The sequence below is a fragment of the Myripristis murdjan genome, chromosome 6 (assembly GCF_902150065.1).
Source record: "Myripristis murdjan chromosome 6, fMyrMur1.1, whole genome shotgun sequence".
Taxonomy (NCBI): domain Eukaryota; kingdom Metazoa; phylum Chordata; class Actinopteri; order Holocentriformes; family Holocentridae; genus Myripristis; species Myripristis murdjan.
In genome coordinates, this window is record NC_043985.1 from 2,252,258 (window position 1) to 2,396,436 (window position 144,179).

Here is a 144,179-nt window from a genome sequence, read left to right on the forward strand (position 1 = left end):
TCTATCTATCTATCTATCTATCTATCTATATATATATGCACCTCTCTAGATATACCTATATACCTACCTATATTATATATGACTGAGAGCCCATCCGTGAGTGTTCATTATAAAATGAAAAGTGCAGTGTCACTCTCCACTGCGAGAAGGTGATGGTTCTCGGATGGTTCTCACATGGTTACTGTTACTAACACATCCGCTGTATGAGCCATACAACTGCACACTCAGCTGAGAGTTCATGAATATACGGAAGGTATTTTTATATTTGTTTTAAAATGTCTAAGTAGACTTTTGCCCTTGAAAGTATGTTTGTTGTTTTCATATTGTTATCCAAAGATTTTGGATATGAGAGAATGAAAGAAAACATTTTTGGTGTTTATGCAAATAAGACAAAATACAGAGAACATTGCAAATGGTAATGTTTTTCCTCCCTCATGTACAAAACAAACTGAACCCAAACCGAAATCGTGACCCAAAAACCGCAATACAGACAGAATCGTAGGTGTGTTGAACCATTGCAACCCTAATCTATCTATCTATCTATCTATCTATCTATCTATCTATCTGTACACGTGTGTGTGTGTGTGTGTGTGTGTGTGTGTGTGTGTGTGTGTGTGTGTGTGTCTGTGTGTAGGTATATGAAGAAACTATGTCACAAGTAAATAATATTCAAGCATGTTAGCCTATTTCGCCGGAAAACATTGGTAAAACATACATTGACTATATGTCATTAGACGTTGCTGTTGCATCATCATCTGGACGTTAATGAAACAAGTAAAAACCTATCAATGTAAAACCTATCAATTTTCGGTTTTTCTGTTTTGCCGTCAAGATAGCCAAACTGCCAGAATGACACAGGAAGTATAGCGTCGAAATAAGAGCATAACATTTGTCACTCGTTTATTACAGTTACAATCTTTTGCTCAATTTCGATTAATATATTACTACCTAAATATCTTTGTCGTCTTCGTTTGGACTAAAAATGTGGATGGGGAAGGTGGGAAAATCTGGTCAACTGTCCGTGAATAAAGATTAAAAATATATCTTTTATTTTGTAATGTGCCACAGGATGTTTTCCTTCCTATTGTGTGGGTCTTGACGCCGGTGTGTTGTTATATGGAAGGGCAGCGGCAGCAGACAGACGCAGTGAACTTGTTTCTCTGCGGGGAGAGGGAGAATACTGCAACTTCAGTCTTCACTTCAAGTCTGTACAGTTCAACAAAAGAACGTAACGCGCACACCGTCGGAAAGAGCTTGAAAGCAGCCCAACCACCAGCGAGACAACTAGTGCAAACAAGGGACCAAGTCACCTACAATGAACTGAAAGCGTTAGCTAGCTAAAGAAAAAGGAAACATCTTTGTCCCACACAGACGCTGAAAAGCTGTGAGAGCTGGGACTCAGATTAGGCAAAAATGGAACCGCGAATGATTTGTACTTAGCCAAGTCGAAGCTATACTGTTTCTGTTTCTTTTTCTTTTTTCAGCTTTGTCAGGGCAGAGACACAGAAAAAAAGGAGGTGAAATAGACACACTGCTGTAGAGAGTGTGAGGTAAATGGAGCCAGAGTTGCTGTGCTGTGAGGTGGATAGGCCTGCCGTCCCCAGGGCCTACCGGGACTCAAACCTGTTGACTGACCGAGTCCTGCACGCTCTACTACGGGCAGAGGACAACTACCTACCCGCTACCAGCTACTTCAAATGTGTGCAGAAAGAAATAGCCCCGTACATGAGGAGAATAGTCTCCACCTGGATGTTGGAGGTAAGTTGGCCCTCAAACATGCTGTTCTCTTTCGTGTGGTTAAAAGGTGAAACATAATGATAAAAAAATTGTATTTTGATGTTGCCGGACTTACCAGCAAAGCTGTGTACACAGTAGAACGAGGTTTAATACATTTGCAGTATCAGTAGGAGCCACTCTTCTATTCGGCCTGCAAGGTTTCCCCTAAAGCGGTAACGTTACTTCAGTAAAATAACATCTTTTACAGTTGGTGCACACAGCAGCTATTGGTGTTGGCTAACGTGACTTTAGAGTATGATTGTGGGACTTAAAGGGAAACTAATCATGAAAGCCGTGAATATTGAAACAAAGTGGATCGCGTGCGTGCCGAGTTGAAGAGTTGCCCCTAACTATCGAAAAATATCTTTTATCTTTTGTGTTGTATGTACAACTGCCGTTAATCAAGGCAACATTCATTTCTAAGTTTTTTTAAACGGAGCTTGCCATTGTGTCCTCGCCATACCAGAGGACAAGGGTAGGGGGTTGCAGAAACAGTAGTCTATCAAAGAAAGACTTAAAACTATCTGTGCGATTGATTGCTCCACTGAATGATACAGCCTCGATTACGTATATAGAATAATGCATTCTAGCAGACAAGATTTTTTTTTTTTCAAACGACAATTTGTAAACAATTCCTGAAGTTTCAGGACACATGGTTTCAGTGAATAGCCCACTCTGCGTGAGCTACTCACACTTTAGAATAAAGCTATTTCCGTGCCTCACAAGCCTGTTGAACTAAGTCATGCAAAGAAATGACCAGTCCGTGTACAACGAACAAGCCCTTGACATTTCCATGTAGAAACTGGCATGCTAAACAATTTTTTAGAATATTTCTTAATAGTTTTTGGAAAATGTGGCCAGCTCACAGTTGTCTGTGCAGACCACGCGCTGCCTTTGTGTGTTTGCTCACAGGCAGCTCCGTTTTGGGTTTCTTTTTCCTTAGATTAGCGTCTGTTAGGTTTACATGCTTTGTGTCTTTTGCATTGACTTGTACTTGAGTTTCTGTTCTAGTTTGTATTTACCGATTTATTGGGACCTGTTAGTGAGTCTTTTTGATGGCTTGTTTGATGTCTCTGGTTAATGGGTGTTGTTCAGCGTTTCTTTGAGAATGTTGAACAACATACAAAATCATGCCTTGAAAACATTTTTGTCACTTTTTTATGCATTTTGGATGGTATTTGGGATTGGGATTCCTAAATGGTACCCCTGAGTCTAGTGTTGGATATGTAGGGTGCACCTTCACTTATCCTCTGTAACATCACCAAACAGTTTGATTTGAGTAAGAATAATATAGTTTACTGATTTCATTAGTCAAGTTGAGGTAGCACTGTGCATGCTGGTCCCCTGCAGGCAGAAGACTGCAGCAGTGCCTCCCTCCTCCTGCTGGTGGTTGCTGAAAATACTTGTCTTAACAGCATACCTGATTAAATACTATGGCCCAACAGATATGGATTTTTTGGGGCCAATGCCGATTCCCATATAAGGGAATATAAAATTCGGATAACCAAAATATCAGCTGATTAAATTTTTACATTTTTCATAAAAAAAAAAGATGAAATACCTGCTTTTGATGGCTTAAATATAGCTCCAAACACTTGCTACAAAGATATAAATTGAAGGGAGAACATTTTACTATTTTCAAATACTTTTATTATCAGAAATTGTGTGGAACAAGCATCATATGAACAATTTGAACATAAAATAAATCAAAAATATGATGTGCAAAAAGGTAGTGTCATCATGTTTAGCTTTAAGGTGCTGCCATAGGTTGGTTGTGTTTTTTGCTTTTTGCTTGTTTGATCCCTGGCTTACAGAAGCTGCACAAATATCACAGACTGCTTCACCAGTGACATCCTTGGTGAAGTAGTCCCACACCATACTGCATCCACCTTCTTTTGCCATCTGTAAAAACACAGTAAGACATAATGTGCATTAGTTAAAAAATAACGTTACAAAACTGTCTAGTTACATGGGCCATTTTGAAACTCAGACATTAAGCATTTGTCTTACTTGTGTTCACATGAATATGGCGTGTACACTCCTGGCCACTTCATTAGACTAAACTTATTACTTTTAAAATGTTGTTGACTGTAAGAAAGCTGTTAATTCTTCTTTATGGTTATTATTGAGGTGGTAGTGGGTGTTGGTGTGAGGAGCATCATATTGAGGTGTCTGATATTTTGTCAACCCCACTTACATGCATCAGAGGGTCACAATATTCTGAACACCTCAATGTACTGCTCTCCATACCAACAGCAACACCCACTATCATCTCAGTAAACATAAAGAAGTCTTTCTGACAGTGTCAACATTTACAAAGTAATACATTGATTAAAGTAGAATTCATGGTAGGGCTGTTATTGCTGTGCATTACATTGCACAGTGTCTAATGACGTGGTCAGTGATTGTATTTAATGAATTATTATCTGAAGGTAATAGGTATGTGGATAAGCAGTGTCATAAAAGTCTCTGGTTAAAACATGATTTGAAATGCGCCTCTCTGACGACCAGAAACGCTTTTTCTTCCTCAACGCCATGACTTAAAAAACACAGTCCGTGCGCTGCTGTAAATAAATGCAGCCCACAAGGGTTTTTGCACGGCGATGACACATTATCCTAAATTGCTCCGGTCATATCTAGTGTAGTAGCATGCAGCTGCCTGAGTGAGCGTAAGATTACTTTGAGGTATTGTAAAGTTACCGTTACGTTTATTGTCACTGACTCGGTTAAAGTGTTTGGCAAGGTAATATTTAAGCTAGGTTATCCTAATTTTAGCTTGCTAACATATCAGTCGAGTGTGACAGACACAACGAGGCACGTCATGGGAAATGCGAAACTTATTGAGTTATTGTTTATTTCACAAACTTGTTATAAACTTACATTGAGGCAAACTGCCTGACTCAGTAAATGCGCTGTTGGCTCTTCAGTCTTCTCACTACTTCACTCTGCTGTGGGGTGACTGGAGTGTGACATGAAAAGTGTCGGAGTGTCCTCTACTGGATACGTAACACAAGGACATCATTTCTAAGAAAAACACCACATTCCCTGCTTTTTATTAATGAAAAATAGGTGTTAACATCGGCGTCACTCGGCCAACTTTTGGCCGATTACCGATTATTCTCTAATGGCTATAATCGGCCGATAAATCGGTCAGGCCCTATTAAATACAAGTAATATTGCCTACAAAAACATGAGGTGCCAGTGTTGAATTTAATTTGTTTTGCAACACTCCCGTATTTGACACAACAGTGTCACTGGACTCAACCCAGAGTCACTGCCTTTATATCTTTTGACTGTCAGAACTTCCAAACCTTATCATATGGACTGAATTTCTGGGAGCAACATGAAGCAAATATCATTATTATTACTATTATTATTGTTATTATTATTATTACTTCTACTACTACTATTGTTGTTGTTGTTAAACCCATGTACATAATACATTTTAAATGTCAAGCAAGCATCCAGCCACTATCCAGCATTCAGTAACAGAGGAAGATAGCACCGCTACTGTCCTACAGCTAGCATTTATTTATAAAGGCAAGGTGGCAAGTAGGTCATCGCTAATGTGATGGAAAATCTTGTTCAATTGATTACATATCTATTGTAAAATTGATCAGGACTCTACTGGTATACTATGGTAGCAGAAAATAGCAGCTGTCAAGGTCTAATTCTTAAAACGTTGTATTGGTCACACCCCAAATCCTAACACATAATGGACAGTCTTTTTTGACTTCATCCCCAGATCTGAGGAGCATGTTTCCACTCGGCTTTGAGCCAGAGGGAAAACTGATTCTTCAGCTAGTTCTCAGTTGTTGGTTTGATTAACAGTGACCATAAGTGCAGCAGCTGAAAAGTTTTGGCACCTCGTTTTTTCTACACAGGTATGTGAGGAGCAGAAATGTGAGGAGGAGGTCTTCCCTTTGGCTATGAACTACTTGGACAGGTTTCTGTCAGTGCAGCCCACCAAGAAAAACCACCTCCAGCTGCTGGGGGCTGCTTGCATGTTCCTGGCATCCAAGATGAAGGAAACCATACCGCTCACTGCTGAGAAGCTCTGCATCTACACAGACAATTCTGTCACACCAACTCAGCTACTGGTAGGCCGTTCACTACTTCCCTATGCAGTGAAATGAAACATGTTGCATGCAAACATTGCACCAGTTGGTCTCTGAAGATACTATGACTAAGGGTGAAATGTAAAATGTAAATCTCCATACTGTAAATTCCATGAATGCTGCAATTAAAGGTCAAAATGTTTGACAGCACAAATGCTATACTGCCAGTCAAACCTATGGAATACAGTTTCAGAATTAGTTTTTGAAAAAGAAATTAAACTTCTTTATTTGAAAATGGAATCAGTTGCCACACACATGCCTAATCACACCTTGCAACAGCAGGACAAAATGTATGGTAATCTCTGGTTCAAAGAGCTTTTGTTTTTTATTGAAAGCTTTGAGAACAAAATGGCATGAAACACTAATAATCTTAATAATCTGACATGCAATCACAGACATCCAAATTTACAGGAGAAGAATCTGTAATGGAAGAAAATACAAATAATTGAGGATGGGAAAAAAAGTAATTATAATGGTTTACATTTGACAGTTTTTATTGTGTATTTTAAGGATCCCAGGAGTGACGCACTCCTTGAAAGAGGAGGAAAGGAAAGAGGAAAACAATCTATAGCATTTAAACCAAAATTGCTCTTACCTACATAGCACTTGGTTATAATATACTGACAAATTGACAAAGAATTTGAAATGCAAAAATGCAACTCAAAATGCAACAATAAAAATCTGTATAGTTTGAGGAAGTACCTGTGCTACCTCAAAAACATTCCAAAAGTGTGTAATTTAATGGCACCTAAAATCAGTTATCAGTATCATTGAATCCATAAATTAGTGCACACTTTTTTATTGTATTAATATAAAATATGTGTAAGACTGTAAAAATAAAGAGCATGTAGGTCCTCTAGTGGTGGTATAATGGTATTACCTGTTGAAATAAACAGATTCCATGACTTTCTCTATCCCTCCCTCTTTATTCAAATCTTCTTTCTCTGTCCATCATCTTTATTCATCCATCCATGACCCAATCTTTACATCACATGAACCTTTTCTTTTCCTTCTTCGTCTTGCTCGCTGTCCTTTCCTCCACTTGTAGCAAATGGAGCTGTTGGTTTTGAACAAGCTGAAGTGGGACCTTGCCTCAGTGACGCCTCTCGACTTCATTGACCACTTCCTATCTCAGCTGCCAATCAGGAAAGAAAACAGGCCCATACTCAGGAAGCACGCTCAGACCTTTGTGGCACTGTGTGCTACAGGTATGAAAGGGACTGAATTATACTGTCTAAATGCCATGTAAAGAGCATGTCTTTCCACTGTTTTTTTGTTTTTTACTTCATGTTTCAACTACTACCATTTTTTCTGCCAGTAAAGCTTTTCCACAGCAGCTATTTTGATAAGAAATGGTAGGGTATAAACACAGGTGTCACAGGTTAATGAAGGTTCTGTGTAGCAAAGGCTTTCCAGTGAGCCAGAACATCATGATCACCTGGCTCTCTTAGACCTACGTGGAACACAACCTTCATTGATTATATTAATAACAACTTTGTTTACCCTGCTATTTGATGTCAACATGGTTGCTGTGTAAAAGACCTGTTGTTTATCTGCCTTGTTTCAGCATGTCTAAGGGTTTTGTTGGCACTGAGAGGCAGAGGCATTTAGAAAAGCTGAATATTGCTGGTCTTGCACTGAGTGAAAGAATATTAACTGAAATGAAGCAGTCACATTTTTCAGTGTGCTCTACGGTTACTGTTGACAGATCACAGTAGGAAAGGAAAAACTACATTTAGGTTCACAGGCGAGCCACGTATAATTGCTGTGCTCTTGATAATGTGAATTATCTTATGACTTAGAGCAAGTTAGCGAGGTGTTAACATTACAAGATAATCTTAGGCAATGTGTAAGCGAGCTAACTTGTAAATACAGACATATCCAAATTCCATGACAGCACCACCTTTATACTCTGAAGATTATTTAACTTAAAACAGTATAGTTATCACTTAGTAAACCATTACTAGTGAGAAAAGGCTGTTACACACATAAACACACTGAGTTCCAGGGCCCCCCCTAGTTTTTCACGTATTATTGCCTGGATCCACTTTTCTCATGAGACTCTGTTGTTCCCACCACACATCAGCCTTTGAGCATTATTTAGCTTGTTTATCAACAAAAATGGCAAGGAGACATGACCAAACAAGTCAGTGTAAAACAATGGAGTGTTTTTCCCTCTCGGGTGGACGGGACTTTTTTATGCATTGTCTCCGTTCTATAAAAAACTGCAAGACACTTGGTGTCACACAAATGGTGTCATTATTACCTTTGCAGATGTTAAATTCATCGCCAACCCCCCATCCATGGTTGCAGCGGGCAGCGTGGTGGCAGCTGTGGAGGGCTTACAGATGAGAATGGTGGGCAACACAATGACATCTCAGTCACTGACAGAGCAACTGGCACAGATCATCAGAAGTGACCCGGTGGGTGAACTGTCCCATTAGCAGAACATCATTGGCTTGTCAAAGATGCAGAAGTGAAAAGTCAGTGTTAAGTAACTGAGCTGAACTGAAATGAACTCTGTCTCTTTAGGATTGTCTCCGGGCGTGTCAGGAACAAATTGAATCACTGCTGGAAACCAGTCTCCGACAGGCACAACAGCAACAGCAACAACTGCACTCAGTTTCCATGGAAACTAAGAATATCACCCAGGAGGAGGATCTCTCGGCCACGCCCACCGATGTCCGGGACGTCAACATCTGATTGGTTGCTGCCAGTCACAGAGTTTGTGTGGAGATGGGGCTTTTTGAGGGAAGAGGAGGAGTTTGGACTGACTACTTGGATGATGTCCTTCATGTAGGGGCTATAGATGATGCTCTGAATTTACAGACAGTCCATCCAGGTGCCTGACTGCCCTCTTGGACTGATGCTTTATTGTGTGCATTCAACCTACACAGTGAAGTGTGAGTGACTGGACAACAGCATCAATATCACACCAATATTCCGAGACAATTTTTAAATAGACTTTGGACTTTTTTTTTTTTTTTTTTTTTTTTTTTTAAATATATATATATATATATATATATATATATATATATATATATATATATATATATATATATATTTTTTTTTTTTTTTTTTTTTTTTTTTTTTTTTTTTTACTCAAACCCTGATTGATCTGACCAATGATTTTTGCCTGCTGTTAGCAGTATGGATGTAACACTGCCACTAGGATTTTATACAAGTTTAGAAACAGTTGAAGATGCTAGAGGAACTTTCCTGGAATCCTCTGGAACTCCTGCTCAAGGAAAAATACCTTTTTAGAGTTCTTTGAGCTGTAAGCAGGAACTGCAAAATACCCATCTTCTTCACATTTTCAGGTGGATGGTGAGAAACTTAGTTTGGTTGCCTTAGACACTTGTTAGCAATTTAGAGTGTTCATCCCACTTTGTTTACCTTCCACTGAGTCATCTATTTTCAATAGAAGCTGTAGCAGCTTGACCAATGAAAGCGTGTGGCTAATCAGACATCACAAACTGAGGAAAAAAATCTTTAAATTTAATTTTATACCTTTTTAATCTAAGTGCATACTCTGGGAAAACGGGAACCAAATGCAAACCAAATCCACAGACACTCTTTGATATGAAATTTACCCTCTCAGATATACATAATTTCATGTCACTTGGCTTTTAGCAAGAAAAACCATCAATCCATCAAAGTCCACCAATGATCTTTAAGGTATCAGTATTTAGCTTCTTTGGTCCAGCATCAAAATATTGAACTGTAGTATAAGCTTGATTTCACAGGCCTCAGTTGCTCCCAGATTTCCATGTGTCCTATGCTAGGACGTAATACAGATGAAGAACGAAAAATCCAGCCAAAAATAGTTAAAAGGCTACTGATGTGATATTTACCATGTCTGGGTCAAACATGTTCTTTGGTGTATTTTTGTTTTTCATGAGGCAAACTTGCCTTTTGTGATGCCATGTTCAGATATTTCCAGCAGCTACAAAGTAGTTTGTTATAAGAAAATGGCTTGATTTTCTAAAACTTCAATGGTAAATATTGGTTTTGGTCTCAGAGGATGTTTTTTTTTTTTTTTTTTTTTTTTAAATGGCAGTTATGAAAGTAATTCATTTCTAGAACATACTGTCACAGTCTCAAGAGGTGCCATGTGTCGCTGTATCATTCCACTGTTGATAAAAGCACTTTTAAAAAGTGTGAGTTTGACTGACCTTCCCAGAGACCTCAGCTGTCACCAGCAGTAAGAATGAGTGGGGGGTGGTTTGATGGAGAGAAAGGCCTCTCATGTGGGGAATAAATGCAGAAATCATAGCCTCTGAATTCTAATTTAAGGCTGGTATTTCTGATTGTGTGGTTGTAAGGACAGGTCTTCCAAAACCTCATCTACAGTACTTCTTTTTGTAAAGGACCATCCCAGTGATTTTTGCATGTTCAGTGCATTATCTACAAAATGTGTATACATCACATTTCTGCTAATCTTTTCCCAAAGCAAGCAGTTGTATTTTAGAACTGGAACGTCATTTTCTCCCCGTTTATCAAGCAGGTTTCCATTTATTCCATTACGATATGAAAATGAACTTTCAGAGACTTTAAACTTTTTTCACAGTATTCCATCACCATAGTAAAGTTGTTATAAGGTGGCTGTTTCAACCAGAAATCAAGGGATTTTGATTATATGTTGTAAAGTATTTTGTATCCCTGCATGAATTGCAAAAAGGTTTGTTCCAATGTAAAATATGGGTACATAAAATCACTGATATGGTCCTTTTTTTAAAATCAGTTTATGATGAATTCAGACACTGCTTCAGTATTTGATGTTTTTCCATTTATTGTACACCGTGGTTTGTGGAAAGGTTTTGTGTGATCTTGGATGGTGAATCTTACTCAGCAGCTTAAGAAATGTAAAATTAGAATTCAAGACAAAATGGAATTCAAAGTTCAAAGCCACTTTACATGAAATGGCAGCAATATAGCCAGCAGTTGGTCCAAGTTTTTAGGACTCCTTCATAGTTGGTGTTTTTTCTGTATGAGGAAGAGCGTAAAGTGAGGACAGTGTGTAGAAACAGCTCCATAATCAGTTCTTCAGTTGTTGTCATTGTCTTAAGCTGCTGTTGAATACTCCCCGGGTATGTTTGACAGGGAAAGAAAATTGATACTGTGACATCTTTAATTGCATTTGTTAATTATGTTTCTTAACATCTATGGATAGTTTTTCAGAGTTGTTCTTCAGCTACCCTAAAATGCTTGTTAGCATTGTTAGCATGTCTTGTATAAACAAATAGGCACTGCTGCTCCCTCTAAGCTATCATATTTTGTTGTGGCTAGCATTCACGTCACTAAGAAATGCTAACCAAGCTTCTTTTCTAGATCATTGAAGTGCTATGCTCAACATTGTTTTAAGAAAAATAACTGACTAAAATGCAAAATCTCATTTTATACCTTAAATGACTTCGTTTTTTTCAGTGTTTGCTGCTATTTTCTTGATGTATTTTTTTTTTTATATATATAGAAGATGTTGCCAAGGTACTGCTGTGGCCTAGGGTTTAATTTTCTCATAGAAAATTACATCTATTTTTGTTGTATAGTGTCTTGGCATTGTGATCAGTTTAAAAAATATTTTATGCTGTGATTTCTGCTCTCAAACAGAGAAACAGAATGCAGATTTTTGAAATGGTTTCTTATACCTCATTCTACAGACATTGTGACAATGCCTCAAATGATAACCTTTTATGAGAAGCCTCCATAGACTTTGATAGAGTTTTGTAATTGCAGTTTGGTTTGAAGTATTAGCCATGTTTGCTCTGCAGTCCTGCCCCATGGCTACTGCAAAAGAATTTGTAATTCTCTGCCATTTACCTTTTATAATTATTTGAAGCATTTCACAACAGTGATGTTATGGAGGACAATTATGTATTTAAGCCAGTTCTTGTTAGTTGTACAGAATTATTAACTGTATGGCATCTGTTGTATAACCTCACCGACTGTCTGTGTCCAATTAGATGTGTTCATAAAAGCTTTTGGAGAAACTAACAAAAATCAAGACACATTAGTTTCACTGAGGTCCAGACCAAGGGAGAAATGTTTAAACATGGTAACAAATGATTGAAACTACTCAAGCTGCACTTAATTTATTGTTCCAAACACTCAGACAAGTGGACACAACTGTCAGAGGTGTGAAAAGATGCGTAGTTTTGAGCCTAACTGAAGCCATAGGTTGTTTTCTGTCATAAACTTAAACAGCCCTGTAGTTAACATGATATTGTCAGCTTGTCTGTCTCTGTTTCTTACAGAACAGAAGGCAGAAACAGCAGCCCTCCTCATTCATGTCTTACTGCACAATAACATGGAAAACAATAAAATAAACCAGCATCCTCCTTTGTTGCCATTGGTGTTCTCTCAGAGGAGTCACTCCTCCCGACCTTGGAGTTTAACGCAGATATAGAGACAGTAGAAGACAGGTCTTCAGGCCAAGCTGGCTTAGATGGCTATCAGTTTAAATATATATGGGGCCACATTGGTCTTTTAGTAGAAGCTGATGGCTCATGACGTTACATTGCATAATGATCACCATATTAACATTTATATACATACACAATGCATTCAGAACATATTGAGACCCCCTTCACTTTTTTCACTTTTATGTTGCAGCCTGACGCTATAATCAGAATTCATTTTTTCTCAAGTCTACACTCACTACCCCATAATGACAATGTTAAAATATAATTGCAGAAAATGTAAATTAATTAAAAAAAAAAAACAAAAACAAAACCCTGAGATATCACATTGACATAAGTATTCAGACCCTTTACTCAGTACTTAGTTAAAGCACCTTTGGCAGCAATTACAGTTTCAAGTCTTTTTGGGTATGACAACAACTATGTACACCTGGCAGGGGTGTCCCTAGGTTTTAAGGACAGGGGGGACTTACCCCCCAGGAGATGCACAGGATGTGAGCGAGTGTAGCGTGCAAGCACAAAATTTCACAAACAAAACAAAGACTGAGAAATTGCTTTTTGACAGATTTAACGAAGATACAGTACAGTGTAAAAGTCTTAGGCCACCAATAGATTTCTTGTTTTATTTCAGCCTGTGCTTTTCAAACCAGCTGTGGTGAGATGCTTGCTTCTGTGTACCAAAAGTATCTTGTGGGTAGCTCTTCAGGCTTTACCTGTCTGGGCCCTGTGTCTTTGTCACCTAAATCAAACCCTGTGGTGGAATGCTGCAGCTGCTTCATCATTTTCCCTCTCTTGGCCTGTCTGTTCTCCTCTCTCTTTACTAACTTGAGCTTCCTCTGCCTCTCCATCAATTTGCTGTAGCTCCTCTGTCTCTGTATCTCCTTGCGCTCTCTGACTTGAACTTGCCTGCTGACCTTTTTCTCCCTCAGCCTCTCCTTCTGCCTGACCTTTCAAGATACATTGAAACACATTGAATTAACAACTTATCCAACATAGAGGCTAATGTCATGACTTTCACTCACAAAACAGTAATTTTTTGCTCCCAAATATTAAAGTTACACAGATTACATTTTGGGCGCATTATGTGACTAAAATGGTTGCAATTTCAAGCCCTGAAAAATATGACTAAATTACTTGAATTAAAGTAATGTTAAAATAAAAAATATTTGGGTCAGGCTAATTTGGCTCATATATATCTCTTGGCTCTCTCCACTTTCTAAACTTGACTCTTGTCAAGTTTAGAAAGCACACACCTGCCCCTCACGAGTTTAGAAGCTCAAGTTAAATAAGTCTTATAAGGTGCACCTTGACTGAAATGTTTCATATTTCATATCCACATTGAGTTCCATAAAAATCCAATCAGACTGTCTGCATCACAAATGACTCCTGTGAAATCCTTTAGACTCACCTCTCCAGTAGAGGTCTCTCTCCTCTTATTCTCTCTGCTCCTCTGCCCTGACTCCTACAGTAATAGGGGTGGTGGAATGATCAGGTTTTTGGTAACCTTTCTTACAAAGGCCCTTCTCCCACAATTGCTCAGTTTGGCTGGACGACCATCTCTTGGAAGAGTCCTGGTTGTACCAAACTTCTATTTGAGAATTATGGAGGCTACTGTGCTCTTGGGAGCCTTCCCCAGATCTGTGCCTTGCAACAATCCTGTCTCTGAGCTCTGCAGGCAGTTGGCAGACCTCATGGCTTGGTTTTGCTTTGATATGCATTGTGAGCTGGGAGGCCTTCTATAGAGAGGCGTGTGCCTTTCCAAATCATGTCCAATTAATTTAATTTACCACAGCTGGACTGTAATCAAAGTGTAGAAACATTTCAGCAACAGTCTAGAGAAATAGGCGGCACCTGAGCTAAATGTCAAGTGTTGTTGCAAAGGGTCTGAATACTTATGTCTATGTGATACTGTGCAGACATCTAAACTGGCAGAAACTAAACTTAGGCAGGAGAGCTATACTAGAGGCAGAGACTGAACCTCACTCAATGCTCAAATCAAAACTATATAAGCCATAAATTAAAGAAAATAAATTAAAGAAAACAAACAAGTCTTTTTTTTTTTTTTTTTTTTTTTTGCGTATTTGAAAACACACATTTTATATTTTGAAATGTAGCCTGCAGTATGTGAAGCATAGATATCTATAATAAAGGCTAGATGTCTTTCGGCGGAGTCTGTAACGTCATCACCGGGCGGCCATCTTACCACAGGCAAGCTCTCTGGCAGAATCTATGGTAACAGACGGAAGGTGAGCGATCTGCACAAACATAAATACTCTTATCTCGCTGAAATCTTGACGGATTTACAAACGGTTTGGTTTCTTACAAACGTTATTAACGTGGCTACAATTCTGAATGTTTGACCAGAAGTGTAACATAATTATTAATCAAGTGCAGTATTATAACTACACCTCTGACGTTTATAAAAAAAACCACACCGTTTGAAAATCGGTAGAAAATTGAGCAAGTTATGGTTGTTAAAAAGTACATGCACCACTACCACACAACGTTATGGGTGAGCGAGCTGACTGTGGCAAGATGGCCGCCATGTGCGGACGTGCGACTCCATTGGCCAGCAGCGGCCACGAGACATCTAGCCTTTATTATAGATATCTATGATGTGAAGTGGATCATTGTCATTCAGATAGCAGCAGGCCAAACGGAAGAGCGCGTTGCCACGGCAACGATACAAAACGAAGTTGACTCGAGCGTCTGTACGTTAGAAGACGGCAACCGACATTTATGGAGATTTACTGGTAAGGTTGAACGATTTTCAGTATAATAAAATAAGAATTTAACTGTTTAGTTTCAGATTAGGAGCGTGTCGGAGGCTAACTTTAGCTAACGTCAATGCCATGCTTGAAAAACAGTGAAAATCTTCCCTTCTCGCTTTGCTTTGCAGTTGAACACAGAATGGCAACCACAGCAAAGCCAATTAAGAGACTAGTGTGGAAACTCGACCAAAACAAGGACAGACCACGAAAGGTGAGGCAGGTGTGCTGTTTATGTCTGTGGTTCCCAGACTTTTAACTGGTGACAGAGGACAATATTAGAGTGCATGAAATCTTACCAGTGGTAGCCGACGTTTGTGTGCACATATTCCACTAGGTTAGCACTATAAGTTACAATTTCTCGTAAACCCTGGTTACACTTGTCTTTTACTAATTTTAAATTAACTATTTAATTTATTTATTCATTTATTTTGGACCAGGCTGGATTTCATTTCTAATGTATTTTCAGTATTCCATTTTCTGTGGTCAGTTAACAGATAGGAAACACTGCCCATATGGAAATGTAGTATATACACCCTTTTCACACTACACTACACTTAGCCCTGGGCTAAGAGTCCAGTTAGGTCTGGACTAAGACCCATGTTAGCCCTAAGCTATCGAGGGCCAAGTGCCAATACTTAGAAAGGCAACAGAATGTTTGTTGTCCAGTGAAGACTCTGTTACTAGTGTTGTGAAGACATTAACCATAATCTAACTGAGCGCTAGGTTTAGTTAGTAATTCAAGTGTGAACAGGGCTAGGGAATTTCCATATAAGTCATGTACACTCAGTGGCCAGTTTATTAGGTAGGCTATGCCTGCACAAGCCAGTACAATCCAATGCAACTGTTCTCCCCAGTTTCCTTTTCTGCTCCCTATAATGCTCAGGTTTTCTTTTCAGTAATAGAGCTGTTCATTCAATTCTATGTTTGGCATTGAGCTCATAGTTAGTGGTGCTGTTGTGCAAGACTGCATTTTATTGAGATGTGTATTCTGTCCCCCTCATGTACATAAATAAGGAGGACAAAAAAAATAGAAACACCTCTCACTATAATGTAGTCCAGTACAAAACCTCTGCAAGTATAACCTCAACAATTAACGTAGAATTAAAATTACATATTCTACACAATGTCATAAAAACTGAACATTATAAACTTTCTTACAAGGTAGAATTTATGGCAGAGCTGTTGCATTGAACTGCATGAGATGTACAGGCAGACCTATTAGAGTGGCCACTGAGTCTATGTCTATGTAAGATATCTTTATTGTCCACTAGTTAGAAATTCGTTTTTGTTCCGGTCAGTACATGAACATGCAGACAAGACAGAACAATAAATTAATAATACATTAGACTTTGACTGTCACGGTTTGCTAACTGAGAAGTGTCCCTAATTTCCTCTTGTTAAATACCCATATATGAATGGTATTCAAATATGAAGCATGTCCTCCATAAATTTTTGAGACAAAGTATGGGCGCACATAGACATTCATTAATGGCTGGATGCTGTTCATAGATATAATTTACACATATATGTTCAACATACATAAACTACACATATATTGCAATATTGTAATAGATTATGCTGCTGTGTGGTTGCAGGTGACTCCATCTTCTTATGCAAAGGAGATGTTACAAACTACAGAGGAGCGTCTGGCCAACACCAAGGAGGTTCACCCACCTCGCATTGTGGAGCAATTTGACATCAGTGAGACCACGTATCACAAAGTAAAAGCCAGCCACTGATGTTCTAGCTTAATAGCTTAATAGCTTGTGCTTTGCTTTCACCTGCAATCAAGTTAAACCAGAAGCTTAGGGGGAGGCCAGCAGAAAAATGGTTGCATATGGGAGATGTGACATTAAATGCAAGAATAGAGTGGGTACTGATAACTGGATTAATGACACCAATTAAACATGCTGTTGAATGAACTTGACGCACATACTGGAGGCTGGTATTAGTGCAGCACCATAAATGACAACAGTGACAATGACAATAGCTTACAGTAAAAAATGAAAGTTGGGCAGTAGCTGTACCAGCACAACTACTGTCTGCAGACCTTCTTGAGGTGACGACTCTCATCTTTTGAGAATGAAACTCCTGGAGAATCCACAACAGGAGTCCACCAAATGTGTTTAGACCTACATTTGGTTTTGATAAGCTGTCTCGTCACTATAAAGCATTCAAAGACCACAGGGATATACATACATATACATAGCCTATGAAAATTCTTTGTTCATGTCACTCAGTTTTTGAATATTTTTAGAAACATGGACTGTGGGCTTGCTACCACACTTCATTGAAAGACTGGCCTAATGGTCTCTCACTGGCCTAAAGTGACAAGCTTGATTGAAAAGGCAGATGTGCCCAGAGATAAAATGAAAACAATGAAGCACTCAAATGTCTTGTTATCTCATCATTAGTCTCCTGTATGCAGAGCAGCTGTCCAGTAAGGTCCTTCAGCAGGGACTAATTGATGGGCAAAGGGCAACCAGTGTGACTGAATGATATGTACAAATATTTCCTCAAAAGTTCTTGAAATGCCTGGGAAAATAATGAGGAACCAAAAATGCCCTGATAATCAAAAGTATCCTTTTTGCATTACAGCCTGTCCACATTTGTTTCACTGACTTGACAAATTCACAGAGGAATGTGATTCCTTTCCACCATGGGCCACCATAGGTGATTTGTGGCACCAACAGCCAGGCGATATTTTCCTTTTTTTCAGTATTTTTCAGTCTCTGGCTTTGGGAGAGAAAAATAGAACTTGTTTTGATCAGAAAACAAACTAGTCCACAATGTTGCTCCTATGTCACAAAGCCAGTTCCATATGATTAGTGTATCTTGGGCTTTGCAAAACTTACTCATGTCAATCTCTGCAAACTAGTCTCACAAAAGTGTTACTCTCTCTGTTGACACAGGACTTTCCAGTCGAGCTATGAGTGTGTAAGAAATAACCAATCACATGAACCATGGAAAGATGGACATATTTAAGATACAATTATACCAAAGTATTGATCCCTGTGGGTATATTAGGTCTGAAGTAATACAACTCAGCTGTGAAGGAGATAAAATAAAAGTGCACAATTACAGTTTAAAAATATGCAATAAAATAGAAATTAATGAAACAACACAAAGAGCAACCTATAAAAATATGGGCTATGTCAATTGATACTGTCAACAGTTTCGACATGTTTATCAAACTACTAAAGTGGATTGGATAATGTTAATGAATTAACATGAATTTTCTTGCAAGAAGAGCAACCAATTACAATGAATTCAATTCAGCAAAACAAAAACATTGTAACAGTGAAAAATAATGCTGCAACCAAAACTAGAAAGTAAACTTATCACTATCACAGTGTTTGGGAATATGAATGAAATCTCTTGCATTGTCTACATACATGCAGAAATAGTTATCACGCATGCTGATAACTATAGTCAACTAATCTAAGCTCCATGCCATTTTTCATAAGCTTTCTATTATAGTCTTAGTGGGCTAATGGGCTGGAGACAAAATAACATTATGTCTCAGAAAAGGTAATTCATTGTAGAAAACAAAGTGGTTCTGTTGGTCTCTAAACACTACTGCCCTGCCAACAGCCTACCTTTCTATTTCTTAATTCAGAATCATCCCCGAGTGCTTTTCTACTCTTTCTACTTGTTCATTCATTTAAAAAGGAAAAGAGATAAGAAAAATCACAATGACAAGAAGAGACACAGGTGAACTGGGCACGGAAACCTGGCAAGAAAACGGCAAAAGACATAAATAATGTGCAAGTAATTAAAAATAACCCTGATACAAGGATAGCAGGGGCATGGTAATGAGAGGGAGTGTGTGTACGGCGTTAGTGAGTGTGACTTCAAAGACAGCGAGAAGCAGACCGTGTTAAATGTGTGTGATAAAGTAGACAAAGTCAAAGAGAAGGGAAGGAGAGGGGAAGATGTGCCATTGAGGGGAGAAATTTTTGATCATCTGATTTGGGACATTTCACTGAAACATGTATGCTTCTGTTTATGTGCATTTACGTGTGTGTGTGTGTGTGTGTGTGTGTGTGTGTGTGTGTGTGTGCGCGCGTGTGTGCGTGTGTTTTGTTAGCACTCCTGCGTGGAAATGGACAAGCCACTTTTCCAGGCCTACCCATCTGAACTGGTTTTCCAGAGTTTCACACCGCCACAGACATATACACTGCCTCTAAGGCTCTACAACATTGACAAGGTGTGTAAATGTATGGGCAAATACAACAACAACACAGGCACTGAGCTGATGTTTCTATCAAGAATGATTTTAGAGAAATGGAACAGTGGGAAATGCTGGTATTTGTGACTCCAAGGTGAAAGATTTTAAACAGTAGCGCAATGCTTTGATTGCTTTGACTGCAAGCACAGACAAACAAAGGAGTGTGTTTGTATGTGTTCTAGTGCCTGTATATGTGTCAGAGTGTGTGAATGTGCGTTTGTGTGCATGTCCTGGCGTGTGTACAAAATGCAACAATTTTGGAAAAGGAGATTTAGCTCTGTGATTTGTACAAGACACCATCAAGTAATAATAATAATAAGTAGTAATAATAAATCATCACCCATGTGTTTACCTGACTGTATGTTTGTGGCAGTGTTTTAATTTTTATAAAGTCTGTGTGTTTCTTTTTTTTTCCCTTTTTTTGTGGGATGGGGGAAGGTTTCACGGCAAGTGAAGGTGGTGCTGGGGGACTCTGACTATTTCCGTGTGGTTGGTTCAGAGAATGCAGACAGAAAGGTTCCACCAGGACTGTCCATCACTTTCACCATTTTCTTCACCCCGCAAGAGAAGAAGGTACCTGAGATAGGGAGAAATTACACTGCTCCATAGAATTAGAGTACATAGAAAGAGTAGCTGGAGAAATACATACGGCAATTTGGAGTAACATTGCAACTTCGAGTGGTACACTCAAGAAGCTGACATAGCATGTAGTCAAGTACAATACTCAAAAACTTACAGAGGTAAAAATAAAGTTGCAGACTTACCAAAAATACAAAAAAACTACTTAGTTACAGTAACATGAGTAAATGTAATTAATTACTTACACCTCTGCCACTCATCATGTCAGCTGGAAAATTTGGGACTACCTGTTCTTTCTATTTCTATTTTGAGCTCAAATTTCTGTGAAGTATCCTGACAAAGTGTAGGATAGGGCCATAAAGGTCAAAGGTCAGGCATTGTATTACACACACACATCCTTTTGTCTTCTCCCCTCCTGACATTGTGGGTGAAACTGAAAAGTGAAAAGCAAGGGTTGACATGAAATGTAACAATTTTATGTGAAAGGTAATGGATTTGGCTTTCATATAGTGGTTGCCACAGTGAACTATAAGGTTTTTGGGACTGCTTTTCTGAGTGGTGTACACAGGGGAAAATATATTCCCTGCTTTTTGTTGTTGTTGTTGTTGTTGTTGTTTACAGATTATACAGTAGGCTAATAAATCAGTTAAAATGCTTACTTTACAAGTCAAATTGCTTGGTTCGTACTACTTTTCTGCATAATTTATGCATCCCATAAATTATGGGCTGTAAGTAATGAGTGTTTGACCGACTGCATGTGTCTGCATGCATCTGGGTGTGTGTGTGTGTATGTATGTATGTGGATCTCTGTCCAGGACTACCTCCACAAACTGATTTGTGTGACAGAGAGGGAGAAGTTTGAGGTGCCAATCCGTGCAATTGGGCCGCGGGCCATTCTTGACTTTCGTGAACAGATCCATTTACCCATGTGTCCAGTCAAAGGGTCCACAGAAAGGACTCAGTTCGTCCGCAACATCGGAAACAGGCAGGCCAAGTTCCAGCTCAGCACACAGAGGTGAGAACCAGGAGATTGTTTTGTGTATTTATGATTACGGCGTTTGATTTCAATGATTTCAATATATATTGACTTTCCGTGTAAACCAGTCCAATTGAGACATGTTGGGAGCCAATCTAAAATAGCAAATAAATACACTCCGGTAGCACTGTTTGTTAGAATATTTAAAATATTGACTACTAACTCCAAATCACCACTCTTACACATACAGCATAGGGCAATATTGCTTGGCATTAGATAAACGTTTGCTTATTATTTAATTACCAGTGGTTAAAAATACATGTTATATTGAAGATTTGGTTTCTATCACCATTTTCTGTTCTACTCTGTTTCAGCCCCTTCTCTGTGACGCCCTCAGTTGGGTATCTTGGTGTAGGTGAGGGCATGCAGGTGACTGTGGAGTTCAACCCCAGGGTTTCAGGAGACCACAGGCAGGACCTGCGGCTGCACTACCACACTGGTGAGGGAAACACAGGGCTCTGAAACCTTGTAGTACACACTACCCATGAAAGAGTGTGCAAGCATATTGCACAGGCTTTGTAAGGATGCTCAAGTCAGTATATAAAGCAAATAGTTTGAGCTGCAGCCCTCAACTGGCCAGGAGACTTTCTACAATGACACCATTTCATGGTAACCCACAGAAAAGTGCTGCTTTTGTGCTGAAACGATTAGTCGATTAATTGATTAGGTGATTGTCGTTTTTGTGCTGAAACGATTTAGAGATTAATTGACTAGGCGATTTACAGAAAAATAATCAGTTATAATTTTGGTAATTGGTGAAATGTTTTAGCCATTTACAAATTAAAAATGACTCGGATTACTTCTCTGATTACATCTTAATGGTCTTATCATGATCGTAACCCTTCGGTGTCTCTCAGTCTGTGGGGTTGTCATCTTGGAAAAGGAGTAATGCCCATATACAGTATAACTATTGTGAAACGTCATTGGAAAAGTCTATTGCCCAAGCATGGCCTTTGAAAAACGGTGCAAAGGCTGGTTACATTGACCTTTGCAAATGACACACTTGCATGCCAAAGCTAACCAAATAGCCTGAACTAGCCTAAATTGTCGCCATGCGTTACTGTGTTCCATCTGCCTTTCACCACACTGATGTAGTTCAGCAGCACCCATGAGGGGGGAAGCATCTCATCCTAACTGACTAGAATGTGTGTGCTTAAGACCACAGTTTAGTGTTTTCAGTAGTCTACACCATTGATTCAGTGCCATTTACTCCCCATTAGGGCTTGGCTTCAGTAAATCGATATTCCATTCATAAATTAATTCATTAAACATTCTATTCTCTCTTAAATCTTACAAAGTGTTTAATGTATTTTTGCTATTTGATGTTATTCCTTTCCACTCTTGTATGGTTTCACAGCCAATGGTCACATCTTTTAATTCAATTAACCAGGCTACTTCAACATCAAAGGCCAAAAGCAGAAGCCCTTGACTTTTGCTATAAATACGTGAAATACCTGTAGTATCACTCAGTTGGTGTGAATTACTTGGATATGAGGCAGAAGTGTCATGGAGAGTGAAACCTACACACATGTTTTCACTGCACTTAAGTCAGAATCTCACCTTAGCTTAGCAAAGTCTACCAGCCTTGAGGTTTGTCAAGGCAGAAAATGAGCCATTATTTTGCCCATTCATATCTACTCCAAACTTTCATGGCTAACTGGAAATCAATTACATTCAAACAGTTGGTCTTTGATCCACTCATTAGCGGCAGTGACATAGCCAAATGAAAAAAACAATCTTGGCTGGCTTGGTTGATTAACCAAGGGGATACTGCAGTCTGGACAAAATCAGCCTTTTTACTAGCCATTGTTAGTCTCATCAAAGTAGTTTCCAAAGCTGATTACAACTATGTAGCTCTCAAAAGATAGATTAAGCAGAAAGTCACAAAACCCAGGTTTGTTACAAGGTGTTTCATCAACAGAGCAGCTTTATTCCTTGCAGACAGAGTTCAAATCATCTGGGAGGATATTCCACAGTGCACAACCTCTGTTTAAAACGGGGGACATTTTGTATGTGAGGGAAAATCCAATACACACTCTGATGAAGGCTGGATGGCCAAAAACATTTTGTGTTATGCCAGACAAATGATCAAGTAAATCTATGGCATGAATTATTTCTGAGTGTGACCCACTTTTCTTCACACGAGCGAAAATGCAGTAGTCATAGTCACATAGTCATACTGTCAAGACAATCTGTTATTAGTAATAATCCTGAAATCATGAAAAAGTAATCTTGGGAAACCCTTAATGTCTGTTAATGATAACATGATGGTGGGTAAGACCTGAAACAGCCCAAACTGTCTTGGATTTAAATTTATATTTGTCTGTTTGAGTTTATCATTTAATTATTATGACTGCCTTACTCTGGAACAAGCTGATATAAGATTTGTATGCCTCTTTAATGATGATTGTTCTGAACCACAAAACTTTCTCTTGAGATACTATGAAGTAATTTTAGACTGTGTGTGTGTGTGTGTTTGTGTGTGTGTGTGTTGGTTTGTTTGTTTTTCTGTTTATGCACTTTGCTAATGCGTTCATTATTCTTCACCTTGTGTGCATGACCTAGGGGAGCAGGGCCTTTGTAGGCCTTTGGTTCACGGCAAATCAGAGTATTTGTGGGTAGTTCATTGTGCCGTGGTAACAGTTGTAACGTCCACTGATGTCACCACGTTGCTGACATCAGTGAAACTGCCATTGTAACAAAACAAGCAGCAGGCTGGTTGGAGGAGCTCTCTCTGTCAGGGTGTGCACAGCTCACAGCAGCAACAAAGGGGGAAGTTAATGTATGAAACTAATTAAAATCATTGGTTTACTGCTAATTAATTTAAAAATGATTGGAAGCTAAATTGATAGCCTTCCTCAGGCTACCATTAATATTAGCTAATTAGATGTGGACTAAGTTAATCTTAGTTAGTTGTGTTGTTGTTAGTAAGTTTTTTTTTTTTTTTATGAATGAAACTCAAGAGCTGCAAAATTATTTTCACAATTCTGTTTTTCTATTTTTTTTTTTTTTTTTGATCATCATCACAGTATCAATGAAATAATACATCAACAAAATTATACATCCACAAAAAAACATCAGTTGCACTGTAGGTGCCTATCCTACGTACGTACCCTTAGTTAGGTTGCTAAAGATATAATACTCAACAAATACAGTACATTACTCAGGCCAAACAGGCAGCAGAAAAGAACAAAGAGAGGAAACAAATAAATAAATAAATAAAGAACAAAGAAAAATACAAAGAGCTTGACAATAAAGGATCTACCTAGATTCATATTTAATGTTAATCTACACCTTTTACCCACTATATTGTTTATTAATTTCCATGTCTGCCATCTCCTCCATCCTAATCTATATTATATTGTATTTAGCCAGAATATTATATTTGAGACATTTTTTAAATTGTATGATATTAATACTATGTTTAACCTCCTCAGTCAAGCCTTTCCATATCTTTACTCCACAGACTGAAATACACATACTCTTCCGAGTGGTAGTAGCGCTGCATTATTTTAAATTAAGATCCCATCTCAAACACCCCTCCCTATCCCTGAACATTTGTAGAATGTTCCTAGGAAGCAATTTATTCCTCACCGTGATGACTTGTATCAAATGCTTTCTTTAAATCTATAAAAATACCTAATGCATATTTATTACTAACTATTATTAACTGATTGATGAAGTCAGTTCTTCAGTTAACTCCATCAATGCCATGGAGGTTGACCGACCTGCTCTAAATCCATACTGACTATCTATTAATGTATTATGTTTATCTATAAAGCTGTCCAACCGTGCAGCAAATATTTTTTTGAGAATTTTTGAGAACTGTGACAGTAATGAAATAGGCCTGTAATTAGTGAAGAGATGTTTGTCCCCAGCTTTGTAAACTGGGATCACCTTAGCTGGAAGGTGCCCGTTTTTAGAGATGGATTACAGATAAGAGTTAATGGGTCAGCCACTGTATTAATAACCTTCTTTACGAGTGCCATATCAATACCATTGCCATCTGTTGATTTTTTATTGTTGAATTTGTGGACAATATCAGTTATTTCAGTTTTATCAGTACTTTTTAGGAAAATTGAGGCAGGATTCCTTTCATGTGTAAATTGCACAACACCGCCCCCTAGGGGAGGGTTAATTTCTTTTGCCAGATTAGGTCCCACACTCACAAAGAAGTTATTAAACCCCTCTATGACCTCATGCATGTTGGTAATTGATCTCTCATTTTCAATAATATGATCAATGTAGTTGGAGTTAGTTCTATCTCTAATTATTTTATTTAATATATTCCATGTGCCTTTGATATTATTTTTATTCTTTTCAAATAGTTTGTTATAATACTGTTTCTTACTTCTCCAATAGCAGTAGTCATACTTTCAACAATTTTATACCTTAATCTACTGTCTACATAAAGGGCCGTTCCCCCACCCTTCTTATTTATTCTGTTTATAAAATTTAAATCATAACTCGCCATTTCAAAATCCACACCCCTCTCTACCATTTTCTGTTCCATTTGTGAAAACTTAACATGTTTTTGTAAACTGCGCATCAATTCTCCTGATGTAAACAAATTTTTCTGCCAACACTGTGACTTCAGCTGAATGTTTACAGCTGTTGCCATGGCAAAGTGAACCACCGGGAAATACTCTAATTTGCTGTGAAACAAAGGCCCAGGCCGGTTATACCCTTTCTATTTCTTTGGACACAGCCTGTTGTGCATGTTTATGTGCCTGTAAGTTTATTTGTGTGTCTGTGTGCACATACATCACCCTACTTACCTAAGGTGGGAGTACATCTTTATTTCACATTAGCCATACTACCTTTGAAATGTGATAGGTTTTGCTCCACTCACTTGTTTAATCATGGTGTTAGATAATCCTTGTCCTGTCCTAAAAGTGAGTGGAGTGCGCCTCCCTCCCTCCTCACATACTACTGATTTAATTGAAAGGACGGACAGCTGTTAGGGACCGCTGAAACATCTGCTTTGACCACGCTATGGCACTGAGGGGACTTCAGCACAGTAGGCTTTTTAGAAAAGCACACATAGCAACTACAGACACATGCACACACAGATGTACACTGGAACAAACATACACACTCAGATGCACCCACTGTCTGTGCTGTAATCAAAGGTAGCTTATGGGGTTGAGCAGTTCTCTGGCTGTGTACTTAGAGAAATCACAGGAGGAAAGAGAGGGGGTTGGGTGCAGTGGGGGTGATGGTGAAAGCGTAGCAATAGGCTGCAGCTCTCCCTGCCTGTCAGCGGCTGTCATAGCATTAGGATGCCAAGAGATAATTGCTTCCCTCTCAGCTTTCCCCAGATCTACTTTCTCTCTCTCTCATTTCCTTCTATCACTAACCCTCTGTCCACTCGCTCTATTTTGTTCTGTCTTCTTTTTCCTCCATTAAATGATGTCTCGCAGTCTGGTAGTCTTCCTAGCAGAGTGAAGAAGAACGGGCCCTTATTTGAAACTAAGCCAGTGTTTTCTGTATTCTCTTCAGCTGTTTCCTCTCTTCCTCTCTCTCTCTTTGCCTCTGACTTAAGGATGAAAAACTCAGTGGGAATCAGCCTGGGGAGACTAACCTTTAGACACTCTGTGAATTGTAATTTGTGCCCTTCATCAATCTATAGATTTTACTGGCTTTCATTCTTCACAGTCTGATTTGGGATGAATTGTTTACAATGCAACGATAGGCAAATAGATTGCACTGGGGGAGCATTGCTGTTATATCACTAAGGCGTTTTTATTACTCCAAAATGAGGAGTCAGACATCTCATTTTAATCATCTCTGCCCACTGTAGTTAAAGCTCAGACAAAGATGGATAAGAAAACTCTCATGGTGTCATCTGCATTGAAGGTAGGCAGGAGGTGAAACTTGAGATGATGGACACTCACATAATTTAAAGCAGTCAGTCGACATGAATCTGTTGGAAACTGTAAATGGTTTAATTATGCTGACTGGTTTAGGATTATGCCATGCTGTCTGTCTGAAAGAGAAATATGACTCTGTCCTGGCCTCCCATGGCAAACAGATTCTTGATCTCAGCAGGATCATCATGGTTAAATAAAGATGAAATAAATGAAATGAATCTCAGTTTTTTTGGTAATACATAAGCATTTCATTCTCAACCATTTGTTGAGAATGAATGCATCAAAGTTTAATTTGGCAACCTTTTAAAGCCAAGTATATATCCATGCCTTCAAGAAGATACATCTGATGAATCGTTGAACTAAATTTGAATTGAGCCTAAACCTGAACCATGTTTAATCCTACAGTAGCCTATATTGTGGCCTCTTGCAAAAAGTGAACCTCTGCTAGCTCACTCGTTTTGAGTTGATTTGGCTAAAATGAAATTGTGTGTGTGCTGCACTCCAGTGCTGCACATGTTCAGTTTAGCCCTTGTTTAAAGTTAATGGGCTGACACAAACAAAACTAAAAGCAACAACTTGAGTCCTTAGCTTTGCTCTCTCTTGTGTATTGTTTCTCTGTCATCATCCCAGCTGTGGGTTTAGTATGTGCACCAAGTGTTGTTTGGTTTTTAAATGCTGCCAAGTAAATAATGGAATGTCTCGTGATCAAACAGGCAAGAGACAAGCTTTAATATGTTTTTTTTTTTTTTTTTTTTTACCAATTTTCCCAGGAATCAGTAAAGTATTTCTAATTTTGATTCTGATTCTGATTTTTAGAATAATCACTAAGATTTGATCTATACAGTAGAAAGTTGCCCACTGGATTCATTGAGCTATACGACTACCTGAGAATCCTGCATTCCATTTCCATTCCATTTAATTTAATTCAGGCTTCTGCCTAATTTACCAAGTGCACATTATATGCTGCAAAACATGAACCATGGAAAGTTCAAGATCCATATAAATATGCTGTGTATGTGCATATGCATGCGTATGTTGGGTTGGGAGCTAGTTTGCTGGAAAAGTGTTCTTTTTTAAGAAATTAACATCTTGGGCTATGGCTTAGCAGCACAGAACTTGCACTTCTGATTTGAATTTAATCAAACACTCACTCAATTTACATAGGATCTTGCCCTGTCAGCGGCTTTATACAAAATCTGGCTTTGCATCTTATTTTTGTTGCTGCTCATTGTTGCCCTTTCTTCCACTGTTGGAGGCATGTGTAATGGGTGTCACGTTGTTGCTACCATTGAGACTTATTAGCTCTCCTTTAAAAACCTCTTGGGACCTTCTGTCACACATGGGTGGTGGTTTTCGAAACGTTTACCCTCGAGACACACATTTTCAAAACATGTTTTAGATTGTGCAGGGTAACCTCATCTAGGTTATGTAAAATGGACCATGGTTTTAGTTGCATGTTTTATTTCAACAGTATACTTTACATTGCTGAGTCTGAAAAGTCTTGGATGCCAAGTTCTCCAGGATATGTTGAGAGGCATTTTAATTTCTTTGTTCTCCTTCTTTCGATCCTCATCAAAACCATTCCGCTGCAGATGGTTTCCTTGACACCAGTGTGTGTTTCTTAACGACTCCCTGAGCACATTAGGTCAGAGACTCTCAGAGGAAAGACAGCCTGCTCAGACGCCAGAGCTGTAATTGTGTTCGGACTTGGTGTGTGTATCCCTGTGTAACTGTCCCTCTCTCTGCAACTACTCCTCTAGAGTATTTCTGTAATTAAGATTTTTTTTCAAAGTCGGCTTGTCACGTTAAATAAGGAATAAAAAATGAGCTACAGTAATGAGTCTAGTCCTCTAGATGTGAGTATTTTCTTCAAACATGAGGCATGGTAAAAGGAGAAACTGTGAGGAAACACTGCTGCCAGTCTTATCACACCTTTACTCTTTTGGAGCAGAATTGCAAAGCATAGTCATGCTCTGCTATGTCAGTTGATGTATATTTCATGGATGGCCTCAGTCAGGCGTACTCACCATGAGCTGTGGAGTGGGACTTATCAAACATTTTGTGCAGTGACAGAATTCAGTTCCACATAGAAAATTAATTAATGCTTCCCACCATTTTCCCACCTGCCATTCATTAATAAATGTAGAGTGGAGTAACAGAGAAACAAAAGGTAGGAGGTGTAGAACAATTGGAGGATGTAAAAGAAGCCATATCAGCCATATCATGAGAGTATGCTGTTTACTGCTTTTCACATATATATAACATCAGTGAAGGTCCTATAGAAGTCTTATTTTATCAAGCATAAGACCTGGGCAAAAGATACGTTTATATGAATGTCTGTTTTTGCCTGTTATGTTTATTCAGTTGTTGACTTTTTCTTCCTTTCTTACTCCTATGTATCTATGTATTAATTTACATACAGTATACAGTGGAGGAAATAATTATTTGATCCCTTGCCGATTTTGTAAGTTTGCCTATTTACAAAGAAATGAACACTATTATAATTTTACTGGTAGGTTTATTCCAACAGTGAGAGATAGAATATCAAAAAGAAAATCCAGAAAATCACATTATATAAAAGATAAAAACTGATTTGCATTTCACTGAGTGAAATAAGTATTTGATCCCCTAGCAACCATTAAGAATTCTGGCTCCCACAGACCTATTAGATACTCAACTAATAATAGATACTAATCTCAACTTGTTACCTGCATAAAAGACACCTGTCTCAACTTGTCACCTGTATATAAGACAGCTGTTCACAGAATCAATCAATCAGACTCCAACCTCTCCATCATGGGCAAGACCAAAGAGCTGTCTAAGGATGTCAGGGACAAGATTATAGACCTGCACAAGGCCGGAAAGTGCTACAAGACCATAAGCAAGAAGCTGGGCGAGAAGGAGACAACTGCTGGTGCAATTATTCGAAAATGGAAGAAACACAAAATGACCATCAGTTGACCTCGGTCTGGGGCTCCACGCAAGATCACACCTTGAGGGGTATCAATAATCATGAGAAAGGTGAGAAATCAGCCTACAACTGCACGAGAGGAGCTTCTTAATGATCTCAAGGCAGCTGGGACCATGGTCACCAAGAAAATCATTGGTAACACACTATGCTGTAATGGATTAAAATCCTGCAGTGCCCGCAAGGTCCCCCTGCTCAAAGAGGCACATGTACAGGCCCGTCTGAAGTTTGCCAATGAACACCTGAATGATTCAGAGAATGCTTGGGAGAAGGTGCTGTGGTCAGATGAGACCACAATTGAGCTCTTTAGCATCAACTCAACTCGCCGTGTTTGGAGGAAGAGAAATGCTGATTATGACCCCAAGAACACCATCCCCACCATCAAGCATGGAGATGGAAACATTATGCTTTGGGGGTGTTTCTCTGCCAAGGGGACAGGACGACTTCACCGCATCGACAGGAGGATGGACAGGGCCATGTACTGCAAAATCCTGAGTGACAACCTCCTTCCCTCCGCCAGGACACTGAAAATGGGTTGTGGATGGGTCTTCCAGCACGACAATGACCCAAAACATACGGCCAAGGCAACAAAGGAGTGGCTCAAGAAGAAGCACATTAAGGTCATGGAGTGGCCTCGCCAGTCTCCAGACCTTAATCCCATAGAAAATCTGTGGAGGGAGCTGAAGCTTCAAGTTGCCACATGACAGCCTCGAAACCTTAAGGATTTGGACATGATCTGCAAAGAGGAGTGGACCAAAATTCTTCCTGATGTGTGTGTATACCTGGTGATCAACTACAAAAAATGTCTGACCTCTTCACTTGCCAACAAGGGTTTTGCCACCAAGTACTACATCATGTTTTGCTAGGGGATCAAATACTTATTTCACTCAATGAAATGCAAATCAGTTTATGTCTTTTATATAATGTGATTTTTTTGGATTTTCTTTTTGGTATTCTATCTCTCACTGTTAGAATAAACCTACCGTTAAAATTATAGAGTGTTCATTTCTTTGTCAGTAGGCAAACTTACAAAATCGGCAAGGGATCAAATAATTATTTCCTCCACTGTATGTACGTATAGGGTGACATATTAGCAATACCCAGAATTGTAGTTCTTTTCTATTCCAAACCGTGAGTTAATATACCAACTTTGTTTTGAGACAGTGACAGAAAACACTGGACAATGTATATTCACCAATCACGGTCACTGCTCACAGAGATGTGATAACTGAAGCCTCCAAGCCTTGCATGTTTCAACCCCTATACTTTATGTCTGGAATTTATTTTAACTGATAAATTGTTAGGTTTGATGTATCAGTGCTTGTCTAGCTTGATGAAAAGATGCACTTATAAGGAAGGGATAAGGAAGTTACTTCTTCAATTTTAGTGCATTTTTCCATGTATGTACTCCTGAATGCATGTCCATTGTTTTTCCATTGTGATCTGCTCAGGTGAGGATGTGTACATCGACTTGTATGGGGCTTGTGAGGAACTGAATGTGCATCTGGAGCCTGACTCCATCCTGCTGAATAAGACTTATGTTTCCCTGCCCAACATGTTCTTCGTGTCTCTTACCAACACAAGTGATACGCGTCTTTACTACTGTTGGAAAATCTGGCCCAGCCAGCAGGAGGAGGACCTGTATTCATTAAGGTAGAAACACACATGCACTCACAGAATGCCTAAAGCAATCTGTCAGGATTGTGATTCTCATTCTCCCTGCCACTCTAGAGAGAGCTGTGTGCTTCAGCAGGAGGAGGAGAAGCAGCAGTTGCCGTCTGAGTGCAAGTCTCACCCCACAGCAATGCATCGCCTGCCACTGCTGTCCAGAACCTTGAAGGAGTGGAGACGCCAGGCCGCAGACGACTGCCCACCAGTCCTAACACACAACTGCATCACCATTCAGCCAGCAGTGCGTTGCTTGTTCTTGTGTCTTTGGCCTTGTTCAGACTGCCAGGTCAAATCCATTTTTGTCATATCCAGATTGTATTCGAATTGATTTCAGAAAGTCTAGACAAGAAAAAAACACATGGAATATGATTTTTGCAAATCAGATCATTTGGAGTGACTCAGCGGCTGCTAGCAGAGCGATATGGAGGATGACACACAAAGCAAAAGTCTGTGGATAGCCACTGAAATAAATTGTGCCTTGGCAGCTTCTGTACATTTCTCCTGCTTCTGCGTTGGAAAGCCACGTCACCAGCGCACGTAGTTACTGATGCCTACGTCATTACCATAGCAACCTGTGCAGATAGGTTGGTGATGTCTGGACAAACAAATTTGATTTGATCACTTGCAAATACCAGTGTGGACAATCTGTCTTAAAGATCTGATTTGAGAAACAAATCTGATTCGCCTGCAGTCTGACCAGTCTCTCTGTTCTTTCTCTATCTCTCTCTGTCTCGCCAAGTATTTCTGGAGGGTGGAGGGTGGGGTGAGGGGTTGTCATCTATAGAGAGGGTAGAGACATTGTAGATTCATTGGTCATTTTAACATTCTGTCCTGACTCCTCCACTAATGAATGCCCTACTCCTTCGTAGTTGTAGCATTATGTGAGTTGTTAGAGAAAGAAATAGTTAAATGGTGAAGGAAAAGAAAAGGAAAAATAAGGAGAAGTCGGATGTGTTAATAACGGTATAGAATAGTGAGGCAGCCAAGACTTACAGGATTTTATTGAACAGAAAATAATTTGAATTTATCCACAAATATGTCAGATTTGTTGCAACAAGTTCAACCTTATTTTCTGTAAATGAATGCAGTCGAGCAGAAATGAACATTTTATACCTGACATTTCTCAGATACAAATCTATTGTGTGATCGTTTTTGAGCATCAGAGATGTAGTTTGTAATTTGTCAGGAAACAGCAGAGACAATATGAAAAGCATTCATTAAAAATAACTGATTATCTGAAAGGATCTGAAACCCAATGAACAATTAACTCCAATACTCCTTTATACATAGGCCCTCAGATTTTTTTTTTCTAATTTGGCATTTGTTTTGTATTTGCGTGTTTGTGTGCATATGCATACCTGTAATATCCAATATGAACAGTACAAAGTGATCTTTATTCTCTTCCTTCCATCATGTGTTTCCATGGTCCAGGAGGGTGAAATATGGCCCAAAATGAAAGCGAGTTTCATCGTTGTCTTCAAGCCCGAAGAGGCCAAACTCTACAGAGAAACACTATACTGTGATATCACAGGTAAACACTTGTAGTCAAGTTTCACATATGTAAACCTCCCTATTCTGTCTCTGCCTCTGTCTATTCTGTGATATGTGACAAGCAGGCTCCACTGCTCCACTAGTTGGAATGTTTGTACTCTGTCTTTCGTCCACTGCTTTGATGTTGGAATCAAAACATCACGTCAGATGAAGTAAGGCAGCTAACTGTTTTGGGATCTGCCTGTTGGGATTTGAATCAGAACACGGTTAGATATGATTAAGGAAGTGTTGTAGTTTGTGGAAGGATACTAAGTTTTTAGTTTCACTGAAAGCACTTCAAGGACCTTGTGTAGCAGCGGGGATAGGTGGGTACTGAGTTGGATTAGAATCCTTAATTAGCATGGCTGTTGTTTGGGTTTTTGTGTTAACTCTACACTGTGATACCCACAAATATATTTGTGTTGTGTAAGCACAGGGCAATATGTTTAAGTCTACCTTTATCTGCCATTTTGCAGCAACAAATGGCTGATAAAGGTAGGCTCAAACAGTAATTGAGAGTCCTCTGCTATAGGGGAAACTCTGCCACCACAAGCCAGATCTGACAGTTCCACTGATGACTGAGTGGAAATTCTCAGGTGGCTGACATTACCTACAGTGTGTGGATTGCTCTCTCACTTCTGTGAATTAACTTCTCTTGATCCTGCACCTGCACATAATTTCTCTCACAAGAAATGTGTTTAATGACAACCAGTTAAACCAAGTTCAACATCAATATCAATATATATGACTGCCCAATCACATTCTCTAACCCATACATCTCTTATCATGTACATTCCATATGTTGTCATATGAGTGTAACTGTTCTAGTGTAGTAAGAACCATATTGTAATCATGTAATGAGAAATAGAATGTCTATACAAGGATACAAGGATACAAGGAAGTTTATTCGTCATTATACAACAGGTTGTATAACGAAATTAAAATGTGGCCCCCTCTTAATTGATTCATTAAACATGGCATTTCTCACATCAGCACATTTGTGTAGTCTACAAGGTCGATGTGGTTCTCCTGGGTAGCAGCATCTTTGAACATCTGCCAGTCTGTGCATTCAAAACAGTCCTGTAGAGCTGCTGTAGCTTCATCTGTCAATACATTAACTGTTTTTACAGTTGGTTTGACCCTTTTTGTCAGCTGGATGTAAGTAGGCAGGAGAAGCAGGGAGATGTGGTCTGACTGAGGACGAGGGGGGACTCTGTAGCTGCCAGGAACATTGGTGTAGACATGGTCCAGTGTGTTGTTTCCTCTGGTGGAGATGTGGACGTGCTGGTGGAATCTAGGTAGAACAGTTCTGAGATCCATTTGATTAAAATCCCCAGCAACAATAATAACAGCATCTGGCTGTTTTGCCATGTGACTGCTGATGACCTCATGCAATTCCTGGAGTGCATTTTTTGAATTTGCATCCGGTGGAATGTAAACAGCAGCAACAAACACGCTGGTGAATTCTCAAGGCAGGTAATATGGCCGACATCTCAGCAGTAAAAACTCAATGTCAGGTGAACATTTTCCATCCACTCTGACTGCACCTGTGCACCAAGCACCATTGATGTACACACAGAGTCCGCCCCCTCTCGTCTCACCGGAGTCCTGTGCTCGGTCAGCCTGGAACAGGCTCCGCCTGTCCAGCGCCAAAGCCTCATCCGGCATGCCATGAAGCCACGTCTCCCGGCTCGCTTCCCTCTCCTCCTGGGTCGACCACACCGCTTGCGGTGACGTCTGGTTCGAATGTTTTTAAATGTCGGAACTTGAGATGCCGAGGTGCCGAGATGCCGAGAGCAGAGATCATCTCAAGGTCTGCTTCACTCAATCCAGCCACTGCACCTCTCCCTCCGATACTGACGAGCGTGTCACCGTCGCAAGCAGCACGATTCCCAGCAGTAAAAGCGAAAGAATTGCTCCATTTTCGCCTTGCCATGTTATAAGTGGAGGGAGCCACTGGCTGCTGCATCCATATGCGCCGCCGTTGCCATTTTTGATAAGAGATCTGATGAAGAATAAGAATCTGAATAAGAGAGCTGATGTTATTGTTGAAAATGTCTGACTAATCAGAAGACTTCCTACTGGGGCAACTTCTTACTGCGGTGACTGTTATCTTTTTCACAACATGAGGCAGCTGTTACTAAATAAAGGCTTGCCTTTGAGTTACAAGCTGGTTGGCAATCTCATGAATCCTGTTAACTGCAGAACTCACAGTGGCCTTATCCATATCATTATGCATTCAGCTATTTTAATTAATTTAATTAGACTAACTGGATATAGATACTGTATAGCAGGGTGAGGAGGGCAGCCCAGACTTCCCTCTCCCCAGCCACATCCATTAGCTCTTCTTAGAGATGCGTGGGCCTTAATTGGGTCAGGTGTGCAAGAGCAGAGCTGAAACCAAAACCTAAAGGACAGGTGGTCCTTGAAGACTGAGTTGGGGAATACTGTCCTAGTCAGATGTGCCAGAACACCTCCACAGGAAGACACCATGATGCATCCTGACTAGATGCCTGAACCACCTGAACTGACTCTACTCTGAGCTCCTTCCAGATGTCTGAGCTCCCCACCCTATCCCTAAGGGTGAGCCTAGCCAGCCTGTGAAGGAAGCTGATTTTTCACAACTTTTATCTGCAATCTCATTCATTCGGCCACTTCCCAGAGCTCATGACCACAGGTGAGGGTTGGAGCAAAGATCAACCAATAAATTGAGAGCTTTGTTTTCAGCTCCCTTCTCACCATGACGATACAACAACCGGTACAACAGCCGCATGACTGCAACTGCTGCCTGATCCGGTTGTCATTCTCCTGCCCCATTTTATGCTCACTTGTGAAGAAGAACCCAAGGTATTTGAACTCCTCTTCTTGAGGAGGTAACTCACTCCCAACTGTCAGTCATAATTCATATTTTTATGATTCATTGATGGTTGGGAGTGTGCTACCATATACAAGCATACAAAAAGATTGGTTCTCTTATCATCTTATCATCTCCCATTTCTTATATGCATGATAAGATATGGTTGTTATACCAATATGGTTCTTATTATATGTATATAACATATAGAACATGTATGATAATAAATGTATGGGAAAGGATGATTTGGTTGTCAGATATTGAACTAGGGACAGGTTAAGGGACAAAGTAAGAGTGAAGTTAACTGTTTATGTCAAGGCTTACAGTTGCCCCAAGTGGACTCAGCAGCTTTACAGTGGCAGTGAAGACAAAGACAAAGTACTGCTTGTTTCCTGAGCTGCAAAGTCCCACAGCGGTACCAGTGGACAAGTTCTGCTTTGGTTCTCTTTAACCTCACCTTGATATTGATTCTTTTCACCAGTCCAAGCAGACAGTCCAAATCTATACCTCAGGCTCATAAAATGTATTCTCCTCGTCTGAGTAGGTTCTGTACTGGTGCAGGCAAAGGTTAGACAAACATGTCTGGTTGTTGTCAGAGGAGAACTCTTCTTCTCAACTAGGACTCTTAAATCACTCCATTTTCCTTCTCTCTCAGTCCCTCAGTATAGAATATTTACCATTTGATGCGTGGTTTTGATATTTTTTTATTTGTTGCCTGAGAAGAACCAGATTAGATTAGATTAGATTACTTTATTGTCATTGTACAGAACCTATAATGAAAATCAGTTGCATTCAAGACCAGACTCTTATTACAAAATAAATAAATGGAAAAGTAAGAATAAATAAATGCATTCATCCATCACTCATACTCTCATCTACACAGTAGACAGACCATACACTCATCATGCCAATGTATGCAGTTTAAAAAAGGGATAAAAATAAAGAGCTCATAAATTATTGCACATTTTTTGTGATGTGTTCCGGGTTTTTCTTTTTAGTTCATAGTTCATATGATGATGACTTTGGGATAAAAACTGTTCATGAAACGTGTGGTTCGTATTCTGATGGACCTGTAGTGTTTCTTGGAGGGTAACAGTTAAAACAGGTGATAGGCAGGGTGAAATGAGTCCTTTAGGGTGTTGTGTGTCTTCTTTGGTTGTGTTTATCATAATGCTCTATCCACGACTACTCCGGATGGTTGTATACTGTTACCAGATCTCATTTTCATATAAAATATATTGCAATCATAAGGCACCAACATATCCATCTCAACCCCAGTTGCAGAAAAAGTTTGTTGGAAGATTTGCATGTGGCATCCATGTGTGTTCCTTGAGCCGAAGGCCAGATTTACCTTAATTTCCATGTTTTCTGAGGCAGGTGATGGCCTGACCAGTCCAGATCAATGACAAAGAAGGGCAGAGCTCCTGTATTTCTCTGAGTAGTTTCACACCAATTCCTAACATTGCCAAAAATAAAAAATAAAAAAAAAATTGCATGCCTAGTAAGCAACATTAAAGGATGACACAGGGACAGGTGGATAGAGTGTGAGGCCTTGCAAAAAGTAAAGTTTATCATGCATCTTGTCTTTAGACATCTTATATTTCAACCTATCTAAAGTTTGCTCTTCTGTTGCACCAACATATGATCTAACTGGTCTCAGTTCAAACTTGCTTTTGTTACATTGTCAGTTGAAAAAACAGGAAAGACTGGGGAGAGGGACAGTAGGTGGCTCGAAAGTGAAAATGTTTTTCTAAGTCTAAAGTTTTTGAAACACTACATCTGCTTTTCATCACTCTTAGATTCCATTGACTTAGATGTGAGGCAAACTCTCAACACTGTACGAGACTAGATTATTTGGACAATTCACCCAAATTCAATTGTGGTATCAGGTACATACATAGATTGCTGTTTTGGAGTCACTTTGGCATTTCACTTCCTGTCAGTGACCAAACCTGACACCTGATATAAATTTGGGCAAATAGGGTGAATCTACCTCAGTAAGGTGGAACTAGATGATCTCACCCACTGTAGCCTCACTTTGTGATTTAGACTGTTAAATGGATGTATTTTTTTCTGCTTCTCTTTCTGTCCCTACATCTTGCTCTGTCTCTATGTCTGCATTTAGGCCGCGAGTCCCGTTTACCTCTGACAATCGAGGGGGAGGGCCTGGGACCCTGTCTCAGGCTGAATTACAACCTAATTGATATCAAAAACCTAGTCATTGGTGACAAATATTGCTGTGAGGTAAGAAACTGTGGCCAGAGCCCAGACACAAAAATATCACTTAGGACACTACTGTGAGATGCATACCATGTATTACTAATCCTGTGGGTATGAATCCAGTGAGTAGTGTGTATGTGCTGTATGCCACTGCACTCTTTCAATCATGGCCAAACACCACTTAATTAACAGACAATTTGTTACTTATCTAAACCACAGTTCAGAAATGTTGCTTAAAAATTGATTTTTTTTCCCACCAAATTCTCATAAAAGGGATGTTATTCTCAGAATAACTGACTAGAGCCCATTAAATTAAAGACCTAATAAACAATTCTTGAAAAATAGGGCCAGACAGGGGCATCAATAGGGATGACTAGTTATTGTGGAAATAAATCTATAATTTATAAATCTAATATCGATAGATGTTATTGATGCCTATGTGTTGAGATTAAAATATGACAAATGTAGAAACTAATAAGTTATTTGTTCATATTTAGAAATAAGCCATAAAAGGACATTATCAGCACTATTTTTCGGGTGGACTGTGTCATTACTCACCATATTATATATTATCAGTAAAATTATGGTTTTGCTCCATATCCAAAAAAATCTTGCGTTAGTTGGTCCGTACTAAATAGCACCAATTATTCTCCAGGTGTGGGTGGAAAACATAGGGCTGATTGATGCTCCTTTCAAGCTGCACAGCCCCGACACCCCTTATGGCCGCTGTTTCTGCATCAGCCCTGAGGAGGGCATTGTTCCTGCTCAGGGCTACCAGGTCCTGAAGGTCGCCTTCACCAGCCACACCCTGGGGACTTTCTCTGAGGACTTTCTGCTCACTGGCAAGGGACAGCCTCAGCCATTCAAACTGACCTTCAGGTGAAGTCACTAACAATAATAATAATCATGAGGTATAACCACAACAACAACAACAACAACAACAATTATCACCTCTTTTCTTAGGCTATGATCACAGCTACAGTTTGTTTCTGTGGAATAAAGCATGGTAAACCTTTTTAGTTTAGGTTCACACTGCCCAGTTACAAGCAAAGGACGGCTTGTAAATAAAAGTTATATATAAGTTCAGAAATGGCTTGGTTATTGGACTGAGTTTTGGTAAGTTGTCATCATTCAAGGTTTTTCGATACGCTCAGAGGGTCCATACAAATCCAAATCCAGGCCCTTTAACTAGACACGATGAACTTACCTGCAGTCTAGGCTGGGATTGACCACCTCTGGTGTTCATATCTGTTAAGAACACATGAAGAAATCATTGAATATGACCAGCAGTCCAAACTGATTTTGATTTGGTTAGTTTTCCAAATCTGAGGAACTACTGTTAATAGAGGTTTGACATTGGCCACTTACCAAACTCATCATATAAGCATTATCCTTCCATGCTCTCATGATTACCATCCGATTATTTCATTTGTATTATCATCATAACACTAAATTGTTGATTGTAATATATTTTGTTTTTAATGTATAACCTATCCTGATAGCTTTTTGTGTGTAATTATGTCATAGAAGTAATATTCATATAAAAACACCCTAAACATGCTTGGTATGAACCTCCTGTAAAGGCCCCTGTCAAGTAAATTTAATTCATAGAGCTACAGGGTTTCTTACACTATGAGTTTGGACTCAAAATATGATGCAGACCTGTTTCTTGTGGGTGACAAGACAATGTTTAACTTAACCTGGGTCGTTAAACAGCTGGATTTTCTATTTGGGTTGCAGCTAGAGTTTGAAAGGTTTGAGAAAGTTAGCTATCGTGATCAGTCATTTGTCAGTTCCTTCAGCTGCTTACATCACTGGTTTTAACCACAGAAAGAATAAATGCAATAACAATTTAGATATATATTATTTATTATATTTATTATAGAGAATGTGTGACAGAGATGAAAGAGACAAACGAATATATTGTGACAGACAATACATAGGAAGTTGCTAATGAATAGGTTCGAAGCAGTACAGCATGTTGCCGAGTCTGCAGACATACTAAGTACTTGTAAAATCAAAGTGTCTGATGTAAGAAACACCTTTCATCAGTTACGACCAAATAAGGCAAACCAGACAATTTAGGGGCAACCATTTTGAAATGTTTTACCTCTGAATTGGCTCCAGCCTGGCAGAAGGTTTTTCCAATTGTCCCTAGATGACCAAATACTCCCTGCCACTTGGAAGAGGTCACACAGCACTCCTCTGCCTAAAAAAAAAAAAACATGCCCCAAGGAATACAAGGATTACAGGCCAGTATCACTTAGTCCAGTGGTAATGAAAGCATTGGAGAGGGTTGTGGCCCAATATCTTAATATCTCACAAGGTCGTGAACTTGATGCTTACCAGTTTGCATATAGAGCAGGTTGCAGCACACTAGATGCAATGGTCACACTCACTCAAACAGTCAACAAAAATCTGTACAACACACCTTTGCAAGAGCACACCTCATTTATTTTTCCTTGGTGTTTGATATGCTTCACAGCTGGAAGTCAATCCATATTTTTTGCATTGGTATGGTACAGATTTTACTAACAGAGCACAATGTGTCAGAGTGAATAACTGCTTTACTGACTATAGGATAACCGACTGTTGGGTCCCACAGGGCTGTGTCAGTTCATCTCCTCTTGTTCACTTTGTAGAATGATTGTGTCCCTTTTGCATTGAACCATCACATATTTGAAAATTCAGATGATTCAATTTAGGTAGGCAGGATGTCTAGTTCCCAGAAAGAGGTTGACAAACCTTTCAGCTGGTGTGATAAAAAACTTTTTAATATTAATATATATAAGAGAGAAGAGATCATTTTTATGCCACCCCGGGAGGAACATACCACTCTTCTGCATGGTTTAGTGATGTCTCAGTGCAAAAGATTTCTCTATTGTCTCTACCCAGACATATCAGTGTTCAAGCATATTGATGGCTTATATCTTTGTCTTGTTTTCAGGGGTTGCGTCACTGGCCCCACGATCCACTTCAGTTTATCAGAACTGAATTTTGGGGATGTGGCCTTTGGTGAGTTTAAATATTTTTCCTGCTAGGAAATGCAGGGAATTTAAAGGAAACGCATCGACATGCAGCTGCTGGTGTCACCAACTGCATAAACTTTGTTCAATGTCCTGGATGGATACTTGAATATTTTCTTCAGAACCAATTCATAATGCTGCTCAGAGTAGCTTTTAGAAGCCACTGTTCAGTTAAGTTCTGTTATCAAGACAGACAAAATGGACACAGTTGAAAAGGGTGTGTGTGTGTGTGTGTGTGTGTGTGTGTGTGTGTGTGTGTGACAAAGTTGAAAAGGGTGTGTATATGTGTGTTGTTATATAACAAAATTAAATAACAATAATTTATAATGATTCTTTTTTATTTCCAAGATGAGTATTTCAAGTACACATGATATACAGCCCCAGAGTTGCTGAAAGGTTTATTTTTTCACTTAGTCAGATCAAGGCTAATGACTGCCATAGACTTCAAGTCTTTATGCTAACCTAACACAAAATGCTGCCTATAGGAACCAAACCACAGAGCCGAAAAAGGTATTGAACATCTTGTTTCAGTCTGGGTAGGTCAGGAAATGGTGTTTTGCCCGAAATGCTGGAGTAGTTTACTTTAATGTTGAGAATCATTTTCAGAAATATGCTAATTTGACTTTATTTACCAGATACTGCTCAGCCTCTGTTAGCATAACAGTCTGAAACAATCTGTCCTCTACATTCATTTATCTGCAGTCCTACACCCCAATTGTAATTGTGTTGTGATATTCAGCAGTTATTAATAATGAGTATAATTGTCTTTATACCTGTAGATTTATAATGATATATCTTGATATTTTCTATGGTATTCATTCATATGGTAGTTTGACATTCTGTGAAACTCTGAATTGGGCTCCTACATGAAGACTTACCCTAGATTATGGCACAAGTGATAGTAATATCATGCCCTGTGTACTGAAAAATGTTCAACTAAGAACTACTCTCAAACTGCAAGACAACCAAGAACTGATTCTGCCCACATACCTACAACAAATACATCAAAACCTTTTCCATTGTTGCTCTCCCTAGCTAATGTGTTTTATTCTCCTTTCCTTCCCTCATCTCCCCAGGTGTCCCCCAAACAATCAGCTGTACCCTCTTTAACACGTCCTATGTGCCTATGACATTTGCTCTACGTGTCCCTGGGGACGGGTTGGGTTCTCCCAGTGTAGACAGTAATAAACAGATATCTGACCTGTCCATTACCCACTGGAATGGCTGCACCACCCAGGACCCTCGAGTGCAGCCTGTGGAATTCACTCTCAGCCCTGCCTCGGGCACTGTGCCTGCCATGTCAGATGTGGACATTGAGGTAAGATGATGCAGTGAAGCATAAATAACTAGCTAATCCCAGTTTACCATTTTACCACAGCACTGACAATCTTTATGAAGATTTCTGGCAATGACTATGGCGTAAATACATCATGTGCATCATAATAATTGACAGGCCTTTTAAAGAGATGTTACATAAAGTAATATTTTTGTGTAAAAAATATGTCCATCCTGTCAGCCCAAACAATGAAAAGGGAGCTGCAAAAGACAAGACTGCCCAAAATATTAACGTAATTATTTTTTGGTGTCAGGTATGCTCACTTGTGGGAAACCTTCTCCAGGCACAGGAAACAACTCAAAACAGCTCAAAACTCAAAAAAATACAAACTTGCAACTGCTGAGTAGCAGCAGCTGGAGTGTGTGCTTTTAGAGGAGTCTGAACTCATTGGTGAACGTTCTCACTACTGATGGATCAACCTCCTCCACCTCCTCTCACTGCCATTTTAGGTCTAATGCGCCTAAGATGGATGTATGTATATGCTGGATGTGATTGATTTCTATTCATATTGATGATTGTTTGCATTTTCTCTGAGGTCTCAGGCTGATTTTGAAGTAAATAAATTACATTTCAAAAGTCACATGCACTTGTGCCAGTTTTCAGTTCCATGACATGATCAATTGTTTTATGTTTTATTCTAAGCCAAATGCTGCTGACAAAACTGGATCTGCTGATTTGAATGATAACATCATCTCTATCTATTTAAAGATTTGTGTTCTTGTGTTTATGTGTTCTGTATATACAGGTGACACTGTGCTCCAACACACTGAAGACATACAGGCTGGCAGTGGTGATGGATGTGGACAGTGTTGGGGAAGAGGTGATGACTCTGCCTATCAGTGCCAGGTCAGGCACGCATATACGCATGCACACACGCACGCACGCACGCACGCACGCACGCACGCACGCATGCGCGCACGCACGCACGCACACACACACGCATGCATGCACACGTGCACAGACATAATATATCATCAGACATCAGTAGAAGTCACTTTTGAGAAATCCTATGTGATGTAGTCAAATAAACATACTCATGTTCCTCTTGAAGTAATCATAATAAAGAATATTAAATGGTGTTATTCATTATATCTGTCAGTTAGCTAGCAAGTTAATTCATGTAAACAACCTTTTATGTACAAAAGTTTGTATGGGATATTGTTTACTGTGTTTTAACAGTGTTTTTTTGGCACCACATCATCTATTTGTAACCCCATTCATATAATAAAAAAGTCAGACATAATAATACCACTATGTCTGAAATGAATGTTAAATGTTAAGGATTGTACTACCAGATGCCATAAGACAGCACCGTTTCTGCTCTCTCTCAAAATCTGCCACCACCTCCTCACTTAAAGTGCAGAATCTTGTGGGCAATAAATTTGGCTGTCGTTGACATTTTGACATGGTGTGAACAGGGTTCAATGAACTTGCACACAGGCCTTGACAAACCTGTGGAGAATGTGTTAATTATTCAGAACGTAATTAGAATAATAAATCTTGGAATGTCACCTGCACCATCACTCAGAATGGGACAACGGTAATCTGACTTCATCAGAGCAATTTGTCTTCCTTCTTTTCTTCCTCTTCTTTTCTTTTCTCTCTCCCCCTCCTATCTCTCTCTCTCCCTCTTTCTGTCAATAGGTGTGTGGTACCTGAGGTTATAGTGGAGACTCCGGTGTTGGACTTTGAGCAGTGTTTTCTTGGTCTCGTTTACGAACATCAAGTGAGGCTGTCCAACACCAGCCAGCTTCCTGCTTGCTATGGCTTAATTTACCAGGTTAACAATTAGACCTACTGGTCGAATTTGTGTGTGTATGTGTGTGTGCGTGTGTGTGTTTGTATATTGGTGATCTTGATGGGATAAGAATAAAAGAGAAACAGGAGACCAGTAGAGAGATGATCACACACTGTACAACGCTCAGGAGAATGAAAACTTCACTGTCTGTTTGACATGTAAAATGCTTAAAGTCCCCATGAAATGACCCCACATGACTTCTGCTTCCGGTAAAACAGAGTGGGCTCTAGTTTCCCGGCGCAGCGCAGGGTGGCACAGTGAGGCGAACCCCGCGCAGAGCTAGTTTCGAGCAGCGCAACGCGAGAGGCGGAGGGTTTGCCGGTTTTTTTGTTTGCAAATTGTATGCAATGTTCATGTTAAAAGAGCACAGGCTTGTGCAATATTTATTTATTTATTTTAGACGTTACACACGTGAGTCAATTGACGGCACTCATTTTATTTGATATAGCCCACTTTTCAATAAAAAGATTACGCTATAAATTGACATGCCTTGATATCATTCTTATATAGCCTGCATATAATTTTAAGCTCAATAAATTCAGATAATATTTGACCAGAATTTCAAACGGAAACCGGAATTTCAAACGGGAACAGTCCGGGGAATGTCAGGGGTGGTGGGAAAACCAAGTTATTTCTAACACAAGTAAACAGGGATTTTTGAGTCAGCTGATTTTCTGCTTTAACCTGGTTACTCACAATAATCTAGTTTCTAGTGTGCATGTAAACATAGTCAACTCATTGGGCGTCACTAGGAGGAGTCGGTTTTGTTTTCTCAAAACATGAAAAATGAGAGAACAGTGATGTTTCACAAGGCTCCTGTATGTCTGTCCCCGTGTCCAGGAACATGAAGAGAGTCCGTCACTGGTTGTCTCCAGTACCCTTCCCAGAGGAATGATTCCGCCCCAAAGTTCAGTGGAGGTCCCCCTATTCCTTTTGCCTAAGAAAGTTGGCAGACTGAGGGACACTGTACTTTTTACAGTGTTTGGCAGAGCCCAGCCACCCCTGGTCAGTGGCAGTGTGTATGCGTGTGTTTGTGCTTCTGAGAATGTCTGCATTCCTTTGAGGCAATGCTTTGTAGGTATGTTTGTAATGATTACAAGTGTGTCCTCCTCTGTCCTACAGGAAGTGGCCTTGTCATGTACGGGACAGGGTCCAATAGTTCAGGTTCAGAGCTTGCAGCTGGACTTCGGCAAAATCCCACTTCTGATGGATGTTACCAGAACTTTGCATCTTTTAAACCGGTCACCTGTATCCGCCCACTTTACTGCTCGCATGGTATGTCACACACACTGACATATGCACAAACTCACATCTCAACAAGCATATTAGCATGCACACATGCATGCACACACAACACACTTGTCCACCCAGGTATCATTTCTGTTCTTTCCAAAAACACTCACTCTATTTATTTATTTATTTTTTGAGTAGTGTGTTATGTAGTGTTGTGTTACCCGTAACACCTAACAGAACAGCACTTTTAATTTAGTTGTATTGTTCACAATATAATGACAATAAAGGCACTTTGACTTTGACTTGACTTTTGACCCAGTACATCTGGCTACTTAATTTTCAGTCTAATTGAGTGTGTAATTTGTGAGTAAATTGGTTCAGTACTTTGTTGGCTCTGCAGATAATTTGAATCCTTCCCCAGTGAATAAGCAATTTTGTTTTGGTTTCTATTTTTTGTTTCTTTTATGAATAAGTTAGACTATATATTACACCGGGGCTGTGTGTTGAATCCAAGTTGGGGCATGATTTTTTTTTTCAGGGTCACAAAAAGAAAAACACTATACAGTACTATACAGTGCAATATTCATGTTGACAAAGTTGTTCACCTTGAAGAGATACACATATGTGCTATGTTAAGAATGGTCTTACTTTGAGACCTTATTATAGCACCACCTATGGACACACTCAATTCACTCTCTGTTGCTTAGGACCAAAGAATCCAACATATCTGTATGCAGAAAAATATTACCAATGCAGGGCCAAATTGTTGAGCAGAATACAGGAACATGATAAAATAATAAGAGTTTTTTTTTTTTTTTTTTTTTTTTTAAAGACTTCATAAAAAAGTTCAGGGATGAAGCTGGGCAGAGGAAGAACAAATGAGGAAGACCAGAATAGTGTTGCATTGCAAGCACATTAGAAATTTCTGAATAAATTAAATTAAATAATAATTAAGCAAAATTGATAGGATTCCACGTACCTTCATTTATTGTGTTTCTGGCATGTTCATTGTAGCAAGGTACTAAACTCAACTGCAACATGAGATTTACAGTTCATCATGTTTAGCATTTTACTTACTCCTGAAAGCACTTCTCTTGTTATGCATGGCAGAGTGGGCCTATCAGTGCTGTCTGGTATCTCAAGGGAACAAACTAGTGACTGAAACTATGCCTCAATGCTGCCTAAGCTGACATAGATAGGAGAAACCCATGCTTGGTTGTCATCTGAGTTTGATAGACCATCTGTGAGGGGATTAACTGTTACTTCAGCTCTAAACCAATGCAGTGTTAAGCTTTTATGTGCTTTGAAGAATTATTTTATTATGTTCCTTAATAAATGATTTATAAGATATTAATGAATATCTAATTGATTATTATTCCTACATTTGTAAAGTAGTTATAAATATAGGTATAATTGTATTGTATATAATTATGAATACATTGGGTTTAGCTTTGGGGTTAGAGTTAGAGATGATCACTTACATGTAACTAACATATGGACAGATATTTGAGCTTTTTTTTTTTGAAATAAATAGTAATAGTAATCATATGTAGATGTTTACTTATTTGTAAATAGTTCACATACATTTATAAACATACTTGTAACTACTTTATAAACATTTATAAGTGTAGGAATAATAATCTTTTAATTAATTATGAATTAATTGTAAGTCAATAGTCAAGTGTTACTGACGACTCTACTGCACAAGCAGTACAGTACATACATAGTTATGATTCCCTCACTGAACCACTGAACTGAACCTTTTCGATCTTTTGTGAATCTGCTATACAGCTTCAGATGCAGACATACAGTGCATTCAGAAAGTATCCAGACCCCCTTCACTTTTTTCACTTTTTTTTTTTATGTTGCAGTCTAATGTTACAATCTTTTAAATTCATTTTTTCTCTCATTAATCTGCATTCAGTTCCCTATAATGACAAAGTGAAAGCAGAATTTTAGAAATTTTTGCAAATTTATTAAAAAGGAAAAACTTAAATATCACATTGACATAAATATTCAGACCCTTTGCAACAACACTTGAAATTTATCTCAGGTGCCTCCCATTTCTCTTGATCATTTCTGAGATGGTTCTACATCTCGATTAGAGTGTACCTATGGTAAATTAAATTGATTGGACATGAATTGGAAAGGCACACGCCTCTCTATAGAAGGCCTCACAAGCTGACAATGCATATCAGAGCAAAAACCAAGCCATGAGGAACTGCCTGCAGAGCTCAGAGACAGGAGTGTTGCAAGGCACAGTTCTAGGGAAGGCTACAAAAAAATTTCTTCTGCACTGAATCTTATCAAGAGCACAGTGGCCTTCATAATTCTCAAATGGAAGATGTTTGGCACAACCAGGACTCTTCCAGGAGCTGGTTGCCCGGCCAAACAGAGCAATCATGGGAGAAGGGCCTTAGTAAGACTTAGACTTCTTTTATTGTCATTGCACAAAAAAACACAGCAGTGAGATTTTGGCAACGAAATGTCGTTGCTTGGCTTCCGGATTACAGCAGAGATGGAATTGTGGGACCGTTTAGGTATATATAAATATAAATATTATACATAAATATAGTCTATATAACTGGTATGATATGGTCTATATAACTAGTGCTAAAAAACAGGAGCTAAATAGTAATGAGTGCAATTTAGTAAGAAAGGATACCAAGAGCCCGATGGTCACTCTGACTGAGCTCCAGAGATCCTGTGTGGAGATGAGACAAAGTTCCAGAAGGACAACCATCGCTGTGGCCCTTCACTGATCTGGGCTTTATGGCAGAGGGGCTAGACAGAAGCCTCTCCCCAGTGCAAAACACATGAAAGCCCTCTTGCACTCTCAGACTGTGAGAAACAAGATTCTCTGGTCTGATGAAACCAAGATCGAACTGTTTGGCCTCAATTCCAAACGTTATATCTAGAGGAAACCAGTAACCGCTCGTCACCTGCCCAATACCTTTTTCAACAGTGAATCCACTGTGGTGGTGACCTTGTACACCACAACACTGGATTTGAATTGGAGTAAACAGGACACAATTTTCAGATTTAATTTAAGGGGTTGAACAAAAACATGGCATTAACCGTTTTGGAATTACAGCCAGTTCACCCCATTTTCAGAGGCTCAAAAGTAATTGGACACTTGACTAAAAAGCAGTTTCATGGCCAGGTATGGCCTTTTCCCTCTTTATTCCATGACAGGTTAAGAAAACAAAAGGTCTGGAGTTCATGCCAAGTGTTTGCGTTTGCATTTGAGACCTGGCCAGGCTATCTGCTGATTTGAACAGGGCCGGAGATAGAGGTTAAGATTTACATCTCTCTTTAGACTGTGCCTTATTCAAATACATACAATCGATAAGCAATCCACAGAGCTGGGAAATAAAAGGATCATTGACTTTGTCTTGCACCAGCCCTTTTCTGTGGACGCAGTTTACTCAGAAATTAACATATGTTCTCAGAGACTGTAAATGTGACTAAATAAAAGTCCAATGACATGATCCTTTTTTTCAAGTTTTCTCAATTTTCAAGTTGATCTGAGAAAAATATCTTTGGATCGGCTATTCCAGTCTATAGCTGTTGTGTCATTTGTTTTGTTCATCCTTTGCAGTGACGGGAGATATTTGGTCTTCTTGGTTGTCAGGGCAAGAACTATTATACCCTTACCCATAAATTCAGATGGTACACAAAAATGCAGATATGATTACGCAGTTGATATAATATTCGCATCTGTGTTCCCTGGTCCATGTCACAGATTTCTATGACATCGCCATAGAAATATAGTTGCCGCCACAAGGCTTGTTGAACGTATTTCCATCCATCATATTTAAGGCATGGAGCTAGTTGTGTAACGGTACTCCTGTCCTCACTGTGCAGGTCTACAGGCAGTCCTCCTCTGGTTTGTGAAGACCAATGAGCTTATTGGCAGACAATTAATCTGCTTGGATTGCAATCAGGACGCTAACTGTGCTATTTCCTCAGGTCCAAAGACACTCCCCGTGGCGTGTTGAGCCCAGTGAGGGGGCAGTGCCCCCAGACGGCCAGTTTGAGCTCAGCCTGGTGGCCCATCTGAGGGATACCCTCCAATTCCAGGACAAGCTTGAAGTGGCTATCCGGGACAGTCAGACGCACACTGTTCGTCTGTCTGCCACTGGCACCGGCACCACCATTGTCAGTAATCGGCCCTTTGGCCCCAGCCTTGACCTGGGAGCATGCTTCAGGTAGAATGGAATGGGTGACCTGCATGTGCAAGTGTTCTCCCACCAGAATTTTTTGCCTTAATTTTAACAGTATGCTACTAAAACTGGAAACAGTAAAGGAGGTATTGTAATGCCCTCAATCCCCTATGAGCACATACAGTACCTGCCAATGACAGGTACTGTATGTGCTCATGGGGGATTGAACACTGGCCCTTTGGAAGAGGGATGACCTCCCTAACCTGTCTCAACTCAATCTGTCTTATTCTCTACATGTCCAAAGCCATAGACCATGCCAGTACCGCTTCACACTGACCAACCGAGGCCAACGGGTGCATCGGCTTTACTGGAAGACGGACAGGTCTTTGCTGCTTCCCCACCAAGTTTCACTGCCCCCCATCACAGGTGCCAGGGGGAAAAATAACTATTCCCACAGGAAGGGGGTGGGTGGGGGCCGTGGATCCCTGGTCTCTTCCCCCACAGCGATGCCGGTATTCAGCCTCAGGCCCTCTCGTGTGGAGCTTTTTCCAGGCTGCTCTGTTGACATGGTCCTGACGGGATCTTCAGACACACCTAAGGTGAGGCAGCCGTTCACACAAACACACCCATTCTCTCACCGACATATGCATATGTTTGTGGGCCAAAGGTGAATGAGCTGGGTGTCTCAATTGAATACAGGGTGTCTGCATGTCCTTAAAAAGTCTTAAAATGTCATAAATTAAATTTTGCAAATATCAGGCATTTAAAGACATTAAATAGTGTTAACATTTCATCTGATTAAATTTATCCTGCTTCATCCCTTCCTGTCTTTCTTTTTCTTTTTTTTTTTTAACTGACTTGCTATACTTACCAACTGGGAAAATGGTTATATTTCAGATTAACCCTACAAACTTTATTCTTCCCTGTCATACATAACAGTAGAGAGAAAACGGTGAAGATTCTTATGCCATGCATATATATTTGCAGAGACAGTTCTTGTAATCATCTAGTTAATAACTCACCATATTCCTACCTAAAATTTACCTCTGCACTGAAGCATCATTATACTTACCTTTATACTCAACTGAAATGCTTATTTGAATTAAAAAAAGTATTACATTTTGTTATAATTTATTGTTAAAAGGTCTAGCTGCATGCTGTAGATGTGTATGTGTTCTGTCTGCCCAGGTGGTACAAGAGCGTCTGGTGTGCTCTGGTATTGTTGGAGGTCAGGGCTGTTCTACGCACATCATGACAGTAGATGTTACCTGTCACTTTGTGGCTCCTGTAGTCAGCATTTGCCCTGAGCAGCTCAACTTCTGCATAGAGAAGGTTGGTCAAATGATTGCTGATGGTGCTCTCTTCAGGATATTTTTATATAACAATATAAAGTAACATTATACCAACTTTAGTTGGTGTCCCACATAAGCTTGTTGATTCAGTGGTACCCAGTGGCTACACAAGCACATAATAAGAAATATACTGCTTGAGGATGGTATGGCAGCATTGTATGTAATTTGAAAAGACTCCATGGTTTTAATGATAAATCTCTGTATAGTCAGTATCAAAAACAAAATTGGAACTTTTCTAACAAAATGATTTCTGATCATGATGCAAAAATAAGTACAGTCCAATGCATGTCTTAAGATGTGTTCAGACCAATTATGTGAAATGTTTGGCTGTATTTGTGTGTGTCACGGCTGCAATTTTTTGCTCAAGTTGAAAAACTTTGAATTTTGAGTGTTCACGTCATTCACAATGTGGAATTTTGCATCATTAGCACCATCCACTTTGAATTTGTGGTTGGTTTGTTGGTCTGGACACACATTTATGAGTAAAACCTGATAAAACTCTAATTAACAGGAATTTACAAACAAATGAGTCTAATCAATCATCACACAGGTAGCCACCACATAATTGACAATTAAGGGTGGCATTTAAGAGAGAAAATCCACTCCCATTCAGTGCTGACAAAAATGGTACCACGCAGAAGAGAAATGCCACATTTCTCTTCTGAGAAAGAAAATAATTTCTTTACACTTAAAAAGGTTAAAGTTACAAGAAAATTCGCAAAACATTGCTAATAAGTTGAAATACAGTTGCCAAGTGATCCAAAAATTCAAAAAGATGCACTGGCTGTCCATGGATATTGTATAAAACTGGCTGTAATTCCTAAAAGGTTAATGCCATATTTTAGTTCAACCCCTAAAATTAAAGCTTAAAGTCCACACTTCAGTCACATCTTGGTTACTCCATTTCAAATCTACTGTTGGTGGTGTACGAGGGCAAAATTATTAATATTATATCACTGTCCAAATACTTGCTAACAAAAAACAGGAGAGAAGAGAGTTAAACAAAAATGGCAGGGCTGAGGCCCACAGAGCCTGAGGAGCAACATATCACATTAATACACTTTACAAAAACAATGCATTTACTTATGGGGGAATGTAACACATACAAGATAGGAAAACAAAGGGATCACTTAAATATTTGTCCAAGAGAGGAGGAAGGGCTTCTTACTGCACTTTAGACTTGTCATTATAATGTTCAGTTCATTGTAACAACAATATGTATATGCCTTACAGGTTCCAGGAAGGAGTTTAGTGCCTTTGTATAAGAAGCTGGTGTTAAAAAATGTATCACCTCTGCCTTTGTACATGGATCTGTCTCTGGTTGAGCCCTTCTCCCTGTGCAAAGCCCAGGGAGACCCCATCTCTGCTACCACCAAGGTACACATTTCTGCTTCCTCTTGTATTAGTGTGTTCACACAGTAACAGAATAGCAATGTGAAAAGTGACAGAAGTGATAAAAAAAAAAAAAACATACACATACAATTACTAAATTGTGTGAAATTTGAGTGACTATTTTCGACATTACATGGTCTCACTCCGGGATTGTGCCATGCAGAGTGCAGCAACAAAAGTACTGTTAAATGTATGTGTAAGTGGTATCTAAAAGGAAATTCACAACATAACAGACAATTGTAATAAATGCTTAGAATGATTATTCTGTTTTGTATTTCTTCGAGAAATGTTTATCTGACATTCTACCATATATTATTTTACCAGTTCATGGCACAAGGTGTCAGAGGCAAATTATGATGTACAGATTAATAGAACTATGTAATGACCAAAAAGCACTGAATAGACAACCTATTAATTGTATGTAAGGGTGAGACACATACTACATTTTAAATGAGAGAGTTTTTCAAATAAAAAAAGTTCTTTTGAAATGTTTGTGTTGAAAACATTTTCAACACAAAAATTTTTCAACACAATGGTTTGGTCACAGTTCAACAAAAATATATGTTATGCTGCAAGCTGTTTAATCAGCTGATTAATCAGTTACATCTCACTCCATTGGAAACATAGGATCCTTGTGTGGAATTCTATACATTGTTACAAAGGTATGTAACATTATTATACACATGGATATCTTGAGCAAGCTTGAGTTTAACACATGAAGTTGTTAGGATATATTGGTTAATATCAATATATACTTTGTCTTTTGAGAATGATAGCCGTTCAATTCATGAATCTCATGCCCACTTTTTCTTTTTAACAGAGCTCCCGTTTCTATTCTTTGAATAGCTAAGTCTGTGGACTGGGCTCTACTTTAAAATGGCTTTCAAGCCACCCCCTGCTGGGTCCTTACCTAAGGCTGAAGGCTGATATTTTGACAAGCCTAGATCCAATGGCAAAACTCTATTTAATATTTTATTAAAGTATGGGTTGGTTTTTAAAAAGGATCACAGCCTTACATTGTGTAGGTTGCTACATGACAGACTGGTGACTTATTTATTGTTGGTTCCAGTATGTAAGACTAGATTTTTTCATTTGTAAAAAAAAAAAAAAAAAAAAAAAAATTAAGAGCAATTATTATTGCCACTTGTTCTGTTTATCTTTCCAATCTGTGGTTGCAGTTGTTGCAGGGGCAGTTGTGAGTTCCAAGATACATGTGTAGCTCTGTATTTCTTCTGTCTCTGCAGACCATAGTTTTAGATGAGGGGATGGAGGCTGATTTGTGGGTGTGTTTCAACCCAGCTTACTGTAAGGATCTGATGTCACGTGTGGTCGATGAGGTAAGTATTATGCTTACATTTTTGAATTTTATTTATTCATTTATTTTTCTCGATAAAATTTCTGCTTGCTTTGTTTTTCTGTGAAGTAACAAAAGTAATCTGAGGTCATTTTTTGTTTTGCATCCTTTTCTAGTTCCTCCATGTGTGCTTTCATGGACACCCACATCAGGCCACAGTGGGGCTGCATGCTGAGGTCCACTTCCCCAACCTCCACTTTTCCTCCACCAGCCTGGACTTTGGCTGTGTGCTCAACCTTATAGAGACCAGGAGAGAACTCACAATCACCAACTGCTCCCGTCTGCCTGTGTGCTATCGTTGGAATTTTCCAGTGGATCAAACACAAGGCACTGTCAGGTACATTTTAGTATGATAAAATGGTCACATCCAACTGTATCAAATAGAGTCCAAAATTATGACCACAGTACACCTGCACCACTACTACCACTACAGAACCAAACTCAACTAACTGGCATGCAGTTGCATATGGCAACCAACAATTCTTTGCTAACAAATAATAATAGTAGTTCCGTATCGTGTGCAGTATGTATTTATATATACATGTATGTATGTATATATACATGTATGTAAACATATAAACCTTGAAAACTATTGATAGGTCGGTCACTCCTCTGACATTTTCTAGAGTGCCTGCATCAGACCACCATCTGATGCAGGCACTCCAAGGGCAGAGCCTTAGACAATATCTTTTTCTTCTCTTTTAAAATATTATGGTCATTTCATTTTACTTATCTGATTTAGTTTTTTATCTATGTTTTAAAATAATTTTAGGTTTTAAAAATAGTGTGTTAATTTTTTCAAATATTGCGAGAATCTTTTCGCTCCCAAAGTGTCAGGATTTAGAAATGGCAGTAGCTAGAAAGTCAGTTTCTCTCCTATAACAGCAGAGGCTTGATGGGCTGCCAGTTCAACAAAATCTTTTTTAATTGCCAAAAATATGCATTAGTTTGGAAATCAGTAATCATTTGTGTTTGGGACCCTCTGTACAGCACTGTTTGAAAATGTGAATTGTTTCCTGAGAAACACATGGCACCACAAGAGTGTCACTGCTGTAGTAAAGCATATACATGGTTTCTCTGGTGTATTACAAGACAGGCAGCGACTGTAGCAATATTATGGGAATACTAAAGGAAGTGTTTCTGTGTGTTTGTCTGGCTCTGTTTGTGACCACATAGTGTTATTCGTCACTTTGACCATGAAGGTACATCATCCTGTTTTGAACCACTGCCCCCTTTGCAGCTCTAAAACAGAAGCACAAACCCTCAGGAAAGCATAGCAGATATGCATTTTCACAGTGAATCCATTACACGCAACACTGTTAGACCTAACAAAACATGTGCAGCGTAATATCTACAAAATGGATTTATTTCAGGTTTTGTCATTCTTCACAAATCTTTTCCCAAAGCAAGCAGTCATATTTTAGAACTCTGATATAATTTTTCCAACCTTTCATCCAGCCTTTGGTTTCCATTCAATCCACTAAGATATGAAAACAAACTGTCACACACATCAAACTTTCTTCACACCAGTATTCCATCACTATAATAAACCCGTCCACATTTGTTCTCCTAAAAGCAGCAGCACTGTTGTGTTTTGATGACTTAAAATAGGGCTGAGAAAATAGTCCTTGGGGAGACCCAGGGGAAACTGGGTGTTTCAACCATAAAGACACTTTTTTAAAAATAGAGGGATTTTGATTATATGTTGTGAAATCTTTAGAACCACCACATGATTTGCAAAATGTTTTTCCTATGTAAAATATGGGTAAATTTTAGCAAATAAGACAAACATTCAAAATGACTGGTATTGTCTTTTTAGTATTCTCTTCTACAACAGAGCAGTCCACCTCATCATGATCAGTAGTTCAGTGTCATCATCTCTAATTGTTTGGTGATGTAGTTTTCTCAATACCCACTGATAACTGGCCAAACAGGGAGTATGTGAAAATGTCTTTGAACATATGAAGTTCACATTCGCTGTGTGTGGTTTGTGTAAAGTTATTGTGGGACACGGGAAAAGTCACTGCTTTATAATACTTAAGGCAGGTTGAGAGAGAGAATGTGTACATGATAAAAAATAGATAATAGCATTTTATCACAAAATAACTCCGGGAATGCATCAAAACATCATAAATTCTACAGTAGAGTGCCCAATGATGGGTTTTTCCTTATAGGCAGACTACAGACAAATCCAGACAAATCCATCATAAACTGACACAAACCTGCAGAAGACAGATCTACTTATTTTATACTTTATACACATTACAGTTGGCCTTATTCACAAGAGTTTGGCTTGGCCCCCTCCCTAGAAATGGACTGTGAGTAACTACAGTCTGTCTGTCTATGGTCTTAAACTGACTAACTGTTACAGCTTGACAAGATTTATAACCCCTCTCCCATTCTTTTTTTTAAAATTATTTTTTGGTTTTATTATTTTTTAAATTTTTTTTCTATCTTGCCTGGTATTGCTTCTTTTTTTTACCCTCCCCTCCTGTCTTTCCTCTCCTCCTCCTGTAGGCTTTTCTTGTACTTATTTATCTACTCTTTTTTTTCTACTCTTTATGTCCCTTCCTCTCCTCTCGCTGCCCTTCCTCTCTTCCTCCTCATGTGTCTACTCATCGCCTAAATCCTTATCCCCTCTCACTTCTCTCTCTCTTCACCCTGGTCTTCTTAAATTGTGACCTCTCTTACCAATCTGTCTCACAGGCCTTCTTGCTAATTAAATGAAGAGCCTGCACTACAAGCACACAGTCTCAGTCTCTCTTTCTAGCTCACAAAAACACACACAATCTGGCAATGTTCAGCTAATTACATCCCTATCACTAATTACACCACAGCCCTTGGAGGGGGAGATTTTAGTACAGCTAACTCCTTTCTATCCATCTATCCTGCTGAGAGTTGGAGGCAGCACAATACATTTAAATCACTTCTCCTTCCTCTTTATACCTTATCTCAACAATAATTTGGACGTAGACAGAAAGCGTATCTTTTTTCCACTTGCAGTAGATGATTGCCACACAGCTTCTTGTCTGCCAGATAGATTAGATCATTGACAGACTGATTGACTGTCTGATCACTCAATATTCAGCTCAGAACTTCAAACTAGGAAGTTTATTTGTAAAAAGGTACCTTATGTTGAGCTGCCTTTTACGTAACATGTACATGAAATTGTTCACTTATTGTATCTGATTTCAAAATTATTTTTCTTCACAGATATGGACCATAAAAGGATCTCAGTCTATTTAATAACCTATACTAGCTGTTAGGAATGTGCACAGATATCCAGTTATCCATTACACAGTCATTTTAAATTAACTGGATATTCGAAATGGTTAAATGGTTAATTTTTTTTAATAATATTTTGAGTAAATTTTATAGGGTGAATGTGTAAAAATAATAAATAACATGAACATGTGAGATTTAAGTGAATGAATGATGTCTAAGGACATTACGTAGGCTATGTTAGTATGTAGAACACCTCCAGCCGTCTGCCAAGATGCAGCTGAAGCAAATGAAGAAGCTCGGTGTGGGATCATTTTGGTCCTGATAAGATGGTAACCCTTTCACAAACCCTTTAACAAATCAAGGTCTGAATTCTCACGAGTGTGGCTAGGATTAAGGTTAGAGTTAAGGTTTAGGCTATGGTGGAGTACAGAGTTGTTTGATTCAGCCGTGCTGAATATATTAAGAAATATACTGTTTATTCAAGACATATACCAAGGCAAGTGAATATTTTGAAACAAGTGAAATAATCTGAGCCAGCATGATTGGTGGTGGTGTCAGCTTTTCAGCAAACAGACATGTATCAGGCAACTATCAGAGATAAAACCCAGAAAAGTAAGATTTATTTGTCAGCTGTAAGAACAGGGAAATAATGGCCAGTAGCTGTCTGGAAATTTCCTTTTCTTTCTCTTTCTCTCTCTGTGTCTCTCTGACTCCCTCATACTTACACATTCACACACACACACACACACGTCGGGAATCCCAGTTGCCACTTTCCTAACACCAAAAAAAATATTAGTGTTAATCTCTCTCTCTCCTCTCTCTCCTCTCTCTCTCTCTCTCTCTCATGCACACAAACACGCAATCCTCACGCACCACTCTTAATCACTCTTTTTCCCTGACAGACTGCTGAAAGTTAGGCATTATTTATTTCTCGGTCTTTGATGTGTCGATTTTCACTAAGATTGAACAGTGGAAAACACACAGACAAATCCACACAATGTGGTGCGAAGGAGAGAGTGACTTGAACAGAGACAGACGGAGATGAGAATGTCAGAGTGCTGTTCTGTGGTCCCAGTTGTGTCCACGTGAGTGCTCTTTCATTTGTGCCCCAAGGACAGCAGGCCGTGGTGGGGGTCTGGCCCTAGTGTACAAGAACTGCTTTTCCACCAGGAGGGTGACCTCTGAAACTTATTCCTCATTTGAACTATTAATCACTGAAGTTGGGCGCTCCCACCCCTTTTATTGTGTTTTAATTTACCGCCCCCCTGGTATTAATAGCTCCTTTCTGCGGGATTTTAGTGACTTTTTAGCTTCTATAATTAAATTTGAGAGAATTGTAATGCTTGGTGACTTTAATGTGGCTGTAAATGATACTACCAACAACTTTGTTGTAAATTTCTTAAATATAACTGAATCTTTTAATTTCTCCCAGCACGTCAGAGGCCCGACACATGTTAAGGGCAACACTCTGGACCTTGTTTTTAGGCTTGGTTTAGATATTGACAGTGTCTGCTCTGAGGAACTGCTTGTTACTGACCATAGATGTTTTCTCTTTAACCTGTCATTTAACACTGATATGTCATCTGGAAGGCGTGTGAAATGCTCACGTTTTTATATGGCCTCTCTGCAGAGAAATTTTCCTCCGCTTTTACCAACAGTGGGGCGCAGCCATACAGTGCCGATGTTGATGTCGACACTCAAGTTCACACTTATTGCTCTGTCATTTTGGATGAAATTGCTCCTGTAAAATCCCGCACTGTCCCTCCAGCTAATCCTTCCCCTTGGCTAAATGATGACATTCGTTGCTTCAGATGCAAATGTCGGAGAGTTGAGCGCCTGTGGAAGTCCACCAAGCTCCAGGTTCATCGTCTTTATTTTAAAGAGCTCTTATCTGAATATGATTCCACGGTTAAGGCTGCAAGAGCATTTTACTTCGCTAATCTTATTTCCTCTAACAAGAGAAACCCCAAAGTCGTCTTTGATACCATTAATAATATTGTTGGTGCACAACCTCCTGCTGTACCTGTGTGTTCTAATGAAGATTGTAGTAATTTTCTATTGTTTTTTGTGGGCAAGGTTGCTAGTGTTAGGGCGGGTAGTGTCGGGCAGTGAAACACCCTGGACAGATCGCCAGTCCATCGCAGTGGTTTCTGGTTGTGTTCCTTATTGCTTTAAACAAGCGGTTGTTCAGCCCCTTCTCAAAAAGCCCAATCTGGACCCTTCCATTTTAAGCAATTACCGGCCTATATCCAAGCTTCCGTTTATTTCAAAGATTTTAGAAAAAGTTTTCGCAAACCAGCTAGTCACCGCCTTGAATAAGCATAACATCTTTGACAAGTTCCAGTCTGGATATCGTCAACTGCATTCCACAGAGACGGCTCTTCTTAGAGTCTCCAATGATATTATGATGGCCTCTGATGCTGGTAAATGCACTATCCTTGTCCTGCTTGATCTCAGTGTGGCTTTTGACACAGTGGATCACTGTATCCTTTTAGACAGACTGAGAAATTGGGTTGGCATCTCAGGGGTTGCTCTAGACTGGTTTGCCTCCTATCTCTCCGATAGACATTTCTCTGTTGCTGTTGGTCCCTATACGTCCGAGTTTGCCTCCCTGTCCTGTGGGGTGCCTCAGGGTTCGGTTCTGGGGCCAATCCTGTTTGCACTTTACATGCTCCCCCTCAGAGATATTATTAGTAGTTTCAAGGATATCTCTTATCATTTGTATACGGACAACCTCCAGATATATTATTCCTTTAACCCTGACACGATGAATGGTGTCAATGCACTGCATAATTGTCTGTCTGCAATTAAGGATTGGATGGCCTGTAACTTTCTCCAGTTGAATGCTACCAAAACCGAGGTACTGATTGTTGCTCCTGACAGTAATGTTTCTAAGGTAGCCAGCTGTATTGGTCCCCTGACCTCAAACATGCGGCCCAACCTAAGAAATCTTGGTGTTACATTTGATCAGGCCATGCACCTCGATGAGCATATTACTAACATTACTCGTTCATGTTTTTCCATCTTAAAAACATTGCTAAACTTAGATCTATAGTATCTCATTCTGAACTGGAAATGATTACTCATGCCTTTATCTCATCTCGTATAGACTATTGTAATTCTCTGTTCACATGTCTCAATAATGCATCCATTGACCGCCTTCAGTTAGTACAGAACGCCGCCGCCAGGCTGCTAACCCGCTCTAGGAGGTACTGTCACATTACTCCGGTCCTGGCCTCTTTACACTGGCTTCCTGTTAGTTTCAGGATCCAGTACAAAGTGCTGGTACTGACTTATAGAGCCCTACATGGTCTGGCACCTGCATATCTGTCCGACTTGCTCCATGCTTATGCCCCTAGTAGGTCCCTGAGGTCTGCAGATCAGGGCCTACTAGCAGTCCCGCATACTAGGCTTAGAACCAAGGGTGACAGAGCCTTTGAGTCTCTGGCTCCTAGATGGTGGAATGCACTTCCACCGGACCTAAGAGCCGTGATCTCTGTCAACATTTTTAAGAAGCGGCTCAAAACACATCTATTTAGACAGGCTTTCCCATAGGATTACGCCACTGTATTTGTATTTCCTTGTATTGCCTTTGTACATTGTTTCTATTGTTTTTTATTGCATTTTTATTTTCTTAGCATCACCTTTTTATACTTAGTGGTGTCAAATTATCGCGTTAATTGAGATTAATTAATTACAGTCATATTTAGCGCGTTATGTTTTTTAATCGAGTTAATCTAATTATTAATCTCTAACTTTACTTTTTATAAAAATCGGTTTGTAGGCGTTGGGCTTCCTGTGCTGGGGGTGGAAAACAATGGTCAGTCACACCCTGAAGTGGACATTGGTTGGCTGTCATTGTGTTTGGGCTTGTTTAGCATAAGCTGATAGGCTCCTATTGTCAGGCCCGGACTGTACATCGGGAGAACCGGGAGATTTCCCGAAGCGCCGGCCTGTCACTGGCCCGGTGGCCTGCCCGTCTTTTTTTTTTTTTTTTTTTTTTTTTTTTTTTTTTTTTTTTAAACAGGTCGCCGGCCAGGCCAATCAGCTGTCTGTCCGGTCCGGCTGGCCTCACCAGTCTGATTTTTTTTTTTTTTTTTAAGTCAGAGAGACAGGCCAGGCCAATCAGAGGCCAGCAACCTGTGAAGAGGTCAAGACATGATTGGTTTGTTTTGATTAACACCCGCCCCAACAGTCCGAGTCCGTTGTAAACAGGCAGCGCATGTTGAGGAGGGGGTGTCGCGACTCGTGTGTGTGTCCGACTGTGGAGGAGAGGAGAGGAGAGGAGGTGGAAGAAAAGGTTGCGTGATCGAAGTTAATACATTACCGTATTCATCCGAATATAAGACGATATTTTTTCCATTGAAAATGCCCTGAAAAAATGCCCTCATCTAATATTGGGGGTCTAAGCAAATACACATGTATTGTGCATATGTAAACCAGTAGGTAGGCTCGCCTCGATTACCGGCGAATGGCCGCATTGCGCAGTCATTGCAGCCGCGTATGAACAAAAATTGATATGGCAGTAGGCTATGTGTGCGCCGCTCACCTGTCAGATCCAGCAGACCAGACCCGGTGCCGCGGCCGGCCCGCCTGATGCCGGCCGTTGGCTTTTTTATTCAAACAAGATTTTGTCCATATAAATTTTATTTTTTTTTCCAAAAAAGGGTCTTGAAAAAGAGGGGTCGTCCCCCCGACCCGCATCGGACTGATCTGCTACAATAATGTAATGAATTTAAAGGGAAATACCTCAAGTTGAGGGCTTTTCTCAGCAATTTTAGGTGAGATTAAAAAAGAGATTAATTAGATCAATTAATTACAGATCATAATTAATTAATCTCTCAATTTTTTTAATCTCTTGACACCACTATTTATACTGATTATATATATTTATATTCATATTGTTTTATTGCCGTCTATTGTATTTTTATTTCTTTGAATCACATTTGTATATTGTTTTATTAGCTTTGAGCATTTGTATTTTTAACTTGTAAAGCACTTTGTGAGTTCTCTCTGCGAAAAGCGCTATATAGATAAATTTTTCTTTACTCACTTACTGTGGTGAGCTCTTGCAGAGTCATCATCTGCTGTCACCATCTGTTCCGCTGTCTGCACCACTGGATTTGAAACTCTTTCTCAGAGGACCCACATTTTAGAAAGCTTTTTTTTTTTTTTTTTTTAAGCCACAACAGCTAAATGATTTTTGTGGGTTGTTGCAGATTCTTTAGTGCCCACATCACAAGATGGCTGGGGCTTTGGCATTTTGTGATTTTCCCCAGGCCAAACTTGAGCTGAGAAAGCCTGTGATAGCCACTGTATTGCACATCTGACTTGCCATACAACAGTTGCCCCTATTGGGTGCCTCACTACCATTCATAATTATAAACTGACACACTTGCTGTGGCATACACGTTCTCTCTGGTGTGTGTGTGTGTATGTGTGGACTTGTGTGAGGGATATACTAGCACTGATGCAACAAACACAAACATACACACATATGCACAACACATATAAGACCTACTATTTGATGATTTAGTAGCGTCCCGCACAGCTTTTGAGCGAGCTTCAGTCACAAAATCTTTCACTACAATCTATCCCGACCTGTTTGCTGCTGCTTGCCTATTAAAATTCCTCTTAATTGTAGACGATTCTATATAATTAACTTGATGGATGCACCCAGTATGATCCCATGGGGAAGGAGAGAGTTTTTTGTGGGTGGTTTGCGAAACATGTTCTACTTTTGTGTGATATTACATGTTTTTATGTGGCACTGTGATCCACTATGGGTTCACTTCATTGTCTGAATGTGAGTGTTACTCAGGTGCCTCCTACCTCCGTTGACGCTCTGCTTTTCAAACACAACAGCTCCATACATTTCTGATCCAGAAACTTGCTCTCATTATTAAAGAAATTCCCCCCAAGGTCCATGGAGCGTGTTTGTGTAATTTACTATGTAAAAGCTTTTATTTTCATTACAAGAAAATATATATTTTACTTTAAAGATGTTTTTCTCTTCAGAGATTCAGAGGTTCCTAAACTATCCATGGAGGAAGAAGAGGCGGAGAAAGGCCCAGAAAATGAAACTGAAGGTGGGAAGGGTTCCCTTAGAGAGCCTTCTCTTGCCCTCTCAGCTCCCACCCTCCTTCCAGAAGCCAAGACCTCCATACAATACCCTGCTCGTGTGGAAGAGGTAGGCCCATGTTAGCATGTCACCAGAGAATTTTTGTTTGTTGAAGGAATGAGGAGCAGGAGCCTGGTGAGCAGGTCACTCCCCACCCCTATAATGCGAAGCTATCCCAGTGGAAACAGACACATGCACACATATGCACACACACAAACAAATATACTCAAACTCGCTCACACATTATACTCTTGCAGTTCAGGCGCTATTGATTCGCCCTATTTGCCTGTATTGAATTAGGTTGTGTTGTGTTGAGTATGTAGACAAACACTTCTTTGGACACAGGAAATTGAGAATCAAAAATTTGACCAAAAAAAAAGAAAAGAAAAAAGAAAAAGATCTTTAAATTCCCCCTAAATAGCAGTGAGAGAATGTTTTGCCCAGAGAAGGCTAGACATATAAGTCATATGCACTTAATTTGTATTTTCTAAAATGATTTGACTGAAACCCCTCACTAAAATGAAATCATGTGAAGCATAACTCAAAAGTACAAATTACTAATGCAAAAAAATCTAATGAACTGTAAATGAGAAACTCTGCAATACTGGAGCATAATGGGGAAATCATGGGGACAGTGTGTTAAAATGAGGGAGAATCATGGACGGACAGTGGTGTTGACACATTATTTAGCCTACGTGGTACTTTTGAAAATGCATCTGCACTGCTGTGACTGCAGAATGAAAGGAGGAACACCAAACAAGCACACACTGTATGCACTTAGTAATAAAAAATGTATGGTGCTAATGTATACTATTACATATTTCTACTATTTCTTTTTTCACTATTTCAATTCCAGTCAATTCTCCCCCTTATTTAATTGCTTTTACTCAAATTATTTCTCACCTTACTTTTCCCTTCAGTTCTTTTTCAAACACACACACAAACACACACACACACACACACACACACACACACGCACACACACACACAGACCCTACGTGTGTGTGTGTGTGTGTGTGTGTGTGCGCGTGTGTCTGACTACCCACCTCACCTCTTTCTGTCTCTCTGTCCCTTTGTGTTTGCTCTGTTGACTCTCCTTAGTGTTGTGTTTTATAAATTTGCCTAAAAAAGTCGTGTCTTGGATTTTTTTCAAGTGCAATTCTGTTTTCATGACAGCAGGTAAGCCACTTGTGGAGGTGCCTTGATGCTGCTGACACCTATTGAAACCAACGTGCTTTTGATACTTTCTTTGTCCATTGCCTCTGTAGAGGCATTTAAGGTATAAAGGTAGTGAATTTTGATGCCCAGCCCTATTAATAAAATGTTTAAGACTATTGTCTAGCATTTGTCTAGCCATTTGTAAATGTACCTGAAATCAGACAAGAACCCATGGTACTGTCTCTACCAGGGCTGGAAAGGTTATAGGAAAAAACATTAAAGAAATGTCGTGGAAATATATAAACCATCGAATGTCAGTTTTAGCTTTTTTAGTTCTATCTACCTTAGATGGAATAATAACTACCAAACACATTTCCTGATTTCATCCTAAACTCTAAGTGATGAATTCCAAGCTAAAACAAGGCCTGGGTTGTTAAGATTAAGGACCTGTATTAAAGTGCATGGTAGACCTCATCGGTTTTGTAACCTCACAACACGTTTAATTTTCATGGTGTTACAAAAAAAAAAACAAAGCATGTTCTATTAGTTTGTTAGATTGTAGTTGTATTTTCAGGTTTTAGGGTCACAGAATCATAAAACATTCAAATCATTTTAATACCTCACACTACACACCTCGTTCAAGTCCAGCCATCTCTGCCATGCTGAAGGCTGACCGGTGAATGTGTTCAGTGTCAAATGATGTAAATTCCGCAAATTCTGGCTCCATGAAATATATGCTTTTACTTTTTTGTTTTTAGTATGTGGACCTTGGTTAAAAATCTGCATTAAGACTAGGGTCAAGATGATTTATGAGTTTAATGAGAAATGTTGCTTTAGGGATAAAGACTTTAAGATCAGTTACTCCACATAAACAAATGGAATTGTCACCCCATTTTCAGAGGCTCAACAGTAATTGGACACTTGACTTAAAAGCAGTTTCAGAGCCAGGTGTGGCCTTTTCCCTCATCATTCCAGGACAAATGTAGAAAATAAAAGATTGGGAATTATTTCCAATTGTTTGCACTTGCATTTGGTAGCTGTTTAGCAGAACCCTCTACATACAATCCAAAGAGGGGTACATGCAGGTGAAGGAAGCCATCGTTAGGCTCAAAAAGCAAAAAAATCTATCAGACAGATAGCAACAACTTTAAGAGTAGCCAAATCAATGGTTTGGTATATCCTGAAAAACCAGAAACTCACTGGTGAGCTCAGCAACACCAAAAGGCCTGGAAGACCACAGAAGACATCTAAAGTGTATGACCAGAGAATGCTTTCCCTGCTGAAGAAAAACCCATTCACAAAATCTAGGGAAGTAAAAAAATACCCTTGAGGAGGCAGGCGTATCATTGTCCAAATCTACAGTCAAGCGACGTTTTCGAGAAAATAAATACAAAGGGTATACAGCAAGGTGCAAACCACTGGTGTCACTCAAGAACAGGAAAGCCAGATTAGACTTTACCAAAAACATCTAAACCAAAAAAAAAAAAAAAAAAAAAAGCCTGCCAAATTCTGGAAAAGGTTCTTTGGACAGATGAAACAAAGATGAACTTGCACCAGAATGATGGGAAGAGAAAAGTGTGGAGAAGGAAAGGAGCAGCTCATGACCCAAAGCAGAGCACATCATCTGTCCAGCATGGTGGAGGCAGTGTTATGGCATGAGCATGTATGACTGCCAGTGGAAGTGGGTCACTGGTGTTTGTTGATGATGTGACTGCTGATGGAAGTAGCAGGATGAATTCTGATGTTTATAGGGCTGTTCTATCTGCTCAGATTCAGCCAAATGCCACAAAACTGACAGGACGGCACTTCACAGTGCAGATGGACAATGACCAAAAACACAATGCAAAAGCAAAGAAGTGGAATATTCTTCAATGGCCAAGTCAGTCCGCATACCTCAACCCAGCTTAGCTGCTTTTCACCTGCTGAGACCAAACTGATGGCCGAAAGAGCCACAAACAAGCAGCAACTGAAGGCAGCTGCAGTAAAGGCTTGGCAGAGCATCTCAAGGGAGGAAACTCAGAATTTGGTGATGTTGTCCGTGGGCTCCAGACTTCAGGCATAGACTGTAAAGTATTTTCCCCCAAATATTGAATATAATCCTTATAAGTAGAATCATGTATATTATATATATTTTGTCCAATTACTTTTGAGCCTCTGAAAATGGGGTGACAATGTATAAAACTGGCTGTAATTCCAAAACGGTTGATGCCATATTTTTGTTCAACCCCTTAAATTAAAGCTGAAAGTCTGCACTTCAGTCTTGATTACTCCATTTCAGATTTGCTGTGGTGGTGTACAAGGGCAAAAATATGAATTTTGTGTCACTGTCCAAATACTTATGGACCTAACTGTACACTGCAAAAAGTCAAAATCTTACCAAGATTATTTGTCTTATTTCAAGTAAAAATGTCTTATTTCTAGTCAAAATATCTCATTACACTTAAAATAAGACATGATCAGCTCAAAAATTACTTGTCTTTAGACAATTTTCACTTGTTTCAAGTGAAAATTTACTTGAAACAAGAAACAAATTTTGCCAATGGAACAAGCAAATTTTTACTTGTGACTCGTGTCACAAGTAAAAATTTGCATGTCTTATTTTAAGTGTAATGAGATATTTTGACTAGAAATAAGACATTTTTACTTGAAATAAGACAAATAATCTTGGTAAGATTTTGACTTTTTGCAGTGTATCTCTCATGGAAACATCACCGATGGCACCCCAAGCTAGCGCAAATGTCGACATGGCACCCCTTCATTATAGTGAAGATCAGTCTCAGTCAAAAAATGTAAACAAACTGAATCCACCTGCTCTTTTTTTTGTGATTAGGTGTTTGACATCCTGCCAAAGTATGGTCAACTGCAGCCCGGGGACCAGCAGCTGGTCACTTTTGCCTTCTACGGCCATCCAGACATCAGCAGGCAGGTGGTGGTGCAGTGCCACGTGGACGAGGGGCCTACGTATGACATCACACTCCGAGGAGAAGCCTCAGAAATCACCTACAGTCTCGACTCCACCCACATCAACCTCGGCCAGCAGGTGTCATTTTACTCCATAGGTGTTTTATATGCTGTATTTAGACAGAGTGCCTTTTTATTCTTTGATATATCTCTGACCTTATGACCACCTGTGAGCTGAGTGTCTTCCTCTCCACTCTTACTTTTTTATTTTTTGTGTTGACTTTTTGTTGTCTTGTCATCTTGCTCTTCTTGTTCTGTGGTCTGTTCATTCGTCTGCGTCACACGAGACCACTGCTGGGATTTTGACAAAAATTCAGGAATGATGCATCTTGCCACTTTGGCATTTTCAAAATTTCCCTTAGTAACCCAAGCGCATGTATGGTGTAATTCTTCATTTATTTTCCAAACCACTTATCCTGACAAGGGTCGCGGGGGGTTGCTGGAGCCTATCCCAGCACTCATTGGGCTAAAACAGGGGAAACAATGGTGTAATTCTGGTGTAAATCATTTCTGGCGGATGCCGTGTTCTAATTACTCTAATTACTCTTTTGTGTTTTTTTTAATGTTTTTAATTTCTTTTTTGATGGTTTTTGCTTTTATTTGATTTTTAAAATGTTTAATAAAGTCTAGATTTTAGCCTGCATAGTTACACATTAAACGGGCTGGGGACAGCAAGGCACAATGTAATTTTTTATTGTTTGATCCTCTGCATTCCCACTCCCTCTTTTAGTATGCAGGCCATTCGGACCAGTTATCACTGATATTCAAAACAAGGATGTATTGATTTTTGTTTTAGTCAAAATGAGTGATTCAGCAGAACGTTTCTCTGACCTTGCCAGTCTGTTCAGCACTATTTTCTCTCACTCCCTCTCTCCCTCTCTCTCTTTCTGACTCTCGGTCTCTGCCTCACTTTTCATTGGATCTTCTCTTGCTAAGGATGAAATTTGTCCATATTAATCAGGAATTCCTGAAATATTGTTCCCCTCTCCATATAGAAGTTGCTACCGCTGACCTACAACTCTGGATTTGATCTCTTGTCTTCCTCTTTGTCTGAATTTTTGTAATATTTGAAATTCATCATGATATAATCACCCAAAGTAAATTTTTAAGGAAGTAAAAGATATGCACACCATTGTTTTTGTTTGTTTGTTTGTTTGTTTGTTTGTTTGTTTGTTTGTTTGTTTTGTTTTGTTTTGTTTTTTGTTTTCTTGTTTTTTGTTTTTGTTGAAAAAGTGAACAAGTCCTCAACTGCATTTGGTGCTGACAGAAAATGTGAAATACAACCCACAGGGACGACTACCTTTTCCTTTTTTATTAGTCACTGTTGTAAACTGTTAGATGCCTGCGCAGTTTGTAATCCTACCTTTTCTGCACTGTGACTGGTTTAGACACAATAAAGACAACAACTTTTCTCAACTTTTTAAAGTGCTCCATCCAAACTAAAAAGGTTCAGAAAACAGCTGCTTTCTGTCTGCCTTGAAGCTACTCCTTGTTGTTTTTAATATAAAAAGGTGCTGACAGTTTCAGAATAGGGAGAGAGTGAACAGCATTAAACTTTGAATTTCCTTTCTCTTCTCTGTTCAGCTGTTTGACCATGTGGCGGAGGCCGACATAACCCTGAGGAACAGCGGCAAGGTGGGATTCAAGTTTGGCATCATGCCCATGTGGGAGGAAATGAAGGAGGTGGCAGGGAGGCAGCGCAAGGCACAACAGCAAGACACAAGGCAGAAAAAGGAGCATGCAGGAAGGAATGGAGGACAGCAGGAGTTTCCTGTGGAGCCCAGACCTGGTCAGCCTGTGGTCTTCCCCTCCACAGTGAGTATAGCCTGACTCCAGCCAACCAGGGGCCCATTTGGCAGGAGGTGTAAGAGATGGACTTGTTGTGTGCATTTTTATCAGCTTGTATATGTGTGTGTGTGTGTGTGTGTGTGTGTGTGTGTGTGTGTGTGTGTGTGTGTGTGTGTGTGTGTCAGGGCTATGTGGAGGCCGGTGCGGAGCAGTGTCTACGTGTGTTCTACATCCCAGGCGTCCCTGAGGTGTTTGAGAAGCAACTACAGCTACAGGTTGCTTTTCTACCACCCCAGGACATCATCCTTACCGGAGAGGGAGTGTTCCCTAGGGTCTGCCTGGACTTGCCACGAAACCTATGTACAGATGAACGCACACACATACATACATTTCTCTCTCTCTCTCTCTCTCTCTCTCTCTCTCTCTCTCTCTCTCTCTCTCTCTCACTCTCTCTCTCACTCTCTCTCACTCTCTCTCTCTCTCTCTCACTCTCACTCACTCTCTCTCACTCTCTCTCTCTCTCTCCCTATTTATATATATATATACATATATATATATATACTTTCTGAATGTGGATATATACATATATATTTCACTTTGTCTTTATGGGGTACTGAGTGTAGATTAATGGAAGAAAAAATGAATTTCAAGGATTGTAGCATCAGGCTGCAACATAACAAAAGTGAAAAAAGTGAAGGGGGTCTGAATACTTTCTGAATGCACTGTATTATGTATATATATATATATATATATATATATATATATATATATATATATATATATACACACACAGTACAGGCCAAAAGTTTGGACACACCTTCTCATTCAATGCGTTTTCTTTATTTTCATGACTATTTACATTGAAGATTCTAACTCAAGGAATCAAAACTATGAATGAACACATGTGGAGTTATGTACTTAACAAAAAAAGGTGAAATAACTGAAAACATGTTTTATATTCTAGTTTCTTCAAAATAGCCACCCTTTGCTCTGATTACTGCTTTGCACACTCTTGGCATTCTCTCGATGAGCTTCAAGAGGTAGTCACCTGAAATGCTTTTCCAGCAGTCTTGAAGGAGTTCCCAGAGGTGTTTAGCACTTGTTGGCCCCTTTGCCTTCACTCTGCGGTCCAGCTCACCCCAAACCATCTGGATTGGGTTCAGGTCCGGTGACTGTGGAGGCCAGGTCATCTGGTGCAGCACTCCATCACTCTCCTTCATGGTCAAATAGCCCTTACACAGCCTGGAGGTGTGTTTGGGGTCATTGTCCTGTTGAAAAATAAATGATGGTCCAACTAAACGCAAACCGGATGGGATGGCATGTCGCTGCAGGATGCTGTGGTAGCCATGCTGGTTCAGTGTGCCTTCAATTTTGAATAAATCCCCAACAGTGTCACCAGCAAAACACCCCCACACCATCTCACCTCCTCCTCCATGCTTCACAGTGGGAACCAGGCATGTGGAATCCATCCGTTCACCTTTTCTGTGTCGCACAAAGACACGGCGGTTGGAACCAAAGATCTCAAATTTGGACTCATCAGACCAAAGCACAGATTTCCACTGGTCTAATGTCCATTCCTTGTGTTTCTTGGCCCAAACAAATCTCTTCTGCTTGTTGCCTCTCCTTAGCAGTGGTTTCCTAGCAGCTATTTGACCATGAAGGCCTGATTGGCGCAGTCTCCTCTTAACAGTTGTTCTAGAGATGGGTCTGCTGCTAGAACTCTGTGTGGCATTTATCTGGTCTCTGATCTGAGCTGCTGTTAACTTGTGATTTCTGAGGCTGGTGACTCGGATGAACTTGTCCTCAGAAGCAGAGGTGACTCTTGGTCTTCCTTTCCTGGGTCGGTCCTCATGTGAGCCAGTTTCGTTGTAGCGCTTGATGGTTTTTGCAACTCCACTTGGGGACACATTTAAAGTTTTTGCAATTTTCTGGACTGACTGACCTTCATTTCTTAAAGTAATGATGGCCACCCGTTTTTCTTTAGTTAGCTGATTGGTTCTTGCCATATGAATTTTAACAGTTGTCCAATAGGGCTGTCGGTTGTGTAGTAACCTGACTTCTGCACAACACAACTGATGGTCCCAACCCCACTGATAAAGCAAGAAATTCCACTAATTAACCCTGATAAGGCACACCTGTGAAGTGAAAACCATTTCAGGTGACTACCTCTTGAAGCTCATCGAGAGAATGCCAAGAGTGTGCAAAGCAGTAATCAGAGCAAAGGGTGGCTATTTTGAAGAAACTAGAATATAAAACATGTTTTCAGTTATTTCACCTTTTTTTGTTAAGTACATAACTCCACATGTGTTCATTCATAGTTTTGATGCCTTCAGTGAGAATCTACAAAGTAAATAGTCATTAAAATAAAGAAAACGCATTGAATGAGAAGGTGTGTCCAAACTTTTGGCCTGTACTGTATATATACATACATGTATTTATGTGTGTGTGTGGCTTCTAACCATTCTAACCATAGTTTTCACTGCCCATATTGCCCATCATCCAATGAACGTACCGTTTCCCATCAGAGCTCAGAGCTCTGCTAGTTCTCTTTGGACCTTTCAGACTCCACTGAAAGGCACTGCTCTTGTGAGCATAGACCGTGAGTGGCAGAGAAGAAGCCCCAAATGTTTGTCAGGAAATGGTTTTATGCCCGAACTGGATGCACATCGACTACCATCCAGGTGAATGTAAAAACATAATGGGCTCTAGTTTCCCGGCGCAGCGCGGGGTGGCGCAGTGAGGCGAACCCCGCGCAGAGCTAGTTTCGACCGGCGAAGCGGGAGAGGCGGACAGTGTCCAAGTTTCGCAGACGGAGGTTCGCCGAGATGGGAGTGGCGGCGCAGCGGGGGGAGGTGCCGACAGATTCGGCTTGGCGCAGTGACAGTTTCGTGCTAAAAGGCTTCGCCGAGGTGCGCCAAAAGCTCGCCGTCTGAAACCACGTCTACTTTCAGCGCAAGGCGGAGCGGAGCTGGCGCAGTGGAAGTTTGGCTGGCTGGCGCACATCACCAAAACCTCACGATCAGCATAAACGGTGCCAATCTCCTTTGATCTGACATCAGCTGTGACGGGACAGTTGATATGGAGATATATGTATGTGCTGATTGTGATCGTAGCATTGAATAGTGTTTTTTTCGGTATTTATTGCATCGTTCATGTGTCTAACATCCCGGAAGCCTGCCTGTGAGGTTTTGGTGACATGTCCGCACTGCTCGCCGGTCTCCGCTCCGCGCCTGTCTCCTGAGCTCCGCTCCGCCCGCGGCAATAGACCTCCATGTCAGCTGTGTAAACTTTCATTACGCCTTCGCGCAGCGCATTTTAAAGGCAAGGACAGGGGCTCATTTGATTGGTTACATGTGAATCGGCTGTGTCAAACCCACTCCATGCCTTCTCTCCTCCCCTCCGCCGGTAGGAGGGATGGCGGAGTACTTGCGCCACCGAGAACGGCGTGCCAAACTTGGAAAATCCGCCTGGCCACACCCAGTTGGCGAAGCGCATCTGCGCTACGCCCCCGCCTCGCCTGGTCTGCGAAACTAGAGCCCAATGACTCATGGTCACGAGAGAGAATCCATGCTGCTTCAAGATGAGAGGAGAGAACACAACAAACTTGATTACTTAATGTAAACTAAAATTACAGCATAAAAAATGACTGAAATCTGACAGAAATGAAAAAAAAAAAATAAAATCATTGACTGACTAAGACAAAACCTAAAACTTTTTTAGTTTGTGTTAACTAAATTTTACCTGAAACTGCATGAAAAATAAATGACTAAAATCTGACTACAATAAAAAAATCTGACAATGTTTCTTCTTTCTTTGATGTTTGCGATATTTTGTTTTTGGTGAGGACTTTGAATAAGCCGTCTGGGCTTCTTTCCTCTCCTGAACATGTGATTTGGGTTTTTGATAACTTGATTTATTTATTTACAAATAAATTTTAAAAAATTTATGTACAAATAAAACAGTGGCACTTTGAAACAAGCTCCAAAATCCCTAACTCTGCCCCTGACTGCTATTCACCACGGCAAATTGAAGCATAAATGCTTCCGTTTATTTTGCACTATTTTCCTTCCTTGCAGCAGAAGAATGCTACGGTGAGGTGTTGCAGCAGGCCAGAGCAGCTGTGGAGACAGACAGAGTCAGACAGGAAACTCAGAGCAGTCCCCTCTCTGGTAGTGGAGCAACACTGAAGGACAACTGCATCCTAACTGTCAGTAACCACAATAAATGTTGTCTAACAAAAACCTTATATCTCCCAAAAATGAGGATAATAGCCCTAAAATTGGATTACATTTAGATTTACAACCATGTACAACATACTTTTGAAATGGATATTGATTTGAATTTTGTATGTCATGCGGGCTACTCAAAACATTAACTGTGTGATGTTTCACTCTTGCTCTAGGCAACACAGTTTTACCTTCCTTTTTCTCTTTCAAAGTGTGAAAAATGCTTCACAAAACATGTCTCCTTTTCTCAGATAAGGCACTGTGACTGCATCTTCACATCTGTAACCAGCCTCTGAAATATAATGGAAATTGTTATTTTCTGCTTATGCCCTTGATATTTCCTTGTTTTTTGTGTTTGTGTTATCCTAGTAACAACCCTAGAGTCCTACCATGGCCATTTTCCCTAACAATTGAAGTGAAAATTTAAAAAATTCTATAACACTTTAACAGATGAGGATAACATTTGCAAACTGTTGTAGAGAGTTTCAATCTCTGCACAAAACCTGGCATGCTGGCAACATTATTGCCTTAGCCAGAGAAAATCCTGACCTTATTGCTACTGGTCTGGTGTAGAAATAAAGTAAGAGCTGTGTGCTGCTTTGCTCAGTCTGCTCAGTTGGAAATAATACTGAATACTTTTTGCTTTCTGGAACTCTTTGCATGTTTTCTCGCTAACTTTGAGTGTTTATCTTTCTCTTTCCTTCTCCCTCTCCATCTCTTTCCTCCTCGCTCCTCCTTTTTCATTTCTCTCTTTCACTTGCTGTCTCCAGTATGAGAAGCTGCTACACATGGAGGTTGAGAGAAGACTCGTCAAAGACAATGCTGTTGCTATGACCAGCAGCCTGCTGGAGCGCCGAGACTCACCGGGTTCCTCAAAAAAGTGGCAGAATCTCAGAAGGTACTGTTTGTACACACCCAGACACACACACACTGATAAAACAGATGGCTAATTGACTGGGCTGGAATGACTGTTTTGTGAATGAAAGTGTCAGGATTACTGACAGATATCTTGCTGGGTCATTTCACTGACCTTGGCATATACATATGTGGAATGATGGATGTCATCGTGTTTGCTTTGGCTCACAACATGTTTTGCCCTCTGATTCAGTTTAACTGAATGCTAATGACAAGCAGTGGTGGAAAGAATGCCACAATGTCTGGCTTAATCAGAAGTGTTTTTACTTTGCTGGTATTTTACTGAAAGGGCCATACAAGTGATTTTGCATGTTAAGTGTAATATGTACAAAATGTATATAATTTAAACCTTTTCTCCAGCCATTGGTTTCCTTTCATTCCACTATCTATGAAAATGAAGTTTCAGAGATAAGAGATCTAAGAGATAAGACTTCAAACTTTCCTCACACTAGTGTTCCATCACTGTAATAAAGTCATCCTCATTAGTTTTCCTAAAAGCACCAGCACTGTAAATCAGAAAATAGTCTTTGAGGAAACGTTTGCTTTACACAGACAATTATCATTCTGTGCTTTATTTACACAATGCACTTCTTTTAACTGGGAAGTTTGTAAGTTCAGAATTAAGTGCATGACAAAGTTAAGGCTGAGTAAAGCCAGACGTAACTTGGTCTGGAGTGGTAGTGTCTAGTTTCTGTTGCTTATGGACTACCTAAATTTAATTGAATTTAAAATGCCGAGAAGTGCAAGTAAGTAAAAACTTAGTAAAAACATACTTATGTAAAAGTAAAATTACTGAAAAAAGAACAAGTACTTTAAAAACCTACTCTGTTACAGCACTGTGAGTACAAATATTCAGTTACATCCATGCTTGGCAAAAAAAGACACAATGTTATGAAAGACATTTGACATTATGAAAGCACAGGATTCTCTATGTTGCATTTTATTGTGTTTTAGAGATGCCTCAATTGCTTGTGATCTATCCTCAACCCACTCCAGGTTTCTGCTGCCTGAGTATGTTCTCGATTTTGGTTATGTCATTCATGGAAAGTCCTCAATCACACTGTCAAAGTCACCAACACTGGGACAGTGCCCGTGTCCTTCCATGCAAACCACAAACCTCTGGATGGCACAGGTAACATAATGGAAATGTAGCAAGCCGGGGGATACCCACTTTTAATCTATTATTCATTTGTGGTATCTCAGAAATTACTGACAGATTTATCAGAATGTGGGTGAATTACGTGTCCTTCCATTGAGATGGGTGGACATTTACAATTGCCTACATGTCTCAAGGCGACACTATAACAAATAGCTGAATATTAGAACAAAAAAACCTGTCCTCACTTGAGGTCTTGCCATGTAAATCTGTACATTTATACATACTATTGAGGGAAACAAATTAGCGTTAAAACGATTTATGGTGGTGTCCCAGTTTATTGGTATTGATGTCTGCCTTCTTTTGAATATCAGATACCAGTATGTCCGTGTCATTCCTTGCCAGTATGAGAGAAATTATTCTTTTTTTAAAAGCTTGTTTATTCTGCTTGACATAATCTCTCTCATCTTTTTATTTTGCATTTGCAATTTTCTCTTTGTTTATTCTGTTTATGATTCATTATATTAGTTTATTGTTTAATTATATATTTATTTAATTGCACAGTAATTTTCAAAATTTTGTGCCAGTATTGAATAACTGTACAAAATATCGGCCACTTGAAGCTTCAGTTAAAAGATAATCATTATCAGTGTTGGGCTTAAAAATCCATATAGGTCAAAACAGAGATTAAAACAATATTAAAAGTTGTTGATCAGGTTAGTGAGAGTGCTGCATCATAGGGCTGGGCAGTATATCCATATTTTTCCATATCGTGATATGAGACTAGGTATTGTCTGAGATTTTGGATATCATAATGTCATGATATGGTGAAGAGTTGGCTTTTCCTGGTTTTAAAATTGACAGTACAGTAAAGGGATACAGTTTTCTGAACTTAACAGATTGTTAAACCTGTTATATTATTTGCCTCCATCTGCTTGGTCATCATATCCACATTACTAATGATTGTTTATCAAAAATCTCATTGTGTAAATTATTTGTGAAAATAGTTTTGGCACTTTATCGGTACTTGTGAATTCAGTCAAAAATATTGTGATATTTGATTTTTTCCATTTCGCCCAGTCCTATTTCATCATTTTTTATTATAAGTGTGCAGCATCTTACCATAAGTATGTTTCTTTCACTTCATTTTTACTGTCACTATGTTCATGTTTACTGTTAGTGTGCCTTGTTAGGGCCCGAGCGCTGGAACAGCGCGAAGCCCTATTGTATCTGCTTCGTTTTTTTTTCTTCGTTTTTATTATTATTACGTCTAAATAACCCTTAATTTGACCCCCTAAACATGCTCCAAAACTCACCAAATTCGGCACGCAGGCCAGGTCTGGCGAAAAATTTGATAAAATAGACAAACGGACCCCCTAAGTGCAAAAATGGGCTCGGTAGCGCCACTTAGGCACACAAAGGCAGCCACTGCGGCCCACAGGAATGTGATAGAAACACCAAACCAACGCCGAAATGTAGGTCTCATGAAGGCCTACAAATCACGCGCTGACACCCCCCACCTAAAACCAACAGGAAGTCCACAATTTGCGTTGGAATGTTCACGTTCTCGCCCAAAATTCCGCTTTGAACAAAATCTATCTCCTCCCAGGGCGTAAATGGCAGCAGCTTGAAAATTTAACAGATGACAGAGGACACAGTGCTGAAAAAAAGTTACTAAAGATTCCGTCATTACTCGATTCGTTTGGATTTTATAAGCCCTCAAAGTCGGAGTGGCCAGAGCCAAAACCTCATTTTTTTCCATGGAGTTTGGTGTGAAGAGGCTGACACTTGGCACTAATTATGCCCCTGGAGTCTAAAATAAAAGTCTGACGGCTTTGAAAACTATGCAGATGGAGAGAGGACAAAAATTCCTACAAAAATATGTAGTTTTGCTGTGGATTGGACCAAGTTTGTGGGAGCTGTGAAGAGTTTTCAAACGTTTTTGACTCTGGTGTGCTCTGCTCTGCACTCTGCCTGGACATGTGACTCACTCTAGCTGCCTCAGGAATGCGCAATACACACCCATTGTAAGAGCTCAGAGGGAGCAGAAAACACTCTCAAACTAAAACTGCCATAACTCAAAAACGGTAAAAGATAGCAAAATCATGTAAATGGGAGATTTATAGATCCGAGTCTCGTGACTCGTTTAGGCTTTGAATCAAGTCTGTGACTGAAACAGTGACCGAGCTGTGACGCCTCAAACAGGGGTGGGTTTTATGGATTTCTCCACTGGATTGAATGAGGATTTCTCTGTCTGCCTGCATTTTGGTGTGATCATGCCACAGCTGCCAGTACTCAAGTCAGTCACACACTAGGACATGCTAAGGGCGCCATCTGCTGGAGGGGCGCTGCTAGTGGCCAGAGGGGCACCAGCAGCGAATGTACTACCAGTTGGTTTTTGTTGGCGTTGTGTGTGTGTGTGTGTGTGTGTGTGTGTGCGCGCGCACGTGTGTGTGTGTGTGTGTGTGTGCACGTGCGTATGTGTGTGTGTGTTTGTGTGAGTGAGTGAGTGTGTGTGCCTGCATTTTGGTGTGATCATGCAGCAGCTGCCAGTAGTCCTGTAGGTCACACACTAGGACTTCCGCGGCCTTTCAAAATAAAAGCCCAAAACTCTTTCAAAATAAAAGCATCGAAAAATACCCTTAAAACTGGCACAAACGGACGAATTGTCTACACTTTGACACGCGCGCCGTCCCCAACGTGCACGGGGGGGCGAGGGCCCGTCCAACGCTGCTTGCAGCTTTAATGTTTTCTTGATGCTGCTTGTCTTTCCTTTTTATGTAAGACACTAAATAAACCATTATGGTATTCTTGTGCTTCCCAAGGCTTCAGTACAGAATTTCAAAGAGTGAAGAACCTGCCTTGCACAGAAACACAGACATTCTGGGTTAATTTTGACCCTCGAGGAGCCAACCTGCCAATGGGGGACATTAGCGTTGTCATGCCAATACAGGTACAAATGAACACAGATCCTCATTCTCTCTACTTCCTGTTAACTGTGTCTGTCATGTTTATTCTTCTGTTTAGAGAGATGGAGAATTTCTATCAGATTGTGATTTTATTTTGATTAACAGGTGTCTGGAGGCCCCACAGTCCAAATCCGGCTTTGTGCAGTGGTGACCATGCCGGCCATCACTGTTTCCACATATACACTGCAGTTTGACAGTGTGCAGTGTGGCATGTGTCAGGTGCATAATACACTATTATATAGTAAAATTTATTGATTAGAAGATACAATATATACAGTATATTATGCTGTCATACAAAGGCAAATATCTGTTGCGACTTTTTGTGTTTGCAAGGTCAAAGGTGCTATTTAGTATTGTGACTGAATGATAAAGGCCGTTAAATGATAAATAGTGTATCAAGTATTTACACTTGAACCTCTAAAACTTTTTATTGAAGCCACTGGCCAGCTAATTTAGACGTTGGCTGAAATGAAAGCTTGAACTCTGGTTGTATTTCTGTACAACCAGAGTTTAACTCTGATTACGGAATAAATGCTGGTGCAACATCACAACTACATGCTTACTGAAAAAGAAACCATACTGCTGAGAAGTCACTCAGATCATGGTCTAAATACTATGTGCTATGTAACCTTCACCATCAGGTAATGACGATACAACTGTTCAATCACGAGTCTGTACCCTGCTGCTGGAGCATAGCTGAGGATGTGAGGCCCTGCAAGAAGGTATCGACCAACCACAATAGTTGTTTTAAGAGTTGCTGTCACCTAAAGGTGGGTTGGTGGAATTACTGGTATTAAGTGTTACAGCCTTATCTCATGTTGCTGTGATGTAACTTACACTACACACTACTAGCAGTTAGTTATTTAGTTGTCCAGAAACTTGTCAAGAAAGTATTTGAAACTGCATCATTACTACATAACACAATACTAGTAGAGGCTGCCTACCATCTTTGGCATTTGTTGCCAGCTTCAGCAATTTCAATTTAGAAAATTAAGGGCATGGAATGCCTTTAACTAAAGACTGGTATGTAATCTTTCCCTCACATAGTCTGGCCTTGTCTTCTTGCAGATAAACATGTTAGACACGTTCCTGCCTTTCTATCTGCGTAAAAAGGCCTTGCAGAAGCAGTGCCCTCCCCCAGTGGTATTCGAGATGATGCCCCACTCTGGCCTGCTCTACCCCAGAGACCGGGTCAACGTCCAGATCAAGTTCAGCCCTGCAGAGGGGGTAAGCCACTTTATTATGCAGAGGGGTACGGCATACATTGCACACACCCACCCCGGATCTGGCCCCTCACCCTCCTTCCGTATTTCCAGCTCAGACCACCATCTCCAGTGCTAGCTCCCCCTGTCGGCCCTTGCTGGTATCACCATCCTCACCGCTTCACTTCCATATTCAGACTGTAATCACAAGCAGAGTACCTCGCCCAGTAAATAGCTCTCCTGTTCACTTTAACAAGTTCACCCCCCGGCAGGGCGGCGTTAACCACAGAAACCTCCGGCCGCTGAGCCGGGCACCTCAGGCGGCCACTATTCCTGCCCCAGTTAGATCTGCACTGGTCAATGCCAGATCACTGGTTAACAAAACCGTCATCCTAAATGACTTTTTCTGCTCTTATGCCCTGGATTTTTTGTTTGTGACTGAAACGGGGATAAATATTGGTGACATAAGCTGTTTTTCTGAACTCTTACCGCCCGATTGCACATATTTAAACTCTCCACGGACTACAGGGCGAGGAGGTGGGCTAGCCATTATATTTAAGAAAAAGTATAACTGCAAACAGCTATCACTGCTCTCTTTCTCAAGTTTTGAACTTGCATTATTTGAATTGGGTAGATCTCCGCCGGTCTTGTGTGCAGTTATATATCGACTCCCTAAATATAACAAAGACTTCATCAGTGACTTTTCTGATTTTCTATCTGAAATAACACCAAAATACGACCATATTTTAATTACTGGTGACATAAACATTCATGTATGCTGTCCTTCAAACCCGCTAGCAAAAGACTTTTTAAATTTGATTGATGCTTTCAACTTAACACAGCTTGTAACTGGTCCTACGCAGGTGCATGGTCATACATTGGATCTTGTCCTGTCATGTGGTCTACCTGTCTCAAATATAAAAATATGTGAAGCTGTCTTTTCCGACCATGCGCCTGTCCTATTTGACGTTTCTCTTCCCTGTCACCCTGTTAAACAATGCGTCCCACCACGCATCTGTCGGATAATCACGCCCTTTACTGCTAGTAAATTCTCCAATGCTTTCAATATTGCTATGGAGACTGGGGGGTCCTCTGCTTGCCGGAATACCGTGGTATTAACTCATTCTTTTTTGTCCACCTGTCAAAACATTCTTAACACAGTTGCCCCACTCAAATCCATGTGCGCCAAGCCTAAACCTGAACCATGGCTTAATGATGTGACCCGTGCTGCTAGACGAGAGTGTAGAAAAGCTGAGCGCAAATGGAAGAAGGACAAATTACAGGTTTCTTATGACATTCTTAAGGAAAGCTGGCGCAATTATCAGAGGGTTGTCAAATCTGAAAAGACCAAGTACTTCTCTGACACCATCCTGAGAAATTGCCATAAACCTCATGTTCTTTTTAACACAATTAACTCTGTCCTAAATACTCCCCAACCCGCTCATCAGGAGGCCTCCTCTGAGGCCTGTGGAAAATTTTTTACACTTTTTTGTGGACAAGATTGCTACCATTCGAGCAAGCATCTCACTCCCTGTATTCGACCCCTCTATTCATGTTGAATGTGCAGCAGTGTTCCCCTATTTTGAACCGATGTCACTCTCTGCTCTTAAAAACATTGTCACTCATTTGAAACCCTCAATCTGTCCCAATGATATTATCCCACCTCGCCTGTTTAAAGAGGTGTGGAACACTATTGGTCCCCACATTCAGGCCATTGTAAATAGCAGCCTTACCTCCGGTAGTGTACCACCCTGTTTCAAACAGGCAGTGGTGCAGCCACTTATTAAAAAAACGAATCTTGATACCTCTGTACTTTCAAACTTTCGGCCTATTTCTAAACTCCCTTTCATGTCAAAAATTTTAGAAAAAGCACTTCTTTTACAGTTGCAGTCCTTTTTAGATGTGAATGGGATTCTTGAGGTGTTTCAATCTGGTTTTAAGGCATTCCATAGCACAGAATCTGCACTTTTAAGAGTTTTTAATGATCTTTTAATAGCAACTGACTCAGGAGATGCTGCTATTCTTGTTCTTTTAGACCTTACAGCTGCGTTTGATACCATTGATCATAACGTTCTTATCTCTCGTCTTGAACACAGTGTGGGGATCAAAGGCACTGCCCTAGAGTGGTTCAAATCTTATTTGTCAGAGAGGTGTTTCAGAGTCAGCTTTGGTGGTTTTACCTCCTCCTCAGCTTCTCTAACGTGTGGGGTTCCCCAAGGCTCGATTCTTGGGCCAATTCTATTCTCTCTCTATTTGCTGCCCCTTGGAGCCATTTTAAAAAGTCATGACATTGGTTTTCATTTTTATGCAGATGATTCACAGATCTACCTGCCTATTAAAAGAAATGGTGGTAGCTCGCTAAAGAGTTTGATGGAGTGTTTTAGTGACATCAAAGCCTGGCTGGCCTTAAACTTTTTAAACTTTAACGAGAGCAAAACTGAAGTCATGATATTCAGACCAAGTGACACCCTTATTGACTCTCAGCTAGATCTAGGCCCTTTAGAACCTTTTCTCAAGCCTGTGGTAAATAACCTTGGTGTTAAAATGGACTGTAATTTTAAACTGGATAAACAGATAAATTCGGTTGTCAAATCTGGTTTCTTCCAATTGAGGCTTCTCTCTAAGATTAAGCCATTTTTATCCCGTAAGGATTTTGAAAGGGTTACCCACGCATTCATTACTACTCGCATTGATTATTGTAATGCCCTGTATATTGGAATTTGCCAGGCCTCCCTCTCCTGCCTCCAGCTTGTCCAAAACGCTGCCGCACGTCTCCTTACCGGCACTCGTAAGCGAGACCATATTTCCCCTGTGCTTGCCGCCCTTCACTGGCTCCCTGTTCGTTTTAGGATTAAATTTAAAATTTTACTGTTTGTTTTTAAAGCCCTCCACGGATTAGCTCCACTTTACATTGTTGATCTTTTAAAGCCACATGCTCCCTCTAGGTCATTAAGGTCAGCCAATTTGATGCGACTTGAGGTCCCTAAAACAAGGCTCAAGAACAGGGGGGACCGAGCCTTCTCCGTTGCTGCCCCTAGGTTGTGGAACGAGTTGCCTCTCTATGTAAGGCAGGCCCCCAGCCTGCCGGTTTTTAAATCACTGCTCAAAACTTACTTTTACTCCTTGGCTTTTAACCCAGCCTGAGAGCTGTAGAATCTTGTATTTTATGGTTGTTATATTTTTATGTTTTGTTTTATGTTTTTATGTTTTATGTTTTTATACTTTTATGTTTTATGTTTTTACACTTTGTATGTTTTATGTTCTTTACATTTTTATGTATCTACATTTTCTTTTTATGATTTTATGTTTCTTCTATGTTCTGATGTCTTTTATCCCTATGTACAGCACTTTGGTCAACCTGGTTGTTTTAAGTGTGCTTTATAAATAAATTTGGATTGGATTGCATTTGGATAAAAAATGATAGCAAAAAAGCATTGTAACAAAAAGAACTCATCCAGCATCGAATAAATATTTTATTGTTAAGCAATAATACTTAAATAATAGTAATCATAATGATACAATTAATTCTTCTGTCAATCAGTATAGTTCTAATACCGTTAGTGGTGATTTTCAGTCTGCATGTTGATGTGTAAATTAAGTGTAATTCAGCTCCAAAATCAGCTCCAAAATCAGCACCCTCACCCCAACTAGAGGAGTCTGCCCCAGCCCCAACTGGAGACTCCCAGTCTTCACCACCCCAGTCCCCACCAAGCCCCCCACTTGCTCCTTCCAGTCCTGACTCCCCACTTCTGGATTTCACTGACAGGATGAAGGACCTTGTTAGCATTGGAGTCCAACTTACGCCACGTCAAATCCCCATATTTTCTCCCCTAAACCCCCCTCATCATCATGCCCCTCCCATTCCACCACGCCTGAAACACCTATCGACCAAAAGTCATCGGCCCCCTCCACCCCCCATAAACCTTCACGACTGTGAATCCGACTGATATGTGCCGGGTCCAGGCTGTGATACTGATATCAATAATGTTCTCCAGGAAAAGTCAGGGCCCTATGGAGGTCAAATAGCCTTTTCAATCCCGGTGATAATAGGTACACATCGTAGTATTTACAGACCATATGGCAAATGTCTTAACAATCTGAAGTCTGTCAGTGTTCAACAGCAGTCATCCTCCTTTCCTGTCACATCATCCCTACAGCTGAAACTAGCTCTTTTTAATGTCAGATCATTGGCCAATAAATCTTTCTTGATTAGGGATTTGATAACTGAAAGGAATTTAGATTGCATATTTTTAGTTGAGACATGGCTAAACAGTGTTACTGGTACAGCAACACTGTTAGAGGCCTGTCCACCAAATTTTCAGTTCTATCAGTCAGTCAGACAAAACAGGAGAGGAGGAGGGATTGCAGCCATTTTTTCTACACAGTTAGTATGCAATGACATTGACCTCGGTGATTATGCATCATTTGAATATCTTGCTTTTGAGCTCAAGTCAGAAGAAGCAGTACTTATGGTTACACTATATCGGCCACCAGGATACTCATCAGCATTCCTACAGGAGTTTACAGAGTTGGTCTCATTTGCCATCACTAGATATGACAGGTTAATAATGAATGGAGACCTGAATATTCATATCAACAAAAAGAATGACTCCAATGCCACTGAGTTTATGAACATACTGGACAGCTTTGCACTCATTCAACATGTAACTGAAGCCACTCACCAGCATGGTAACACCCTAGACCTGGTAATAACAACAGGGTTAAACATTGAGAATGTTTCAGTACTTGAACTGCCCATTTCTGACCATCACTGTGTGCTCTTCAATGCCACCCTAACCTTAACGAAAACTAAGAGGGAGTACCTGGTTAAAAAGAGATTTCTTGATGATGAGGCCGAAGCCAACTTTGCTAATCTCATGAGATCATTTGAGCCACACAGTGGTGACTGCACTCTAAATGACATGGTTAAGCAATTCAACAACGCCCTGTCAGCTGCTTTAAATACTGTTGCCCCACTAAAGGTGAAAAAGAAGTTTACAGACAGAATATCCCCATGGTTAAACAATAACAGTGTTAAAAAGGCAAAGAGAACATGTCGGGCAGCTGAAAGAAAATGGAGGAAAACCAAGCTCACAGTTCACTGTAACATATACAAAGAAGCCATGAAGACCTATAACAAGGAAATACGTCTGGCAAGAACGAACTATTTTTCCAAGATAATCACAGAGAATTCAGGAAACTCTAGAATATTGTTCTCCACTATTGACCAGCTACTCAACACTGCTCCCACTTCACAACAGTTCCCTGCATCTAGATGTGAAGAACTTGCACTGTTCTTCAATAACAAAATAACATCAATTAGAACTACTATTGCTGTTAATCCAGACACCAATGCAAACGCAGGTGATCTCAGAAAATTCTGTAAAAACGATGCAACCATGGGGAAATTCACCAGCATAACATTATCTGAGCTTTGTAAGACTGTCAATGAATGCAACTCCACTACCTCATGTGTTGACCCAGTACCTACAGCATTTTTTAAACGGGTGTTCAACAGTATATCAAGTCACGTCCTGGCAATTATAAACATGTCACTTCAAACTGGCATCTTCCCAGATGAGTTCAAAACAGCTGTCGTAAAACCTTTACTAAAGAAACCCAACCTAGATAGTAATGCACTAAGCAGCTATAGGCCAATATCAAACATACCATTTATTAGTAAGATACTTGAAAAAATAGTTGCAGTGCAAATAAATGCCTTTCTTAAAGAAAATAACATCCTGGAGGAATTTCAATCAGGCTTTAGAAAACATCATAGCACTGAAACGGCGCTTGCTAAAATCGTCAGCGACCTCAGACTGAACTATGATGAAAATAAGGTCTCAATTCTTATCCTCTTAGACCTTAGCGCTGCGTTTGATATGATTGACCATGACATCTTAATCAATCGCCTCGAAAAATTGGTTGGTCTTTCTGACTGTGTGTTACACTGGTTTAAAACTTACATCAAAGGGAGAAAGTTTTATGTCAGACTGGGAGATCATGTGTCTGGGGAACAGGACAACTGCTATGGAGTTCCACAAGGGAGCTGCCTTGGTCCATTACTTTTCTCACTATACATGCTGCCACTCGGTGACATCATCAGAAAACACAATATATGTTTTCATAGTTATGCAGACGACACACAACTGTATATTTCTGCCGAACCAAATGATGCTACAGCGATAAATTCCATCACTACCTGTCTCATGGCAGTGAACAAATGGATGAGCGATAACTTCTTAAAGCTAAATGAAGACAAAACAGAGATCCTGTTAGTGGGCCCCAAAACAAAAAGAGAGATGCTGTCCATTAACTTGGGGAAACTGGCTGCCAGGATTAAATCTGAGGTTACAAGTCTTGGCATTGTATTGGATCCAGATCTTAGTTTCAAGTCTCACATTAATAAGGTGACGAGGACATCATTCTTCCACCTTAGAAACATCGCTAAAGTGCGACCATTTATAAATCAAAAAGATGCTGAAAAACTAATACATGCTTTCATCTCAAGCAGACTTGACTACTGTAACGTACTTTTTACCGGCCTCCCAAAGAAAACTACTGACAGACTTCAGCTCATCCAAAACTCTGCTGCTCGCTTATTAACCAGAACCAGGAAGAGAGAGCATATTAGTCCGGTCTTAGCTGCCCTACACTGGCTCCCTGTAACATTTAGAGTTGACTTTAAGGTTCTCCTACTTGTATACAAAGCACTTCATGGGCTGGGACCGAGCTACATTGCCAACTCCCTTATCGGCTATGCACCCCAAAGAACACTGCGATCGTCTGCTGCTGGCTTATTGGTTCCCTACAACAGTCAAAAGAAAATTGGGGATGCCGCCTTTATTACTTACGCCCCCAAGCTTTGGAACACACTACCTTTAGACATCAGGGAAGCCAGCTCACTAGACATCTTTAAAAGAAGATTAAAGACCCACCTTTTCGCTCTAGCCTTTAACTAGCTCCTATTTTATTCCACACTGTTGTCTTTTATTGTTTTATTTGCATCTTTTCTTTTATTTCAAATTTTATTTCAATTTTTAGCCTTTTCTTTTTAATTCCACCCTGTGCTGTGTTTTATTCTTTTTAATGTTTTATTTAATGTGTTTTCAAATGTTCTTCTTTTATTGTGAAGCACTTTGAGCTGCAGTTCTTGTATGAAAGGTGCTATACAAATAAAGTTTTATTATTATTATTATTATTATAATGCAATCAGTAGTGTTTGTCAGATATACAATGGTTCCAAATGTAACCAAGCCAATCAGAGATGTTGACTGGAGCTTTGCATTTCGTAATTTAAAGGTAAAACCTGTTACTAGATAACTGTGGTTAGATACAAGGGACATCTGCCAGAGTTTAGAGGTAATCACCATTTTGACACAACATACAATGTGACAAAATAAGTTGAGAACCTGAGGGGTAGCTGGGTAATTTCACAGCAGCAATAGTATAATATAATATATATACTGTAAAAACTACAGATACAAACAAGATTAAAAAAATACTAAAAGTCAAAGATATGCCATGTTTATGCTTATGCTAAAATGTTCTAAAGGCAATTACGAATGCATCTAATGCATAGAATATGTGCAGCAAAGTATAGTTACAATTACAAGTTATATTTGGCAGAGGGAATTCATAGAGTGCAAAAGTGCATTTTATTGGGATGGGGGGGTATACATGATCCATTAGGTGAGAAGGTGTTCCCCAAAGAGCTGGGGTTTTAACTTTGTCTTAAAGATTGAGAGGGTCTCTGCTGAGTGAATGGAGTGTAATGGAAGTAGTGAGGAGGGCGCTTACGTACTGTGTGTCTCCACAGCGTGCCTACAACAGGCAGCTGGTGGTGTGTGTGGCTGATAGCACCCAGCGCGTGCTGATCACAGCCCGGGGGCAGGGTGAGGAGCCTCAACTTGAGTTTTGTCCCTTGGAGCTGGATCTGGGGCCTTGCCTGCCTTTAAGTGCAGGGGATGAAGCTGAGGTCATCATCAAAAACCCCTGCCCTTTCCCCATTGAGTTCTACTCCCTGGAGTTCGACACACAGTATCTTGAGGAAGAAAAGGTATCTCTCACTCAAAAAGAGTGAATTTTTGTCCTTTAAAAATGACAACAACACAAGATGGAAATATTGTTCTCTCATTTTGTCCATGCAAAGCTTTTATGAAGAGAGGCATTTCCAGTATTTTTGAATGTCTGCATCAAAATCCGAGAGCTTCTCCTCAGCCTGAAATTTTCTCATGTTTGTTTAGCAATATTTTCATTTCTACCTGGAAAGGATGGCATTGGAACATATAGGTCTATTTGCCTTTCAGACCAATATGTGTACTCCCCTTTGCTTCATCTTGTGCAGATCCTGCGTGTGATGCAGGGTTATGATGAGCACAACATCCTGCTTCTGCCTCCCAGGACCCCTGGAGACACTCTTCCCCCAGAACTGCTTGACCACTACAATGAACATTACTCCCAGCTGGCAGACAACGGTAGCTTCAGACAGCATTCACACCTACGTTTAAATGCAGGCATGCAAATAATATGCCTGCAGGTCTGCATATATTAACACTTCAGAAGCAAAGTTTGTCATTTATTTATGAAAACAGCCTTGAAGATGCTGTTTTTGAGTGTAATTTAACGCAACAAACTGAAATGGAAATTTTATTCTCTTGTATGTAAAATTGATGCCAGAATGAGTTAACACAATACATAAACACACATATACACTCTTTCCCCAAGTTTATCAGTATTCTCTGCTCTCCTCTGTCCTGTTAATACACTTTGACTGAGACACGCACACACACTGTCATTCTCTCTCTTATGCTTGTGTGTTATGTATTCTGTCCATTCAGAGAAGACCAGTGCAAGTTGCAGAAGCAGTTTGGGGCAGCTAGAAATGACTCCTGTGTCCAGAGCAGTTGCCCGCCACATGGGCATAGACATGTCACCTGAGAACCTAGCTGCACGCAGCCAGCGAGGCATCGCTCTCATCGTATATGGTGCCCCACTGACAGGTGGAGCTGACAGCAGTTGCATTTGCATTGGAAACTACAGAGGATCTTTCTTCACTGGCAGAATTTTTTTACTTCTTTAAAATTGAACAACTCTTTAAGGTTCCATACTAGACTGAAGGACAGTGGACTGCATTTTTACAGGGCATAGATAGAAGCTTCAAGTTAAGGCACAGATTTTAAAAGTGTTGAAAGACAAACAGCTTTATCCTTTAGATGCATAAGTGGGGCAAAAATTACCTGTGTCATCCTTTCATGTTCTAGGTATTCAAAAATCTTGAAAATGTTTTATTTACTTTTTGCACTTTTTAAGAAAATACATGTATTACTACCTTAAGTTTCCACAAGTGGGTCAAAAAAGACCCGCATTTCCTATGGAATCTTCGTATGGAATCTGAGTCTGTTTATTGTGGATCACACTTAAAATGTCTGTGGTGTAAGAACTTACCTAGAGTATTTTACATGTTATCTTTAGATAATATTATATCTTATCATATTAATATTATCGATATTATATACATCTTTTTTTTTTTTTTACTGCTGGGACTCTTTTGTGACACTAAATTGATAACTGATAATTGATAAGTGCATAACATTGTACATTTACTACCACAGGTTGTTGTTTTTTCTTTTTTCTTTTTTTTTTTTTTAATATTAAAATCAGCCTAGATAGCCAGCTAACACCATATAGCTAAGTTGGCTAGTTAGTAATAGTAATAGTAGTTGCTTTATTTGTATGGTATTATTCAAAACAGCTTGCCAACATTGTTATATGTTGGTTTGGTGTTTTGTAGACAGAAAGGAGCAACAAGAGTCTAGGACATTTGTTTTAGATTTTTGCATCATCACTAACCTACAGCCTAAGTGCATTTATTAGTTTAGAAGTCCATATAGTGTATGGGTTGCTAGTTCTATTTGATGGTTATTTAATAAAGTTTAGCACAAAGGATGAAAATAATCAACTTAAATTATTGAAAAACTTTTGATTTTTGATTTTGATTTTTGTTACTTTTTTCATTTTTGACCCCTACACTGGAATAGTGTAGGTTCTAGTCAAGTATGCATCTAATGGTTAACTATTTTACTTTAAATGTTGTGAGGCAATAGGGAGTCTAAAAATGTGTCTTAATGTGTGTCTCTGTTTCTCTCTCTCTCTGTGTGTGTGTGTGTGTGTGTGTGTGTGTGTGTGGGAACCCTCTTTCTCCAGATCAGAGCAGCACAGCAGCAGCCCTAGCACATCACTATGGAGGGGTGTGTCTGAGTGTTGATGAAGTGGTTACAGAGGTGCTGACCAATGGCACTTCGCCTGTGAGCCTGACTGCAAGACATCTCTATGACCACGCTGCTGCTGAGCATGCTCAGTGGAAAGCAGACAAGGCTGGTTAGACAAAGAAACAAAATCACAGAGATGAACTAAGAAAGACTGAGATTTGTTCTGCTAGATTTTTTAGATTGATTCTTCATAAATAAGCAAAATTTTAATGTAGGGTTTGTATGTGTGTTTGGGAGGGTGGCCGTATCCAAGAAGTTGAGATGAGCCAGTGAGCAACACACTTCGGTTACTGTGCCCTTAAAAAGTAACTAAGCCGCAAACCCAAATCTTTGAGAAGTCTGACTTCAAACAGTAGAAGTATGGTGCCTTGTCTGTGGTGGCAGTTGGTGTCACCGCTTATCGTACTCTGAGTGGTGACTATTATTTAACCATTATTGCCATTTTAGATGTGTAATTATAATAATTATTAATATAGTTTGACGGTAATTTGATTATTAATCTTATTTATAATTTTCTAGTAATTTGTGCTCCTTGTCCAGTATTTTTTTTTTTTTTTTTTGGCTAATTATCTAATCATTTTCTTGTAAATTCTTACTGATTTTTTTTTTTTATCATTTCTTGTCATTTTTAAAAAAAAATATTTCTTGCTAATTTCTTGCCTTTTCCCCATGGTTTTGAAAGAAATCAAGTGATCAAGGGTGAATCAAGGGTTACTTGGTTACTTCTGTTGCCACCAAAGACAAGGAACCCTACTTTTCACCATTAGACACCAGCTTTCTCACAGATTTGGGTTTGAGGATTAGTTACTCTTTAAGAAAGACACTCTTTTACTTCTCCATGATTGCATGATTCCCGCTCACCTTTCCCTATTCTATGTAAGCAAATACAAATAAAGTGTTCAAATACAATAAACAAATAAAAAATATCCATGTGATTACAGCTGAGGCTTCTCAAGATACAGAACTAGAAGCTGTTCTCGCTGCACCTCCAGCTCCAGAGTCAGTTACCACCGCTGTTGTTAGTGCAGAGGTTGCTGATGCACCCAAAGAGGACAGCAGCCACAGTGATGAACCCAAAGCTCCACCCTCCAACCTTTCCCAGGTACTGTAGCTCTTGTGTCAAGTTATTATAGTCATAAATTTGCAATGAACACTGTTCTTTGGTCAGGCGACTATTCATTATTATTTTTTATTTATTTAGAGTGTATAAGGGTTAGAGCATTATGATGGATTTGAACATATGTTAAGTAATATTAAGTATTAAGTAATTAAGTAATATCCACGAATGGTCAGTAAGTTGTCTGTAAGGCAGTGCTTCATAGCCCTCATCTTAACCATAGCTGTAATCATCACCGTTCGGAAGGCAGCGGTGCCTGTCAACAGTGAGGGTAAAAAAAACAGCGATATTCACGCTTCTCTCCTTCCCGTTGACCATTCACCATGTATGTTCATTGTTACAATGTAGTTCACAGCCATTAATGCTATTAACGATTACTATAGAAGATTTGTAAAGCAGAGTGATACATAGGTCGGTGCCCATAAATGGCGTCCATCTGGCTGAACCACTTCCACTTTCTCCGGTTGGACCCACTTCTGCCGTTGTGGTTCTTTATGGCTCTGTAATTGCTCTTCAGCTTCTTTAACTTCTCCCGACACTGTTTCATTGTCGGCAGGTATCCGTGGACAGCCATCCGCTCAGAGACCTCCTTGTAAACTTTTTCGTTTCGGGTTGCACCATCCAGCTCCCTCTGAATTCTGTCGTCCGCCAGCAAACACCTCCTCATTTGTCCATGCCACCGGTTTGCTTGCCATTTTGCGATGCTTCCAACTGCAGTGTTGATCAATAAGCACGGTCGCTGTAGCCAGTCCTTTTAAAAATGCCGGGTGTGTTTTTGTGAAGGAGTTGCACTCATGTGTCATCACTCCCTGTCCAATCAGTGGCCTGCACGGCATTTATGTCACATTTTTGGCTCGACTCAGCTCGCTTGGAACCCCGGCCGAATAGGTCCTAAAATGGGACCTGCTACCAAGTACTACCAGGTACTACCACGTAATGGAAAAGCTCTCAAACCGAGTAGAGTCGAGCCGAGTAGGTACTAGTGGAAAAGGGCCAATAGTTAAACATCAGAGTACTGTTCTACTGAACATCAGTACTAGTGGAATTCCTCTTGTCTAATCAAATCACTCAGAATGAGATCTAACTGTTGTGTAATTACAGATATACTATCAACTAATCGGAGTATTTGGGTGGCTTTGACTTGTTAGCATGAGAGTTTCAGGGTAGGATATTAATTGGGTAACTTCGCATTAACAGTAGGCTACCTTTAGACTGGGAAATGTGACTTTCATACATTTGACATTTAATAAAACAAAAATAGGAAAAATGAACAAATCTATAAATATAAAAAATACCAATATCAAATATAGTACAGCAGTTGTTATTAATGCTGTGCTTGATGTGCAGGAGGGCCAGAAACAGCTGGATGTGATTTTGAATCGGGTAGGCGATGTGGCCACACTCAGAAATCTCCTTTCAGTACAACTACTGGCTGATATCCTGGCTGAGAGATTGCAGGTAAGATTACACACTAGCCCACTAAGATATGGCTGCAATTGTATATTTGTGCTAACTTTCACTTCTAAAATTAAAATCGATAAATACTTAGAATGAAAGTGTTTCTGTTTAACTGTGGTGAGGGAGGAATCTTTATCATTTTTTTAAAAATTATTTATCGTGTATGGCCTCTATATTTAATTAGAGGCCAATATCAGTGCCATTCATATTCTAAAAGCATATATTGAACTAACAACATTACCGGTAATACAGTTTACATAGTTTTATTTGAGTTTTCCTTGTTCTTCAGTTTTTCATGCTTGCTGTCCTTGTCTTGCCATTGTCATCATTGTGGTTGCTGCCATCGCTGTGGCGATAGCTAAGCGATTGTCATCGTGGCGTTGTGATTGATGGCCTGGAGTCTGTGTACACTTGCTCAGTGGTCAGCACACTACAAGTGGTCCTTAAGGCCTTTAATAACCGCAAACACATCTACGTAGTCAACCTGTCTGACACTTACACTGCCCTGAAGGCACGGGAGACAGCACAGAGAGAGGCTGAAGGTAAAGCATGCACCAGCACACACACACACACACACACACACACAGCCAAACAAACAAACATAACCACAAAACAGGATGTCCACCATTTTAAGAAATAAAGCAACTTTTACACAATTAGTGACAATACATACAGTTTAGCGTACAGTTTAAACATATTATGGTAACCTGTGAAGGGTAACAGACTCATGTTCTTAGATGACAAGGTCATAATAGTTTTAAAGACCCAGACCTTCATACTTGAGATAATAAATGATGAACCTTGTGTACAGTAGTGATTTGCATGCATTTGGGGATAGAACTTTACAACTGATGTGCTTATAGATTTGTGTCCTTTTATATAATTTTGTTGGTCATCCAGAGGCCCTGCAGAGGGAAGCAGCTGACAGGGAGGAGCAGTGGCTGCTGGGCCTGGGCGAGGATGAATACGATGCTCTACCAGAGGAAAAGAAGGAGTGGATTGCTCAACGACAACTGGAGAAGTTCCGACAGCGCAAGTGCAGGTACTCACTGGAGTGTGGGAAAAAACAATATTGTAGATTAGGTGCTGTGTTACTCTGGTAGCACATATACTAAAATTGGAACGATACAGAGTAGATTAGCATGGTCCCTGCACAAGGATGACACGCAAATTCGTGAAGCGTTCCTCATTTTTTCCAGAATTTCCCTGGTTGTGATCAATAAAGTATATCTATCTATCTATGTATCTATCTGTCCACAATAATTTATTCAAGACCCCACTGAAAAATGTGTTATTGTTGTGGTTATGTCCCCTAAAATGTCTGATCTTGACGATACTGACCTGTGTCTGTGAAAATTTGGTCACTAGAGGTGTTTTCACAATCCTCCTGGAGGTTTCTGTGCACTTCTCTAAAATCTGAGATTCAGACATACCCCGGGCCAAATAGATTTGGTACACAAATCTGGCAGCCAGTCCCATCATCAGACAGGGTGGCACATTGTTTTCAAAAGCTCAGCAAGAGCAAGACCAACTTGAAATAGCTGCTTGACATGAACAATATTAGTGTAACCAAGAGATTCACTAAAAAAAAAAAAAATACATGGATAGATTATCAAGTACTATACAAGTTATGAGTTATAATATACTATTTGCATATTCATAAATATGCAAAACCTTAATTATAGAGTTACATCTAAGCCATTTTAAAACAAGGAGGGGTGTTTTTTCATGGAAAGAAAACTTCTAAATATGTTACATTGATGTACAGAGATTAGTTTTTAGGGGTTCAATCAATGTCCCCTTAGGGAGGATTAAATTTGGCAGTTAGGAGAAATCACTTTTTTGTCTTTGTACTATAATTATGGGCACAACTGTGATGATGCACATACAACACACAACTTAACCCCTTACTGCCTGAATTTATTTACAATTATAATACAAAAATAAATTGTTTGTATTTTTGCCTTCAAGCAGATGCTTCCAATACAATTCTTGGTATGTGTAAAATATGCATCAACAGCATCAGTGGGATACATACACCACCTTGGCTGCATTAAGACTGGAAGTGGTTTGAGGCGAATTCGCGACAATAGTCTACAAGGGGTTAAACATCCAAGGAGAAGACAGCACTCTCAATTGGGTCTTTACATTTTTTTAGCCTTGCTCGGGTGCATTTATTTTTGGAACCAATTTTCAAACTGTTAGTTAAAATATTTTAATCCATGTAAAGCAGTGTTTTACCCCTGCATGTCTGTGTGTGTCCACATGTTTGTCTGTGTGCCTTTCTATAAGGGAACTGGAGCAAATTATGAGAGAGCAGGAGATGAAGAGGCAACAGGAGGAACATGAGATGCTGGGACAAGAAGAGGAGTTGAAGGAACAGACTGAGAAAGTGGTCAAAACAGATAGTAATGAAGAGGTCTCAGGGAAGAAGAGTCTTCAGGGAAGGAAGCAGGTCTGACATGTATACCATGCATCCCATTCAACTTCTCTTCCTGTATCAACCAGTATACACGCAGACAAATGCACACAGTTGTCGACGCATAAGTGATTTTGGAATCCATCTGTTTCCTTTCCTTTTCAGTCTACAGTCACAATGGATGGTCAGGGGATGTCTTTCTGTAAGTCTAAAGAGTCACTAGTAGAGCCCAGAGGGCGTTTTAATTGCACTGAAGGTGTCAGCAGCTGCTATGAATCCCAGTATTCTTTTATGCTTGACAGAGAAAAGCTTTTAACCTTTTAACACAGCATCTCAGCATCAGCAATTGCAATAATGCTACTGTAGCTTAAATTGAACTGATAATTGAATTGATACATTGATACATAATGTAGGTGTTTTTTTAGCTTCTAGTATACATTCCCTTTGATAGGCATACTGGACATGCAAAGCTGCTGACATGAAACTATCTTTTATTATGGCTCCTCTTTACTAATATAGCACATCAAAACAAAAAGGTCCAGAAAAAGACAAAAGAGACCAAGGGACCACAGGCAGAGTCTCTTGAACCTACAAGCAACCTGGAGGGAAGACAGGTGGGTTTACTGATATGATTTAAGTAGACAATTTTATTGCAGGAAATCCCAAGAGATTTTAATCTCAAGGGATTTCCTGGTTAAATAAAGGTTAAATAAAAAATAAAATAAAAATTGATCTGGTTACAGTTTTGGTGTTTATTTGCAAGCATGGATGCAGTTTGGTCCAACTTCACTTTTCAATGCACACAGCTACTGCAGTGTAAAAATAATTCTTTTGTTTCCCTAAGGTGCTGCATTGACAGATGAGAGACCTTAGTTCTAATTTTAGTGACGGTTACTTGCCAACTGGATGACCAGCTGTTGAGAATAAGTCATAATGAAGTAAAGACAGTTTTAATATTTTCATCTGCTGGATGGCTGGAACCCTGACCACCACTGTTTAAATCTATATGGGAAAATGCATTATGTTAATATTTATCACTTATTTATGATCTTATTCTTGGTCCTCTTCCCATCTGCTCAGCTCAGCTCAGCCTCACTGCAATCCAGTGAGGATGACCTGCTGGCTTGGTTCCAGGCCTATGAACAAAACCAGGTCCAGGTGGACCACATCCTGCAGTACTGGGACCGGGCCCAGGGCCTATTGCTTGTTCCACTCTTGGATGATGAAGCCCCTCCATCACCAGAAGACATCTCCCCAGAGAAACAGGTAATTTTGGCTGACTCCAGCAATACTACTCACTTCAGCTAGAGAGTTGGTGCTCAGGTAAATTTTCGTGGTTAGTAGCAAGTGAAAAGATCTTTAGATACTTTAATGTAATAAGTAATGTAATAATATACTTAAATCACTTTATTTAAGTTTTATTTATTGTTGATAAAGTGTCACTCTTCCATGACACTTACCCTACCCACTACCCACACACACTAACACACACACATACATACCCACACACACACCCACACACCCATCCACACACACACACACACACACACACACACACACACACACACACACACACACACACACACACACACACACACACACACAACATAACCACAAAACAGGATGTCCACCATTTTAAGAAATAAAGCAACTTTTACACAATTAGTGACAATACATACAGTTTAGCATACAGTTTAAACATATTATGGTAACCTGTGAAGGGTAACAGACTCATGTTCTTAGATGACAAGGTCATAATAGTTTTAAAGACCCAGACCTTCATACTTGAGATAATAAATGATGAACCTTGTGTAGTAGTGACACCCCTACTGTCTCACAAGGAATTCTGATTATTGGTTTGTTCTGCTTGATGGTTAGACTTACCTTCAGGCCTGCCTTCTCCTGAAACACAAGACGTTTGCAATCACTCTTATGTTTTATAATATGAAATCTGTACCTCTTTGAAGATGCTTTGTTCTTGAATACAAAGACCACCACTTCTTTTCATGAAAAGTGTCATCTTTAATTTAACTTATTTAAATCACTTTTTCAAGCCAACTGTTTCAACCACACTACTACTTATGTTAATCCCATTCAGTTTGGAGCAAAAACCATGCAGTTGTTTTCATGCAGTACAAATGTGCTGTTGGGTTGAAGTTGGAGTTGCATTAGGTGGACATGTCTGCAAAGGGGAGACCTGTGGGTGCCCACAGAACCCATTTTCATCAAGCAGCACAAACAAATAAATAATCATAATTCCTAGAGAGACAGTGTGTGTGTGTGTGTGTATGTGTGTGTGTGTGTGTGTGTGTGTGTGTGTGGTCAAGTTTTTGAAAGTTATGTGACACTTTATAGCCAATGAATTGAACTTAAGTGAAATTATTATTACATTATTGGCAAAAAGTTATTACATTAGTTCAGTAACTTTATTACATTATTGGTAAGTTATTACATTATCGACTTCTATTACATTAAGAACAGAAAAATATTATGTTATTGGCAGGTATTACACTATTGGCTGCTGTCATTGATTTCCATCTAAAGCAATTGCACACATCTTTGTGTTATGACTACAGCTACAGTTTTGAATTCAGTGGTCTTATCCATCAACACTCTGCATACACAGGCTCAGTGTCAACGGTCGTCAACAGTTGGCAAGAGGACCAAGAAAAAATGTAAGAAAAAGAGGCTTGAGAAAGAGAAGCAGAAGGCAGATTTGGCTGATGACACCATCCCTCACATTGTACTGAGCAAAACAGGGGGAGACTATGCCAGTGCCCCAGAGCTGCTGAAAGGTAGTGCCCTGCCTTCACAGGAAGAGGTATGCTAACACTCCTTTTTGGTAGTTGGCATGATTTATATCATTCATTTGAATGTAAACTGGCTATTTGTTTTTTAGCACATAACTCTCCTCTCATACTTCTATAATTCTTCCAGTGCTGTCTCCTTTCATTTACCATAACTTATAAACATTGCACGAAAAGTAAAGAAATTTGTCATTGGTAGATTATTTCTTTGTCATAACAATGCTTCTTGGCAATAAATGTTGTACTGTTGGAAAGCCTGTTTATTTCCCATTTAAATGGTGCCACATTTGTAAGAAACATGCATTTGTGGGATGAGCAGCAGAGTGGGTTGTGCGGGTTGCGCCCATGAAAATTTTGCCAAATCTTCTCTGCCAATGCCTAACAGCTTATTTTGTTGTTGCTATTGACTCTTGTTTTGAGCCTCTGGTACCCCCAGGTAGTGGGGTACTAATTGTGGGGCGGCATCTCCCTCACTGGAAAAACGATGCATGTCATCATTGGAGGCAATGAGCCCATCTCACAAGATTCGGGTGATATGTCACACGGGGTAAATCAACTTCCGGTGCACCACAACTGCTCAGCTGTCTGCCGTGGTCTGCTGTCATCATCTGCCGTCACCTGTCAAGGAGCGCTTTTTCACCTCATCGCTATCAAATTTACCCCAAATTGCGTTCGAGGATGCCTACCGCATAGTCTGCTGTTATTCCTCAACTCCACAGTCCAGGTTGCAAAAAGGTTATAAGTTCTTTGTTGAGGAGTACATCCACGAATATCAAGGTAAGTTGCCTCACAGGTAGCTAGCTAGCTAATGCAATAATGTCAGCCTAACTTTTACCTCAGCCTTGTCATGTCATATCATATCACGAATGCCTTGTAACGAATGCTTATGGTAGTGTTGTCAGAATGTTAAGATTTTAAAACAAAGTAAATGAATGTATTTTTAATAGCAACTGCTTAAAACAATGTTGTAGGCCAGGCCTGGCCAACCCACGGCTCGCAAGCCGCATGCAGTTCTTTGCCCGGTTTCATGCGGCTCTTACGTTCATGTCAAATTTTGTGTTCGGATTTTTTTTTTATGTGTATGCGCATTCGCTTAGCTTGAGTTCAATAGGCTACGGTATTTTCATCTCACGCACATGCGTGTTTGATGCAAATTTTCGGGAGGGAAAACCTCATTGTTGAGTATTGTGTCAAGTTCACTCTCAAAATGGCAGGGAAGAAATGCACAGCAAAACAAAAATATGAAGATGAACACAGGACGTTTTTAACAGAGTGGGAGAGTTTTTTTTTTTTTTTTTTTTTTTTTTTTGAACACAATGGCAAGCCATTCTGCCTTATATGTCAGGCGTCATTAGCGCATTTCAAGGCTTCTCAATCTTCGGCGCCACTTCAGTTCACTCCATGCCAGTATCGACCAGGAATTTCCAAAGGGGACTGAACTTCGCAAGCACAAGTTGGTCACTTTGAAAAGTCAGGCAGAAAAGCAGACACAGTCTTCCCAAAAATTTACAAAGAACTCAGAGACCATAACGCTTGCATCGTATCAACTGGCTTGGCCTGCACCAGTCAGCCGCAGACATGGCATTGACCTAGAACCCAGGTTTGGTCTCCTTACCTATTCTGCCCTCTGTTTACCCTGTAGGGCCCCTGCCAGAGCCATATATCCTTGCATTTGGAGCCAAGCTGAGCCATCTCCACCCTTGCCCTTTGATGTCCCACATTCTGGAGGAAATCTCAAACTTGGAGTTGGCCCCTTCTCAATTTGGACTTGTTGCCAAGTGGTAGCCCCTTCTCCTACCATTGTCCACCTTTGACCCCAGATACCTCAACCATTGACTTTCCTACACTACCCCTTCCTGGATTTTCAATTCATTCTAATTTGGCCTTTGTTCCTAAATTTGATCAGCATCTACACTTAGAATCTCTCAAAGTATCAGACATCAGCACTCAACAAATTGAAGAGGGCACTAGAGAGCAATCAAAATGTGCAGCTTGAGCACATGTTCGCAGGCCAAGAGTCACAGCGAGCAGATTCCGTGAAGTGTGCCATGTCCTAGGGGAGTCATCAGGGAAGGGCTTGGCCAATAGAATTATTAGGGGAGCAAAACAGACACCTGCAATGAAAGGAGGGCTGGATCTAGAGACAAGCATACTTAGCAAATATGAAAAAAACTGCCAATGTCAGGGTTCTGTCATGTGGCTTTGTTATTCATCCACAGACCCTCCATTTAGGAGCCAGTCCTAATGGGAGAGTAGTTGATGAGAATGAGACCTATCCAATCAGCCTAGTGGAAGTGAAAAGCTCTTCAGCAGAAAATGTTACCAATGTGGCATTCTTGAAAATTAGAAATGGGCAGGCCAAACTAAAAGAAAGTCACAAGTACTATTGGCAGGTTCAGGGCCAGCTGGCAGTGACGGGTATCCATTGGTGTGACTTTGTGATGGAGACTCAAACTGACCTGACCATACAGAGAATTTGGCGGGATGAGGAATTCATTGCATACATGAAAGATAAATTAGATCTGTATTACTACAATGTGTACATGGATGTGTATCTCTCTATGTGTACTCATTAATGAATTCCACCTATCATGATCACTTACAGCATTGAACATTTGATAAACATGACAGATCCCCCGTCATGTTTGCCTGCTGCACTTGCAGCACTGCACTACAATGGCACTGTTTCACCTCTTTCACTACATCTGCAAAGGTTTTCTCTTGTAGTCGGATTATTTTCACTGGTGGTTTCCGAGGACAAATCACACACACACACACACCGTGCGGAAGTCCATTCTTTCCAGCCAGTGCTGTTGGTGGCGCGTGATTCAATGAAGTTATTTTCCGAAGTTACGCGAGAACATCACAAATAAGGCGAGTGCAACATAGGTCAAAATACAAGCCCCGCTTAACTTTTGACCAATGCCAACAAGGTCACACTTGGTCGCATAGTACCTTTATTTTATTTTTTTTATTTTATTTTTACACAGAGGGCAATAAAATAACCTGACTCGGGGGTTAAATGGGACACTCAGTCAGGAACTGGAACCCAGAATTTTTTTTTGTCTGGCCTAATCCACTTTCCTCTCAAGTCCTCATCTTTTGGAAACTCGTGAAAATGTAAGTAAGGCTGATTTTGTTTTGAGTTGGTACACTGAGGTACACAGCAAAAACTCTTATTCTTGGACTGTGCCATTGTAAACTTCATGGAATGATGCGGCCGGAAGTTGTATTACATGGTTAAGGCAGCGCCACGAAGGACTCTAGGAAGTTGTGAGATAGGCCTATCTCAATGCAGAGAGATATCGAGATGAGATTCTGCAACCAGTGGCAATCCCATATCTCCACAGTCTGGGACCGAACTCTATCCTCCAAGATGACAATCGCCCACACAGAGCGGGGTTTATCAGAGACTACCTCCAGAATTTGGGAGTGGAGAGGATGGAATGGCCTGCCAGCAGTCGTGACCTCAACCCCATTGAACACTTGTGGGATCAGCCTGGGGCGTGCTGTTTGTGCCAGAGGGACCAACACAACCACGCTGGCTGACTTGCGACAAATGCTGGTTGAAGAATGGGATACAATCCCACAGTAGTGTGTGACCAGGCTGGTGACCAGCATGAGGAGGTGGTTCTTCAAACTTCAGTCATCCAATCCACCAAACACCAAACAAGAGTCAATGGCAGAATAAGCTGTTTGGCACTGGCAGAAAAGATTTCACAAATTTTTCATGGGAGCAACCCACATCCTCAGCTCTGCTGCTCATCCCACAAATTCATGTTCCTTACACATGTGGCACCATTTAAAAGGGAAATAAACAGGCTTTCTAACGGTATAAGATTTATTGCCAAGAAGCATTGTTACAACAAAGAAATAATCTACCAAACACAAATTTCTTTACTTTTTGTACGATGTTTTTTAAGAGTTAGGCCTGTCACTCTCACCAACCATGAGATCCTGTTTGTTGCAGTTGCCACGGAAACCCATTTGACCCAATTCATTTTCTCTTGCAGGATTAACTTCTACAAGTTAACCATCTCTTTGTCCTCCTTCACCTCTTACAACTCCTCCCATCCCTCTGAATAGTCTGAGACCTACAAAACGTCTCTACTTAACATGTACTTCTTGGTTTCTCATCAAATTATCATGTCCTGTTTTATCCTCCTCTTCTTTGGTCTATTCAGGTGTTGGATGGTTTGGGGTTGGGTCCTGGTGGCCCACCCATCCCCCCTCCCGTCATCTTCTCTGTCGTTCCTTTTCCAAAGACAAGGGTGGTGCCAAATAGTCAGCTGACCTGTGACTGTTTCACTGTCCTAGTTCCTTCAGGCTCAGAGGTTGGTGGGATGGAAGATGCAAAGGGCAATACAAAGACATCACACACACCCACATTCACTAATCATAAAACAGACGCACGAGTGGTTGACGTTCCAGCCTGAAAAAAAGTTGTTGTTTTTTTTTGTTTCTTTTTAACTTCAAATATTTTGCATGACAATTATTGATTTGTGTTTTGTCTCTTAGATTTCCTGGAAAGTAGATAGAGCCCGCACACCTTCTCATCTTGAGACTTCTTTATTTAACAAATAAACAAACAACTTTTTGATCTTAGTGATCTTCAGGTGTAAATAAAGAAGTCTGAAGATGAGAAGCTGTGTGGCCTCTATCTACTTTTCAAGATGTTCTATATTTGACCCAGCACCCGCCATCAATGTGCGTATTGTTATATCCTCACTCTCTTAGATTTCCTAAAATATATGTGGTCTTTTAAATTGTGTATCAGAATCTGAATTTATTCACTGATTTGTCGTATTAGTGCTTAAAATTGTCATATGGTGTGACATGAGGCTATGCACCACAAAAAGGCAATGTATACTTTTCTCAATTAACTCAATTTATCATAATTCTTTATTATTACTATCAGGAGCCCAGCATTTCCTTGTGCAAATCCATTACATTATGTGTTACTTTTCCTCATCAACACGTCTATCCTCAGTTTTTCAATATATTTTATATTAATTCTGACGAACCCTGTTCTAAATCTTAAAGCTTTTGGGTCTTGCTGATATTATTTTCCATGTGTTACACTGACATTTTTAGGATTCATCACTAACAAAGCCTTTTTATTGTCACACCAAATGATATTGTGTCACACCATAGGATAAGCTGCACCACACCACAATTTGTCAGTTCAAAAATGCATATTTCTCAGTTCAAGACAAATCACACAAAAATGTGGAACATTTTAATTGATTTAATTTATTACAAATGTAAATGAGTAAATGTGTTAAAAGGCAACTCAGTCTTTCTCTCCACAGTCAATTTGCTTGAGATGATAGAAAATACAATCTGATTTGTTTGGCCAGACAAAGGAATTTTTCTTTCCAAGTTGTTTCATACAGTTCACCTGCAGCTCCTCCTCACCATAGAGCCCTATGATCTGTCCCACATCCCTCGTTGTATTTTTCCTGTTCATCCAAACTTGTCTTGAGGTTGAGGTCTCGTGATGTGACGTCTTCTGACTGGACTTGGGGCTCTCTGGTGGGAGAGCTACAGTGGCTTGACTTAGGGCATGGAATGACAAAAAAGGATAAAGCATACATTAAATTTAGCTAATAGTTATAAAATATATGAATAAATTATCAGCTAAAATGAGTAGTTATTCTGTCTGTAGGAAATACAGTTCATATCATATGGTGTGACAAACTGATCATATGGAGTAACAAGCAAAACACTATGATGTAGTGTCACACCATTTGAGGTTTCATGCACTTATCACAACATGGGGCCTTGGGGTTATATGCAAGCATGATAACAACATACCCACAGCAGCATGGTAACTTTTTAATGTAATAATGACAAAAAGGTCATTTAGCTTGGGCATTGTTATATAAAAAGTGTCACTCTAAAACACACTGGCAAAGGGTACTGAAGAGGGAGTGCCAAAAAGATTTGATTTACTGAAAAAATCACAAGTGACATCTAATCCTGTGACCCCTCTATAGGTTTCTCTAGAAGTTTTCTGTACATCCACGTTGAACAAGGATCCCTCCTTCCTAATGGTCTCAAACAATTGCCCATTTAAATATCACAAAAATGTCACACCAGTGTCACAACATATGATTTCAGTTTCTGAGACAAAATCTTTTTGATCAGAGCAGATTCAAAATATTATGCCCAGACTAACAAATAGACCCATGTGTTATCATTCTATACTTTATTGTGGTGAGTTGTGTTTATTTTTCTTAGTTTTATTCATGCTCAAACTTTGTGAAACATGCTTGGGACAGTCACACAGAAAATTGTGAAAAAGTGAGTGATGAATTGCATGAATGTTCAGTATGTTCACATAAAACAGCATGTTCTGAACAATATAAAAAAGTTTTTTGAGAAATTGGATTTTTATCCATTTTAATTTGAGGCTATGGACCACAAAAAGGCAATGTAACGTCAGCCACCCATACACACATATTTATCCTCTTCTGTGAAGTAAAGCAAAACAGCTTTAGAAGCAACATTCTACTTTCAGAAACAAAGAGTTGATGGGAAGTATGATCTTAATTTTAAAAAACAATTAACAATACAACTGGTGTGAGGCAGAGGTTACCAATTATCTCAGGCATGGTCTTATAGGTTCATTGTAAGTATACCTATTGAGAAAAGGTTTCTTCCCCAACTTTTCACCTGAACCTGCTACTTCACCCAGCACTAACACATTGTAACAAAGATAAATTTGTCAATTTGTAAATGTACCTGTGCACTCGTGCATGAGTTATTAAGCCTTGTTTTTGGAGTGGCCTGGGCACTGCGAGGGTAATGATAGAGGGGGGTACCCTTGCTGAAGCCTGTAGTGGTGCAGTAATTATAGAATCTTGTTTACCAGTTATCTATTTTAGGAATGCTTGCAATACCTCTTATACCTATAGCCAGCCATGTGCTTCTTTGTGTTGATGGTTCAGTCCAATTAATTAATTCAATTTTACTTGTACCGATGAGCTACATTAGCATCCATTTAACATGGTGGTACAAGTTATAATGCCATACCAAGTTATCATAGTTAATTTGACAATGACATATTGATGTTTAAATAAGCTTCACACGGGGCTTTCAATTTTTTTTGAATAAAAATCATGTTTTGTGTGTGTGTGTGTGTGTGTGTGTGTGTGTGTGTGTGTGCTTGTGCACACTAAAGAAGGGGGTGGTAACAACCTCTGCTATTGGTCGCCGCAAGAAGGAGGGTGCAGTGATACAGGACAAAGAAGAAAAGGGTCGAGAGAGTCACAGAAGCAAGAGACAAACTTCAGCTGAGAGAGAAGAGAGGGGCTCAGAGGGGTAAGGGATAACCCACATTGGCCATGTGGCATATACTTACAGGCAAATGCATTTTCTTGCATTAGTCTTTGTTATGTGGTGCTGCGTTATGTTGCTTTGTGTGCTGTGCTCTGTTGCATTATTCCTGTTATTTTGGTATAACATATGAAGGAGTGGAAGAGGTAATAAAACATTCTTCCCAAGAAAATGCACTGTTACTTTGTTGACATTTTTACCTAAGTAAAAGTTTTAAAAATCTGCTGAAGTGAAAATAAAATAGCTCATTTAAAAGGTAATCAAAGTTACTGAGTTACTTTGTAGAAATGAGAGTACATTAAGTTAAGTAAAAGTACTAGACTGGCTCTTAAAAAATGCTCAAATGTACCAGTATGTACAAAAAATACCAAGGCAAATTAGTTATTTTCACCCTTCACTGTGTGTGTGTGTGTGTGTGTGTGTGTGTGTGTGTGTGTGTGTGTGTGTGTGTGTGTGTGTGTGTTTGTATGTGCAGGCTTACAAAATACCGCTGGGTGGTACCAGCCAATGGCAAGGTGGTTCTGAGGATCAGGTTCCACCCAGGCTCCCCTGGGATGTTTAGCCAGACGCTCAACTTTGAAGTGCTGGGCACCCAGAAGCGCTATCAGCTCCTCTGTAGAGGAATCTGCACCTAACCGTCCATCTGCAAAGACTACGTCAGTCAACATCTGTACAGCCATGACCAAGAACAGCTAGCCAATGAATTTATTAAAGTTAATCAATAAACATATGGATAACCAAAAATAAGCATGGCATGTGTAATCAGTAGGATCAGTAGTGTAAATGAGTGCATGGGTGGAAAAATGTGGTAGTGCAGTGTTGTATGGTGTGGCAACAAAAACCAACAGCATTTCATTTTCATTTCATTTCATATACTTTATTGTCCCTGTAGGGAAATTTGTCATGGACTCTCTGATGGTCCTGCAGTTAATGAGTAAGAGAAGGAGAAGGACAGCAGCATTGTATGGTCGCACCAGACGACACACATCACACATAAAAAACGATAAAACAAATCCAACGCAATTTTCAATGCAATGCACAATCCCGGAAAAAAAAAAAAACAACTGTCTCAGGCAGGAGGGAGAGAGAGACTGAGCTCCAGAGGGTTTTTAAAGCTACCTCAACACACAAGGCCTAGGTGTGCCAGGTCTGTTGATGAAGGAAGGTTCTACTCTGCAGCTTGTTTTATATGAGTTTCCTCAAAAATGAGCTCAGAACAGGTTAAATACAGCAAGGGGCATGTTATAAAACAATTTGCATCGTAAAATGAGTGGTGGCTAACCTTTATTGACAAAAAGCAAGCTTTTTGAAATTAGCTGCCTCTGTGAAATGTGCCAACTATGCTGACCACCATGTTGGAAATGTTGTCATGGATACACAGACTCACAGAGTGTCACATGACTGCACTAGGATGTTGAGTAGATGTCACTTAAGGACTTCATGAGTTAAAAATCAAACATAAACATGTATAAGGGGCTTTCCAGGACATTTGAAGGCTGTATGACACCTGTGTCACCGTGGGTCCTTATGGGTTAATGGAGCCACAGTGTCAATAGCTGTTTGGCAGGTTTCAAAAAACCATGAGCTAAGGGCCTTGTGTCGTAACACATAGACTCAGAGATGACACAGTTCTGGCTGAAAACAGAGGAGAACTGAGCGGCAGTGGAGGGGTTAATAATCATGTATAGGCGAGCAGCAGCAGCATGACATTCAACTGTGTTACAGCCCAGAGCAACGTCAAAGAGTACAGGCATATGGTCAGAGAAAAATGGATCACAAATCTCCAGGTTAATAACAGGCACACCATGTGATAGAACAAGATCAAGAGTGTGGCCCTGTTCATGTGTGGGACCAGACACAGACTGCACAAGATTTAATGAGTCAATAACATTTAAAAAGTCCTTTCCCAAGGGGTTTTCAGGACAGCACACATGAACATTAAAATCCCCAACAATGAGGACACGATCATATTTGGGCATGATCTCAGCCAGGAAAACAGAACAGTCATTTATAAAATCTTTGTTGTACCTGAGAGGCTGATAGACCACAACACACAACACAGTGTGAGAGCAGCCCAGCTCAAATAAGCACAGCTCAAAGCTGGAGAGCGAGGATGGCAGGAAGACTTGCTTACATTTGAAGCCACTCTTACACACAGACGCTATTCCTCCTCCGCAAGTTCAAATAGCAGCAATCAGTTGGTAAGAGTTCCGTGAAAGTGCCTGTCTCACCAACATTCAGCCAAGTCTCAGTCACAAAAAGGAAATCCAGTTCCTGGGACGTGAAGAAATCCTGTAGAATGAAAGTTGTACTCAGCGATCTAGCATTCACCAGGCCACAGCTGGCAGGAGCCGGCGGGTCCGAGACATCAACTGTCAACTGTCCGGGAAGCCGGGGGGTCAGAAGCCACAGATTTCGCAGATTCACCCCGTGATGGTGGGTCCAAGAGGAACAGGAGCCGCAGGGCTGGTGCACCTTATCCAGGCCGACGACTGGTACCAACCAGGAGTCGACAGGGTCCAGCGAGCGCCATGAAAAAATGAGACGAGGCACCACTCCATGTCCAATGTGAGAGTTAAAGGAGAAGCGCTTCAAACTGGTCTTCAGTCTCATCAGACAGCTGCTACGTTTACCCCGGCAGCGGTGGTGATTTTTCCAGGAAAATGGCACTGGAACGCAGCAGAGAAAAGCTGGAATCTCCAGTAGGAATGGAGTTGAATCTTTAGTGTTATATAGTATAGGCTTAATTACATATATTTTATATATATTTTTCAAAGATCCTCAATGCCACCCAATGCCCCCCTGCCAAAAGAATTGTTTCCAACGCCACCCGTCCTTCTTTAAATGTCCCCGTTGAGAAAAAGAGAACAGCTAGAGTCCTACGTATAAATGTAGCAAATGTACTGACAACAAATATCACTTAAACAAAAATAGTGTACATGAAACAGCTATTCCAAATCACTGAATAACAATGGTTTTGTTATAGAATAAAAGCCAGATGAAGTTGAGAAAGTCAGTCTGTCCAGTTGATATGAATTACTGCAATCAAAAGTGGAGACACAAAATAATGTGTGAACTACATTACAGAGTCTAGTTTCAGTTTTTTGTGTGAGCAAAATGTGAAAGTGTTTATCTGGGAAACATAAGGTTGTTAGTTGATATGTCCTATTGCCGTGGTGTGTGCGTCTGTTGATGTTCTGCTTTGCAGTGAGACACACAGAGCAAGAGAGAGTGAAAGGGAGAAAAGAGAGAGAAAGAGCTCCTTGTGCTGCTTTCATAATCTTACTTGGCACCAATGTCTCCAGTGTTCATCATGACAATCCTTTTTTTGGCCTGACAGCCATGGACCACAGCCCCAAAGGCCAGGTAGTCTGGGTCCAGCTGGACCTCCACACCCTGCCAGTGAAGATGAAAACCACAACTATTGACTGATTTGCTAACTCAAATTCAACCAACATGTAGTGTTGCTAAAACAAAATTACACATTTCTATGGGTCGGCATATTCCAAAGGAAAGGCAATTAATTAAGTAAGTTGAATAGCTTTTTTTCATGAACATGCTTCCATTGGTAGTCTTACTTAAAATACACTTTAACCCTTGAATGACCCTTCAAAAAAGTTACATCCATGAGTTGAAAACCTGAAAGAGGTGAAAGAGGTGTACCTTAGAAATAAAATCAAAATGAGAGTTCAACATGAGAAAAATATTATATTTGATTTACAACAATAAACACAGTAAATCTTGAACAATAACAAAATGATTTAGTGTAACTCCATATGAGTCACTTCAAAGATTTTGAGGATAATAAGTACAAATAGCAACAATAAAAATTGGATAAATGACAGGTGGACATTTTTGTCCACGAAGGGTCATGGATGTGATAAAAATGCATTACAGGGTCAAATAATGGATTTTCATGCTGAAATTTGAGATTTTCAAATTTAACCCCAAATTACCCCCTCTTGCCAAAAATCACCCCCCTGTGACCTTTTGGTGGTCACTTTCTAGAAAATGGACATTTTTGTCCACGAAGGGTCATGGATAGGTTAAAGTTGAGATTTTGAAATTTCACCCAGAATGACACCCTCTCACCAAAAATCAACTCTGGTGAGGATGGTGATTGTCTGTGAGGGAGTTTTGAATTTTGAAAATGGACAAAAATGTCCAGGGGTCATACGGGGGTTAACAGAGCATTTCGTGCTTCTCAGGGCAAAACTAGCTGTACATGGACTAATTCTCTATACCTTGTGAAATTAAAACACATTCACTCCAGCACCTACCTGGCAGCATCCTTGGATGGTCAGCAGGGGGAGCTGCAGGCCCACACACTTTGCCTCCAGCTCAGCCGTGAAGGGAGACATGCACTGATGGGGTGAGAACAGGATGTCAAAAACACACCAACCACTGCTGGCTTTCAGGGTTAACTCACTTGCTGGACTAAGTGACAGCTCCTGGAGGAGAGAAGGAAAGCATTAAAGGATATATGCATGTGCTTGAGCATATACTGATGTGTTCTCTGGCTGTGGTTACATGTGTGTTCCCTACCTGGAGGTCCAGATGTGAGTTGAGCAGCAGGGTGAAGGTGAGGTCTGAGAGGCTGTTGTTGACCAGAACCACCTGCTTCTTCACTTTCTGACAAACAGCACAGCACCCAGTTTCACCTTCCTCTGGCGGGGCTCCTCCACTTCCAGCTGGTGGAGGGATGATGAGATAAAATAGACAGGGGATAGATAGCTGTTTAGATTAGATAGATTAGAGGTTAACACATTATGCATAGGATAGTGGGTGAATCTACACAACATAGCTAGGTTTACTATTGAGAGACTCTTTTCAAGTGAAAACTTTTCAGGTTTCACTACTGTCAGTAAGAGTCACTGCACAACTTTTTGGCCCTCTAAAATTTCAGATTTTAAGAATGACTTCAGTGCTAGTTTGACATGCAGTTTTAAAGAATACGGCATATATTCAGGTTAAAAATATTCATACAGTTAATGCTGTAAAAATTAGTTGAGTGAACAGATATAGGTTTAGGGTTTGGAACTAAATTTATAAACCAGCTCTAATAGTTACCTATCAGTGCATCTTGAAATTTCTTGACATTTCCAAAGTGCCTTTTACTTACACTGACTTACAAAACTCTGGCTTTCATATAGAAAGCTGTGCATTTTCTGTGCTTTGAGGGGATTTCCAGTATCAGTATCAGTTTCCAGTATGAGATCCAAAAACCTTGCCCCTGTTGAAAACTAGTCCACAAGTACCTTCTCTTCCTCACCTTCATTTCGATGCCTTGTCCCAGTATGTCCACCACTTGCTTGGCACAACTGTTAAAGATGAAGGTGAGCCTTTCATGGTAATGGCACACATTGAGAGGATGGAAGGTGAACAGTATCTCCATCACACGACCAGGAAACAGGTGAAACCTACCTCCAAATGGGAGGTGTTCCTGAACGGACATTGCAGGAGGTGGAGTGGGGCACGGTTTGTTTAGGGTAAGGGTTAGTTCTGAATTCTCTTAAATTGACAATAGGTATACAAAAATACTTCTTGAATCCATTTCTTGGTAGAATAAAAACATATTGTAGTGTCAGCTAAGCTAGAGTGCAGATGATATCACACGGAACTAGACAATGTGAGGAATTCATTGATATCAAGTATGTCATGCTAGGTTGTCGGCAAGGCAGCTAAATATTGTTCCAAAGCTAGACTAATTTGGGGTGAGGGAAAAACTAGCATGGCTATTTTCAAAGGGCTCCCTTGTTGTCTCATCTCAAGATATCTGAATGAAAATGGGCTGTGTGTGCACCCATGGGTCTCCCCATTGCAGACACTTTATGCTAGTCCAGTGCAGTTTTGGACAAAAACCATGCAGTTGTTTGCATGCAGTATGTATTATTTTCACCTGTTCTAAAAAAGATCCTACATATTGGGGCCTCAACAGTCTTGAAGTTGCATAAAGTGGGTTTGACTGGGACATCCTGTTCTCACCCCATCAGTGCATGTCTCCCTTCACGGCTGAGCTGGAGGCAAAGTGTGTGGGCCTGCAGCTCCCCCTGCTGACCATCCAAGGATGCTGCCAGGTAGGTGCTGGAGTGAATGTGTTTTAATTTCACAAGGTATAGAGAATTCGTCCATGTACAGCTAGTTTTGCCCTGAGAAGCACGAAATGCTCTGTTAAAGTGTATTTTAAGTAAGACTTTAAGTACCAATGGAAGCATGTTCATGAAAAAAAGCTATTCAATTTACTTAATTAATTGCCTTTCCTTTGGAATATGCCAACCCATAGAAATGTGTAATTTTGTTTTAGCAACACTACATGTTGGTTGAATTTGAGTTAGCAAATCAGTCAATAGTTATGGTTTTCATCTTCACTGGCAGGGTGTGGAGGTCCAGCTGGACCCAGACTACCTGGCCTTTGGGGCTGTGGTCCATGGCTGTCAGGCTAAAAAAAGGATTGTCATGATGAACACTGGAGACATTGGTGCCAAGTAAGATTATGAAAGCAGCACAAGGAGCTCTTTCTCTCTCTTTTCTCCCTTTCACTCTCTCTTGCTCTGTGTGTCTCACTGCAAAGCAGAACATCAACAGACGCACACACCATGGCAATAGGACATATCAACTAACAACCTTATGTTTCCCAGATAAACACTTTCACATTTTGCTCACACAAAAAACTGAAACTAGACTCTGTAATGTAGTTCACACATTATTTTGTGTCTCCACTTTTGATTGCAGTAATTCATATCAATTTGACAGACTGACTTTCTCAACTTCATCTGGCTTTTATTCTATAACAAAACCATTGTTATTCAGTGATTTCAAATAGCTGTTTCATGTACACTATTTTTGTTTAAGTGATATTTGTTGTCAGTACATTTGCTACATTTATACGTAGGACTCTAGCTGTTCTCTTTTTCTCAACGGGGGCGTTGGAAACAATTCTTTTGGCAGGGGGGCGTTGAGGGGCCTTGGAGGGCATTGAGGATCTTTGAAAAATATATATAAAATATATGTAATTAAGCCTATACTATATAACAATAAAGATTCAACTCCATTCCTACTGGAGATTCCGGCTTTTCTCTACTGCACTCCTGTACCAGTCGTCGGCCTGGATAAGGTGCACCAGCCCTGCGGCTCCTGTTCCTCTTGGACCCGCCATCACGGGGTGAATCTGCGCAATCTGTGGCTTCTGACCCCCCGGCTTCCCAGACAGTTGACAGTTGATGTCTCGGACCCGCTGGCTCCTGCCAGCTGTGGCCTGGTGAATGCTAGATCGCTGAGCAAAACTTTCATCCTACAGGATTTCTTCACGTCCCAGGAACTGGATTTCCTTTTTGTGACTGAGACTTGGCTGAATGTTGGTGAGACAAGCGCTTTCACGGAACTCTTACCAACTGATTGCTGCTATTTGAACTTGCGGAGGAGGAATAGCGTCTGTATATAAGAGTGGCTTCAAATGTAAGCAAGTCTTCCTGCCATCCTCGCTCTCCAGCTTTGAGCTGTGCTTATTTGAGATATGATCGTGTCCTCATTGTTGGGGATTTTAATGTTCATGTGTGCCGTCCTGAAAACCCCTTGGGAAAGGACTTTTTAAATGTTATTGACTCATTAAATCTTGTGCAGTCTGTGTCTGGTCCCACACATGAACAGGGCCACACTCTTGATCTTGTTCTATCACATGGTGTGCCTGTTATTAACCTGGAGATTTGTGATCCATTTTTCTCTGACCATATGCCTGTACTCTTTGAGGTTGCTCTGGGCTGTAACACAGTTGAATGTCACGCTGCTGCTGCTCGCCTATACATGATTATTAACCCCTCCACTGCCGCTCAGTTCTCCTCTGTTTTCAGCCAGAACTGTGTCATCTCTGAGTCTATGTGTTACGACACAAGGCCCTTAGCTCATGGTTTTTTGAAACCTGCCAAACAGCTATTGACACTGTGGCTCCATTAAAGACCAGGCAGCCTAAAGTCAAGTCTGAGCCCTGGCTGAACGACACAACCCGCACTGCCAGGCGTGAGTGCCGTAGAGCTGGGCACAAATGGAAAAAGGACAAACGGGACTGCTGGCATCGTTATCAGTCTACTGTGAAAGAGGCTAAAAGACAGTACTTTGCAAATATTGTTGTGTCAAACTGTCACAAGCCCTGTGTGTTGTTTAGTACCATCAACTCTGTTCTAAATGCACCTCAGACTGTTTGTATTGAGGCCTTCCCTGCTGTCTGCGAAGACTTTCTTCACTTTTTTATTGAAAAGGTCACTTCCACTAGGGCCTTATTTCACCTCCTGCATCTAACCCCTCAGTCTCTGTCCCTTGCACTGCCATTTTTGACATGTTTGAGCCTGTAACTCTGTCTTTTGTACACGAGATTATAAGTTGAAGCCCTCAGGTTCCCCAACTGATGTCGTCCCCCCTTGACTTTTTGAAGAGTTTTTCTCCACTGTTGGGCCATCTGTACTTTCAATTATTAATAACAGTCTGTCCTCAGGTGTGGTCCCTGTAATACTTAAACATGCAGTTGTGCAGCCTCTGATTAAAAAAAAAAAAAAAAAAAAAAAGCCCAGTCTGGATCCTGCAGTTTTGGCTAATTTTAGGCATATTTCAAAACTGCCTTTTTTATCAAAAATTCCTTGAGAAACTAGTCTACTGCCAACTGATGGCCATTTTTAATGCGCAAAATATCCTGGAGGTTTTCCAATCCGTTTTTAAAACTCTTCACAGCACTGAAATGATTTTTTTTTAAGCTACTGACTCAGGTTGGTGTGTTATCCTTGTGCTTTTAGACTTGACTGCTGCATTCGACACAGTGGACCATGATATACTGATTTCTCATTTGGAGCAGTGGGTGGACATCACTGGCACAGCACTGGAATGGCTCAGGTCTTACTTGTCCCAGCGGACATTCTGTGTCAGCCTCGGTGACTCTGTGTCCTCCACTGCTCCTCTCTTGTGTGGGGTACCACAATGCTCAGTGGTTTGTTAAAGCGCTTTATAAATAAAGTTGGATTGGATTGGATATCTTTACCTCGGAGTTTCCAGCAGTTGACTGATTGATGATTTCTGTTGCGTACTTCATGCTGCATTTAGGAGAATGGGACATCAGAGCATCCTGTATTAAATTTCACCACCATGAGAATCTGTCAGGCCTGGACTGGCCACCTGGCGTACCGGGCAATGCCCGGTGGGCCGATGCACATTTTTGGCCGTGGCCAAAAAAACAGTGCACTGGAACGAAATTTCGTTGCATTTGACTCTCAGAACAGTTAAAAAAAAATACAATTCTCAACCATAAAAAGTGCTTTGTGTGCATACAATTAAAGCAGATCTGCAATAAATATATATAAATATATATTTATAATGACACAAAACTGGCAGCAGTTTTGTGTCATTTCATTTGTCTATCTGGTGTTTGGAGTTCATTTTTGAGAGTTCAGTAGTCTTATGGCCTGGGGGATGAAACTGTTGCAGAATCTGGCTGTTCTACTCCTCACACTGCGAAACCTCCTGCCAGAGTTAAGCAGTGAGAACAGTTCGTGGTGTGGATGTGTGGAGTCTCTGATGATGTTATTGGCTCTTGTCAGACAGCGTTTGTGTCCAATGTCCTGGATGGAGGGGAGAAAAGTCCCAATAATTTTCTCAACTGTTCTCACAACTCTCTGAAGGCACTTCCAGTCCGCAGCTGTACAGCTTCTGCACCAAACACAGATGCAGTTTATGATTATGGACTCAATAGTGCTCCTGTAAAAGGTGGAGAGGGTGGGAGGGGGGAGGTGTGATCTTCTCATCCTGCGGAGGAAGTGCAACCACTGCTGTGCTTTCTTTACCATAGATCCCGTGTTTTTTATCCAGGTTAAAGTGTCTGTAATGTGCACCCCCAAGAACTTTGTGGTCTCCACCACCTCCACTGCTGAGTTGTTAATATGCAGCGGAGTGTGACAGGGCATCTTCTTCCTGAAGTCGATGATGATCTCCTTTATTTTGTCGACATTCAGGAGAAGGTTGTTTCTGCTGCACCAGTCCACCAGCTCCTTCACTTCCTCTCTGTAGGCCAGGTCGTTGTCGTTCTGGATGAGGCCCACCACTGTCGCATCATCAGCATATTTAATGATATGATTGGTGGTGGACCTGGCGACACAGTCATGGGTCATAATAATCAACATTAATATTAAGGAAAGATGACCAAACTACATGATATTTAATGGCAGGCGGTAAGCAACCTGTGTGATGATGTACAAGGGGGTGCTGGCCCAAAAAAGGTTGAGAACCACTGGTCTAGGCAGGGCGTAGCATTTTGAGGACATGAGGCAAATGAAGGCAATTTGTACCACCTTGTGAAGCTTCTTGAAAATGATGACCCTGGTCTATCCTCTTGGCTCACCCGTTGCCATGATTATGTCAATCCACAGTGCCAGAATGAATACTTGACCTTATTTGGTAACACAACTGTCAGAGGCATTGCAGCAGAAATCAGATCCTCACCAGTGGTTCAGTTTTCACTTATAATGGACGGCACTCAGGATATACTTGGAAAAGAGCAAATTTCCACGTGTCTCAGATATGTGGACCATGACCTGTTGCCACAAGAAAGTATTTGTAGGGCTGTATGAGGTGACAGAGACAACTGTTGAACCGATAGCTAAAGTAGCTGTTGATGTTCTCTTGAGATTAAACCTTCCAATTTCTGGCTTAAGAGATCAGATGTACGATGGTGCTGCAAATACGGCAGGGAAGTGTTCAGGGGCACAGGCGGTGTTGAAGAAACAACAGCCACTGGCTCTGTATGTGCACTGTGGTGCACATTGTATGAATTACGCATATTACACATTGTGTTTGCAGTGCTTCTCCTCTGGTACGTGATGCGCTTCAGTGGGTGCATGAACTTGGAACTGTCAGCAACCAGGCAATAGCAGAGGCATGTACCAAAACAGTGAAACCTCTTTGTCCAACTCGGTGGACAGTGCGTTGACAAGCAGTTGATACTGTTCTTACTCAGTATGAGGCTGTCTTGTCTAGTTTGGAGGAAATGGCCTCAGTTTGTTCTGAGTGTGGTACAAGGACCAGTGGTCTCTTAGATCCCGCCCAGAAGGGAAAGACTGTTCTTGGACTGCTCGTAGCATCAGAGGTATTAGGAGACCTCAAGTACCTAAACAAATCCTTGCAAAAACAGTCACAAACAATTGAAGGCATACAGGCTGCTGTTGAGTATGTTAACTCAACTCTTCAAAAAAAGAGGAAAGAGGAAAAAATTCAAGAAATTTTTAAGAAGGCAGTGGCAATGACAGAGTCCCTGGGTATTGAGTGGATTGAAATCCCTCACCAAAGAAATCCCCCTAAACGATTCACTGGTAAAGCTAGTCAGCATAAGCCAAAAACAGCAGAAGAATACTACAGGATACAGTTCTTCAAGGTGCTGGACAGTATGGATGTTCAATTCAAAGAGCGGTTCAACCAACCAGATTTGCAGATCTTGAACAAAGTTGAGAAGGTGCTCCTTACCGGGCAAATGGATGATGTCATTGGACATTATCCAGAGATTAATAGTGATCATTTGAAGGTTCAGCTGCCAATGTTTCTTTCAAAGAATACCTTCACAACAAGTAGTGAAGCTGCAGATATCCTAAAAGGAATGCCAAGTGAGGTAAGAGGCTTATTTGATGAAGCTTTTGTTGGTCGTCCCTGTGGCCTCATTTGAAGCTGAACGAAGCCTTAGTGCACTCAAAAGACTGAAAACGTGGTTAAGATCTACCATGTTTCAACAGTGCCTTAATAATATCTTGTGCCATATCTTGTGCCATGTACACAAGATATGTGCAGACAGTTTGTATCTATCAGTGAGTGACGTACGAACCTGTTTGGACTGTTTCAGTAGACCACCAGGGACCAAAAAAAAAAAAAAAAAAAAAAAAAAAAAACCCAACCAAAAACAAGGAATACTACAGAATAGAAAAGGAAATGAAGTAATACTGAAACTGTTGGGCCTACTGAATACAAACATTTTGATGTTGGATACAAAATTGCTATTTCAAGTACATTTAGAGAAGGAGCCATCAGAAATTTTGTTGTTGTTGTGTATTACACTGCATTGTAAAAATGAAAAGAAAATGAACAAAATTGAAAATTGTTATCAGATACAGTAAAGAAGAAACAATACTACATCGCACATATTTTTTGTTCAACAGTGATTATGAAGGGCCCAGTTTGTCCTCTTAAGTTTCTCTAAAACTAATTCAATCTAGTGTGCTTTCTTCCTTTAATCTTTTTTTCTAAGTATATTTTTCATACATTCTGTCTCAGTTTATGAATCTATGATACCACCACATCTCCCTGTCTTTAGATGATGATGTTTAAACTATTCATACACACTCCCTTTCCACTGTAAATGAGAAAAACAGTTCAAGATAAATGTACAGTGTAGTAATGAGTATTTCTGTTTGCCCAGGGTTCGTGTGGTGATAGATGTCCTGAAACGCAAGAGGACAGATGCTACAGTGTCCCTAAAGGGTCTATGATACTTCGATGTTCCTGCTCTGGCCAATAGAGACTAACTATTCGCACATCACAGCTATATAGTCCTGCATGGTAAATGAGTATTAACCATATCCTGGTGTCTCAGAGTCAGCAGGCTTGATAAACACTGTATTCTGACGATGCTTCAGGCGCTCATCACTCATGTCATTCCGTTTCTTCCTACCATCTTTCCTGTCACTGTCAGATACTGGTGCTGTGCACTGTCTAAGATACCCTGAAAAATGTCATAAACAGACATTTGGAAAATGTACAAGGAAATCATTTAATATCAGTATATCAGCATGTTTTATTTTCTTAAGATAGTATTAGCCTTTTTCACACCTGCATTCCTTAGCCCTAGGCTAACTTAGGCCTGGGCTAATGGCAGCATAGGGCTTAGTTAGCTTTGTTTCCCACTTGTTCTTATTAACCCAGGGCTTGCAGTTAGCCCCGGGGTTAAGGGTTAAAACCCATGGTTAATGTTTTCAGAACACTTGTAACAGAGTCTTGGTTGGACAACAAACATTCTGTTGCCTTTCTTAAATATTTCATTGCTGTTGTTCTAACCTTGATTCTAGTCAGACCTTAACCCTGACTTTTTAGGGATCTCCCCAGAAAATTTTGGATAAACCTGCTTTGGATCAACGATTAGTTAAATCTAAATAATCAACTGGATAATTGTGAAAAGTTTTTATGTAAATTGGTGATTTTTCAGGAAACTCAGCATGATGGTATTGGCATTAATGTCACATGGGATTCCATACACAATTTGAACTTGTTGACATTTTGTATAGTTGCTATGGTGGCACTTTGAACAGAGATGAAACTGCATTGGGAAAAAAAACTACTAATTAGGTCTATGTGCCATCATCATAAATGCACTGTGGGACTCTACTTGTTGACATTTGCTTTGCTTACCATGCTGCCATTTGATTTGGAAAGAAACTGTAATGGCAAATCAGCTTGGCCTCCCATGACTTCAAAGTCAGGGTGATGGAGAGCTTCATTCAAAAAAATCAATTCAGTCATACAAATAACAGCTGGAAATGCTGTGTGTGTGTGTTTTTAATTTCCTGTTATATGTTAACTCACTGATTCTTGGGAATTTGGATAAATCATGTCCCACTAAGAAAAATGCTATTTCTGTTGGAAATTTACAACATTTTAATGAATAAAAAGAATCAAGGGCATAATCAGGGGGTCCTTTGCACATTTGTAAGGTTTTTTCATAGGTTTATTTTTAATTTGTATTAATTTAATGATTATATGTTGGCCCATGCCCTACAAAACCAGTTGTCCTTGAATAGGAGATAATCATTTCAACTTGATTAAAACAACAAAAAGTAATAATTTCATTGAATAATATATTTACCACATGAAAGAGTACATCATAATATGTATTAAAAACTACAAACTATGGGTTTTGAACAATATTTACTATTATTTTGTGGTTGCTCAAAATGTGTCCGACATATTCGTCACCACCGTCAGATATTTATTTAAAAAAAAAAAAAAAAAAAAAAAACTCTACAACTACAAGGTCAGTTACATTCCTGAGGAGCCCTTTTCAAACCTTCAGCTCTACTACATGCTTCAAGACCGCTCAGGCTTGAAGTACATTACAGTACACTATACTTGGTGTTCACTCTCCATATCTTCAGGCCATAAGCTGTGTTAAAGATGTTGCCCATCATGCCGGGCATCTTCTTTCCTTTGAAGACTTTGTCTGGGTCCCCTCCAGGTCCAGACGCCCTTGGTCTGGGATGTGTCTTGGTTTGGCCATGGCTGGCTGGGCGACCTCTGAATCCCCATCACTTCATAACACCCTGAAAACGTTTACCAATCGTTTTGGCCGTGACGCTGAAGTACTGGCCTGGACAGAAGTGTGCTGTGTACAGAGGAGTGCCTGGCTTGATGATGGTGTTGTCAGAAGCTTTAAACATCGTGAGCTTCTGTTTTGGAGGGACTCCCACCTTCCTAAACATCTCCATCTGTTGCTCAGTCCTATTGAACAGTGATACATTTTTCCCTCCGACCACTAGGGTGGCAGTGTGGCCATCATACTCTTCTTTGGACAGGCAGTCCTACACGTGTAACACGGTCACCACATGTCTCTCTCCTGTTTTGGTCCAGACAGGAGTCATCTCCAGCTTCACTGCTTTCAACCCAACTCTTCTCCTGCCCTCTGTCCACTCCTGTCTTGGCCAGGGCTCGTCTTTGAGTGGATTGAGCTAGTCAGCCATCTGTCTCCTGTATTCCTCTGCCATGCTCCTCCTCATAAACTCCTGGTTGTCCTCTGTGAGGTGCTCATCAAACCACAAGGTGGTCTTCACTGTCTGAATACAGCCTCGTGGTAGGAAAGGGCTTTCAGCTGCTCTGGCTCGGACAGAGATCACTGTGCTCCCCTGCTGAAGGAGAAACCAGCAACTCCACGCTGCCATGACAGCTCTCTATCCACACACTTTTTACTGTGTAAAAAATAAATATTACACACCCTTGGTAAACTATGGTTTCCCCATCATATGCCGACCCACGCAGTCATGTCCTGTAGTGGAAACACTTAATTCAACAGCAATACCGTGCAGTAACAATAAAGGAGTTAAACAAAGTGCACCCATACAATATTCCTCATATCAATAACCCTCTCTGTCATATCACTTCCCTTCATTCTGTACCTTTTAAGCTTTATTTATCAAGGGAAGATTTTCCAAGCATACACATATTTTCCACAATGCTGTGCTTCAGGGTTGAAACAGTTTCACACATTTGTGGCATGTGGGAGTAGCTGGGTGCTGAGAACCTTGCTCCAGGCTGCCTTAGAGGCAGGTTATTCTGCTGCTATAATGGATGTTTTAAGTGTAGCTGACCTAATCTGTGCCTGCTTCACTTCCCCCCAGGTGGACAACCCATGCTTCACAGTGAAAGGGCTGCACATTATGCCTTCCAAAAAGACCCATTGCATCCTGGTGAATTTTAGGACCCACCAGGCTCTTTGGGGTCCTCCTGGGTGTACTACCTGAAGGGCTCCTTTCCCTGAGTCACTCCTAAGGGAGAACAAGTAGATGCACACAGGAGACCATACATGTACAGATGCTGCCAACTCTTTAGACAAGATTTTAAATAACCTTTTACTTGAGATTTTAGAGATTGATAGTTTGGTATAATTTATTTTGTCTCAGGTTTGTTATGTGTAATCTATTGTCCAGTGCCTTAATTCCTATTCTGGAGCCAAAAATACAACCCAGAGTAGTCCTATGTGTACTTACAGTATTTGTTCTGAAAATGTTCTGAACAAAAAAAAAAAAAAAAAAAAAAAAAAAAAAAAGCTTTGAAAAAATCTTTCAGTGACTGAAAAATTCAGCAGAGAAAGTCTGACTAAGCCTGTCATTACTCATTCATGTCCACATGGGGGCAATCATGCCAAGTTGTACCACCAGATTTCCTATGCGCTCCTTCCGCTCTTAATTCTAGTGGTTAAGAGACAGAGCGGTATGCATAATTAACTGAATATTTTGCCCTTTTATTCATCCTGATAACCTGTGTCCTAAACTGTCAAATCTTTTCCCACCAGGGCACACAGCAGGGTAGACCAGCGGCTTATTTGAAAGGGCAGAAGTGGGGGAGCCCCTCATTACCAAAGGTTAGATCTGTGGCATCACACACACAGCCCTAATGAGGGGCTGGACTGACAAATCTCAAAACCCCTGTGATCCTCACCTGCCATCCTCATGGGGGCACGGGTAGCTGCACAAGGCACCCCACACCTGAGCAGTCCTAAAAGGGCTGAAGTGCAACATCAACCTCTTAGTTTGGGCATCCAGCAAGAGGAGATGCATGTGGTGAAGAGTTAGAACAGGGGATGTCATGCCTTTCTCCTTAGAGCCCCCAGGTTGCCGTCAGACAATTAAGAGGCGTTAACCTACATTTAGCTGATTCCAAATACTCGGTGGTGGTTTCTGGCTTTAGTAAAACTATACAGATGAGTGTTAAGGGGCTGCTCCACTACATCAAAAGCAGCTGCAAGACTCAGAACAAGAAAAAAAAGATAATCCCAAACTAATGTAAGATCTTCAACTCTGCCACTCCCATCGATTGAGTTTGTTATTACAAATGCATGCTGCATGGCTTTGTTCAAAACCACAGAACTTTATTTTACATTCTAGTGGTACATTCTAGAAGTCTCAACGTTTTCAAAGATCCCGAAAATATCCCGAATATCCCGAATCCTATATAGAATTGTTATAGTATGAGGTACAGAAAAGCGCCAAGTACAAAAATGACCTGCAGTTGAGTAGCATAGATACACTTAAAGGGTATGAGATACTACAGAATATTTCAGATACACAGATATATGGATAGGTGGGTGTGTTTTGGGGTGGGTGCTGTGATGTAAGAGGAGGAGGGTGGGGGCTCCTCTCTCTCCCCCATAGAGCGCAGCATGAGCGCTCCGCAGCAAAAGGATGTGTGAGCAGGCAGCGCGCTACTGCAGGGACGGAGTCCACAAACTGCTCAACAAAGAACAAGCCAAACTCCGGGCCCAGGACAGCCGAGAGCAGCCCAAACCCGTGGCCGGTCAGGACAGCGAGTCCGCGACGGCAGCGCAGTCCGGAAACAGCGGCGCCCAGCCCGGTGGAATCGACGGGCTCGTCCGCTGGATCGTCACCAAAATGAGCGACAACAAGAACATCTCCAGCCGGGAGTACGCAGGCAGCAAGGAGGAGGTGGCCGTGGCTCAGGAGCAGTTCTTCGCTCCCGAACCGCGGAAAGGCATCTCCGTAATTTTGGATGTGAGTATAGAGTCACCTGGGGGCTCCTGAGAGAGGGAGAGTGGTCCTGCGAGCGGCGCGGGCATACTGGTTCAGCGCACTCTTACGCACAGAGAGCATCTTATAGTTTACTGTCTATGCGATTAAGTGGGGCTCCCAGCCAGAGCAGGCAGACACTTTAGCTCGTTTCCTGACGTTTCCACAGAAAGCATGTCAGGAATTAAATCTGTGATGGACTGTCTCTAAACATCTGTGCGCTCTGCCGCCCCTTCCTTCTACTGGTTGGCAAAAAAAACCGTGTTGCCACCCTCATTCGTACGATGCATGTAGCCTATTCCGAGGTGCTTGGCCAGATAAACTAAACCTGGTTGTAAATCTTTGCCATTTCACTATGTAAAATCCATCAGTTCAACAATTACGGTACAACTTTGGTGTTTTCGTTTTGTCTAACTCCGAGGAAAGAGTCGGAGGCGCGCCAGCGCACCAACCGAGCAGCAGCTCCATCTATCCGTATTAAGTTCAGCGCTAGTGTTGAAAATACTCAACTATTTTATGTGTTCAGACTGGAAGCTTTTATATCACAATGCACATTCAGCACTCTGAAAATGTCTTGTGATGCAGATGCACAGATGAGTGTTACGGGGCTGCTCCACTACATCAAGACCAGCTGCAAGACTCACAACAAGAGAAAAATGCTAATCTCATACTGATTTAAGCTCTTCACCTCTGCTACTCCCATGGGTTGGGTTTGCCATTACAAATGCATGCGGCATGGCTTCTGTTCAAACCCACAGAACTATTTTATATAAGACTGGAAGTTTTGATATCACGATGCACATTCAGTACTATGAAAATATCCTGTGATCTTGCTTCCTGTCCTGTCCTTTTAATGCGTTGTCCTGATCACAGCCCTGCATCACATTTTTCTTGCTCAGATGCCAACCTTCGTAACAGACGTCGCTAAACTTATTAAATGATGCAGCCTCCCCGCGGGTCTGTATGTGACTATTACAGTAGGCAGCGTCATATTGATTGAGGTCGGGGCATCTGTGGTAAGTTGGTAGATTGTTTTTCTTCAGCACCCTATTAAATTTTCCCCTGCGGAGATCAGCTTATATTGCTTTAATGGTTTAAAGGAGTGAAAAACGTATTGGGATAAGTCGTTGAGTTGCTACAGATCTGACTCCGACCTAGATCGACTGATTGATGAGGAAGGGATGTGTGGAAAACTAATTATGATCAAGGCTTGGGGGCTAAAAGTATCCCAGTAAACTAATAAAGTTGGTTTTGTTTGAGAGAGAGAGATGATTCTCCTTTCTTCTTTATGTGTCAGAGCAAACAGAAGCCAGCCAACACCTGAAGTTCACAGCACAGTCGTGTTTCCTAACCCCTGATCCAGGACCCAGAATGTCTCTTTGACCTGTTTCTGTTCTGTGGCAGACAGTAACAGCAGGACTAGTCCACTTTCATTAGGCTTAGTCCCAAATAAGGACTGCATTTCTCACTTGTTTTCACCAACATGTTCAGGGTCTTGGCCTGAAAATGTATGTAATGACCTTTTCCTGTACCGTTACGATCAAGCAACATAAACATGGCAAGGCTGGGTTCCACAATCTGATCATTTTTAATTCAATTTAATTTCATATACTTTTGTTGTCCCCTTGGGGAAATTTACCTTGGGCTCTGCATTGCGACTAGACATGCATTAAACATAACTTATCAGTCACCCAGACCTTCATGAATGTAAATGAATGTATGCTTAAAACAACAACACACACCACTTCATATTGTTTAAAACCAACCACATATTGCATTGAACTCTCCAGTGAAAAACTAGAACTTTAGTGGTGTGTGTTATGTTTGGCCCATGATAGTTTATGGTGCAAAAGATTGTACCTGGTCAAAAAATGGGATTTTTGCCCCCTTTTACATGTCATTTTTGTAATGTTTTAAAATATTCTGGGTTTTGAATTATTGTAGGACGAAGCTCCTATTCATTTTCCTGCCTTCTTCCTACAATTATTTCCTGCTCTTTCTGTCTCTTACCTGCGACTCCTCACCCTGATGGGTCTCAAACTACACTGCCATGCCTTCTGAGATCAGCAGCGAAATCAGAGCCTCCCTCTGGCATTTTTCTTTCCAGCTCACTTCCCGCATTGGCTTGAACTTTCAAATGTCAATCGCTTTTGCCATTTCCCAATATTATTGAACCTGGGATATTTCTCATGGCCAAGCCGAAGGGTTTTTTGAGTGATTGGTGATGTGTGTGTGTGTGTGTGTGTGTGTGTGTGTGTGTGTGCGTGCCCCACTCTACTGAATCCCTCTTGGCTCATTCTCAGCTTTTTATGTTCTCCCCCTCTCCTCTGCTGTTATAACCTCGCTGCACACTTTTCTTTTCTGGCAACCCTGTGACCCTCACATCCCTCAGAGCTCCTTAACCTTCTCTTTTCCTTATCCCCTCTACCTCTCCTCTCTTCTCCTTTTGTCCTCTACTTCTCTCCTTTCTTTCATCCCCTCCTATATCTCTTTTATTCCCGTCATCTCCTTCTCTTCTCCCCTCCCCCGTTCACTCTCCTCAGCTGGGAAAACATCCATTCTTAATAAGGTTGGGAGATAAAGCATACAGAAAACTCTTACTGTTTCTCCCTTCTTATTTCTATTTTCGATCTGTCCCACTCTCTCAGTGTTTCTCTCTCATTTTCCTCTCACTCTGCACTTTTATTACAACTCTTTACACACACACACACACACACACACACACACACACACACACCTTCCGCCTCCTCATCACAATACTTTGCCTCTGAAGGCATGTCTGTCTCTGGCAGCTCCCAGATTTGGCTGTTTCCGCGGAGCAGAGTGCACCCCAGGGTGCAGTCAGTAAGCCGAACAATGCAGAACAGCTTGTCATTTGGAACGTCGCTCATCTGCACCGCTAACAGTGTTCAGATGGCTCCAGCTGTTTTTTGAAAGACTCTGAAATCTACAGTTTTCCACAGCCGAACTTCTGTATTAAAGGTTCTATAGATTATAGATTTTTGAAATAATTACATTGCAAGTGCAACAGTCTGAGACAATGTAGTGCTCCACTGAGACCATCAGAGTGGAAGAGGAGGGATGGAACTACATATTTGTTTGAGCCTGATCATGTAACAGAGTACAAATGCAAGTGCATAACAGGCCCAGCTTTTCAGACAGGTACTTGACAGTTGCATTAATGATGCACCCCTAGAAAAAAAAAGATGTGATCAGCTGATATCACCTGATACTGATAATTTGCCAATATATTGGTCCAACCTGGTGGATAAGTATTGAAATCTGGGATAAAATATCTCTGGATTATAACAGAGTGGGCATCGATGTAATACAAAATTACCTCTATTAAACATTTTCCTCCAAAGTTGCCTGTGTATTTCATCAAAACAGAAAAAACACATTTGAGTGACTGGCAAAACAGACTTCCTCTTCTTCCCTTAGACCGAGCTATTAGCAGTCAATAAGGAAACTCACAAGGAAAAAAAAACATATCATATTTTCTGAATCTGAAACACTTGCATGTATTTTTTTTTAACCTGCAAGCCATCTTATTCATTTATTTATGTATGTATGTATGTATGTTATTCAAGTTCTGTTCTTCTCAATTACGGGGGAGGGGAATCTTAATGTACTTTTTGAAAAATTTCAAAGGCTGCCATTGTTGTTCACAGATCAAGCTGATTCCTTAAAAGCGATCGTGGCTGCTCCAGTAGTTTAAAATACCTGTCTTGTCTCTTAGCATTTTGTGAATACTATTAAGCCAAAGGAAACATTTTGAGTTTTCACCAAATGCCCTTTAAGCCATTGTCTATCTTTTCTGGTGAGGTGTCAGTGTGTCAGTGTGTGTGAGAGAGGTGATGGTTTGTCTCCCTTTTTTGTTGGCCTTTTTCATCTGAAGGTGGTTGAAACTGGGTCACCCACATTTGGACACTCCCTGTGCTCTTTCAACCCTTTACTAATGAATGTTCACACGTATACGGTGGCACAGGAGCATTTACTCTCTGCCTCTCTCTGTGTGTATGTGTGTGTGCACATGCTATTTCACAGCAAACGGACAGTCGATGATCACAAGTGACAGTTTGGATGTCCTTTTGTTGCAAGGCATTAAGGAAAATGTCACTCGTGAAGTCAGAATTTGGTTAAGACTACAGACCAGTGCTGTTTCATCTTTGGCTTGTGCACACAAGCTCCCACTGCCTCTAACTAAACCTTGCATGATATTCAAATAATAATGCTTAAAATATTCTTTTGATTCTAGACAATGAGACGGGTTGAATAGCAGAGGTGCCATCTGCTTTACGTTGGCAATGTGGGCTGTGTTGCACTTTGAGCATCTCTTTTCTCTCTTAACACACAAGCTGCACCACCCTGCCTCTCCATCTCACTTTCTCTCTTTCTCTCTATCAACCCATCTCTCAAACAATTGCATCTTCCACCCCGCTTTTTTTTTTTTTTTTTTACCCCCTCTCCTTGCACCTCGTCTTTGTGCTGTTTTCGAGCGATCTTTGTCAGTGGGAACATTTCATACCTCACACGTACACAAACACTGACAACAGCCATGTCTTCAGAAAGTGCATCAGCCCTACCGTTTTCAAATTCATACACAGAGCGCCTCTTTCACTGAAGCTATAAATTAGCTCCCAGAAAAGTAGATGTGCTAAACTGATTTGTTTGTGTGTGTGTGTGTGTGTGTGTACTTGTGTTTACATCCCAGTGTTTATCCTCTGTCAGACTAATAAATTTCTCTGTCCTGTGGCTCCCAAACATCACTGCACATTATCTGTCTGAGACGCACTCTATTTACAAGAATACGTGTGCGTGTGTGTGTGTGTGTGTGTGTGTGTGTGTGTTTGTGAGTTTCGGTTTCTGTGCAGACTAAGGTGCTGTCCTCATTGCGACTAGAATCAACAAAATGATTGGAAGACTGAACATTTCTATTATCTGTTATTCACCCTCTGGGTTCTGTTTTTATTGCCAATATATGGTGCAATCACTCCATTCCACTTGAAAAACTCATAAGCACATTAGGTCCATTTAGCCATCTTTTATTTAAATTGAATCTTGGCTAAATGTTTTGCCCCAGAACCCAGGATGCCCATTCACAAGCCTGATTAAAAAAAAAACAAAACATTAGCTTCAGTCTCAGAAAGCAGCATGCCAAATTATTAGCAGTCGTCCTGTCAGAACCTCTAAAGTAACTCTTTGTTTAACATATTAAATCTCTTAGAGTTTGAAACAAAGACCTGTGACCAAATTGATGTTTGATGCTCTTTCATGTTTATCTGAGGAAACGTGCTTCTGAAGAAAGTGTGAGTATAGCTGAGGAGTTTCATTTGCAATTATGATCCCTGCTTTTACAAAATAATGTCTGAAATTAAAGGAAAATGATAGCACTTTTAAAGACTGGAGTCCTTTATATTGTAGGGGTACTTTTCAAAGTGTCCACCCTGCTGGACTGTCATCAGACAAGATACTGACTCCCAGCCACATTCAGGGCTGCTGTTCTTCAGCCAGCATCCACAATTAATGTGGCAAGGGCTGGGAACGTTTGTCTTCAGTGGATAAATCAGAGTCACCTGCAACAACAGCCGAATGCCTCAGTCATCAGTAGTCCAACGTGTTAAAGCTTAGCTGTCTTTGGGCAGAGTTTGGATGGAATTTTGACAAACATTTGAACTCCCACCTCTCAAACAGCACCCACCCCCATGTTGATGAAAGGAGTTCAAGATCTGATTTGTCAGAATTTTGAAGGAAATAATTTTCCTACACAAGCTTTAACCTCACTGCAAAAACGCAAAATCTTACCAAGATTATTTATTTCAAGTCAAAAATGTCTTATTTCTAGTCAAAATATCTCACTACACTTAAAATAAGACATGATCAGCTCAGAAGTAACTTGTCTTTAGACAATTTTCACTTGTTTCAAGTGAAAATTCACCTGAAACAAGTGAAAATTTGCTTGTTTCATTGGCAAAATTTGCCAGTGGAAAAAGTGAAAATTCACTTGAAATAAGTGAAAATTAGCTAGAAACAAGAAACAAATTTTGCCAATGAAACAAGCAAATTTTCACTTGTTTCAAGCAAATTTTCACTTGAAACAAGAGACAATTGTCTAAAAACAAGTTACTTCTGAGGTGATCATGTCTTATTTTAAGTGAAATGAGATATTTTGACTAATAAGACATTTTTGACTTGAAATAAGACAAATAATCTTGGTAAGATTTTGAGTTTTTGCAGTGCTGTTCTCAAACTTTGTCCCTAGCTGGTCCCTGTACATTCACTGTATAACTTTATGTGGCAACGCACATCAAGGGCATGATGAATGTTTTACATAGCACATGATTCTAAACAGGATGAAAAGTTTTTATTTATTAGTCCTGTCAGGTTCATTTTTGAGATGAACAGCTTGGCAGGTGAGCCAAAGAGTAAATCTCAGACAGTGTGTGTAGCCAACCCTGATCTCTGTTCTCCCTGTGAAGGAGGAGGAGAGAAAAATGAAAATTTCCCCTGAGGAGTCCATAAATTATCACTTTAATTAAAGGTGCGTTAAGTAAGATTTCTCCATCGCAGAGCACAAAATGATTCTGGAGGGCTTGACAGGATTGTGGAGCAATACAGTCGACTCAAGAATTACCCCACTAGTCGCTGAAATTTCTGGTATTCAAAATTTACTTTCCCGCTTGTGCCCAAAACAGTCTCACACCTACTGCCATTTTCAGCTCATAAGTAGAGGACAGTGCTGCGAATCAGCAATCAGAAGTGTCACAATCCATTTTGGTCTCAAGCCGTAAAAAACAAATCCAAACCACTGTTATTTTGTGTCATATCTTTTACCTGTGCTGCTGCTGAATCTGATCCGTTAGTAGTCTTCCCTCTCTGAACTGTAATCCACATCTCAGTGCCGTCACTAACACACTCTCATTTCTTGTTTGCAGATATTCCGGAGAGCCGACAAAGACGGTGAGTGAACTGAGTGCTCTCCCCAGTCATGAGGGAAAAGGAGCTATGTGAAAATTGCTAATGACTTGTGATTGATTACACTTGCCTGACATTTAAGCAGCCGAAATGTTAGCATATTAGTTGGTAAATTGCCTTCATTGAGTGCTTCCCAACTGGTTTTAGTTATCTGAAATGGAATTTAGCACCTCTATTGATCACTTTGGTTCAGCTTCATTTGTTTGCTTTGGTTTGCTGACAGATGCTTTTCTGTCAATACAGACATCTGTTAGGATGTTAGGAGAGGCTCCTTGGGCTTTGAAGCCTCTAGTGTTCAGGAAACCACCGCGTCCCAAACACTGACTCCAGAACAGGAGATCTTGCTGTGTGAGCTCTCGGTGCTGCAGTGTGCTGTATTTTTAGCATGCTGAGACATTAAAGTGTTTTTGAGGGGAAAGTTGATATTACTCTGTAGCTGTGCCAGTGAGCAGTTTGTTTATACCCTCTGGCATTGCATGTTCTGCTGCCATCTCTCTCTCTCTCTCTCTCTCTCTCTCTCTCTCTTCCTCTGCTCTCTTTCTCACTATCTTCCCCACATCTCTTTTAATCTCTCTCCCATTCTCTTTCTCTTTGCCTCATCTTTGTCCTATCGCTGTGTCTTTGTCAGGAAAGAATAAAACTAATGAGGAAACGGCTTAAAAAGCTTTTCTTTCATACCAGCCAGATGGCCATTTGCTCCTCCAGTTTGTGTGTGTGTGTGTGTGTGTGTGTTGGTGGGTGTGGATTGGGGGGGTGATGTGTTTGTGTTTCTCTGCAATCCAGGCAAGCTGTGATTATTCCCTTTCCTCCTCTACAGCATAGACATACTCCTACTATTGATCTCTGAAAGGCAGATAACCATTTAGTTGTACACATTCTGACATTGACATTTGACACATACTGACACTCATTTCACACACACAACACACAAACACACACACACACACACACACACTCAGTATGACGCAGTCTCTGACTTATCTAATAATTTACTCCCTACCTGTCTTTCTCTCAAGTGGTTTTTAACTCTGCCTGCTGTGTGTGTTTGTGTGTTGACAGTAGAAAGGCGATGCATATCAGCCTCCACTACATCTGCTCTATGCATAAATCACATGAGGTGTTTGGCTTCAGACCTTTTTTTTTTTTTTTTTTTTCTTCAAACTTCAAATTGCAATTACAAGTCCCATTTGGCAGGTGCTTTTCTCCAAAGCGATGTACGTACAAGCGACGTACAAAGATCAGTTCAGGCAAGAAAACGACATCAAGAGCCATAAAGCTCTGGTTCTGGTCCAAAGGACAGACGTGCTACAAGGCAGTGCCAAGAAGGAATATATAGTGTGCATAAAGTGCATGAAGGAGGAAAGCATAGAGGCAGAGACAGTCCTTTAGGTGAGCAGGTGTTCCCTGAAGAGCTGGGCTTTTGGCCTTCTCTTAAAGACTGAGAGGGACTCTGCACATTGAATGGAGTTTGGTGGCTCACTCCACCACCGAGGAACCACAGAAGACAACAGTCTAGCTAGTGATTTAGGGTCTTGTAGTGCTGGCAGCAGCAGGCGCTGCTCCATGCAGAGCAAAGTGGGCAGGAGGGAGCGTAAACCTGGGAGAGGGAGTTCAGGAAGGCAGGAGCAGTTTTGGTTGCTGCTTTTAGGCGAGTGTCAAGGACTTGAACAACCACTGGGAGCCAGAGGAGGGATATGAGCAGTGGGGTGACGTGTGCTGTTTTGGGCTGGTTGAAGACCAGACGCACCGCTGCATTGTGGGTCATCTGCAGAGGCTTCAGCGTGCCTGCTGGGAGCCCTGCCGGTAAGGGGTTTCAGTAGTCCAGGAGTGAAATCACAAGCGCCTGTACCAGGAGTTAAGCACCAGGAGTGCTTACTTTCAGACATTACTGCACCTTTACATTTCAACAGCGACAACACCAAAGAACTAATGTTAATAAGTTCTGAATTTTACCAAAGTGAGGTGGATTTTAAAGGACCATACCAATGATCTTGAATGTTTGGCTTATTCACTACAATTTACCCGAATCTTGACATGACACCAATCCACTTTGCGAATCATGAACATGAACATACAGGGTGTCCACAAAGTCTCTTTACAATTTAAATCTATTACAAAAGCAATTGAGATATGTTCATCAGATTTGTTCCATGTACTCAGTGGTTATCAGAGTTTTTAATCACACTGGACGTCATTGACTTGAAGCAAAAGATCACTGATGCCATTGCCACCATTGATGAGGCTCTGCTACAGCCAACATGGCAGGAAATCGAGTACCGTCTTGCTTCGTGCAACTAATGTTCCCCATATAGAGGTGGATTAAATGAGGCAAAAAAAAAACTTCAGTATCTGCTCCTCTTTTTGTAATAATTTCCACAGATGTGTCTATTCATTTGCTTTTGTTATACATTTGTTAAATTGTAAAACTGAGACTTTATGGACACCCTGTATAATCAAATTGATTACATGTAGATATTTAAATATGCTTCTATGGCTAACAAAGACGTCACTATTCATAAACCATAGAACTGATAAGTGGTTGTGTAAAGCAAACTGTTTTCCCTGGTGGAGAGAGGCCGTTTCACTCCATCCGATTTCAAGTCATCAAAACACACAACAGTGCTGCTGCTTTTAGGGAAACTAATGTCGACCAATTTAGTACAGCGATGGAATACTGGTGTGAAGAATGTTTGAAGTCTCTGAAAGTTCATTTTGATATTGTAGTGGAATGAATGGAAACCAGTGGCTGAAGAAAAGGTATGAAAAATGATATCAGAAATCTTAAATACAACTGCTCACTTTGGGAAATGATTGGCAGAAACGTGAATTGTATATATTACATTATCATAGATATTATGCTAAACATGCAAAATGACTGGTATGGTCCTTTTTCACAACACAATTTTTCACACTGATGTTCTTCATAGTACAACTACATAATAAGAGTCCCTCAGGCTGTTTCACTAACTGTGCCACTGCCAGAAACATATAACAACTGCTGAAATGTTACTGGGTGGCGTGAGGGGCTAGATAGAGAATCAGGGAGAGAGAGAGGGAGAAGCCATGAGGAGAGAGAGAGAGAGAGAGAGAGAGAGGGAGAGAGAGAGAGAGAGAGAGAGAGAGAGAGAGAGAGCACTGGAAGATGTGGTTATTAGAGAGAAGTGTGGTTATTTAATGTATGGAATGCAGGGAGGAAAGAAAGAAACAGCGAGCGAGCTCAACGAGAGCTATTTTTATCCACCTCCCTCTCTCTCCTGGGAGAAGGCTGGGGAGCAGCTTTAATGAGAGAGAGAGAGTGAGGGGGGGTGAGCGAGAAAGAGACACAGTGAGAAAGAGAGAGGAGGGAGTGCAGGGAAAGCAGGGCGAAGCGAGGAAGCGATGCAGGGGAATAAGGGAGAATACTGTGTATTTGACAAGTGGGCAGTAATTGAGGTTTAATTGGTTGAGTTCAGACTTTACATTCATGCTTCAGATTCCATGTCCGTCCGTCCTGCCCCTAAGCTGTTGGAGCCACAAGGTGCAGAATGTGTGTGTGTGTGTGTGTGTGTGTGTGTGCCCAAGAGCGTGCACAAATACATTATGCATGCACCTCTACTGTATGTTTGCACAATTTTAATGATTGCAGTGTGGATGGTGAACGCAGCTGTGAAGAACGTGCAAGGTGTGCATTTTTGCTTCGTGTTTGTGTAGCCGCCTGCCTGTGAAATTATGTGTGTGTGTGTGTGTTAGGGGGGGTGTTCCATTTGCATGTATGTGTGTGTTTTTGCGGGCGCCTCAGTCAGGTTTTGTAGTGATTATCATAGCTGAGTCGGAGTGGTTGTTATACAGCTGTTAGGCTGCTTCAGCAGCTAATAATTCTCTGTAACAGTTGCATCATTTGACAGGACTTGGTTCACCGTCTCCTCTGGAAAGTTTGAAGAGAGGCTGGGAGAGGAAAGGAGAGGAGAAGGGGGAGAACTAACAGATAACCTTAGAAGTAAAAAGGAGAGGAGCAGCATGGGAGAGGAAGTGAGTGAAAGAAAGGAGATAAGGAGAATGGATGCTGTTGCTTTCCGGAGTAAAGCTCCCAACACTCTCGCTGTGCAGATGTAGGAGAATGTGAGCCATCCTGAGGCACAAAGTCTTGACTCTCATCAGCGAGCAGCCAAAGACCTAAGAGCTTTGAGACTGATTGGGAGATGCTTTGTGCAACATATTGGAGACTTGGATTAGAATATGGTTAATTCCTAGGGGTGTAAAATAAATAAATAAATAAATAAATAAATAAGTTAAAAAAAAAAAAAAAAAAGTATTAACACTGCATCCATATGAATGGAGAACATTTAATTTGTAAAAAAAAAAAAAAAAAAAAAAAAAAAAAAAAAAGGAATCCTTTAGGATTGATGTAGCTTGGTACCAATCCCATGAATCGCACATTCACTTGAAAAAGTTTTGAGCGTCTCAGGGGGGCGGGTGTTGCCCAATTTAACTCTTGGTTGAAGAACCGACTGGGCCAATCCGCATCATGTAGGCCAGGACATCTTTGCAAGAGCCAGAGAGATCATGGCATGTTGGCTTATACTGGCTAACATGAGAATATAGATGAACTTATACATGCTGCCACTTATGTTGTTTTAAGTGATTAAAACTAAGTCCCTTAATTAAAATTAATGGAAGATGTTTTTTGACAAAAGCTGAGTTTGATTTATTTCTCCCCACTGGAAAGGACACAAGGTATGTTTATTTGAATTAGCCTGACTTTACTGCATTGTTCATTCAAACATGTTTCATCGTCTTTTCGGCAATATAAATCGCTTGGATTTGGTACAAACCCTTTCAGCAAATTAAAAAGTGTCAGCACTGACTAACATTTTTGTAGTTAGCTAAAGTTGCTGAGTTAGACTGATTTGCAGTAGCGCTGTGAGCTGGCTAAAGCAGCGACAGTGTCAGCTGAGAACAACGTCACAGCAGAGGACCTGTCAGTCACTGGGGATTCACAGCACTCTGCCTACAGAAACCGACTAACACTGGGGGAATTCCACACTGAGTAAAGGAGTGGAGATGGAATGGTCACTGAACATTGACTACATTGACATGCACACCATATTCCGGTTCAGGTCAATATTCCAGTTAAGGTAACTGTGCCGCGGCAACTGGAATATTCCGTTTACATGTTACTTGGCATGCCCCCGTGTTTTGGCGTATTCCACTCTCTGACGTAATGCGGCACTCAGCCGCGGGGGGCAGCAGTACGCGTATAGGCGTCTGGTCTGCCGGAAATACAGAAGAAGAAGTCTTCTTCTTTTTCTGTCTCTATTTCTATGTTTTCTCCCATCGATATCCTCCATGATATTTAAGTCTTTCATTAGCTGAAGGCAGACTGCAGACTCCTGGCTCTTGCTGCTGTTCGCCCTTGCTGTAGTGTGCACTATGTCGTTTTCCCTGCTTGCAGTAACCATAGCAACAAAGACACCCAAGAATCGAGCATGCGCAGTCGTGACTGAATATTCCGGTTTGGGACATTTTCCGACTAAGGTGTTTACATGCCCCAATATTCCGGTTGGAACAGGCATATGCCAGGGGTCTTATTTGGAGTTCTCTCCAACCGGAATATGACCTTAATCGGGTTCGGTGCGTGTTTACATGACACGTGCGCAACCGGAATATTGCAAATATTCCGGTTAAAATAGGAATAAGGTGTGCATGTAAACGCACTCATTGTGATTGTAATATACGAGGGTTTCATAAATACTGACCTTCCTCTCTACTGCTTTTTGCTGTCATAAATATGTAAGTGTCCTAGCCCCAGAATTGGATTGGCAAGTAAGGTGCTTTGTAGCACCTGAGGTAAATGTTTCCACCCCCCCACCCCCATGGTTTAACTCATTTCTTTCCAGCATCTTCCGGGCTCTTAGACCTAACTCATCAATAAACAAAGTTTTGCATTTGGAATTCTGTCTGTCTTTCTAGGTGAACGAACTTGTATGAATTTGAGTGTCCAGGCTGGTAATAGCTTTGGCAAATGAACCTTGAGTAATCTTTAAGTGCAATTCCAAGTGTAGTGACACTGGTTTTTCCCTCATCACTCTGTCACATAAGTATACATCTTATCCACAGATTGAGAGAATAGCTCCCTGCCTTAGGGCCATCTGTGTTGTAATGTTGTCAATAGTTGTGTGGAGTGTTCCTGTCGCATTCAAAGCTGCAGTCCTACTATTCATACTCAAGCCACTTGGATTCTAGCCTCACTGTGAGGATCAGAGGAAAAATGTATCATTGCCAATCTTCCATTGCCCTAAAAAGAGAAAATAAAAAAGAAAAAGAACAAGGCCCACAGCTCACTGACATTTTAAATTAAAAGAGCATTTATGGCCTCCCTCCTTTTGGCTTCAGTGCTCAGCATGACTCTGAGACAAAGTAACCAGCAGTTAGTTGTGGATCAGGAAGCTTTAACATTTCTCGTTTTGCTTGACTTAAAGAAATATAGAGATAAGTTTTTTGGTCTATTTGACAACTTGCCTGTTAGGTAATAATAAAATAGTCTTCGGTAGATCATTAACGTCAGTTCTCCGCTCTAACACATAAGTATATATTGTGATGAAAGTTCATAAGCTACAAACATTATAGTCCGGGAGCCAAAGGGTGATTAAATAAACATTGTAGAAAGCAGATTTGATTTATTTGACTTGATTATTGTGCATAAAGTCTCATAAATCTTAATTTTATGGGATTTTGTTGTTTTGGGCATGAAGGGGTTAATATCTAAAAATGCCCTAATCTAAAATAAAATACATTGTACATATCCACTGTATTGTATAAACACTGTAAAAAGCATATTTGATGCATTTAGATCAAGTGTTTTGCAGGAAACACCATAAATTTGAATTTTTCTGGGATTTTAGTGTTTCGGGCATTAAGGGGTTAATAACTAAAAATGCTCAAGGGATATCACTCGGCACCCTTTTGAATTCTTAAGAGATGACCCCAAGCTACAAGAATCAGCTGAGAAAAAAACTTTTCCCGACGCAACAAGGTCCACCCCCCCGGCTCCCGGACTATTATCCCAAGTAGTAAGACTGACCTTTTAGTAATACATGTTTAAGTGTTACTTTTTATTTAAACAAAACAAAACAAAACAAAACAAAACAAAACATAATGCATTTCTTGTGGCCAGGTTTATTTTGGGGAAACAATTCAGGTGAGCATCAACATATTAATCTGTGCTGTACATATTCTGTACCGTGATTTATTTATTTTTTTAACCTGTAGAGTCCCCCAAACCTCCCAAATCTTGGTAAGAATACATAAGAGGACTTTGAAAATCCTACCTAATGTTGAAAACACCTTTTGTCTCTGTGGTGAAAATACTCAGACTACACGTTCAGGGAAGGGTGGGGTATCACACACTTAGTGAACTGGGATTATGCTGATGACTCCTGAGTGATGTCAGGCGCTTTAATCTTGTGGGAACTTGCATAATCCAGTGTGAATCATTATGTACATACATTAACACAGCAGGCATTCTCATCCTACAGGCAGCGGCTCACAGTCTGCAGGTCAACTGGGGTGGTAAAGATTGAATATGTAAACCTTTCACACCACCAAATGATATCTTCAGACAACTGGTCCTGCTCATGCACCTGATCAAGGATTCCAACACTGACCCGGTGACAGGCGTTGGGAACGACTATAGATACAGCAAGTTTTCCCTCTGATGGTCCTGTTTGCTTATCTAGGTCATATAGAGGCATAGGCGCAAATCCCGGGGGGGTCAAAGGGTCAAAGTCCCCCCCACTTTTAAGAGATGTCCCCTCCACTTTTCAGAGATGCCCTCTGAGATGTTCTCTGAGGGTGTATTCAGACCTGTCTCGTTTCAAGCAGTTGAAATATTTTGGTTTGTTTCTTTTGCTCGTTAAATTGCATAGGTCTAGCCACTAGGTGTCCCTAGAGCCTATAAATAATTAAAATAAATAAATAAATAAATAAATAAATAAATAAATTAAAAAAAAAAAAAAATAAAATAATTAACAGGCTGCTTAAGTCAGTGCAGCAGCCAGAGAAGCTGCAGACTGGTGACTTGTAGTGTACAGTGTGTGACTATTCCAGCGTGTGCATTCTATATTGTACATTGGTTAATATTGGTGTACCCCCCTCTCTTGAGAAATTGAGGACTTGACCCCCCCAGTGTTGGAGTCGGATTTGCACCCATGTATAGAGGCATCAGTATTAAAGGCCCCATGGCATGGAAAAATGCAATTTTGGTTGTTTTTGCATGATAGGGAAGGTCTCAGGGCCACATAAATACTGTCCCATGCATTAACTCTCCCTGTAAAACGATTGGATTGCACTTCCGCCTCTTTATGATGACATAAAGAGGTGGAAGAAGCGAGCCAGCCCGCTTCTGCTCCCCAGCTAACAAGTTAGCAACGTGTCAAAGAAATGTTGCTGCGCCATAGACGGGTGCAAGGAGACTCATGTTTCACTGCACACTCTTCCAAAAGAAACACATGTGACAGACCAGTGGCTGACGCAGGATTTTAGTCCAAATTTGCTCGTCTGTTCAGCGCCGACTGTTTTATCAACCCGACACAATACAATGCCGGCTTCGCGAAGAAACTCGCGAAGAAATGGACGCTGCTGTCCCCACACTGTCTGGACCAACGTCAACTCCGCAACCGCTACGCGATTTTTTGTCTCTGTCTCATCAAGACAGTAACATCCTGCAATAAATGGATATGAGGTGGTTCCCTGTCTCCTGCCGTCTGTGGTTCGGGATCTGAGTCGGGCTCAAACATGTACAGTCGGCTAACTTTCATAATCTTTACATAGTGGCAATTTGGTCATAATTTCAGAAGCCAGTATTTTTTATTTACACCTAAAACCTGATTGTGCTTAGGTTTGATACATGCTAAAATGTTTATTAATTTAGAAGTTATGAACATGTTAGTCATTTACAAAATTTGGCTGAGAGCAAGTGTTAATTGCAAGCCAGGTCATAACATTAAAAGATACTTATTGGTGTTTATGCAACCCAGGCTTTCTAGTGAAATCACAGAGTAGACACATAACCTTACCTGATACAATATGGACACTGCATACATGAGTATTTCTGATCGTGTCCTCAGTCCAGTCGACACAAAGCTACTTGACAGCTTGAAGCCACAGCCGCCTTTGGTTGCTTTGAAATGGTCACAATCTGCCTATAGAATACCCATTTTGACAACCGTACACACCACAACCTGACATTTTGATGCTGTTGACAGTATTATTTAATGCTGTTAACCTCTCCAGCCAGGGCAAGATAGTAGTACTTCTGTTACCAAACTGTGCACGGAGCTTTTTGATGACGTAGGCTGTAAACGAGTCTATAACATCACGCTCAGCGGGAGCCATGACAATCATACATAATATAGATCTATATAAGATGTTAATTCCCGTTTACAGGTGAGCACCGTTGAGCTCAGCTGAGCAACGTAGGTTTCAGTGATTGGCCCGATCATATGTCTCTCAGAAAACAGTCAGCCAATCAGTGGAGAGATGCTGATTCTGTCTTCTGATTGGCTAAACGAACCGTGCTGTGAAACTATGAACCGTGCTGTGAAACTATGAACCGTGCTGTGAAACTATGAACCGTGCTGTGAAACTATGAAAACAGGGTCCCAATATGGCAAAATCATGTCAAATGGGGGTCCATGGCATGGGGGACCAGAACATGAAAAAGCTTAGAGCACCAGAACGAGTTAGCTCCCAGGCATTTTTCCCTGGTAGCTAACCACTTTGGTGTCTGATTTCTCACTTGGTAAGTTGACCAAGGGGCCAATTAATTTCCCTAAAAACTTGATGTAATCCTTTAAGTGCAGCTGTCAATGTCTGACATTCCTCCTGTCTGTTCCACATACTGTAATGACAGTTCTTTCTTTCTTCTTTTTTTCTTTTTTCTTTTTTTTTTTTTTGCTTCTGCTTCTTAGTGACTCATCAGCCATCTGCTAATTATCAACACTCAGTTTGACAGGGAGACAGAAAGCAGACGGAGTTTGGGGAGGCTTGTTTATCCACGCTGTTGAGACAAAACAGAATTACAACATTACAGCTAACAGCAAATAGGAGGGTGCAACGTGCTCTAATCAGTGTGGTCAGACGGAGCTCATGAAAATTACAGTGGGGAAGTCAAGTTCCTCATCTTGTCTTCAATTTGGCTCCATCTTGGGTGCCAGGCATTTATCACTGTGGTGTTCCTGCACTGCACTTCCTAGAGAAGTTCACCTTTTAATCAAAGAGTGTGTTCAGCATGGTGATGTCTTTTCTTTTCTTTTCTTTTCTTTTCTTTTCTTTTCTTTTCTTTTCTTGCCATCTGCTTTACAACTCAAGCTGTAAAACAGATATCAAGGTAATAAAATAATAAGGTTGTGAGTATATCTATCTCTATCTCTCTCTAAATATATATTTACTCAAATACATATTATCTATCTATCTATCTATCTATCTATCTATCTATCTATCTATCTATCTATCTATCTATGTGTGTGTTCAAACCCTTAAATTAAAGCTGAATGTCTGCACTTCAATCATGTCTTGATTACTCCATTTCAAAGTCACTGTGGTGGTGGATAAGGGCAAAATCATGAATATTGTGTCACTGTCCAAATACTTATGGATCCACTTAAAGATCCACTTAACAGCTGTGGGCTTGAATGCATTTTTAAGGACACCTTAAAGACCCATTCTTGGCACAGATCAAACCCTTAAAAGCTCATCTCTGTTCAACAGTATATCACATATAAAGAAGTTTTGTTCCATGAAAAAAACCCTTCATGCATTTAAATCGCTTGGCTGTAGCTCTACACCTTTGCCTTCATTTAGTGTACACGGCTCGATGGATATGCAAATAGTCCCTGCCTCTCTCCAAATCTCCAACTCCCCTCCACTCCACTCCTCAGCTGCTCACATACCAGGTTCACCTTCAACCCTCTAATTGTGCAGGGTCGCCCACAAGTGGAAGAGAATGGAGCATCAGAAAGTAATGCAGTATATTTACAGTAGAAAGTGTGCCATGAGCATAGTGAGTTTTTAGCTGCAGACAGGATGTAAATGAATGCTCTCCTCTAGCCTCCTGCATTACTCTAATCTTATTTACCCTTCTTACTTATTCATCAATCCAGCTCAGAAGGAGAGAAAGGGAGAGGGGGACGGGCTGTGAGAGGAGTGAAGGAAAAGTGCAGGGGGAGACAGGAGAGACACAGTGTGAAGAACGGCCTTTAAGGTGATTCATCATATCCTCGTTCAGCCATGTTCAAAGTCCTCAGTGCCAGGGCAACTGTTTGATATTGTAAACTGCTGGTTGGGTGTACCTGGTAACTAGCCAACCTAATGCTGCATATGATCATGGTTGGATGTTGGGAACATGTCATAAATGACATACATGCTTTCAAGTTATGAGGTAGAAAAAACATGGACCCTTGCTAATGGTGACAAGCTTGGTAATAGGAACTATTAATCATAAAAAGTCACACCCTTAATTCATACATCTGTGCAATCCCCTATCTCGCTCCTGGTCCCCTATGCATACTGCGTTCATGTGTTGACTTCTTTGCTTCCTCTTGAAAGCATTCATTCCTCCAGAGGTTACACTGTGAATAGTGTGCTTCACCGTGGTTACACATTTGCAAGAGGGATATTCCGGTGTCAGGCATCCTTTGAAAGAAACTTAGCATTGAGCACCCACACCCACACTGTAACACTCGTCTAACCACTGCAACGCTAAACCAGACACCTGCCAACACCGTCAACCAGCTTGATGTGACTTTTCTCTGTTCTAAAATGGTTGTCCTAAAACAGTTTCATCTGGCTGTGAGACTTCAGTTTAAACTAGCCTTAAAACCACTGAGTAACAATTATAACACAAACTGTTTGGTCAAAGATAATGAGGAAAAGAGTAGATTCACAGTATTAAAAAAAAAAAATAGTGAACTAAAGAGTAACAAGTACAGCCCACAGAAAATAAGCTGTAGAATACTGGTTCCTCACAAAATGTACTCCTTTACTCATTTGTGTTATTTGTAACGTGTTTACTACCCAGCCCTGGTAAAGCCTTTAGAGGCAGGCAGGTGAGTAAACTGGATTGTGGAGAGAAATGACATCAAAGTAAAGATCAAAATAGACAAATGCAAAAAGGATACCCTAAAGAAGCAGAGGGAATATAAATGTAGGAGGTGAGAGAGGGCAAAGACAGAGGATGAATGGAGAACCAGCAGGCGTGAGAAATGGAAGAAGACAGACGAATACCAAGAGATAATTCAGTGGAGGGAGACAAAACTGACAAGTGGGACAGACAAGATGGACAGAAACAGAAGAAACAGAGGCAGAAATGAGAGAGAAGAGTCGGGGCAAACAGACCACATGATGGCTCTGTACTGGAGCATCATGGTTTATTCAGTGGGACGGGAGGTAGCTAAAGACAGCTCATTGTTGGTGGACCAGTCCTAAAGACTGGCCAGACTGTGTCTTTTTTAACTCTCCCATCTCCCCAAACCTGGAGGCTGATTTTTTTTATGGTTGACTTGTCCACACTCGCTACGTCCAAAACTGAGTCTTTAAGCATGGCTTCTTGTAACATTTATCAACTCAACTTTTAATTTTTAGTCTGCCCTAAAGACAAGCTGCTGCAGTCAGTTTCCCTGCTCGTAAGCCAGTCAGCTTGATGTGGGACATGGATCTGCCACAGTTCCCTCCTGCAGTCCTGTTTTGTTAAGTGTTGTCACGTGTAGTCCTGCTTCGTGTTTCCCTGGCCTGTCAGCTCCTTGTGTCTCCCTTTGCCACCTGTACCTGCTGGTGTCAACTGCCCTCGTGTGTATTTGAGGCCTTGTTAGACTGCAGGCAAATGAGGTCAGATCTTTGGCCTTGTCCAGACTGACAACCCAAATCCATTTTGCTGACATATCCAGTTTGTATCCAGATTGATTTTAGAAAGTCTAGACAGCCCAAAAAACCCCATGAAATATGATTTTTGCAAATCAGATCCAAACCACATTTGGAGGTGCTTCGAAATGCAGTTCTTATTGGATTTCCAGAGATGTCTCAGTCTGAACGCTCTGGACACTCAAGCAGGATTTCAAACTGTCTTTTGTGTCACTCACAACCTGGCACACAACAATGATGTCAAATCCAGAGTGACGGAGGTTAATCACAGTGGCTGAACAGAATCCATTGGGCTGTCTTAAAGGCCCTATTCAGGCTGCAGACAAATCAGATTTGTTTTTCAAATCAGATCTTTAAGACAGACTGTCCACACTGTAATTCTTAAGTGATCAGAACCTATCCTCATGGGTTGCTGTGGTAACAACGTGGGCGTCAGTAACTACACATGCTGGTGACATGGATTTCCAACACAAGCAGGTGAAATGTAAAGAGGCCTCAGCACCAAGTGCCAGCAGTCAGTTTATGTCAGTGTCTGTTGTTCTCTGTGCTGTCCTCCCTACAGCTCTGCTAGTAGCAGAATGGATTCTGCTCAGCAGCTCTGATACACCTCCGTCACTCTGGATTTGATATTGTCTTTGTGTCACATTATAAGTGACATGAAAAACTGTTTTAAATCCTGTTTTCAGTGGCCAGAGCATTCAGACTGAGATGCATCTGTAGAAAACTGATTTGAATGGCATTTCAAACCACATCCGAAAGTGGTTTGAATCCAGTTTGCAAAAACATTTTTGATGTATTTTTTTCCTGTCCAGACTTTCTAAATGGATATGCCAAAAAATGGGTTTGGGCTGGCAGTCTGAGCAAGGCCTCTGTCCCCTGTATACTCTACTGTTTGCCTTGCCAGTTGGTCAGCCAGCCTGTTCTCCTTGTGTTCCAGTCTGTTTTTGTCTTCACTTCATTATTAAAGTCATCTTTACCACTCATGACTCTGCTTCTGCATTTGGGTCCTCTCACCTCTGCTCCAAGTGACAGGATTAATGAAAAGTGCATCTTAAGTGGTGATCTCATGCTACACCAGTAAGCATAAATAATAATAATAATAATTTAAAAAATCAGTCAATTAAACTTTGAACAATCTCACCCTTCCACCTATCCCATCACATAATGCGGTTGCTGATTGGTTTGTCCTGATGTTGTCCCGCCTCAGAATCCTGTTATATTGGGAAATAGGTAACATCAAGGAAGTAAATTAATAATTTCATGAAATGATTCGATCACATTTCAACATATCTCAAGCAATCAAGTGTGACATATAGTAAAATGTGCATTCTGAAGCACAATGTGTGATTCATTGTGCTTCAGAGTTGCTGAAATGTTTATTTTTTTTAAACCAATCAGTGTGCCAGGTGCCATTGCCTTTAAGGGCAGGATGCGCTATCCTAAATCCTAAATCCTAAACCCGCGATGGAGAGAGGGAGGTAGATTTTCTCAGGGCTTCTACTGAGGCTAAAGCAAGGTGGCTTTATATACATATTATATATTATATTATAGGCGAGTTAATTCGGGAGGTGGAGCCACATGTGTCCAAGTGGACGTGTCACAACACCACACACACCACAAGAGGCAGAGGTGGAACTATGTGTAAACTAATTTATTGACAAGGTAGATTGGGCAAATAAAATATTAAAAATAAAAATATAGCACAGCTGCTGGCTTATGATAAAACAATAAAACGTGCTGGGGTAAGTGTCCAATTAAAACAGTCCTTTCCTCTAAACAGTCTATATGAGTAATATACTCAGTCCATTCCGGCGGCGTCCCGGTATCTGATTCATTGTGCTTCAGAGTTGCTGAAATGTTTATTTTTTCACTTTGATGGAGCTAGGCTAATGACTTCAATAGACATCAAGTCTTTATGCTAAACTAACATGAAGTAAAACAGTGAAACACGGTGTTTTGCCCAAAGCATTCCTTTAATGGCTTTATACTCTGACACATTTTGACAGATAAAGCTAAATAATCCCACATAATGTATTAATACTGTATATATTCTACTGAGACTACTATTTTTTTTTCTACTGAGACTACTATTTAACGTGAAAGGAATGCAAATATTGTGCACAGTACACAATGCATATTCATTGCCCATCGTGTATCAAAGTTTTTCTCTTATTACACATTTTGGTGGTCATGAATGCACTCCCTTTTTAGATCCCTTTATTTAGAG

The 144,179-nt window shown here is 40.5% G+C and overlaps 4 protein-coding genes, 1 non-coding gene and 1 pseudogene across 5 annotated transcripts in view; 5 read left to right on the forward strand and 1 right to left on the reverse strand.

Annotated features, from left to right (window-relative positions):
* The first annotated feature begins 1,147 nt into the window (after window positions 1-1,147).
* Window positions 1,148-8,853, forward strand: LOC115360685 (G1/S-specific cyclin-D1-like). The gene is made up of 5 exons (XM_030053753.1): window positions 1,148-1,758; window positions 5,661-5,876; window positions 6,943-7,102; window positions 8,169-8,317; window positions 8,427-8,853. Exons 1-5 carry the CDS (start codon window positions 1,555-1,557, stop codon window positions 8,595-8,597), a joined length of 900 nt encoding a protein of 299 aa, XP_029909613.1. The 5' UTR covers window positions 1,148-1,554; the 3' UTR covers window positions 8,598-8,853.
* Window positions 8,854-14,958: 6,105 nt separating this feature from the next.
* On the forward strand, window positions 14,959-19,526 carry LOC115361325 (hydrocephalus-inducing protein homolog). The gene is made up of 4 exons (XM_030054741.1): window positions 14,959-15,066; window positions 15,213-15,295; window positions 16,680-16,805; window positions 19,175-19,526. The coding sequence occupies exons 2-4, from the start codon at window positions 15,224-15,226 to the stop codon at window positions 19,400-19,402; spliced, it is 426 nt and encodes a 141-aa protein (XP_029910601.1). The 5' UTR covers window positions 14,959-15,066; window positions 15,213-15,223; the 3' UTR covers window positions 19,403-19,526.
* LOC115360422 (hydrocephalus-inducing protein-like) lies at window positions 19,507-105,468 on the forward strand. The gene is given in 49 exon segments (XM_030053339.1): window positions 19,507-19,518; window positions 19,754-19,888; window positions 20,710-20,909; window positions 21,245-21,369; window positions 31,223-31,424; window positions 31,503-31,683; window positions 32,874-32,973; window positions 37,952-38,070; window positions 38,702-38,925; window positions 40,994-41,061; window positions 42,149-42,390; window positions 43,154-43,254; window positions 44,053-44,188; window positions 45,047-45,211; window positions 45,329-45,481; window positions 49,412-49,650; window positions 49,910-50,204; window positions 50,794-50,937; window positions 52,191-52,334; window positions 53,594-53,686; window positions 53,820-54,040; window positions 62,947-63,118; window positions 67,038-67,247; window positions 68,753-68,983; window positions 69,142-69,316; window positions 73,033-73,163; window positions 73,953-74,080; window positions 75,094-75,143; window positions 75,146-75,229; window positions 78,019-78,146; window positions 78,268-78,381; window positions 78,804-78,884; window positions 79,231-79,389; window positions 87,184-87,423; window positions 87,712-87,841; window positions 88,205-88,366; window positions 89,571-89,744; window positions 90,577-90,737; window positions 92,100-92,210; window positions 92,569-92,752; window positions 93,111-93,252; window positions 94,503-94,665; window positions 94,795-94,831; window positions 95,149-95,243; window positions 95,710-95,895; window positions 97,256-97,450; window positions 101,621-101,770; window positions 104,623-104,762; window positions 105,253-105,468. Coding segments are annotated over 49 exon segments (7,392 nt in total). The 3' UTR covers window positions 105,413-105,468.
* LOC115361345 (U6 spliceosomal RNA) lies at window positions 93,299-93,404 on the forward strand. The gene has a single exon (XR_003928417.1). It is a non-coding gene; the product is annotated as a U6 spliceosomal RNA (small nuclear RNA).
* Window positions 105,469-118,900: 13,432 nt separating the features above from the next.
* On the reverse strand, window positions 118,901-119,722 carry LOC115360923 (39S ribosomal protein L3, mitochondrial pseudogene; annotated as a pseudogene).
* A 2,019-nt stretch (window positions 119,723-121,741) lies between these two features.
* Window positions 121,742-144,179, forward strand: part of necab2 (N-terminal EF-hand calcium binding protein 2) — a 150,320-nt gene continuing 127,882 nt past the window's right edge. Inside the window, exons 1-2 of the mRNA XM_030053284.1 lie at window positions 121,742-122,068; window positions 129,019-129,043. Of these exons, the coding sequence (XP_029909144.1) occupies window positions 121,742-122,068; window positions 129,019-129,043 (352 nt within the window). The remainder of the gene's footprint in view (window positions 122,069-129,018; window positions 129,044-144,179) is intronic.

Bases quoted from the DNA above. Each gene is read 5' to 3' on its own strand.
- LOC115360685 (XM_030053753.1), top strand. From the start codon at position 1,555: ATGGAGCCAGAGTTGCTGTGCTGTGAGGTGGATAGGCCTGCCGTCCCC. The intron at 5,877-6,942 runs GTAGGCCGTTCA...CTCCACTTGTAG, and splicing joins TCACACCAACTCAGCTACTG to CAAATGGAGCTGTTGGTTTT. The intron at 7,103-8,168 runs GTATGAAAGGGA...TTACCTTTGCAG, and splicing joins TGTGGCACTGTGTGCTACAG to ATGTTAAATTCATCGCCAAC.
- LOC115361325 (XM_030054741.1), top strand. From the start codon at position 15,224: ATGGCAACCACAGCAAAGCCAATTAAGAGACTAGTGTGGAAACTCGAC. The intron at 15,296-16,679 runs GTGAGGCAGGTG...GTGTGGTTGCAG, and splicing joins ACAAGGACAGACCACGAAAG to GTGACTCCATCTTCTTATGC. The intron at 16,806-19,174 runs GTAAAAGCCAGC...GTGTTTTGTTAG, and splicing joins GTGAGACCACGTATCACAAA to CACTCCTGCGTGGAAATGGA.